Genomic DNA, 144,179 nt, shown 5'->3' with positions numbered 1-144,179 from the left:
GACAAAAAACTTCAACTCGGGCTGGCTTTAATGTCACCAAGCAGACTCAGTGTTAGCTGTGACTCTGCCTTTAAATATCAGCTTGTATCCAGCAGCATCAAAGAAATACCCCCCTCAGAGAGCCCTATTCTGAAGCAGGACCACTCTGCTGGGTAAAATGTTAAAGAACAATGTTCGGGCAGAAATAAAATGCCAAACTGCTGCGGCTGCATTACTTGAAAAACAGAAGCCCACGCTGAAAGAACAAGGGCTGCCTTGGACTGTTTGGACAGGTGTAATCCTGCCGTCAGCTACCCAGTGTCATAGATTACAGTGGTGGTCACATTACTGAAGGCTCATTTATCCTGTATTCTGTTTTTCCATTGGGAAAATACTTTTTTTTTTTTTCCATTTTTGAGAATATAATAACATTTACTGGTTCACTGGGTTAATAAATGTTGCGTACCATGTGTACGCATACTGAATGTTGTGTTTCAGGAACTCATCATAAGCCCTTTGAACCTAGTTATCTCCTCATCCTTTGTACATAATAAATCTAATGTCTAATGACCATCACTCTTCAGGCAGATGTTAAATGTAAACGCCTAGGCCATGGTGACACAGGCACCCTTGTAGCCTGCATTTATACACAAAAGTCCCACCATTTGTGAAGCCTCAGAAATCAGTCAGGTTATTGACATCCCTGAGAAGTACCTCACATACAGCAGCATCCCTGCTTTCCCAGGCTGGGCTAGCATTATGGCAGGCTTGGGATGCCTTACCCAGCAGGGCAGCAGCTCACACACTTGCTCAACCGCTTTTGCAATTATTGTGCAAATTATTTCTCACCATACCGTGGCTTTGTGTATGCTTTAACAAATCTCTCACAGCTTTGGTAGCCTTTGCACATTAAGACAGAACTATCTTCACCTGGATGGATAAAGCCTGGGCCTTAAAGCTTTTGGATTTTATTTTACGTTTTCAGACTCATTTTTCAAAGGAAGGATGAATGATCCCCACACTCACTTTCCCCCTTGTTTTTCTCTCAGCTCAGCTTGTCCTTCGTTCTGTCTAAGCTAAAAACAGGATCAGCAAACATGTCAGGGCAAGTTCCACCACCATTTCCTTAATCCAGTCAAGCAGAGTTGAGTCCTACAGAGAATTACTTCAGCCAAACTGCTTTAGGCCTGTGCCAAAGGCACCAATCACTCTCAGGACAAAGCAGGAAGCTCATCAATGCTAGCACTGCTGAAGCTCAATCTACCTCAAATTTGCATCCTATACCCTTCAGCCTTCCTGTGATTTCCCCTGTGTCCCATCCCTGACCCTTCCCAATCTTTTCCCAGCAAGAGTGTGCTGGAGAGGATAGCCATGCTGGTAGGCTGACTAGGAACTGCCTTTGGCACAGACTAGGGCTGAGCTCTTAGTGCCTACCTGCCAGCGGCAGGCTCACCAGTGGGTGCACGTTGCCTTTTGTCTACCCACTTGTCAGTGCCATGAGTTATCACAGCTCCGAGACCTCTGCCCCCTCTCACATTTGTTAAAATTAGCATATGGATGTAAAAACTACAAGCACTTGCATGCAAGGGCCAGGATGCAGAGACGTAGTTGTGTAAGCATAATTCACTTTGGAACATAGGCTAAAAATAATAAAGCTACATCATCACATTCTTTCACAATGCTTCAGAAGCACTAGAGTGGTGCTTACAGCTGTGACAAATCCCCATTAAAACCAAAGGGAAGTAGGTGACGATGGAAAAGCAACCTCTGTTACCTGTTCATTCTGCTAGGCAATACCGCACCAGAGTGCTGGAGCCCCTCACCCTATCCCACTCCACACATCTCCACTTACATGCAGGCTACAGCAAGGGTACTGAGCAAAGTCCTCACCGCTCCACTCTGGGTTAGCACCCAGAGACCTGATTAAAACCTCTCAGCTGAAAGGCTCCTCTGTCTCCAAAACAGGTTTTTGAAGACAGCTCGTCAGCAGGGATGGAGCCAGGTGTTAATTTGTGTTCCCCCTCAAGCGTCCTGACTAATTAGCTAAGTTCACAGGCTGGTTCTCTGGGAGTTCTTCTTACATTTGTATGAAGGTGAAATACAGCCCTTCAGGAAAGGAAAGACTGTAGGAGCAGTAGGACTGTTCAGACCAAAGCTTTGCTAAAGTTTAGTGGAGCTGAATACAAAATCGTGTGCATATTCATCCTAGTTCTGGCTTTTTTAAATGTTGCTGCCCTAAGATGACTATTCCCATTATCACTAACTTTCAGTATTTTGTGGTTCAGGAGCCTTTGCCAACGGAGGTGGTTTAAACATACAGGGAAGGTTCCTGCTACAAACAGCTGACAACTGAGGATAAGATAGGAGGAAAAGAAAGATACAGGTAAGAAAGAGACCATAATGAACTGCTGAGACTTTTCTGTCAGTACAGCAGGTAGTGGTCTCAGCACCCCAGGAGCTGAATCACTGCAAAAATTGTATAGTAGGGTATAGAGACGGGCTGAGCAGTATCTTCTTCAGCAGAGTCTGCACAAGGTTAAGACAGAGGCTTTGGCTATGGGGACGTGGCACAGCCTTACAGGGGAAAGTGCTTGGCTGAAAATAAACCAGGAGGGCAATGTGCAGTGGCACTGTGGGCAGTTCAGAGGTGGGACTCAAGCTCTCACTGAGTGATGAGCAGGAAAGAAAAGCCACTTGTTTATCTGCTCCCATTTTCTGACCCTTTCCCACACGTGGAACAGTGCTGGCAGTGCCAAAGTGGATGGAAGCGAGGCTGTGGCTGAGTTGCTCCAGCTGTGGCAGCACTTGCGCTTCGGGACTTTGTTTTCCCCTTGAACATTTGCTGTACCTAAAATGAGTAGACAATTTTAGGACATGTTGCAGTTAATTCTTTTTCTGAAGTAACATTTTTCTGTGGTGACACTCAGCTGGTCCCATTCCTTAAGCAGTATGTGACACTGCTGTAGCGGGGGCACTTATGTCCCTCATTCATATCCATCTCCTGGGGGTGTTTTACAGCAGATTGGTTGGTGCAAAGGAATTAAACACCACGCTGGGTGTCTGTGCTACATGGGACCTGAAGGAAAAACAGGACAGATGCTTTCTGGTAAAGAGAGGAAGAAAAGGCTGACAATTCATGTGGTGCAATGCTGTGAGGGCTGCAACAAAAAACTGAATCAACATTTCTTTTTGATGGAGCCACGTTCCAGTGGCTAAACAGGCTTTCTATTCAAGAAAAAGCTACATTTATGCTGCAGCTGAAAATAGTGAGTGTACACTTTTATTATCTCATTAACACCCTCTCCCCCCTTCCCCAGCATCATTTGGCTGCAAGTCTGGCAGCAGGGTACAATAATGTTCCCAGCAGAAACAGCTGGTACGGAGACAGGATGTTGTTTGAAATGGCCTGAGAGATGCTGTCACCAGGTGGCATTTATCAGCTGTATGCAAACACCACACTTGAGCAAGGCCGGCTGAGAAAGGGAACATATCAAAAACCCATGAAAGCTAAGTACAACTTAGCAAAGAGAGGATTTGTAGCTGAAACCTCCTTTTCGGTATAGATGGAAGGGGAGGGAGTGACAAACAGCCCTGTTAAGCTAGTCTGTTGGCTTTAAACCAAGGTAATGAGGCATGTGGGTGCTTTGACAAGAAGCCAGAAACTGCATTTTGCCACCGATTTGACTTCTACCTTTTTTGTCTCTCTTAAGCTGACAGTAAATTCCTCACAGTCCACTGAGCATATCAAAATGGGGCTCAGGCTAGGTCTAATGCCTTTTAAAGTACTACTAGGAAAATAATTTACTTAATTAAATATTTCCAGTTGTGGAAACCACCCTCTAGGCAAATTGCACCACCTCTTCCCCCTTTGCCCCCACAAAATGTAGAACAAAAATAGATTTGCTCATTTTTTTCCCTGCAACACCATTTCCCTCATTCACTCCTTCTCAGCTGTCCTTCCTACGGCTACTTCAACAGGAAGGAAGATTACTCTAGTGATTGGGTCAGAGAAGTCAGAGGATGAGCTCCTGGCTCTGCTGCCTACTTGTTTTGCAGCCCTGGACAAATATCCTAACCCCTCTTTGTGACAGTTTCTGCATCTATATGGCCTGGAGACAAGCAGTGTCCTTCCACCACATCACTCTGCTCATTGCTGAAGCATCCACAGGGCAGCTTAGACCTCCTTTGGTAGGAGATGTTAGACACAAGAGGATTAAGAGTTTGTTCAGGCCAGAGCACTGCCGGTGCGTTCCTTGGATATGATATTGTTCTGCTCTCAAAACCCTGCCTTTTGGGAACTGCAAGCAGCATGACCCCACCACCAGATTGGAGGTGCATGACCATACCAAGGAGCCACTGGCAGCCTGCATTGGCAGCATCCATGTAGGAGGACAAAAGTGCACAGGAAAAGAGATCCAGTCATTTTGTACCAATATGCCTGACACTTGAGAGAACCTCACCATGAAAGAAAATCTGGGTTTTGTACAGACACAAGCCTCCTGAAAGGAGAGCATCAAATCTTAACCCACCCTGCAGAAGTGCTTTTTTACTCCAGATGCAGAACCATCACAGCCAGACTGAAAATGTCACCACTGGGGCTTCTGGATCTCTTTCATGAGATGAATGCAAAGTTTCTACTGAAGAACAAAGTGTTAGTGATCTTTTAGCAACCACCTCTAACTAACTTACAGTACTTGCCCTGCTGTAGATAGGCTCCTTGTATCTAACAGGTGCCCTGCAGTGACAAGATTGAATCGAAACATACCCGTGTCTTTGTGCACAGTGGCTGTTCAGTGTATAACCCATACCAGGTCCCCAGACAGTTCCTAGCAGCTGTATTTTGTCCAAGGGTATGTCTCTGCTACCACTGGTATCTGTTAATGTTTCTTCTTTATGACTGAAAAATCTCCCCGTCTCTGTACATTTTGCCTGCCTCCTACTAGGCACTACCACAACTATTTACAGATGATAGCTTGCAAGTGAGAAAGGCACAGCAAGACATGCATTAGAGTTGCTGTTCCAGGGGCTGCTGCACAGGCCAGGCTTGAAGGTAGCATCAAAAGCACTTTGGGGCACACCGAGCTGTCAAAGGGGATGCTCACCTCAAATTTGCTCACTCCTCACAACAACAGAGCTGGCCAGCTGCAGCACAGAAACTGCGTTTCAAATTGCTTCCTCAAAACCAAGGAAGAAAGCAAAGAAAACAAAGGGGAAGTGGGGAAGCCACATTTATGATCTGGGTAGAAATTTTACTATCCCCTCCAACAGGAAGGGTGTTTTCTGACAGGCTCTTCAGGACACCTGCTTTCTGCTGCAGCGCACCTCCCAGCAGTGCCGGCTCTATCACTTGCTGGAGTGTTTTGACAAGGAGCTGCATTCTTTCTGACACTATAAACTCTGAAGAGGCCAGGGTGATCTGCTTGCCTGACCTCCTGCTTCATGCCAGCCACAGAAGAGCCTGAGTTCATTCAAAGCTGAGTTCATTCTACATGAAATTTAGTCTGGACCTCAGAAATGAAAAGCTTTCAGAATGACAATGTTCTGCTGTCTGAGCGTAGCAGTAACTATCTGATTACATGGGACATTTCAGACCCATTTTTATGCAACTATTTGAAGTTGTCCTAGCTATGCCTGTTTCTGGGTGAGTTTTAAGCACATTAATTGATGCCGCACGCTGCCTCCATAAGGAACGTGTGAGTCATTTGTCAGATCATGTGAAGCCAGTTGGTGGTCTTAGCCCAGGTTGTAGTGGAGAGATGTCAACATCACAGGCTGCTCCCGAATATCCATCCCACAGCCTAAACAGTTGGGGACCCCCACTTTAAAGAAGACCATTGTTATGGAGGTTTATGTAACATCTGGATAGATGCCTCTGGCCTCAGGTCCTGTCAGTGTGATACCTTTCACTGGCAATGATCTGGAGCTATTTTTAGGATTCGGTGGGGAAACAAACCTTCCAGTGGTCTCATTGCTTAATTGCTCTCTGTTGCCTTAAGTACAATGGCTAACAGCTAAAATGGACTTTGGGGTGTTGCCTACAGAGCTCTGTAATGGTTTCCGGCTTTTTCTTTCTATTTTCAAGTTATTTTAAGTTATTCTACCTTTCCTGGGCTGCCCAAGAGGAGCTTTGTTGTGCAGTTTCATCAGCTGATTCTGGGAAATGTCAGTAATGCTGTTCTTCTGTTAGTAATATGTTTCTTGAACGATTTAAAAATAGCACAGTATGAAACATTTCCATCTTCTCTCTTCTGGAGGACAACTGAGGGGGAGTTAACTCTTTTCTGCTTTGCTGGAGCAAGAATTTGTACTGTGTACAAGAGCTCTGGGGGTGGAACCAGCTATGGGTGCTGCCAGAGGCAGTGCAATGAGGGCACCTGGCCAGAGCCAGAGCTAAAGCAGGCCCTTGTCATTGTCGGACCTATGCTGGTTTCTGAGGCAGCCGTGTCAGTGCAGGACATGGCAGGACTGGGCATCCGAATGCTGACCTGGCTCTTTTCAGGTTAGATATAAAGAAGAATTTCTTTTCTGTGGGGGTTGTGAGGCACTGGAAGAAGTGGTAAATGCTCCATACATGGCAGTGTTCAAGGCCAGGTGGGACAGAGCCTTGAGTGACATGGTTTAGTGTGAGGTGTCCCTGCCCATGGCAGGGGGGTTGGAACTAGATGATCTTAAGGTCCTTTCCAGCCCTAACCATTCTATGATTCTCTCTGCTGCTTTTTACAGCTGGCTCAGAGGGTTTACCTGCCAGCGCCCACATGGCTGATTGTGTTAGAGTTCCTCTCTGTGAACTGCTCCAGAACATGGAATTGTAAGATGGAAACTACATCTCCCAGACATCCACATCAGTCGTACAGTACCACCCCCTTTTGAACCCCTGTTGGAGGACCTCATGTCTTGGCTTAGGCTGTGCCTTGTTTTGTTGGTGTCTCCTTCCTCAGCTGCTCAGTTTCCTGTTAACCTCCCCTCCCGTTTTGTTTTGACCTTTCAGAATCTTTTCCCTTTCTCTTTAGGTCTTCCACCCCTGGCTTGTTCCTTTTTGCTTCTCCATCTCTGACATTCCCTCCAGGGGCACCTTCTCCTGTGCTCCCCATCTGAAGGCAGCTTGAAGGACAGTCATGTATGGTGCTGTCCCAGGGAGCCTCTTGTCAGCAGCCTGTTGTGATAAATCTATATCTACTTATGTTAGAGGCAGAGAGAGAAGAAGGATCCTTTTATCACCAGAGCAGCAGAGGCATATATTCATCAGACACAACTTCCCCTATCTGTTTGCACTTGCCATGCACTTTTCCTCTGGTCTGTGGGCCCTTTGGGATTACTCTGCTAACTTCAAGGTTGGGAAATACTGTTCCAACTATAATATGCAGCTTCCTCCTTCAGATGACAATTAACTTTTCCCCGATGCCTGTGAACAGCCTAGAAACACTTAAACAACTACTGGTCTTGGCCTGCTTCTGTGAGCACCTCCAACGCGCCTGCATGGTCACTGATTTTCTCCCTGGACACTTGTGTCCTCCAAACCTCCCCTGCTGAGTGCAGCCCCTTCCAGCTTTGCCTCCCCTGCAGTGTGACCCAGGCTTTCTAGGTGCAAGCAGTCGGTGCAAACACACGAATGCAGATTGCCCACGTCATCTGGAGTTGGAGGAACAGTGGAGGTTGACAAGAGTTTACTGGCTCATGGTGGTGGTGGAGGGGTGAAGAGGAATAACAGTAGTGTGATAAACTACAAATGACTTGTCCCAGTTCTGGCTGAGGTTTAGTGCCTCCTTTGCTCTGTGCTGCCAGAAGGGCAGCACAGGAGAATGTTTGCTTTGGAGCTGGCCCCATTGAAATGAATACAAATATCCCCACCAGCCTCATGAGCCTGGAGCTATGGACACCTCTTTTCACATAGGAATCTAGAGGCACATCAGGGCTTCAAACTGCTTCCAGAATGGTGCCATCTCATTTCCGTTTCTTTCTTTTCTCATGAGCAAGTACTACTTGTAGTAGGTCACCCTTTCTTTCTCTGCCCTCCTATAACTGTTTTAAAGCACTGATTAGATGGTTATAAATCACAAGGGATCTATGATATTCAGAATCCCTCTGAACTCTGGCATTATGGCTGAGGTCTTGAATGTACTCTCCAGCAAATCCACTCAGTATTGGTTTCTGTTTATTCAGCAGTGGTGTTGTATCATACTTATTGGAGCACTTTGATGGAGACTTAAGTTTATTAAAAGAAGTCTGGATAGCAGAGCCAAGTTTAGCTGCAGCCAAGTTATTCAGTAAGACAGCAAGTTGGGAAGCAAAGCAGAAGGATAACTCTCGCCTCTCTGCTGGTGTCTGGATTGAAAGCCTGCAACTGCTCCATCTGCAAACATTGCCATTTGCGAGGGCCCATCCTGAACAGGAGTGATCTGCACCCACAGCGACCCAGGGTTTCAACCTTAGCTCATGTGAAGAAGACACCTGTGTGCTTTATTTATCTCCACTTGAACATAACACTGGCCAAGATGCATTTTCCACCAAATAAGGGCCCTACAGACATGAGGAGAAACTGTAGTAAATCTTGCAAGAAACTGTTTCATCGGTGGGACAATACTAAGTTGCTAACATCTCTCAAAACAACTTGTTTTCCATGAATTTTCAAACAACATGAAGGGAGATTTGCAAAGTTTCTTGGCAAGCAGCATTGCATCAGTACCACTCATGGATTTTACTGCAAGGTGCCTTGCTTCTCAGGAACCCAATCAATATTTAGCACGTTTCCCCAGCCCTTCCCTGAAAGAGATGCAATAGTTGGGAATGCAGGGCTTTTACACTCCCTGATGCAGTGTTTCCTGGGAGATATGGACCTGGGAAGCCCTTGACAACTGCTGACTAAAATTGGCGTGGTCCTTGTCATCTCCACCACTCTTTACAGCTGAATATCTGCACTCAAACCTCTCCATTGTAATGGCAGAGATTGTGTCACTTCGAAGCAGCAGCTCTCCCAGGTCTGTGAAGTGTGTCTCACCAAAGGGAAAAACAAGAGTAGGTATGTCTGCAGTACGAATTTCCTGTGATTTCTGTTTCCTGGGCAATTCTGAAAGAGTATATTCATTTAAGCAGTTGAACAAAACGAAGAATGAAAGCTTCATATGAGCAGTAAACCCTAAGTTTTGAGCAACCCTTTGCCTGTTCCCTGCCACACTTGATGCCCCCTGCACAGCTAGGCTGGGGGGGTCTTCTCAATTAAGCTGAAATACTTCTTAAGAGAGGGGAAGTATACATAAAAGGGTAAAAGTAAAATATTTTTAATGACCTTTTGTAATGCACCTAAACCAAAGTTACCAGAACGCGCTACAGCCACGGCTTTCTATGAGCACAGCTTCGTTTCCCCAGTAGCAGCGAGTTGTGCTGCTCTAACGGGTTGAAGTACGTTTTAAAGTGCTTCATACCTGTTCAAAATCCCCTGCAAATGCCACGAACTGGTGGTCTTGCTGAGCAGCCAGGAGGGGACCAATGACTGCTGCAGGGCCAGGACACAGCTCCTGTCCCAGGGGCCCTTCTTTTGAAGGTTTGCTGCACAGCCTAAGCCAAAGCACTTTGATGCTGCCTGCTAGGCTCTTGCGCAGTGTATTAGCAATAGCACAAGTTGCCTCATGCAGGGAAGTCAGGTAAAATTCAGTGTTTATAAAGAACAAGCAGAATGTCTCAGGGCAGAATAAAATATTACCTTTTTTCCTTTATTGGCATTCACAGGAACAGTTAATGCTCAGTTTGGATAGAGCTGACAACTCAGCTGTTGTTCATCGTTTATCACCTCTAGATTATTGTGGTTGTAAATCATTTGGTTGATTTATCTTTTTTCCTGTTTCGCAGATGGCAGTGTCCATGGAACATGATGCCCTTGCAGGCATCTGACTTACAGCGAGGCATAAAGCTTGAGAACCCTTGGGGATAAAACGACCCTCGATATTAATTGACCTCTATTCATGCATTGATGCACTGTGATTTGCACTGTTCTCCTCAGTACAAACCCTCTCTGCCCAGATGTCTGCTTGAAGACTGTGCTGCTTCCACGAGGTGCCCGTGCTGGTCTTGGTCCAGCACACATTAGTGTGTAATTTTATTGCTATGCTATTTAATGTTCACACTTCAGCTTCAGTTCAACCTCTTCCAGGATGGGGGTCCAATGCACTTAAGCTGTAGGTAGACTAAGGCAGCATGGAATAAGTCCACCACTGTAATTTTACGCAAAAGGAAACATGCAGAAGCTGTGCTTCTCCAGCTGCTGTCCTGTTTTTTCTGGGGTGGATGGTGAACAAAGCTGAGCATCTCCTGCAGCTGCAAATGGAGGGTGTTTCCAGCCCCAAGACACACTGAATCAGTCGATGTGCTGTTCTCCTCTGCTGCCTTATTAGTAGTTAAAGACTAAGAAAACACAATGTCTTCCCCAAACATCTGCCTCATTCGCCTTCCTCTCAGCATAGCAACAGCCCCCACCACAGACTAGCCTTCATTACAGCCACCCGGGGGGAGGCATAGGTCAAATTCTTCTTGCACAACGAGCTGCAGCCCTGTGATCTTTAATAGGATTATACTGGGGGAAAAGGACAGGACTCAGCCTTGTTATCGCAGAGCAAGTTATGATTCATGGACATCAGTGTACTGTCTGGGGACATCCTGCACACTGCCTCCTCCTCCCATCAAGATCCTTTTGTGCAGAGACATGGGGTTTGTTCAGCTGTCCATGACCTCAGCCTCTGACCCTCCACAGCCACCACTGTCCAGCTGCCAGGGGCTGGGCCTCGTCCACAGCAAGGATGGAGCAGCCCAGTGAGCAAGAGAAGTGACCAGCCATGCTTCCTCTGGCTTTGTGCCTTGGGGTTAACTGGATTTTTAACTGAATCCTAGTACAATGCACTCTTATGTTCTTCTATCACTATAAAATGTAGCTTCTTTTTGCCTTACAGCTCTCCCCTGGATGAGCACCTTGGTGACAAAATGCAGACTGGCATGCGCTGCAGCACTGGTGACTCTAGGAGGCAAGCCTGGGAATGATGCCTCTTCGCTCCTGCACACAACTATTTTTGGTGAAACTTACAGGCCTCTTGCTATTTTTGAGGCCCCCTTAGTCAAATTTGGTTGAAATTGGCTCGTACATAAGGGTAACAAAATGAGTAGTCCACAAAATCATTTGAAACTTCCTTCCATATGAAACAGATCTAAAACATAACTAAAACTAAGTAAAGGAGTATAGTGTGTTAGAAAGAGGGGCAGATTTACAGGACAGAGCCAGAGCATGTGCAGAGGCACATCTCCCTCTCCCTGGGGCATCCTTCTGGACCACCCTCACAGCCAAACAGCCCATTCCCACCCTCATTTAAAGCTCTTTCCTCTGTTTATGGTGGGCCTGTACTGAAGGGTAAAGACCCAGGCAACTCTGATTCATGCATTTGCCACCTCCCACTGTCACTAATGCACTGCACACCACTTAGGAATGAAGATTTGGGTTTTCTAGAAATAGAGTGAAATATAATATCATGTCATCTGCCTGAAGATTCAGCAGCCCACATGTTCTCCCACACATGTTGCTGCAAAGGTACCACACCAGTGCTTTGGGCCGTCCTCAGGCTGGTCCTTCAGTAGCAGATCATATTCAAGCTGCAGCTCCTCAGCAGGAGCATGCTTCAGAGACAAGCACTCACATTTACTAGAGGAAGTGGTCTTCTCTGCACTGGGGTGAAACTTATGTGAATTTGGGTCAGAGGAGTGTCACCAGCAACATTATCAGTAGAGCCTTCATTTTTATTTTGCAGGATGGAATGATCTTACTGCAACCGAGCCTGAATACAAGCCCCTGTCTTCTCAATTTAGCCCTCCCCTTCACTGCAAAACACAGAATCTGGTAAATAAAATTCCTGACATATCCTGGTAGGGAAAAGAGTTTCTCCAGAAAGTGCCTATTTATATAAACTCTGCAGCGCTCAGATACCATGGAAATCAGTAAAGAATAATATCTTGGTGAGCCTGTTTCATTGCAGCTTTATGTCTCATTCACTGTTTGTTATCAAGCTTAAACCTATTCCAGGGTTTCAGCCCCCAGGCTCACCCCTGTGGGTAGCCATGTTTTGGGATCACATTGCATTTTCCACAGATTTCACCATATTATTTCTACCCATGTTTCCTTTCTCTGAGCCCACAGCTCCTCCCTGTCCAGTACTCTCCAGGAAGAGCAGCCGGGTAATGCCTATTCCTTCCTCTGGCTCCTGCATGGGGATATTTCTGAATACAGATTGCAGGCTATTTAACATTGCGTATCTCAGCACCACCCTGCAATTGTCTTCTGCTCTCCACTGACACCTTGCTGCTGGCTATCCTTTATTAGCAGGATAATAAAGGCAGCTTTAAAAATTGCCAAGTATTTGTCAGAGGCAACGTGATGGGAATTATTTTTAAGGAACTCTTTTTTTTTTTTTATTATTATTTTTTTCCTTCTTTTAATTGAGACCCAAATACATTTCACCCTATCACATAGCCTCTGAATCTACTAAGATTGCAATTTGAGATGGTAGATTCATTTAAGATTTGTTTTGCTGGGGCATATGTATGTTTGTTAGGCTGCTTATCCCATATTCTGAGAAAACTGCCTTTTAGACAAGCTTCTGTTCCCGGGTGGTCTAAAGACCATCTTCTGAAAGGGTTTAGTTCACATCAGCCCCCCCGCGGTTCACTTATTGAAACAGATTTCATTTCTATCTATCTGCAAACTTCATGCTGCTTGTTAAAGGCTCCTGTCCACTGCTCATTTTATGTGATTAATCAGCTGCAAGCTCCAGACCCTGATCCTCTCCTTGCCAGAGTCCAGCAGGAACATCTGATTTCTCCCTGGCCCTGGTGAGTGCTGTGGAGCTCATGGCAGCTCAAGTCAGGCATATGGGCAGCATCCAGAGGACCTGCCTTGGGGGATAAAGACTAAGCTACAGCTTTACATGGCTTACTAATACATTTATCTGATGCCAGAGAGGTCACCCATCCTTTTCCTTAAGCACTTAGAACATTAGGAAAAACCTTTGGACTGTCTGTAAATACGTACAAAATAAGAATTATTCAGCATTGCTGAAGATAGCTCTGTTATTCAGGGAGCACTCCAATTCCAAAAGCTCTCAGGTGTAAAGAACTATGAAAGAAACACCAGAATAGAGAGGAATAATTTGTGCCGTAGGCTATTAACAGTCACGTTACCAAAACGCATGACAGATCCTAGCCCTGGGCTTGCTGGCCTGCTGACCATGGGTACATGTGTGTTGAAGGGGCAGCTTGCACACCCTGCATGGTGAGAGGGGTTTGTTTGCCTTACACTTCCCACACCTTGCAGATTCCCAAATGACACCACTGCATTTGGGCCAATATCCACAGTTGTGGATTTTCTTGAAGCAGGTATCTTTGTACCCAGCAAGCTTGTCAGGCGTGCAGATATGCAAGTTGGGAAGTGACAAAGACCCAGAGGATTGCAGAAGGGAAGGCAGTTTGTTGGTAGAGAGGAGCAGATCACCAAATACTTGGATCCTGAACACAGTAAGGATGAGAAGTTGGTGACAAAAAGAATCCACCACCATGCAGGCAGTGATTTTGACGTATCACTACCGATCATGGAAGATTACCTTTCAAATACCCCAAGTCCTCTGCCTGTTCTTTCTCTGCAGCATTTCAGGGGCTTCTGTTTGAAGAAACAATTTTGTAGGTAAAGAAAGATTGACTGTCCCAGCTAGCTACTTCAGTGAGTAGTTAATGACAGCTCTGGTCTCCTCACCCCTGGTGCACTTCACCCACCCCAAGAAACAAGCATCTCCTCACAGTATTCACGATGATCTATTGTGGCTTCTCAAACAACAAAAAAGCAAAAGAAAGCTTTCATGCTGTAGGTGACTGCAAACGAATGCTAGATCATTTGGGCTATTAATCTTCTTACTCATGGATGCTGCAAACATTTAAAGATCTTCCTGGCTAAGCACCCTTTCATTAGCTCATGTAGCTGGAAGTTAGTGGAGATACGTGAACAAACTAAACAGAATGCGATGAATGGCTGCAAAGATGCAGGTGGTCTGATAAAAACAAAGTAGTTTTATTTTGCAATTTCTAATCAAACCCAACATTTCGATTAGAAATTTATATACCCATTGACTAAAATATTATTCCTTAAAAGGAAGAAAATTGCTCTATTCATGCAACATGACTTTTCTCTCTTTTTTTTTTTTTTAAACAAGACAGTGAAATAAAGAATAATTTCCACTGCTCTGCCTATGAGGCATGCTTGAAGATTTGCAGTGTTGCCTCCTAAGCTGATGTCAAAACTTGAATCACCTGCAAACAGAAAGAGATCAAGGCTCAAAGAGTTAACACTAGTAGCACAGTCAAGCGATGACAGGAAAGACCTGAGAGGGTTTAAATACTATGAAGAGCAAGGACCCAATTAGCAGAATGGACAAGGACAGAATTAGCATTCAAGGGTAGAGATAGGAAAATGTGGAGTATCAGGAAGAACTTCATGGCAGTGAGATATGCAAAGTTATCTCCTAAGAGTAAAGTGGCAGAGGCTCTACTGCTTGGTACATTTAAAATTAAGTTGGACAAAGCGATAGTGAATGAATGCAAGATAACTGTTCTGCTTCAACAGGAAGATGGGCTCAAGATATTTTCATCTTCAACTCCTTGGAGCTGGCTGTTAACATGACTGTTTCTAAGCAGGAAACTAAAAGTGTTCGCACAATAGCAGGTAACAGAGAGCTATGCCTGTATCTACCACTAGCTTTGGCAATTTTAAGGCATTCTACCAGACAGGCTTCTGAAGAATAGGAAGAACCATGAGGGCTGAGATGGCTTTTCAACTGTATGAAAATCCAACAGAAAACAAAATTATAAAGTAAATAGTGTGAGAGAGAAATTCAGAAATAGGATATAGCAATAGGGTATAGATATACACACATATAATGATATAATTAGTTTACTAGATAATAGGCAGTCATTATAGCATTCTAACTAGAATTTACACCTCTGGACTATTCATGACATTCCTCTAGTTTGCCCTGTAAAAGAGATGTGTCATCATTATTTTTTGGTCCCAGACTAAACAAGGCATTTTTTACAGGAGATGTTGCAAAAAAAGCCTCTCTCTTGTGGTGATAGGGGAGTCAGCGCTGGGCTGTGATGAGTTCTACCACTGATATCCTGCACAACCCGAAACTGCTTCCTCCAGGGCAACACTGATAACATGACAGTGGATGAGACTCCTTGCCAAGCGTGCTTTCTCTCATGTCTCTTGCTCAAATCCTTCTGAAGACAAAACTTTCCCAGCTGTGACTAAATGTTAGTCATGCACAGAAACAGGGACGTGAGTGAAGCGCAGTTAGCAAAATCACAGCCCACTATGGTGAGATTTTAATACAAGTATTTAAACTCCCAAAGGTTTTAACAGCTCCATTGCACAGCAGCCAAGGCAGATGCTGTGTTGCAGGCAGCCTTAATGTGGTGGTGAGCACAGAAGCTGGGTGGGAAACAGGGGTCGAGGGTAGCTCTCTGCAACCACACGGTGCAGCACCTGGTTTGAGGTATGATGTTACACTGCAGATCTGGCCCTGTACCTGTTTGCAGGTTTGGTGGAAGGGCTCTAGGACCTGTGATCCAGCACTGCAAGAGAGACAGAAAGACAACCCTTAGGAAAAAAGGAAATTGTTGTGGAAAAAGGCCACTACAAGTCATGAAGGCAGCAGGCAGCTTTGAACTGGCACGAATTCTACATAAGAACACGACCTACTGGTTTAATGCATTTCCTTCAACAATAGCTGGGAACTATAAGGCCCTGCTGTGCAGCGCAACACGTTGTACAGCCAAGTGGATACCTATAGATCAGACTTTAGCAAATTAGGCAACCCATTTACTGCCTATTTCTGCTACTACTGAGACTTTCACATGGGTAGTATATGATGGGAGATAAAAGACAGTGAGTTAGATTTGTGCTGCTGTCAATGTCCGTTATCACAGCAGAGAGGAACACTATTTAGATACTAGTCTGTGCCTTGAGATCTTGGCCAGAGTCATCTCAAAGATGCAGGATAACTTCAGTCAGCAGCAGCATCCAGGGACCAGCTAGGCTGACAGCATCACTGGCTTCAGAGGGAAAGGACTGGCCAGATGGAAGTCAAGCCTAATATATATTACGTTTGGCAAATGTCACTATTAACAGTGATTGTGATCACTTTTTCCTCAATCCACACTTCCAAGTCTCAGGCTTACACTGCAATCTGGTTAATGCTCAGAGGGGAGAGACAGTCACACACAGAGACATCCCTAGGTATTTTTCTAGAAGAAGTCACAAGGTTTTAACAGGAAAGTGGGACAAAACTGAAACATTTCTCAGCTATGAGCCCTGACCAAGCAAGGAGAATTTAAACTGTGGGACAGGCTTCAGGCAAAACGGACACAGCCCAGTTTCATACTTCATTCAAAACTAGGCTACCAAGATCATTGGAGAGCATGCTGTAGGCAACAGTCTTGCAGGGCATCCAGAGGGCAAGCAAACAGAAACTCATAAATTAGTCATAAACCCCCCTATTTCAGTTTCCTAAAGCTCCACAAAGCCAAGCACAAAGAAAGATGGCTTTTCTGGTAGAGGCAGTTTTGTCTGTATTATATTTGTGCCTGGTGTCCTGGAAGATCATCTGGAACTAGCTGGTACTGTTGTCCATTGGGCTATCACGGCTGAAAGATTAGAAGTACATATTTGTCACATATATTGACATTCTAATTACCTCTGCCATTAATCTCATTACCTTTCCTGGTGAAGCTACTGCTTTCTTAAGCAGCTGACTGTACTCAATTAAGAAGTAAGCTGTGTATATCAAATTGCATAGGTTGGACTTTTCTTCCTTCTCTCAGGAAAGGTGATTTTAAACAAAAGCTTCTATTAAGTGAGGTTGGAAAGAAATTCATCCTGGCTTTTATCTTAATGGTCTTTTGAATGTCACCTTTCCATTTAGATCCTCTTGTGATAATCAGGGGCTTCCCACTGACACACAAAGGCTTTTCATACCTGTCCCTTCAGGCAGCACTCTAATTCAGGGAGCTTGAGTGTCTATAGAAAGAAAAGCAGTGCTTATTAAAAAGAGCACACAAACTTCATCCATTATGAGCCTCGCACATTATTCCCTGGTGAAAAGGATTTCCAGTTTCTCTTTATGGAAGTGGAGCCTCATGAATACAGAAAACCCAGTGGATCAGCCTGTTAGTCATGCTATGTCCCCTAGCCTTCCTCTAGGATAATAGGAAGCCTCAATTAGAAGCAAAAAGAATTAGTAAAATATCAGCACAAATGATCAGACACCAGATATCTATGCGAGAGATGCTAATGAAGCACAAAGAATTTTTGTCTAGAAGGGTGTATCTGTTATGGTTACATGGCATTGCCAGTCCTGGCTGAAATGCCCTCTCCAGACCTTTATAAACTGTACATTTAAATTCTTCAACAAGTAGTTTTCTTCCTGTCCCTCCTACAATGAGACAACAGCAGGTCTTTTCTTATATGTATATGTTGTAATATGCCTGCTACAAGACCCATTAGAAAACACACCCTCACTGATAGTAACAGATCTCTTTCTTCATCCAATCTTAACACTTCTCTTCACCATCATCTCCTGCTGTGACTTCTGAAAAATACAGCAAGCAGGCAATAGGAGACAGACAGCAAACCTCACACTGCCTATCCAACTGCCTGCCATTACAAAAAGAAGTTTCCGGGGATGAGTGCTTACCCTGAAGAGTTCAGTGAGGCAAAAGGAAAGACACACATGCTGTTCCTTCAAGCAGTGTTGTGATCATCATAGCTTCCCTCTATTTCTCTTCACAGCCTCACCTGAGAGGGATTGCTTTGATCATTGCTAGTGCTGTGGGCAATTAATCTATCAGCGGCTGCTTTGTGCAGTGCTTTGAAGAACCCTACAAATGCAGGGCCCTTCACCAGGCATAAACTGATGTAGCTCAGTTGCAATGTGGTGGTCTGGCCTAACACAAATAAAAAAGTAAGCATAGCTGTATGTTGAATGGAAAGATCAAGCTGAATTGCAATGTAATCCTCATCTAATACTGATACAGAGACACAGTTCCTGCCTAGCAGGGTACAGACAACCAAGAGCAGAGTTGCTGATTAAACAAATAGAACAGCTCAGATGAGCAGAGAAACGCCAAACGCTTCCATCAGCAGTTCATTTAGGCAAGCTCTCAGCACACAAGTAAACAGATGCCAGATGCCCCCCAGAGCAGTACAATGATGTCAAGAAAAATTCAGGTAATGGATGGATATCATTATTATAGAAAAAAAAAAATCTATTTCCCTGCACCACTTTAAAGCAATAAAGGAAGGATGTCAGACACAAAAACTGGCCAGCAACACCAGGAATGCTGCATTTGCTACACTTCTGCCTGCTTTCTGCCCATTTCAGTTCATCGGCAAGATTTTCATGAAGGTCAACACATTTTAATTATGTCATCCTGGCCAGAGAACAAAGAGTTTCCAAATTTGAGCGATTACTTTGGAAAAACTCAAGCTAGTATCACCATCCATTCACAAATTTGTCATTCTTTGGGAGTACCTTACATAGGGTAGGGTACTAGATCATAAGCTACTGATAAAAACTCATTAGACCCTACGCTTGGCAAGAAAAGCATTGCTCTTTGCAAGGAGAACAGAGCATTTTCTGCCATTCCTGTGCCAAGCAATGCATGGGGTGAAGCTGGCCCTGCAGCAGGGCCCCGCAGCTCTTGGGGTGCCTCGTCCCGGGCAGTGCTGGTGCAGCTCCAGCTCATCTCTGCAGATCCAGCAGGTTGGCCATGTGGGGCAATGGATATATAGGTCTTGCACTGCTCTCTGAACTTCGTGGCACAAACTCTGCTAGCCTGTAAACACCCCTCTGTATCTAGCTGTGCCATATCCATTCCAGAAAGACCTATTGCCAAAGGCTTTCCTTTTCTGTTGGTATTAACATGCTATAAACATCCATTTCTCAGAAACTGGCAGCAGCACTTGATCCAACCACAAGTGCACCGTTACCATCCTGCCCTTCATGGCGACCCAGGCAAAATATTCAGCCTGACAAGTTATTCTTTTGAGGCTTTGAGAGGATTTTTGTATGATTCTAGATATAAACCCCACAGGTACATGTGGTTTCATCATTAGCTTACCCACCAGTGGCATAACTACTTCAGGCACTGGTGAGAAAAAACACAATCTCAGGTAGCAAACCTAGGAATTTCACAGGTAGAAATAATACATCATTTCTTTCCAACCTCAGCTCTCAGGAGAGAACAGCTGTGAAATGCCACCTTCAGCATTTATCCACATGGAAGACATTAGCCCACCTTTCAAACTGACTGTCACCTTGGAGCAAGGGAAAGAAAAAGCTCTCACACCCAGACTAACGAAGATAGATACAGACTTACTCATTAAAGGAATTGGTACCTGACGCAGCAAAATGGCCTCTGTTCTTCTTACTCATTGATACTCTGGTTTATTACAAAGCATGACAACAAGGATAAAGGACCTTTTTTCCCCCTCATACCTGGACCAAAGCCATTCGAATAGGCTTAAATCTTTCCAGCAGGTGAAACAAATGCATGTTCACATAAGTCCCATTTATAGCCTTTAAACAGGAGTCTATTATTGTACAGCTTGCATTATGCTTATATTGTGTTTGAATTAGCTGTATAAAGCCTAATGACTTAAACTAAAAGGTATTAGATATAATATTTAGTTTAAATTGTTGTCAAAATGCACATAAATTATTTACAAATCCTAATACAACTGCACGCAAATTTACTTTCCGCATTAGCAGAATGATAGGAGCATTCTCAAACACAAGAACATTTTCCCAGTCTTTGCCTTGCAACACAAGGCACCTGATGCAGTATGTATGCACATGTATATGTATATACACACACACCATGTTATGGCATAGCTGATACAGGTTAACTAACAGTGGGTGCACGCACTTGAAAATTGTGCAGGGACTAATTGACAGTTTTCTGTGTTGCCATAGTTCTTTCTCCTCGTGTGTGTCTTGTGGACTCTTAATGAAGCAGAGATCTAATGGGGGGAAAAAAGTCTCTAAATGTGTCATTAAAAAGATGATGTCTCGGGGGGGAGGAGATGGTGGTGGGATGTTGGGGGGGTTAGATTGGGCATTAGGAAGAATTTCTTCACTGAAAGGGTTGTCCAGCATTGGAACAGGCTGCCCTGGGAAGTGGTTGAGTCACCATAGAATCATAGAATCATAGAATCGTAAGGGTTGGAAAGGACCTTAAGATCATCTAGTTCCAACCCCCCTGCCATGGGCAGGGACACCTTGCCCTAAACCATGTGGCTCAAGGCTCTGTCCAACCTGGCCTTGAACACCGCCAGGGATGGAGCATCCACAACCTCCCTGGGCAACCCATTCCAGTGCTTCACCACCCTCACTGTAAAGAACTTCTTCCTTATATCTAATCTAAACTTCCTCTGTTTAAGTTTGAACCCATTACCCCTTGTCCTACCACTACAGTCCCTAAGGAAGAATCCCTCCCCAGCATCCTTGTAGACCCCCTTCAGATACTGGAAGGCTGCTATGAGGTCACCACGCAGCCTTCTCTTCTCCAGGCTGAACAGCCCCAACTTTCTCAGCCTGTCTTCATATGGGAGGTGCTCCAGCCCTCTTATCATCCTTGTGGCCCTCCTCTGGACTCGCTCCAACAGCTCCATGTCCTTTTTATGTTGAGGACACCAGAACTGTACGCAGTACTCCAAGTGGGGTCTCACAAGAGCAGAGTAGAGGGGCAGGATCACCTCCTTCGACCTGCTGGCCACGCTTCTTTTGATGCAGCCCAGGATACGGTTGGCTTTCTGGGCTGCAAGCGCACACTGCCGGCTCATGTTAAGCTTCTCGTCAACCAACACCCCCAAGTCCTTTTCTGCAGGGCTGCTCTGAATCTCTTCTCTGCCCAGCCTGTAGCAGTGCCTGGGGTTGCCCCGACCCAGATGTAGGACCTTGCACTTGCCTTGGTTAAACTTCATAAGGTTGGCATCGGCCCACCTCACAAGCGTGTCAAGGTCCCTCTGGATGGTATCCCTTCCCTCCAGCGTATCAACCGAACCACACAGCTTGGTGTCATCGGCAAACTTGCTGAGGGCGCACTCAATCCCACTGTCCATGTCACCGACAAAGATGTTGAACAGGACCGGTCCCAACACCGATCCCTGAGGGACACCACTCGTTACAGGTTTACAGGTTTCCAACTGCCTAGAGGTATTATATTTCACCATGCCTAGAGGTATTTAAAAGAAGGGCACTTAAGGACATGGTTTAGTGGTAGACTTGGCAGTGTTAGGTTTACAGTTGGACTCAATGATCTTAAAGGTCTTTTCCAACCTAAATGATTTTATGAATCTATGGCCCAGCAGTGTGTGCTCACAGCCCAGAAAGCCAACTGTATCCTGGACCTCATCATAAACAGCATGATCAGGTCAACGGATCAGCAGCTTGAGGGAGGTGATTCTTCCTCTCTACTCTGCTCTGGTGAGACCCCACCTGCAGTACTGCGTCCAGCTCTGGGGACCCCAGCATAAAAGGGACATGGACCTGTTGGAGCGGGTCCAGAGGAGGCTCACAAAAATGCTCAGAGGGCTGGAGCACCTTTCCTATGGAAACAGGCTGAGAGCTGGGCTTGTTCAGCCTCAAGAAGAGAAGGCTCCAGGGTGACCTTACCGCAGCCTTCCAGTACCTAAAGAGGGCTTATTATAAGAAAGATGGGGACAAACTTTTTATAGGGCATGTTGTGATAGGACACACAGGAGTTACAGGTTTAAACTGAAAGAGGATAGATTTAAACTAGGAATTTTTTACAATGAGGGTGGTGAAACACTGGCACAGGTTGCCCAGAGAGGTGATAGATGCCCCATCCCTGGAAACATTCAAGGTCAGGTTGAATGGGGCTCTGAGCAACCTGATCTAGCTGGTGATGTCCCTGCTCATTGCAGGGGGTTGCAACTAGATGATCTTTAAAGGTCCCTTCCAACCCAAACTATTCTATGATTTTATGATTCTATCATTCTATGATTTGATTCTATGACTTTCTGATTTTATGACTCTGCTCTGCTTACCTCCCTTTGCTGACTGTGGAAGGATCCTGCAGGGTTATGGATCACTGTTCACTGCAGCAATTGAGTGGCTCATGCTGAGCTTTGAACCTCGCTGGGTAACCAGATACCCAGCTACTTCTAACCAGAAAAATGGTACTTGCAGTGCGTGCAGGGACATGGGATGATGTGTGCCTCTCGGGACTGGGGGAAAGAGGCAAAGCAAACACTATTCAACACAGTTGCAGGCTTTCCTTCAAAGATTTGGGTTTTGAAAGCCTTCTATAGCTGTCCCTTTCTTGGGCAGGGGGTGTTCACTGAGAAACAGCCCCTTGGTGAGGAGGTTTGTCTGGTGTTCATCAGTGTCTGGTGTGTGTTCATCCTGCTGCACTGGGGCTGCGCATGGAAGCCCTGTGGGCAGTTCTCTTACCCAGGACAGGCTGTGGTAAGCGGGGAAGTTCATTTTGCAGGGACTTTATTTTGTACAGAAGTGAGTTTGTGTGTCATAGCTTGGGCAGTTTATTAACAACTGAGAGCAGTTTTCCTGGGGCAATGTGCTTGTTGGATAAAGACCTTCCTTAGAGAGGGAGGTTGGTATTATTTATGGCTTGAGCCGATCTAACAGCTTGCTGCCAAGGAAAGGAAAAGTCCCACTTCTCCCTGCCTGCATTGACAGCAGCCCTGGCAGCCCTCAGAGCTGGCTCTGTGCCCCAAGCTGGCAGAGGCAACCTCCTTAAGCCCCAGGGGAGCAGAAATGAGGAGTGGGAGGACCCCTTGCCTCGGAGCCAGGGCAGAGGGAAGGGAGCAGAGAGCTGTTAGATCACATCAGCTGCAAGGCGTAGATTCCCCTTGGGTGCTCAACAGAGGTGAGATGGAATCTGCTTGAAACACTGGTCTGGCTTCTCGACTTACACAAAAAACAGGAGAAGCTGATTATAGCATTATTTTCCCACAGGACACCTGCCTCATTCACAAGGCAGGATGGACCATCCAATACTCTGTTTCATTCACTGCACAATATCCAGCATATTAGGCACGAAACATATGTCAAAGAGACTTCTAATAAGTAATGAAGCACTGTTGTAACAAATGGGCACTGAATAAGAAAGTTAAGGAGGAAAGCACAACTTTATTTCTGTAAATGCCTTAATTCTGAGCTTTCATTGGGAAATGTGTCCTTTTAGATGTAGCTCTTAGCATAGCACTTTTTCTTATTTTAGAGAAACTGTATCCAACAGAAGGATTTACCAAGCCAAAGCAATGCCCAGTTGTGCACAGTTATTTGAGAGCACATTGCCGTGGCATCCTCTGTTGTAAGAAACAGTTGAGTCTTTTAGCTAATTGATCTCGTGCTGCTTGGACCATTTTAGGGGGGAGAAGTGCTGCCAGCATGTCCTGCAGCTCTGGTTAATGGGCATGAACTTCTTTACATTTGTCATCTCAGCATCTTGGCATAGCTCTTGAGGATCCAAACTTTGAGCTGCAGCATCTGTAGCGACCAATAGCATTTTCTGCCCAAGTACTTTTGTTGACCACATTTCAGCTCCCGTAAGTGCTGAATTATCCTATTTCCATGGCCTAGAAAAGGCACTTTTCCTGCGTACACAGCATTGCTGAGTCTGAAGGTTTGTAGTGTCTCTGAATATTCGGTATTTTTCTTACATCTCTTGCCTGTGAAGAATGTAAGCACCTTAAATTCCATCAAAAACAACTAAGTTTTGATTACTCTGGTTGCAAAGAGAAATTCATAGCCCAGGTGCAGTCTGTAGATGCAGCAGCAGAAGGCAAACCTCATCAGGCTGCTTCGCTGCAGGCGTCATTCCAGTGCCTGCTCTCCCTTCTCAGCCACTTGCCTCAGTACAAAACAGCAGTACTGTAAGCGTCATGCTACCTAAAAATCCTACAGTCATCACCTATAATCTGATGCAGTTTGCACTTAGAAAAGCCGGATAGCTGAGGAATCGTGGTTTTGCTTGTGATCCCAGTTTCTTTCTGCACTGGTGCTGTGACCTGAGTCTGCAGGCAGCAGCCAGATACCCTCCGAGAGCTCTCTGCCTGCTCCTCAAAGTTTCGGTCTATCTCCTTGCCCGCGCTGGCTTCCAGCCAGCAATGACAATACATGTCACTGTTTTTTAACACAGATGGAGTATTTATAGTTTAGGGCTTTTGTACTCTCTTCCATAGCTTAATTAGCAATATAATTTCCTGTAGATCTCCCTGTACTTGTGGCAATGGAGGAGAACGGCAATTACTGTGGAAAGCCAGGGGCAGCAGGGGAAGAGGAAGACAGACACAGACATACCCATAGAGCCATTTCTCTATGAGTGGTGTAAGGAGGAGACGGCACTGAGCTAATGCCAGCAGAGGGGACTGTCTGCAGTGGTTGCATGAGGCAGTAATGACTCATTTTGTGTTCGACTTTGAGAAGGTTCCTGTACTGCACAGGATAAGATCTCTGCATACTGAAATAAACTGGCTTTAGTGTGCATTACCAGCACAGCCTGCATTACTGATACTTTCAATCTGAAGAAAAAGGATCTAAAGAGTGTTATAACCATGCCCAGGAAATCTGAACAGCTGCCAATGCCCTAAAACACTATGTTACGATAAGCAGCCAAGGGCATATTGTCTAAGGGGCTGTATAGACATAAAAGACCAGATCTGTGCACTGAAACTAGCTTATGGTAAGGTACAATAAGGGAGATGGAGGGTAAATGAGGAGCAGTGATACAGGAAAGGAAGTCCAGAGCAAAATGTGTCTGAGATGCACCACTCCTATGGTGAAACCAGCCTGAGCATATCCCCTTCCCCTGGGCAGGTCTTTCTCACAGAATACCTATTTCAAGCTTCCAGCCCTGTCATAGAATCATAGAATCAACCAGGTTGGAAAAGACCTTTAAGATCATCAAGTCCAACCACAGACAACTGGACTAATGCTGCTGCATGGCCTGTTTGCATCGCTCTGAAGGACTTTCTTTGACCCCTGTGAAGTGCATTGGCTGCAGAGAACCCCCCCTCAGAGCTGTGGCTCCGGCTGTTGCAAGGGAAGGGGCTGTGGCTGCAGAATTCAAGGCTGTGAGCTCCATTTCCAGTGCCCCTGAGCATGGCAGCACTTGCAGAGCTGGGCTGCTTTCTTGGCTGGCTTCTAGCTCTGTGTGGAGTGAGTTGATTCAGAAACCCTGCTTCCCCCCCCCAGATTGAGAACATCTGAAGCTCACACTACACAGTATTATGAAAATCTTTATAGCATGACATACGTATATAGAAATTGCTTCCCACAACACTTCCCTCCCATGAGGTGGATAAAACTGTTTTCACCTATGAAAAGGTATGAAAAGGGAGGTGGAAAGAACTAAAATCATCCAAAAGTCACCATAGCAGCAGAGTTTTGACTGCAATCCAGGCCTCCGTGCCTTGCTGCTCAGCTCTAACCTCTGCACAGACACCTTCTCCCACAGCATCCTTGGCCCCTGCTGCAGCAGCTGCCAGCTGAGTCAGAATTCATATTTTAAGCAGCTCTTGCTCAAGCAATTATGTATTTTACATGACTGTTGTGTAATTATGTACACGGCGGAGGCACAGTTCCCTTCACTGCCACCCTTCGCATCCTCCCAGGTGTCATTTAAAGCCTGCGAGGAAAACATTTAGAGAAGAGCTAGCAAAGGTGAGCATCTGCATGTTTATGAATGAGAGAGAGCCAGTAAAGCCGTGCTGGTCCCCAGGCGTTGTTTATAACCCATTTGCAGGATGGAAATGGAAGCGCAGTTGCGGTCGCAGATGCAAGTGCCTCGCAGCAAATCCCGGAGCTGGGCTCAGGCAGGAATGCTGAGCTGCAGCTACAATTGTCTCCAAGCTTTCAGCTCACACAGCCCACAAGCTTTCTGCCTAATCCTCATGCGATGCCTCCTTTGCTGCAGACATCTCAGGGCATGGCTCTGTAAGGCATTCATTTCAGAAGCTAGTGTATATGAATTCATATACATATATATATACATAATGTGTCCTGGGATGTCTTCAGCAAACGCAGGACTGCCCCTGCACTCCTCCAAAAGGCCCAGAGGCGGGACACAAGGCTGTATGATTGCTCACCTTGGCCCAAGGTCAAGGCTGGGTGGACACAGTCTCTCAGCCTGAACACACTGCCCAGTTAATGCTTTGCATGGTGCCTGCCACAGTCCCCCTCATCTTCCTCTATCCTCCCACCCCTGATCATGAGAACGCCTACAGCAGTGGCATGCCAGAGCTGAAGCAGCTTCCTGGGGTGCAGATGGGGACTGATGCACCTCAGGCATTTGGGTGCACATTGGGCATGTAGATGGCACTTGGGCATCTTTAAGTGACAGCACGTGGGCTGCCAATGGCTTTGGGGGGTAGCCAGGCCATGAGCAGCCCACAGTGCTGGGGGAGGGCAGGGGGCACTGGGGGTGAGGGGTGGGTGGTGTTTTCACCTTCCTTCAAGGCACTCTTTATATAGGTGGTTACATAAAGCTGTGCAATTTGGCTCCTGTTGGGAAGGAAATGCAGGCGTAGGAGTACTGGTACACCAAACCCGCCTATAAAAGTCATCTGTGCAGTTCGGGTTTTTTTCCTATCATTCACCACTAATCTCTAGAACAGTCGCTGCTGAACATTTAATAAAGCAGGGAATAACTTAGCAGTGAGCCATGGCACGCCTCTAAAGCCCGAGCTGGCACCCGGGGGATGGCCCCTGTACAGTTTTCCAGCCGTGTCTCTGCCAAGGCTTCCTGGAGGCACCCCCTTCCCACAGCTGGGGGACCAGGGGCAGCAAGGGGTGACGGGGAGCTCAGGGGGGCCCTGCTCCCTCCCCAGAGGAGCTGCAGTGGCCAGGGGTGACAGAGGTGAGGGAGTGCTGCCCTCTCTCCATCTGCAGTGCTCACAGTTCCCTGGCCATGGGGAGAAGGGTGAGCATGTGCTTTTGGGCTTCTGGAGGAAGCAACACTTCCCCCAGACTTGACATGTATCTGTGTTTACGTGCTGCGTTTCGTGCCTGATTCGGAGCCCAGCTCTGCCGTGCTGCTGCGCAGCACTGCCAGCGCTGCTGCCGGCCCCATCGGGGAAATGTATGTCCATAATGAAAACCAGTTGTGCTGACAATAGTCGGGGAGCCGCGCAGTGGAACATTACATGCAGATGAACCCCTAATCGTGCTCCAAGCCAATTATGGACTACACAGGTCACTGCCATTTGTTATGAGCCGCAAGTGGAGTTTACAGCACAAGGTGAAGGAGGGGAGGGCTGGATGCTCATGGCCATCCCCAGAACACGTGCAGGGCTCCTAATGCCTCCAACGTCTGCTGCGACAGGCAGGGCCCAGGCACAAACGTGTAGGGCCTTCCCCTGATCGTCACTGGGTTGGTCCCACTTCATTGTTCAACATCAGTCTTAGTTGTTCATCAGCTTCTCACACCTAGCAGGTACCTTGTTTTTCAGTATATAAAGGGGGCTTATGAGAAAGTGAGAGATATTTCACCAGGGCCTGTAGTGACAGGAGAAGGGGCAATGGCTTTAAACTGCAAGAGGGTGGGTTTAGACTAGACATAAGGAAGTCATTTTTTATGATGAGAGTGGTGAGGTGCTGGCACAGGGTGCCCAGAGAAGCTGTGGTTGCCCCATCCCTGGCAGTGTTCAAGGCCAGGGTGGACGGGGCTTTGAGCAACACCTAGTGGATGGTGTCCCTGCCCATGGCAGGGGGTTGGAACTAGATGACCTTTAAGGTCCCTTCCAACCCAAACCGTCCTGTGATGCTGCCCCATGCAGGTACCCATCCAGCACACTTGCTATCCAGGTACAATCTCCCAGGCGACAGCTAATCCTTACCTGGCCTGGTTTCCATAGCAGATGAAAGACCTCCCCATGCGCAGGGTGCCCACTTGACTCGGAGATCCCAGCAGTAGCGTCATCCATATGATATTAAGGTGGTCTCTTCTCACAGATGCTGGCTTCCTCAGTCTAATGCACCCTGCATCATGCCAAACTGAAGCAAAAAGAGGTGGAGAAGGCAAATCAGCAATCAGTGGTGGCTCCTTGTGAGCTGGTAGTGGGCAAATGGGCTAGTGGTGGGCTCTGCTGGTGAGCAGCACAGCTGAGGGGTCAGCATGTGAATGCAGCATGTGAGCTGTGGGGTGGGACAGGGGAAGGCTCAGTGCAGTGAATGCTCCAGTGCTGCTGCTCTGGCTGTGGTTTGGGTCACCCTCTCTCTGTACAGATGGCCCTGCAGCAACAACGGGCTGTGCCATTTGCCCTGGAAGAGATGAACATATCTCTTCCAGGATGGAAGAGATGTGGAGCTGCGGGAGAGCACGGCTGCAGCTCCAGGGCACATCCAGGCCCCTAAAGCAGATCATCTGGGCCACAGCCAGGAGTCATTTTCAGGGATCATTCTCACAGATTCAGTGATGAAAGACAAGACTGCTGCAGGAAGCTGCAGCCCAGAAGACTCCAAGCCTTAGGCTAAGGTGGGAGAAGAGCATTAAAAACAGGGTGCAGCAAAGAGGTTACTTTGCTATTCATAGAAAAGATCCTGAGAGGCTGAAAATACAAGCCGCTGGACTCTGCCGTGGCTGGGCAAGTAGCCCCCTTGGGCTAACATCTTCGCAGGCCCAGGGGAGGAAACAGCCCCAGTCTTGCTGTACACACCATACATTGATGGAACAAAACGCTCCATTAATAGCAAATGAAGAGAAGAGAGGAAGCTGTAGTTTGTAATTGCTCCTAATATATCAGAGCACTGCTTCTGCCAGAGAGAGCTGCGTCTGGTAACCTGCAGAGGGACGAGCTGCTACTGATTCTGCTTTCCACACATTGGAATGACAGCACTGGCAGGGAGGGATATTGTGGATGTCATTGGCTTCCTCTCAGCGGGTGTCAGGGAACACTGAGGGCCAATTGCTCAAAGCGCTGGTAAATATGAAGCACACAAAAGAGACAAAGTTAATGTACCACAGCAGTTCCAGTGCGGGGGGGAGATGGTGTGCTCCAAACCTCAGATGTTCCCACAGCGAAAAAGCAGGAGGGCTGGAACGGTTCCTGTTGCTGGGGAACATCGTGGGGAACATTGTGATGGCTTCTCCATCTCCGGCAGCCGCTGCTGGGACGTGTGAAACGCACTCCACTGACAAAGTAGGAAATTGCTTTCTACAAAGACAGCGCTGATTTACTGGAGACCATCCCCTGTCTATGCTTTCTGGAACCCGCATCAGATGGAGCAGGTAGGCTTGCAGAACAGATTCACAAGGGCACAGGTCCCAAGGGTTCTTTTCCACAGCAGGAGCGAGAAAGAGCTACTGAACTCAGGTGCAGGCTCATGGTACACATCTCTAAGCCATCCTGTGAGACCTGCCAGCCATGGGACAGGATGTGGGGTCTGAACAAGCAGCAGGAGCCACTCAGATCTTCATCAGCAACTGCATTACAGACTGGTGTTTGCATTGTAGAGACGTGTGTTTCCAAGAACTGCATGTGGAAACAGCAGCCATCTCATTCCCATCATTGCAGAGGAGCAGGGACACTGTGCTCTTAGACCAAGGTTTCATCTGCAATTTTGCATGAGAATGATAACGTACATTAAGATATACAAAACACAGCAGTGAAGAAAGTGGCCTGTTACAACCTTTTTAGTAGTTTCTAAGACTGGTGTTTACTAAATCAGAATTGTATTCAAAATCCACTTGAACTTTTGAGGAATGGTTCACCTAACACAGGGGAATTACTGCACAGAGATTAAGGAATTGTACTGGAGCTGCCCGCTTCACCTCTTCCAGCCTCCAGAAAGCTGAAGGCAATTTTTCTCTTTCCCCAGTGAATTCGCCTTTTTCTTGCTGTTTGTTCCTTCTTTCTTCTTACTTCCCTGGCCATGGGATCACTGACAGTCAAAGAGAATTAACAGTTATTTGGCTATCTTACTTTCCTTTTGGCATCTGAAAGGACACTATAAAACAATGCCCCAAAACCCCAAATCAATCAAATTCATTCATCTTTGCCCTGGTCCATAGTGGGAAGGACACAGATCCACGCAGAGCTGATGGGGGCGAAGGGGCCCTGGAGAACCACACTGAGCTCACAGCAGGCCTGTGCAGTGGCCGGGCACACGCTGCCTGATCAGTGCAGGTTTGGAGCCAGCCCTGGCCGCCTCAGTACCTCAGCATCTCAGGGTGGTGGACAGCAATTCACCAGGACCCACACAGCGGGCAGCACAGCCTGCACTGCTGCCAGAGGGCACATGGGCTACTCTGCTACTACTTTCCCAGCAGTTTTCATTGAATTTCATCAATATTAATACGTAGTGGCCCAGCAAGGTCCCAGGTACCTTACTTCAGACTGCGGGATCCCCAGATGAAGCAAGGCCCTGTTCTTGCTAGAGGGATTGCTGCCTTGTCTCTTGGCATATCGCACAGTTGTTGGGTTGCATTCCCAGCCAGGGCATCGCCCCCAGTTCTGCAGGGAAGGCCTGCAGGCAGCATCCTCTCCATGCAAGATTTTAGACTGGATGATAGGAACAATTTCTTCACCGAAGGGTGGTCAGGCACTGGAACAGGCTGCCCAGGGCAGCGATGGAATCACCATCCCTGGAAGTGTTCAAACACTGTGTAGATGAGGCCCTTAGTAACATGGTTTAGTGGTGGACTTGGCGGTCCTGGGGTAAAGCTTGGAACTGATGATTTTAAAGGTCTTTTCCAACCTAGCTGATTCTATGATTATCAGGCAGCCCAGTCCAGACTAACTGATTGCTGTGAACACTGCCCTCGGCTTTGCCGCTTGGCTTAGCAGAAACGTCTGGATGCTTTGGTAAGGGATGGAGATTAAACTGGCATCATTGAAAAACAAAGCCCCCAGAGGCTCCCTGGAACACATGAGCAAGCAGAAAGCCAGGTGGGGATGTCAGAACTAGCTCTGCAATCACCGACATTGTGCTCCACCGTGTGCTCTCCGGTCTGCGAGCGCGGAGGCATCGGAACAGCTGCTCCGAACCCCCCGCTGCCGCTTCCCACCGTGAGGGCCACCGGAGGCCGGGCCCAGAGCAGCGCTTTGCCCCGCCACAGCGGAGGAGCCCGATCGCCGCCGGGACCGCGGGGCCGGGAGCACCGGGAGCTCGGCGGGCTCCTGCCGCCACCTGCCGGCCCCGCCACCGGTCTGTCCCTCACCCCATCACCTGAACACGGCTGCGGAGCCTGAAGGGACTAAAGAGCCCGACTCTTCAGGCACAAAGTGTAACGGCACAAAAGGGAGCTGAAAAGGGACGAAAACAAGCAGCCAAAGCACTGATCCAGCCCTTTTTCCCTTGCTTGCAGTCGCAGCGTGACTTGGTGTTCCCTCTGCTTGTGCAGCAAAGTCCCGGAGGCTGTGTGGCTAGAAGGTTAAACCAGACCTCTTACACAAACAGTGTAATGCTGCAAACTCACTGCTTGAGTAACTTGGGTTTCCACCAAAGCACGTGAGTGCCCTGCAATGGGACAAGGTGCTCTGCACCAGGATCTACGGGAAAAGCCAGACCACTAATAGGCCAGAGCAAAACCCATTTAAGCTGATCCAACCAAACTGGAAAACTCTCTGAAAAGATGCTCGAGAGTGCACATGGCAACACTGCTGGAACCCAAGTATCATCTTTCTACCCAAGAACTTTTTTCCAGAGGAAGAACAGGGTATAGGATCATCTTTGCATTAGAAGGAAGCTGTCCGATAGGCATGATGCTCACACGAACTAGGTGCATGGTTCTGAAGCAAAGATCCTGTTCCCCATTCCCAGACACTGGCTTAGAGACATGCACTCTTGGGCACATGAATGAGATTCCGCTCAGGCAAAACCAAACTGATGACTGTAGCTCCAATCCCCTCCTTTTTACCAGCTGCAGGCTGACACCAACAGCAAGAAACAGCAGAGTTGAGCATAAATCTTTTTTCTTTGCTACCCCTTAATCATGCAGTAAAAGTGGTACTCCCATCCTTCTTAGATATTGTCACTGTTAAAAAAAAAAATATAGATGGAACGACAGCTGCTGTTTGTAAGCACAGCAGTCACCGACCTTCTGATCATTTCAATTGAGATGCACTAGCTTTTATTAAAAAGGACTTGTTTTTCCTTAAGAACACTTGTATTTGTACTGTCCTCTTTCATTCATAAATTAAGGCCTGAAGCAGCTGTTGGGTTAAGCCACCTTGTCAAGAGCAGGCAAGAATCAAGTCCCAGAAGACAGATAGTTTTGATTTCAAAAACAGGAAAGATCCACTCTTGCAGCACCCAGAGCTGTAAATCACCATCATCCTGCCATGGAAAAATTCAGTTCTCATGCAGGGGGACAGGATGTTGTAATTCTCTGTACTACTGTGAAGAAGTTTGAGACCACGTACAGCCAGCAGCTGAGTATTCTTAGTGTCACTGTATCAACACGTGCTTTATGGAAGAGCAGCATTGATCAGGACTCGGCACAATGCTGCACTTGGCTATCAGATCCAGGACAGCAGAAAGTTACAAATCACTGATTAAATCACACTAGGTAAATATTTCCCTTGAAAGTATAAAGAATGGAAAATTACTGAGCATGAAGACAAGTGTTCTGGGCTTTGAAAAGGATTTAAGAGAAGGGAAATTATGATAAATACTGAAAATATTTCAACAAAGACACAGGGAAAACAGTTAACCGCAGAAGAGATGCATGAAAACAGATAGGATGCTGGCAGTAAAAGAGGAATAGCTGAGGTTCTCCTTTCTAGTACTACAGAAAGGTAAGAGAAGTAATTTTAAAGTAAGAGAATCCTTCATTGAAGAGTGATTTGACTTTAAAATAGTGAGAATGACTCAAGAGAATAGAGTAGTGCAATAAATGACAACAAGTGAAAAAAGTTTTTTTTTATTTCTCAGTGTTTCTCCACTGTCAATACTGTCCTTTTGCTGCAACATGTTGCAAAAAACTCTCTGCCTTTTCCATTTTAAACAGCTACACTATTTACAGGCCATTTCCAGTAACACATGCAGACACATACACACTCACAGACACGCAGGTATGTATATCCCTATCCCTGGCAAGGTATCCTTTTGCTGGCAGAGGCAATACGCATTTCCATTGTCCATTAAGAACCAAACCCATCCTCCCACACTGTACTCCCCTCTCCCTTTCCAAACCAGCAGCTCACCGTCAGGCTCCTGGGGACGTCTGTGTAACACACTCAGAAGGCCAGCTACTTGATCGCCGTCTCTCAGAGTTGTGGCCTAGGTGTACTGGGATTATCTATTCAAACTGTACATAGCAGAAGTCATAAAAATTGCTCATATTCAGATGTTTGTGACCGAGTGATGTATGTATACTCCCAAAAATCTTTTGGGGCAGCCATCTTAGTCACCTGTTTTGAAATATGCGTATCATGCTGGGGTGAAACAAGCCACATGCTTTACTTTCCACCAAGGTGTTATGTACCCACTTTTTTACTAAGGCACCAGTAATTACCAGCAGAATTTCTGAACAAGTCCAGTGCCACTGAATGTACTGCAAGAGATTATCAAATAGCAAGCCAGACAGGAAAAGAATAGATGCCTATATAATAGGTATAAAATTCCTTAATAAAATTAAGTACATAAAACCTGTGGTGGTATAACCCCAAATCCAATATGAGTTGAATAACATCGTTAATGGTAAGAAATGCAATCTATCCTGCTCCATTCTGTGAATGGGGAGTTCTGCAGTTGAAAATCCTTAAAGCAGTGTCTTTGTATCCACACTCCTAGGTCTGTGTTGGTGTGTGCATTATCAGAGAAACAATTTGATGTTGAATCCAATTGTAAGGCATCTCTTGTCCCTGCTCACCCAAGTCCAGACAAAGCTTTATGGCCACTTGCCAAATAGCCATGGGCAGGGACCTGTGCCACAAGTCTTAGTCTTTCATCTCACCCATCATCTAGGCTTCTCAAAGAGTTCTTCAGTTCCAAAGAGAGTTGTGAATATGGGGGTAAGGAATGCCTGGTGATGAACTACACAGCTGACCGGAAAATTGAGATTACCATGCAAACATGCCAAATGTCCCAGGCAAAGCAGCTGTAGGACCATTCAACCTACCTACTCCTCCCTTACTCTTCCCCCAACTCCAAAATCAGTTTGCAAATGTTGAATCATGAGAACACACCCCAGAATTCATCACAAGTATAATGGTGCAAGTGGAACAGAAATCTAGGTGTCAGTGGTGTCACCTACACATTTTAGGGTTTTGTTTTAATCAGAACACTTAAAAATATTTCACAGGGAGGTGAAACAGGAAAAGGATTTAAAAAATTAAGTAGCAGCCATTTTTACCAAAGAACATAATCTGATTAGTGGGGGGTTTCCAGCATTTTTCTATAATTTAGTATTTGTTTTAGGGAGTGGTAAATCCTTAGGTACGTACACATAGATACCACCTTTAAAGAATTCAGAGATTGGAAACCACCTGGAAGCTAAAACAATGGGACTTAACTGGAATGTTCTTATGGCAAAAGAATATCACACAATGCAAGTGGACAGAGATAAAGCACTCATCCAGAATAGGTTTTCATGAAGGCTTAGAAAGATCTATAAAAACCCCGGAAAAATCTGCTCTATTCTGAGCTTAATCTGGACTGACAGGACTGATCTGAAAATACCTATCTTTTCCATACTCACAACAGGAGAAAAATATCATGCATCAAGACAAAGGCCAAAGAAAAGAAAACAGAAGATGAAATTATCCCTATCTAGAGAAGAGGTTTCCATGGACAGACCTATCCTTTGGGGAGCTAGAAGTAAACAAACATGGTTTGTCATTTGCACAGTAGAACCAATGACACAGACTTTGCACAAACCAACATACGATAACAATTGTTGAACTTTAAGAGTTCAGAATGAAGGAAAACTTTCAAAAAGTTAATTTTCTAAAGCCTTATGGAAAAGTGAAATTTCAACTATGTGGCTTCTGTTGAGCAGATCTGGAATAGGTAAAAGCACAATGCGAATGGCTTCATAGTATCTGAAAGCCAAGTATCTGAAAGAAGGTATTAAGCTGTTAACTGGCCACATTGAAATGCACCTCCTGAAGGCAACACACCAAAAGCCTTAAAATTAGAAAAAAAAAAATAAATAGAAAGATCCATTAATTCTCTTTGCCCCTTAAAAAAAAAAACAAACAACAAAACCAAAACCCACCTTTCTTCCCCCATCAGCTGTTTGCTGATCTAATTCCAGGCAGTTACATATTCTCTAGAAATTTTATGTTAACAAGCCATTAATTCCTACCTATTACCAGCAATGGACATTACCATTATCTTGTCCTGAAAAGACTGAAGGATTGTTCAGGGCCAGGGTTAACATATAAAAAGTTGCTTCAGTCAAGTTTGTTTTGTATAAATAAAAAATCCAAGCAAACAAAAAGCTCCCATAAACCTCCCCAAAACCCAAACAAACAAAAACCACCTATGTATTTTGACTTTCAGTCATTTGCTTACCTCAAGGCTTCAGTACAAGAAAGGAACACAACCTTGTGCAACTAATATCAAATGGGGCCTATTCTCAAACAAATTCCTCTTTCTAAAATGAAGCAGTATTCCTAGCGGTACAGAAAACCCTGTAAATACCTGAAGGGAAAGACACAATAAAATCTCAACTAAAATACCTTCAATTCAAAATTTACACATTTTCTTAGTTCCTGACAGCAACATTACCAGACTGCTGAAGAAGATTTATCTACTGTACTAAGTTTTCAGATATGCAGGAGATTAATTCAGCTACACTATAATGTGCAGATATGATAAACTATGTGGAACAGGAGAATTATTTCAAAGGTGACAGATCTAGAACTGTACATTTATACCAAGATTGAATGGGACCGCATATGCATAAACCAAATAGTAATATGCAACTGTAAGATGCACAGTACTTTGAGTACATGTTTGCATAGTATATGATGTAAGCAAAGTCCCAGTATAATTCATTGGGAACAGTATCCAGAACTGACTAGCTACCAGGCACACAGACTTACCCTTTCATGGCTAGATGGCATACAGTGACTTGAGTCAGAATACAAACATTTCCTAGGTAGCTGTTTCTTCCTTTGTTATTTTTTTTTCCTCAGCCCATGTAATTTCACTCTTACATTAGGTACATAATGGACAAGGTTCCTCTGATGTCAGAGAAATAAATGCAATAACCTCTGTGCTGAATCAGAAGTCTCTTCTGGTTATATTACATATAAAGAAGTGGAGGTGACTGGGAAGAAGATGGCTGCTCCCAAAAGCTAGGACTGTGTGCAGTTTCCCCACAGAGTCCTATGTAATTACAGGTCAGAAACAGGAAACAATCACAACAGGTAGATTTTTTTCTTACGGATTAAGAAAAGTGAGTCATAGGAACTGCAAGTCAAGAACAAACCAGTTTCCCTCTCACACTCCCATGATAGTTCTGAGTTACTTGTTTCCCTGAATACACACTTTTAAAAAAATACAATAAAACCTAGGATATGTAACACATGAGTAATTCAACTTCACAGTTATAAATACTCAAATTACACTTACATAGAATATATAATCACAGAAAATAAAATTCAAGTCATAGAAAAGAATGAAGACTAAAGGGAAAGAAAAGGCAAGGTGGTAAAAGTGATACAAGTTTCGGGCTGTGCCTTCTATGAAAGCTCTTTAAAAGTTGCAGTTTAAAGTTTTTGTTTATGGGTTTGTTGTTGGTTTTTTTTTGTTTGGTTTTTTTGGGTTTTTTTTTCTTCTGGGGGATTTTACTGTTGCTGTTTTTTCTTTTTAAGTTGGATAGAATAAAAAAAACCTTCAATCGTCCATGAAGTAATCACAAACCTGCACCTCCCCCTATAAAACTGAAACAACTGTCTCTGCCAGAGAAGAGCCAACAAAATAACATAGCCAGCTCTGGGTGTAAAGAAGCAAAGTAGCCACGGCCAGTGAAGGGAGAACAAACGAAAGGTAGTATTTTGGGGCTCACTTTAAAGCTAGATGTGTTGTACAGATTTGAGGTACCACTGCCACCACAATAGAGTCTGATGCAGTACAGGGATACTCAGGTGCTTTTCTATACATGTTATTTTACCATTTATTGTGAAGAGGATGCAGCAAATGCACTTGTACGAAATACAGAACATAGAACCAAATCCATGGCACAGCCCTTACCATCAACATGTTTATGGAGAGGGAGGGGATTAATCCCAAAGGCAATTTAAATAATGGTATTTTATATACTTATATTTATATATATAAATAAATGTTCTCAGCAATCTCAGGGTTGTTTTTAGTGCATTGCTGTAAAAAAATTAGTGCAGTTCTCATTAATGTTTAGCTCATAAGGAATAAGAATCTATACATCTGTTCAGTCTCTTCTTGCCACACCTGAAACCCTTACACTGTTTCACCAAACTGAAGGTTTGTAGTCAATTTCTTTAAAATAAGGTGGATGAACTCCACACACTCTTGTGACAAGACATGGCAATTTTTGGCAAAACAATTAGAAAAATATGAGGTGCTCTGATCTTAGAACTGAAAAGTTTGTTGATTTAAAGCATTACGCAATGCATAAACAAAATTTATAAACAAAAAGATATGTCTCAACAAATCTATCCTTCATGCAAATGTTTCTTCAGCAGCTAGCAACTTAAAAAAAAAAAAAAGTCTTACACGTTTATTTGGGGAAAGGAACTTAAACAAATCTGTGTTTCAAGTCCTTTCCTACAACTGGACCGAAGTTTCATGTCCTGGGAGCTGCTTCTTCTGGACCCTTCTCTCTTCTGAACCGTTGGAGAAGGGGAAGTTTCAGTCTCAAAGAGATTTACACTTCAGCCCCAAGTTCAAGGACTCCAGTTTCAACAACAGCAACATATTTATCTTCAATTTGAACCAGCAGGATGGTTTTATCTATATGGGACCGACTACTTGGATCTCTGCTGCAAGGCACCCAGCGGTGAATCACCTGGGGGGGGAATAAAAAAATATAAGTGTAATAAAATGCAAAGTTCCATAGGGAAAACTGCCATATCAAAGTTGTGGCTGATAATTCAAGACCCTCACAGGGCAAAAGGAGCAATAATGTAAGTGCTATACTGACTTAGTCGCTCATTTTTCAGGGACAGCATACCTGTAAGCTTACTCATTGAAGTCTTGCTGGAGATCTGCAGCTTACCTGAGAAAAGCCAGCCTTTGATTGCAATTTCATCAGTTGATCCAAATCAAAACCAAACAGTTTGTGCAAAGTGAGTAAAAACTGTTAAAAGTGTACATGCATTGATTTGGGATATTTCATATCACAAAGCTGTAATAGTTTTAAAATACCTCAGTATTGTGCAGCACATAACAGCACAGAACTGTAGTTCATCAGGAGTTAGGTATAAACTGCTCTCTCTTTTAAGTCAAACCCCTTGCCCTAATTTTGTTCAACCTTGGAATTAGAGGTTGATCTTTTGAATTAAATTATTCAAAGATAATTTAAAATGAAAAAAATACTGCAAAGAAGAAAGGTTTCAGAAACAGTGCTACAGACTACTGTCCCATACTCTCTTGGATATACAGAATTCATGCTCCTTGATCTGCTGCTACCAAGGATTCTGCCTGATACTGACCATCAGAAGGACCCTTTTTCCATACAGGCCCTTGTATGTCTGCTCAGCTGCCTCTAGAAAAATACACCTTAAATTTCTGGATGCCCCCAAGGAACCACAAGGATTCTCCTGTAACATGATTTTAAATACTGCCAGCTCCACAGAAATAGAATTATCTCAAATTTGCTAAATTCAAGACAAGGTAAGGTAAAAAACAAATTAAATGTAATCCAGGACAGGACAGTTCGCAAGAGTTCTAAAGATTCAGGTGGGGAAGAAAGGACAGAAACCCACAATTAACCTGCATCTTCCACGACCAAATTCAAAAGACTCCCTTAATCCTCACTATACCCAGCTGACAGCTGCCTATTTCTCTAACGCTGAGTGACGCAGCTTCAGCTTTGTCCACTGCATGGGACCTACACTGCATCCACAGGAAGAGCATTTCACCTAGGGAAGCAGGGCATCTTAGTTCCCCTTCGTTTGATGCAACAGCATGATATTTAAGCAGTGTGTTCAAAGTCTGACTTCAAAGTCTGCCACAATAAACTTTTTATGCTGCTATATGGAGTGACATCAGGAATATTCTATCCCCAGATACAGAAAGCATTTCCCAATAAAGTTCAAGTATTACATCCTTGTTGTTCAGCTTCAAGATGGTGCCTTTGTGATAGCTAAGGGCTGACTGCAAATGCATCATTATGACGACTCCTTAAAAACTGTGCTTATGCACGAGTTGTACATAGATTTTAACTCACTGCAACCATCCACACACACTTGGTTTTACCATCTCTTCTATCATGATTGGCATTTGTTTGATGCCCCATGAGTGATAACATGCAAAATGATGTCACTAGATAGTGAAGAGGTCATAAGAATCTCTTGGGGGGGGAAAAGGGTTCTTCTGCATGCTAGTCCAGGTACCACAAAGATAACGCAGAGTATACCTTAATCTTAAATCCTGGAAGAAGTAGATACAGTAGCAAGAGGACTGCTAAATTTAATTTCCCTGAAGAAACTCTATAATGTTTTTGTGTATTATATGTACTGTATACTTAGCAAAATAAAAAGCAAAATTAGGAAAAATGCTTTTTCTATGCAGTAGTTAAGTTTTAAAGAGCTGAACCTCATACCAAGACCACTGACATAAGGCTTTGGCTGGTAAACCGCTTGACCTTACACAGCAGGTAAGAATCATTTCCGCCTGTCTGCAGAAAGGACTGCAGCTGCAGGATCAGAAAGGGAAGACTGTCCTGAGAGCTTATGGCTTTACTGATACTAGTGTGTTTAACCACAGGCAGCTGAAGCAGGCAGTGGAAACTATGTCAAGTTAAATCCTGTCCTTCTAATCACACATAGGATAATCTGGTGCTTTCCCCCTTTCACCTTAGGTCAAAAGATGTGCTTCTAAAAAAACCTGCCAGTATCCTGCACCAAAAATAGATGAGAAGCATTAAGAACAGCAGCTTACTCTGCCCTTCAAATCCTCTTGTTTTAATCTCTCTATAACATCAATCACTACATGTGTGCATGCTGCAACTGCAAAACACACAAACCTCATGAAAAAATTGTCCAGTGATACCAGGTAACAGGACATCTTTTGATACAACCCTTCACATTCACCATCTTGACAACATTCTTCATCTGCAATAGCTAATGACGAAATTCCAAAACTAGAACATCTAAACCGAACGCTGTTTACAACAGCATTCTACTCATAGAGCACTGACATAAGGCTTTGGCTTGTAAACTGCTTGATGAACAGCATCACAGCAGGTAAGAATGCAGCTGCAGGATCAGAAAGAGAAGACATTCAAGACAACCCTACTATCTTAAGAGTGGATGGTCAACTATGGTACAGTTATTTGTAGAAGGGATTTATTTCCAGGGCCCTTCCTTCACATAACAAGGTAGATTTGGCATATGCTGTGTTATCTACACATTGCCATTTCTTACCTGAAGTTTGCACATACATCCACAGCAATGTGGACTTTCAGACAACAAAATCCAGCCCCTAAATCAAATTTATAAATAATGCTTCCAATTGAGGTAACCAGTCAATCAAAGCAAATCCTTATAAACCATCAGAACTAACATATTCCAAATAAAACCAGTTTTATTGATGAACCAATGCAGACACAATGTCAGTGACTCTTCCCTTTTACTATTTATCACTGGAAGAATACTCATTAGAGCATCTTTATTGACACAAAGGCCTAAAAAAAAAATGTGTGCTTCAGTAAAAACCAAAAAGCTTCAAAGATACGCTGGCTTTTTTACTCCTGAAGAGAGCTTAAATCAGGAGATAAGTTTTCTAACTAATGCAATGACTTTTTATAAAATGCAGGTATAACCCTAGGAAAAAGAGACAGAGGTTCAAGTCACAGGTGTTTGCAAGTTTTAGCTACAGCAGATTTCTTTTTCAAGGGAAAGTTAACACCTATCATGTACCTATAATTTAATAAAGAGGCATCTAAAGATAATCTTGACTCTATCTTCATCAGAATAATTTGAAAACAAATACTGTTAAGCATTCAGTTAAGGACTCCTTGGTAAACTGACCTTCTGTATTTGCTCAAGGATAGACAGTTTAAGGAAAGGAATATGAAGGTTGGATGAATGAGTGCAATGCCTGAGAGTTCATGACAAGAGCTGGAAGAAGGCAAGGAAGGAGAGGTGGTTGACAATGTTTGAATTGTCACCCTGCATCTTTTTGGATACAGTTGCAGAAATGTCCCTCTGCTTCAAACTAGGATGCTGGACCTGCTCTTCCAGCAACAGTGACTTGGAGGACAGCTGCTGATCCAACTTACTACTACATGTATCTTAACATTTAAGCAGACTGTCATAGCATCAAGACACTGCCTTTCTTAAAATTAGCTTGTCAGCTTCTAAGTAAAACTTACATGGCCTTCCATGCCTTCCTGAGGACTCCAGTCTTTCCAGCTGTTTCTTCCAGCTTTTAGTCGTATCACCTCATCTGGCCACTGCAGCTCTTTCCTTTTTGACACGTTGATCCCTTCCAGTACTTGACTGGGATCCATTAACTATAAGTAGGAATTGAGTTTTGACTGTTAGTTCAGCCAAAATTTAAAAGAAACAGATAAACTGTAACTTTTGCATACTTCCAGAGAACTGACCTTAACCCATAGAAATTGATTTCTGACCAATTTCAATGTTGGAAACTCAAGCTCCAGGCTAGGAAAAAGCCTGAGCAGCACTGACTTTGGAAATCAGGCTGTGGTTTCACACACAGCTGACAATATACCAGGTCACTGTTGTCTGAGGCAGCAGCTTTGGTTCCCCTTCCCACCCCTTCTTTCAGTTATATTGGCTCATGGCAGGGTCTGAGAAGATAGCACAACATAAGCATTGGTGGCACACGGTCCAGCAGCAGGGAAGAATTAAGTGATGATGAGCTGTTAAAACTGCCTCATCACTTCTTACAGAACACATTAAGAAACATGATCTTGAAGAATTTGCTGTTAGGCTGAAGATCTATTTATCTACCAGTGTGGTTAGCTGAGACCCACCCTGTGTTTTGAAGTAAACTGGCCTTTCCACAGGGGCAGCAGGAGAAAACTCCTGAAAACTTCTTCCTATTTAAGGACAGAGAGAACCACAGTGTCCACTATCCAAGGGCACATGACAACTTTGCCTGTATCCTCCTCCCACAGAGGAATTAAGCAGTTCGATAAAAGGGCTCTTGCCTGCAAACAAAAGCTACTAAGCACAGACCTGCAAAAATTAATTTAACTTTGCCCACTATGATGCAGTTTAATAAGGATTACTCTACAATAAAATGATACTAGCAATGAAATCATGTTTGATATGATCTATCCTGTTAAATACACTTGATGTTTCTCACTAATATACTGCTAAAGACATGCATGTGGGGCTAATAAAAAGCTAGAAGAGCAAGAATACAAATTTCTGGATTTTCACAAAATGAGTTAAGGCTGCCATGATTAACTTTGCCAATGGTGTATTGCTTGCTGCTCAGTAAACCCAGACTTGTGGCAATAACCAAAGAATACACACACATGAAAATGGATAAATATGTATGAAAGTGAAACTTTTTACACTTTTGTGGAAAATCTATTTGGTTTAAATGAAAAAAGCTACTTGCTTTCTACTTTGCAAATGAAGCTGTTCAGTTTTACATGCTGTAATGAATAAAGGCAAACTAAGTATGAAGTGGAACTCAGCTCAGCTGACATTCTCAAAGCTGTACTACAGCAAAACATACAAGTAAACAGGGATGTCTAAGCATGCAAGAAGTTTGGTTGTCCAGATATCCTTTTCCTCACATTAGTTCTCCAAATGTAACTGCACAATAGTTGTATACTGAGACATTCCAGACTCTGTGTGTATTTAGAAAGTAGTGATTTCAACAACATCCAAGGTAACACTAACATAAGCATGTGGAAGCATAGGTTAACTTGTTCTTCTGGACTATTCACCTGGATTCTGTAAATAACGTCATCCTTTTTGGCTTGCATTTGATTTGCAGGGCTTGCATTGCCACCTGACTGAGTTTCAGTTGCATTACTCCCTCCTTCTGTCCCTAGAAAGCCCACAAGGGCATGCTGTTTACAGGCTGGGATGCTTTGGCTGGAGCTGCTAGAAGAGGGCAGTCCATGCTGCGCGCTGACCCCAGTCTGGCCAGTAGGTTCCATTTGGTTCACCATAGACAGGCGGGACTGGATGGATGATGGAAGGTTACGAAGGGATATCTGACTGGTGGAAGAGCGCCGACAAGGCACAAAGCCCGTTGTGGATGTGCGAAGAGATGAATGACGACTGCCGTAGCAATAAGATGAATGGCTAGCTACTGAGGCACGGGCAGGGGAATGTCTGACAAGGCTCGACTGCACAGAGTGAGAGCTGTGACTGGTGCCTAAAAGTAAAAGATACAGAATCAGGAGAGTTTGATAAAGCCTCCTACACACATTAGATTTGCTGGCAAATGTTTTAGTGCTTAGATACAAAACTTCTGGGTCTAATCAACAACATCTGAAACAGCTGTACTGCAGAATATCTCCGTTGCATTTCATATAGCAGAGCACTTGAATACATTCCACTCATCTTATTTTGGAATTTCATATTCTGTTCAATTCCCAATCCCTGTAGGACAAGTAGCCTGAAAAATGCTTCAGCCTTGCTCTTCCTGTATCAACTGTTTGTTTCTTAATATTACACTTAAGTTTCCTGTACTTAAGGCATTAAGGCACATAGATGTCTATGTTTCAAAACACTATTATTTCTTAGTACACTTGACTAGATGTTCAAAGATTGAGTCAGAAAATTTGTTAGAGCAAAAGCTGTTTTTAAACACATTCAGAAACATTTAATACACTTGAAAAACAGGAGTTGCTGTTTATGAGCATTGGTGCTATTGTTTTTCCAATACCAAGTACTTATGGATACCTTTCCACAGCTGACAGACTAATTATTTATGTGAAAAAAAAGTTCATTCAACTAGATACACTTTCATACACTTTCTGAGCAAAGGCAATGTTTGGAAAGCCTTTTCTCAGCTTTACTGTTTATCACCTCCCTAGCTACAGATCACTACAGACTCTTGGACAGGATTCAGCTAAAATACTACGGAAACAGAAAATCCATTCTACTGTATAAATAAGAACTATAACAACACTCATAAAAATACAAAATTTAGCATTCGCAGACAATATGACAGAAGAAAAAGAAAATCCAATCTGTAGAGAGATGTTATAAAAGTTATTTAATGTATTTTGCCAGCACAACTATACCCCTACTACTCCAATCTGTTTGGGAACCTTGCACTGCAGAAAACAGCACTGTAGTTTGAGATGAATCCAGCAGGTATTAACACTACATCATCAAGTCACTTTTGCTTGCTTTTTCTTGTAACTTAGGCCAGATCCAAAGAGCTGAAAGGCCAGTTCTAGCTATAATATTGTACTTGTATAAAATTGTTATAATAAAACAAAGCAACTTTACCCAGAGTGGAGGGATGAGTTGGTGGATGAGCTGCAGGAAGAGTTGTTGGATGAGCTGCAACAGGAGGGTGCTGTACTGCTCCAGGTCCCTGCCCTGTAGTTGCATTCCCTCCTCCTTGTGACATGCTGCTCTGAGACTCATTGATAGTTGCGTTGTTACTTGTGCAAGAAGCTCCACCTCCAGCATCTGAATCTTCAATATTTCCACCACTATTGCAGCCAGCTCCACAGCCTTTCCTTAGTCTGAAAACAGAATGCAATTGACACATTAAGTCAGGCCTCCTAACCCATCAGGATTCTAAGAAATGCCTTATGATGACAAGCAAAAGGCTTTACTCAGCACAATCCACAGCACTTCCTAAAATCACATAAAACTTGATTTTATTCTCTCAGAACATGCTGCTTTTTAACAGCTTACAATTTTCTTCATGCCAACTATTCAAGTAACAGTTATTTATGATAAGCCAAATGCCCATATAAAGTAGCTTTTGAAAAATCAAGCCACTTCTGAAGTACAATAAAGAGATAAAATTCTAAATATAAAATGCCGGTAAAACACCTTGATTATTTTGTAATAGTTTAGTAAAATTTATGCTCCTTAACACATCAGTCGTGTATTATTAGACTGCAGCAGCTTTGTCTATTCAGATGACCAGAAGTGTCTGGGGGTTTTTTGTTTGTGTTTTTTGTTTGGTTTCTTCTTTTTTTTCTTTTCTTTTGAATGCATTTGGTTTCTTGTTACCTTCAGTAATGTACTCACAGTTGTTTGAAGCACATATTGCAATTACTTGAATCTCAAATTTTCGTGTGAATTCTGAACATTCCATTCAGACAGCAGGTCAGCCAATGTTTTCTAGTGTATATAACCATACAGACTTTTCACTTCATCGTTTGCATTAATAAACTTCAGATGGACACAAAACACAGCACATTCGTCCTTCCTTCAATTCACACTTTTTATTATTCTTTTCTTACTGTTGCACTCAAATAACTGAGCACTCCTTTCCAATTGTGTTTGCCCCTGGGATCCAGAATGAATCCCAAAGCATACACGGCTTGGCTCCAAACATTGTTCTGTGTAATACTTTCACCTGTTATTCTATCCATGTGTCAGACAAGCAGATGGTAACAGAAGACAAACATCACAGACAGTAGTAAGTGTGGCATATTCTGGGGTGAAGCAGCACCTTCTGTTTGATGTGCTATACATCTCCGAGTGTAAATATGACCATCAGAACAGCTACAGGACTATTCCAGCTATGGCACCAGCTCCTGGAACTAGTAAGAACTGAGACACACATTTCTGAATGCCACACAGAGCTGCCTCTGTTGCTTTTGGAGCCACAGTCGTAAGTGGCCAGAAGTGCAGTAAAAATTCTCATGGCCTATAAGGCACAGCACAGCAAGATTTGTACTGGGTTACCAGGGGGTCATGTGGAGGGAGGATTATATTATCACTCCAGTTACTTGTTCTGGCTCTGACATGCTGGGTATTTATAAGCACTCATGAAATTCTAAGCAGCTAAAGCTTGTGTTACTATGGATGAGTATAGCCTAACAGCATTAATATCGCATTTGCATGCCAAATATTTGCCAGACAGGAACCTTACCAAATAGCCCTGATACTGTAAAAATGGTATTACAGACTGCAAAAGTGATGGTACTGAAAAAAATACAGAGGTTGCATTGTCTCTCGTTATCAAACCTGACATTAGAACTGGAGCTATAGCTCTTGCATCTGTACTTTCTGTACTGGTTTTTTTCCAAGCTCTCATTTACATAATTTGTGGTGTATTACTTCCATGCCTTGAAGATTAATCCTGAATCAAGGCAGTTGCCATACGCTACAGATGTGCTCAAAATAAAAGGCAAGGCTTATTTATTTTTATGAGACTGAATATTATAAATTATGCTGTGCTAGGCATAGTTAATGGCAGTAGCTACTGAGACTAGTTAATGGGATACGAGAGCATGAACACATAGCAAATGAGAACTCATTTCCTCAGCTCACCTGTGCCATGTAGACACTACGAAGTTTCTGATGTTTCCTAAGCTGATAGCTCCCCCGAGAATCTCCTTCAGCTGTTCATGACTATCTGAATAGGAAGTAGTCAAAGGTGAGACATAGATTGGGTATCCAATTGGCTGGTCACAGGAGGAGTTGATCATGTTCCTCAGAGCTTGTTTTGCATTTTGGATACTTCCTCTTTCTGGATTACGATTACGCAGGAAGACAAGTTCCTGCTGTTGTCCTGCCCACAGGCCACGCACACACTCCTTATTCACCTGCAAAAGCCAAGTAGAAAGGCTGCGTCAGAAACGGAAACGAGTGTATGTGATGACTGCTTTGCTATACCTAGGTCTGGTATAGCAATTTACGGAGCACTGCAGTGCAGAACTGCAAGCATTCATATTCACTTCTTTATAAAGCTGAACTTATGGACACGCTCTGCAACAGCAAGAATAAAGCAAATCTAAAAATGGGATGAGAAATAGATATTTTAAGTCAGAAACTGATTTTCTGATTAAATACCTGCACTATGTGAGAAGAAGCTGCCCTAGCAATGACAGATCGGTAGTAAAAAAAGCAGTGATTTGAGCTGAAGTAGCAGTTTGGTATAGTTATTAAAATATACAACATACCACCATGTTGTGAAGCATGCACAAGACTTACCTTGATGACCCTGAAACTGAGATACCGCTTATTCAGCATAATGATTTTATATTCATTGGTGCCATCGTCCATTACGTGACGCAGAGCAAGGAGGGAGGGAGAATTGGAAAGAACTGCACTCCGCCAAGCAGGGTCCCCTTCATGTGCTATAACTAGATTTTCTTCATGGGTTGTTATGGCTTCATAGAGCACAGAAGGATCATCATATTCATCTGGAGAAGTGAAGTGATCCTGTTTCCAAGAATGCATGTACAGTAAGATTTGATTAACATTTCACATGTAACTACATAAAACCACATGTAACTACATAAAAATCAAACATTCACACCAAACTCTTAGAAAGCTCAGTGCATTACGTGAAGTTAGACATAAAAAAATCTGATGCCTACTAAAGGACATGGTTAAAGATGACCTTTTTTCCCCAACAGATTCTTTTTGCTTGTGTTTGCTTCCTTTTTTAACTCAAACCAAAAAAATTGGTAGGATCTGCCTATTATTGATTCAAGTAAATTCCTAGTTGAATTTTACACTAGATTTCTATCTACTGGCTGCAGAAGCATTTCAGCTTCTTTAATTTTTCACAAGTCTCCAACTGTAACACACTTCAGGAAAGCACTGATTACTAAGCCTGTATTATATGAAAAGAGCAACCAGAAGAAAATACATTTTATCTGCTTTTTCTATTAAAAGTTCACATTAATACTTGATGACAGATTATTTCAGCATAAGGTACTATCACACAACTTCCATTTGACAGGCGGTAACGTAAACAGAAAATCTGCAAGTTCCATTCAGTATTAGGTCACATTACTACTTGGTTAAAGAAAGATAGTGGTTAATAGCTAAGTTTCCAACACTGGCTGAATCCCTGATACGCAATTGCATTGCAAGTGGATAAAATCACCCTTTATAGATTAATACAATAATGTTCAGATAATTGTAGTTTTCTCACTTTCCATTTTTACTTAATTCAAGCCCATTCTGCACAGTAACCTGAATATACTGAGAACACTTCAGAATTGTTGAAGTGGTACTCTAGTTTGCTGTTTTCAACAATGATTTTGTAGTTATTCTACTTTGCTACATGTACTCCTAACATAAGCATTCTGCTAAATTTGGGGAGCTTGTTACATGAAGGAGTTGATTCAACCAACACTAGCTTTGAGGGGAGACTTCTAGACTCTGTAATAAAGGCAAAAAAAGAAATTTTAGTTATTATTAAGTGCAACTAAGATTTGCCTACTTAGATTTTTCAAGCAATCTGTTCTTCTAGAGTGTCAACATTTTTGTCCCCTCACAGAGTGCTTATCACTCAGTACATCCTTTCTCATACTTGCCGAGGTTAGTTTACAGATGGCCTAGACAGAATTTGGGATTGTTCATCTTTACCCTCACTTCACTATAAAGACCAATCCCAATTTCAGCTAATTGAAAAATTAACCTTCTCATTCTCACCTTAAACCTTACTGATGACATCAATAAATAATGCCAATGTGTCTGTTACTACAATATTTTAAAGAAAAGAGAACAAGAAAAACAACTCCCACTGGAGGAGAGGGCTGCGCAGCTCCAAATGGCATGATAATCTTTTAAACCAATTACATATATGTAGGGAGGGGAAGAGTGTGGCAAAATATCAGAGATGCTGTTCATAAGGGAATTATCTCTAGATGGATATGAAACAGGGCTTGACATGTTCTCTGAACATTTGACGTAATTTTCAAGCTTTGAGCATAAACTGCATTCCTTTTTCCTCAATATCACCTTCCACATGAACTATAATAAAACAAAGGACACAACATGATATTCCCTCATTTTCCGTTGTCCCTCTTTATCGTATGCCCTTTTATTCTCTTCCTCTTCTTGCTCTTTCCCAGCTGCTTATTTTTAAAATAACAGCTGCACAGAACTATAAAGAACTGGACACATCCTCCTGTGTTATCTCTCACCTGATGTAGCTTAAGTGACATCCGTATTCCAGGAACCACTACTTTCCTCAGCAATTCCATGTCAGCAAAGATCCATTCATCTCTAATTGAAGATATACGGAAGTCGCCCTTAAATAGGGCATGCAGGCCATACAAGAAGGATTCCAGATTACTGGTGAGGGCGGGGGGAAGGAAAAGAAAACAGCCCAAATATTAATAGAAATACAAACATATCCACGATTATCATCACTGACAAGAGCAGAAAATACTGAGCTGTACAAAAATGCACATATTCTTCTCCATAAATATAATTTACGGGATAAGACGGGGAGTACAGAACATAGGAGTAAGGATGTGTGTGTAAGCAAAGCTTGGACACTAGATGTTTATGTGCACTGAAAGCTAATAAATAAACCGTACACACAATAGTCTATTTACACAGACTAAAGTAAAAGGAACGCTATGAGGAAAGCCTGACTTTATTATGAAGATTTTAGAGAACACTTTTCAGGGAAAACAACACCAAATGGATCAGTTAAGGAGACAATGTAGCTTCAGTTGTGCATGCTTTAGTACAAAATAAAAATTTTGACAACTTTGTCATACTCAAAGGCATCGTTTCCTTTTACTAAGCTAACTTAGAAATGAAAGATCAAATACGCTATGATCACTCTTTCCACTGCCTATCTGCAAGACTTTCAGGGGACAATTGGATCATACTTATAAGAATTAGTCAACAGTTTCCCTGAAAGCAAAATAGAACAGGTTTTACAGTCAGCACCCAGCTGACCAAGAGCTTCCGCACCCAATTATGCTTCTCTATTTTCTTTTTAAACCATCACCTTGTGATTTCTCGAAATGTACAACTACATTTTACATGGGCTTTCTAAAGTAAGTTGAGGCTGTCGGTCTGCAAGAAAAAGATTGCCATATGATGACAGAGTTGAGCTGGAAGAGATTTGTAGAAAACAGCTGCTTGCCACAGAGCCAGCTAAACTGTGAAACTTACACACAATGATCTGATCTAACTTGTACCACGACATGTGTGTTCTTCATTTTAAGAAACTGTCCTCCTCTTCCCCGTTTCCATACAGGGCACGTACTTGGGAGAAGCATATGGAGCTTACTTTTAGAACCCAGCCAGTTTCGATCAGTTACAACTGGTCCTTAACTCATACCAGAATTCTCATCTTGCATTAGTTCACTAAAACAAAACGCTCAAATTCAAGTTCTCCCTCATTTGCTGTTCTTTGGTTACATTTCACTGGCTGATAACAAAGGCAAGTTACATACCTGTCCAGTTTAAGGAAAGATAATACTTAATATCTTTTGTGAAGAGGTACTCATTTAATACCTAACCTAGGAACCCAGAGGGATTTTGAGGAAGGGAAGCTTACAACATTTTATTACCTTGACATATGATGTGAAGCTGTTCCCAACGCTCTCCGCCCCAGAACACACAGTCCATAACACAATGTCACCAAGGGCGAGTCTTTACTTGCATCCAGTGGCTTGTAATAAGAGAAAAAAGAAAAAAAAAAAAAAGAAAAAAGAAAAAAGAAATAGTCAGGTGAACAAAGTAAAAGAATAGCCACAGAAAAGCTGTTCTGCCAGGAGTAAAAAGACCCAAACACATGGAAAGGTACACAAACTCAAGTGTTATGTATGGACCTACCACACCTGTTACTCTTGCTCAGACTTTCAATAGGAATTTTTTTTTTTTTAAAGGTTTTGCAAGTACATAGAACACTTGCAGAGGCAGACACACACATACTGTGTTTGAAATAAGACAACTAGCTTAGTTGTCTTAACAGTTGCATGCAATATTCCTTATGGATACTATGTATCCTGTATGCAAACTGTCGAATAGCAAAATTATGGGGTTAAGACAGGAATAGTCCCCCTCAGGAAGTTTGCCAATGACACCAAGCTGTGTGGTTCGGTTGATACGCTGGAGGGAAGGGATGCCATCCAGAGGGACCTTGACACGCTTGAGAGTTGAGCCAATGCCAACCACATGAAGTTCAACCAAGCCAAGTGTAAGGTCCTACACCTGGGTCGGGGCAATCCCAGGCACAGCTACAGGTTGGGCGGAGAAGAGATTCAGAGCAGCCCTGCAGAGAAGGACTTGGGGGTGTTGGTTGACGAGAAGCTTAACATGAGCCGGCAGTGTGCGCTTGCAGCCCAGAAAGCCAACCATATCCTGGGCTGCATCAAAAGAAGCGTGACCAGCAGGTCGAAGGAGGTGATCCTGCCCCTCTACTCTGCTCTCGTGAGACCTCACTTGGAGTATTGTGTACAGTTCTGGTGTCCTCGACATAAGAACAGGGAGCTGTCAGAGCGAGTCCAGAGGAGGGCCACGAGGATGATAAGAGGGCTGGAGCACCTCTTGTATGAAGACAGGCTGAGAAAGTTGTGGCTGTTCAGCCTGGAGAAGAGAAGGCTTCATGGAGACCTCATAGCAGCCTTCCAGTATCTGAAGGGGGCCTATAAGGATGCTGGGGACGGAGACTCTTCATCAGGGAATGTAGTGGTAGGACAAGGGGTAACGGGTTCAAACTTAAACAGGGGAAGTTCAGGTAAGGAAGAAGTTCTTTACTGTGAGGGTGGTGAGGCACTGGAATGGGTTGCCCGAAGAAGTTGTAAATGCTCCATCCCTGGCAGTGTTCAAGGCCAGGATGGACAGAGCCTTGGGTGACATGGTCTAGTGTGTGGCATTCCTGCCCATGGCAGGAGGGGTTGGAACTAGATAATTTTAAGGTCCTTTCCAACCCTAACCATTCTGTGATTCTATGATAATTTTAGTCAATAAAGTGGATTTTCACATTCTGGTTAAGAGTATATAATTCTGAGTTTTCAGGAAACTTCCCTGGCCTACAAGCTTTATTCGGGGAGAACTCAGCTAAAAGCCAGAAGTAACTGTATAGGGTATATAATGCCCTAGATAATAGTAGCATTCATTAAGTGATTAAACATGATTTTCAATATGACACAAAATATTTCACAAGATTGTGACTTAGAAGGAAGCAATTTTCTTCAGCTATTGTTTGTCATGTGACTGCAGAACACTAAGTCTCACACCTGTTAGAACAGGCTTCTAATTAATCTTTTACCTCCTAAGTAAAACTGAACTCTTAAGTCTCAGATCCTTCTCAGATCCTGAATTCCAATTATCTTCCTGTCCCTTTAATCTCATTATTCTCAAAGGCAACACTACTTTGACTAGACCACATACAGGTTTTTGCACACAGTAAGAAGTCACAGCACTCCTCTACAAATGTACTAATGTTTCTACTTAAAAGGTGGAAAGATTTGGAGAGAGGAAAAGGGTAAATATGGGATGATCATTTTCACAAGCCAAAAATTCCAGTGGTCCAAAGGAACAGTATAGTATGACCACTAAGAAAAAAGTGGTCACTCTTCTAAGCTGGCAACAGGTAACTGATTGGAGTGGGTGTTGTTCTGGTTTGGGGCTTAAGTTAGGGTTGATTTGTAAACACTTGATATCCAAGCACAAAACATCAATTCTATAAAGATACCCTTTTGTGGGTAGATAAATGCCTGACTAAGATTCAAGCTGGTAAATAAAAATTCATTAATGAACAGGTTAAATCATAGACTACTTACAGAATTTATTTAAATTCACATCTCAAGAGCAGAAGAGCAGAAGAGCAGAACCAGTAAACTATAAATTAATATTCAATTATAAATCTTATTTTAAAAAAGCAGTATTTAACAGTCTGTAGGTCAAACCAACAGACGTGTGCTTTCCTCACATGTCCATACTTACCTTTTCTCTTCGAGAGCAACAATATTCTATCCAGTTCAAATATATCATACAGAAACTCTCTCTTGAGATCCCTGCTAGACGGTGGTCATAATCCTCATCAATATTGGGGTTAAATGTTGGGTCTACATCAACGTAATTGCGGTCTGTGCACAACCGCAGTCCTTCCTGCATTGTCTCATTAGCTAACCATTCCTCTAGCTTGGGGGATGTTGTGACATAATAGATGATTCCCTGAAACAGCAGTAGTTAAAAATATGAGTCAGTATTGCAATAAAGTGCCAGCAATCTCTATTGTTTCAACTAATTTGCATTATTTTCTTGGTAATGAACAAACCTGATACACAGTAGCATTTATTTAGCTCATAGATGCAGCAAATTTACACACAAAACACAATACAGGTTCGTATACAGACACGTTATTCAAAGACTGTTGAGATTTCTGAAGCATGCACTGAAGGAATAAGGAAAGGAAAAAAGGATGGGACAGGACTCTCACTGTAATTTTGCAGAAAAACAAATACATAGGAATTTTTATCTTAGTTAACATGGAGGCTTAGATATTGAATTTCTAAATAATTCAAAGGCTAAGTAAATGACAAGACAGTTTCAACATCCTCATGCTTGGAGAGAGGGGAGGAAGAATGCGAACACAACTTGTGTGTGAATAAGTATCTTGGAAATATTTCAACCTGAAAATTTTCAGCTCTCAAAGACAGTAGCTTATGAAAGATCTCAATTAGTAAAACTGATTATCTGAAGGCATCTGAAGCCTGGAGTCTCTTACAATTCTAGGACAGGGATTTTTTGTGTTTAAAAAAAGAAAGAGAAAAAATTGTTTTGGACAGCTTTTAAAGACCAAAGAAGCTTGGCCTTCTCCAAGAAAAAACACACTATTTAACTTCTCTTAACTATTTACAACACAGCTATTATGTTTGGGTAACAGCTTTCAAGTTGCTACTGCAGCTTCAGCTAGAAAGACTATTGGGTCATCGTCCTGCTCATGCACCAGACTATCAAGTAATCACCAGTACAGCAAACTCTGCTCTCCTTTGATGAAGATATTCATACATCCATAATATGTATCACATTCTGTGATCCTTACATGAAAGGCATTGGAAGTTCAAGACATTAAGCAGTTTCCAGGTGTAACCCAGCCTACCTTCCCCAAGGGTTGTACTGATCTGAATCATACCTTCACATAGTAAGTGGTGAGAATTTTACGGAGATCAAAGACTTGAAGCATGGAAGCTGCACTGTTGTCTGTGATGCTGTAACCCTCCAGAACATACTTTGTCACAAGCACTTCCCAAGCCAGCCAACGCTGCCCAAAGGCAGCATTAAAGGAAAGCATGTGAGGAAGGTGGCCTGGTTCACAGCAACAAAAACCTTCATCTTCCTCTACACCTTCAGTGATGGCCTCTACTTCTCGTTGCTGGCAATAAGTTCCTTAGGAGAAAGCAGAAAGAAGAAAGAGTTGAACACCTTATGATTGATTTAATGTTGACATGTGTTTAAAAGTGTTTAAAATCCAACCCATCTCCAGTTATGTTTCTGTAGCATCAAGTGATCTATCTGCCATTAAACACAAGATTCGGATAGCTTGCTTAATCACTCTAGGATCAGATTTTTGTTAGGGGTATCTAAGAATCAATTACGGTAGCCATGTTGCACTAAAACTGAAAGAGAGACTTAGCATCAACTCTGCAAGAGCAAGCCAGTTTTCCCCTCACAAAAGACCGGGGCATGAAGAAGCCCTACAGCCCCTTTTCAAAGCAATTTCTTTACAGGGTAGAACTGCAAATAAGCTAAGTTTCCAAAGCAGAACTCCACTTTTTAATACAGACAGCTAAGGAAAGTAACACACTCACCTCTGAATTCAAGCCCCCTCAGCTGGAAGGTGACCAAGCCATTTCCTATCTCTATAAGGTGTACTAGTGCATTGAGGTAGTCAGAGGCTAGGATGAAGCAGTCCCCAGTACTATAGTTTCCCCACCGACCCAACAACAAGTCTCCACACAGGCTGTGCTGAAGGGAACGGGTTAAATGTTCATAGAAGATTGAATTCAGGTTGTTATCATCTGAACCTGCAGGAAGATTGGATTTGGGTTATTATATGAACCTGCAGAAGAACATCAAGCTTGAATGTCAGGTATCACTTCACATTCCATCCTACACTTTTCTTAACAACAACATTGTTTCAAGGTCATTCTCCACACACACAAGCCCCCTAAGGGACAACTCCTCCAAGTGAATGGTAAATGACATTTAGTATTTTTGACCAGTTTTCTTCCCCTTAGTCACTCCTCCATTTTCCAAATTACTCCTCCAGTTCCACTCATGCATCTCCCATCAATCTATTCCACACAAAGGGGAAAAGCAAATGAGCACAGAAGTATCTCAGTAATGACTGTGTACTGGTCTCACCACCATGACATTGAGACTCCCTCGGGTAACATTCAGCTTTTTAAAATTACTTAAGAATAAAAAGCAAAACACCTTAATGCAGATGATTATATGTAAAGCAGTAAAGCAGAGACACAAAGGTAAGGGGAAGACAAGTTACAGGAGTGTCTAATGAATAAAGCAAGAATGAGATGATGGAGGAGAAAACAATAGAAAGAAAGGTTGGGCAGAGTTAGAGAAGATCAAAGGGCAAACTGATCATGAATCCTATAAAAGATCCTATAACACTCTTTCCCCTGCTCCCCTCCCCCCCCCCCAAAAACCAAACCCCAAAACCCCACCGCAACTGCTTCCCCAAAAAAAACCCCAACCCAAACCACAAAAAACCCAGACTATAGGAAAGGTACCTGGATTTCGATCTAGCTGTGAAGCCAGTCTTGTATTTGAGTGATCCACACGCTTTGTACTGAAAAATCATAAAATAAAGCATACTTAACACAAAATGTATTACTGTAAGAAAATCTAAGGGAAGAAATGACTAACAGAATAAAAACTGATAAAATATATTTCCATGAAAGTTCCAAACAGTTGTTTCAAAATAATTTTATATGCAAATTTGCTGCTCTTCTCATATGTAAAAGTATTTTCTGCCTTATGATCCAATACCTAATAAAGTTTGCCCACAGTAGGTAGCCATAGAATAATATTTAGCTTTAGATATATGTAGGATGTACATATATATATTTAGATAAATGAAGGTATTTTCTTAGATAAATATCATAAAGCTTTAGATGTGACAAACTTACAAATTAAAGCAGGACAGCTAACATTCCAGTAGACTTTACTGTAACGGCAATTTTCCGAAAATTATTTCATTGGCTGAACTTACAACTTAAAACTCTTTAACATAAGATTGGGAACACTGCATTTTAACTGTTCGAGTGTTAGAATGTTAAAAAAACAAAGCAGTGAAATGAAGAATTCTCCATAAATACCAGAACTATCCACTCATCTTGCTCTATGTTGTTTAACATTTCACTTATCTCCAACAATATTGGACTTCAGACAAAAACTACAGGGAGGTATAATCTGACACGAAAAATCTTTTACTACTGATCCCACCTTGATCGAAGATGATTTATTTTAAAGATTTTTATATTGAGGTTAACCTGTGAGATGAGCAATAATGAACACAGGTCAAATACATTTATGAACTGCCCCTCAAAACCTTCTTGTATATAAATTCACTTTTTTTACTTAAGAAGCTAACATTGCTAGTACAAAAACCAGCTCCTACAGCATTTCAGAAGCAAGTTTATTGAAAACTGTCAGTTCTATAAACGGGGGGGAGGGGAAGCAGCACTTGGAGAGGAAAAAGTAAAAAAGGCAAACACACTGCAACCCACCCCCCAAACCAAAACACCAACAAACACCCCAAACCAATACATTTAGCCAGAAAAACAAAAAGACAAAAAACTTTTAGGTTTTATTTCACCTACTTGTAGTCTCTTTCCCAGAATTTGACAGGCCTGGCATATGAAGTGATGAATATTGCACTTCCCAGAAAAGGATTCAGTGGAGTAGAGAAGAAAGCTGACACAGCTGCTTGGACAAACAACATTGCAGAATCTGTAGGATAACCAAATTAAGGAAAGCAAAGCAACAACTACTATTGTTCAAGCTCCTGTGATAGTACCCGAAATAGACAGCAACACCAATTAAGACCAAAACAATGTATCTAAGAACTTTTGTGCAACAAAGCACCTTTACACTATCTCCAGCAATAAGAGGATTTTGTTTTTAAAAAAAGAAATAGGTGAGAATTTGGCACTAGACACAGTGGTCATTCTCCTTCTCAAAATTTACAGACAATCCTAACTCAACACTCCATTCAAACCAGTCTACAGAAGCTTAAAATGCAAAACTAAGTAAACCCACAGTTAGTGACTCTTGAAAAAGGCAATGACTGTCTGAAGAAAAGCTGTGTCATTTTCAGAATGAAATAACTCTTGCTCCATGTTTCTTTTACATAAGAATTCTATTGCTACTCTGTAATTCATAGCATTGTAGCAAGGCAGAAAGCATGCACAGTTTTTCATACTCACTAAACAAACCTGTTCATTGAGTAGCTTTAGCCCGTAACACACAATTCATTATAATACAACATTCAGAAGTTAATAGTACACGACTTCAGGAAGAAGTCTGCATTTTCAAAGGATACGTGGCACAGCAAAGGGCTGGGCAAAAGCATGGAAGGCAGATCCCCATGTGATCTGCCAGGGAGCAATGTAGGTATATACAAATCTCAATTTATAAAAGAGTTCCCAAAGCTACAGGAGAAAAAAAGAAAAGAGAAGAATAATTTAGTGATTTGGCTAAGAATCAACATTCTTTGCAGTACACAAATATCCTGAGGATTTTACTGGTCACCTGAAAGTTCTTACTGGTCTAGCAGAAACCTTGAGACTTACAAAAACAATGTAATAAGAAAACAAGTATCATAACATGCACTTCATTGCTCTACTACCAGAAACTGATGAGATGTTTAGTAGGTCACATATGCTTTCTCAAGCAAAAGCAAGTGCTTTGGGAAGAGAAGTCTTAGCTGTCTCATAGCATATTGGTTACAGTACCAACAGGACTGATGATCTGGAAGATTACCTATCAGTTAGGGCTATCTGATTTCCCTTTTGGGTGACCTGAAACACCTAGAAAGAGAGAGTTAAAGTTACCTTGCTGAAGAGTATGGACATGAAGAAGAGATCTAGCAGCATGGTCTCAGTAAAACTTTTGTAATCAAAAGTAAAGAAGAGCACTGTGAAAATAACAGTGACATACTGGCACGTTGGGCTACTGAATGATGAACGCAGTAACTTCAAGCCAGCTATTGTGATCATTAAAGCACCCAACCTGTGTAAGAAATTCACACAAAACAGTTACTTATCTCCTGTTCAAAAGGGCTTTAAAGACCACCTAAATTGTTACTGTCATGCATTGCCAATCTCTTCAAACTCAAGGTTTAGATTTAGGTTTGCTTTTGGAGTTTTGCAGAGGGGTGGCTGGGTGGGGTTTAATTTGTTGGGTTTTTTTTAAGAAAACCTCAAATTATTTTTATTTAATGGCTACTATCCTAGTCTTTCCATCAGTATTCTCAAGCCAATCAATGTTCAAGGATTAGCATTATTTGTAAGTCTCACTAAATCAGGAGTTGAAATATCCTTGTACTCTGAAAAGTAAATCTGGTCTTTAATTTAGGTTATGAATATTAAGATGCAAAAATGCCAGTACTGCTCTAGATTAATCAGCAAGAGGATGTTAATGAACACTGGATTATCATTGTTTCCTCATGACTATACTGCTCTATCTTATATTAGGGGAACCACAACTTAATGATAAACTTAGTGATATTCTTTTTCAGAGATAGCAACTGACAGATCAAAGGGTTATAAAAATAATGTTAATGTAATGACAACATTCCTTCCAAAGGTCTTGTAGTGACAAAAGTAATGAACCCAAAGCACAAGTTTACTAGATCCAGGGATTATTAAACTTAAGAACAAACAACAGCACAAAACATCCCAAAACAAACCCACACTCAAAGAATCTCTCCCCTCCCCCCTGATATTCCATTTTGCTTCAAGATTTATTTTCTCTACAACACTTCTCTTCTTAATCAACAGAACTTCTAATCCAAAAAGAGCTATTTGGTCTCAGTTCTTGGAGGCAAAAAATGCAGGACCTATTATTGAACTCATTTGCTGAGACAGTCACATACTTGGGGGATTATAACTAAGGCTCAATTTAAGAGGCAGTATGCAATTCCATCTGGACATAGATGATACTCAGGGGCTGCAAGGCCTGGGGAGTTTCTTGATGAGAGCAGAAAGCTGTAGAGGGGCTGCAAACTGACATACCAACACAGGAAACATTACACAAGTCTTAAATTTACATCTGACAAGATACCAGAAGATATTGTTGCTATCTTGAACTTGCAGTCTTGATATTACAGACTCTGAAGATCAATAAGGAAATTCTGATATCACACTACTAGATAATTCTGCAACCTGCAATCTTTATAGTGTATGATATGAATTGGGTTTCTAGTTTAAGACTGTAATATTCCATTCAGTTTAAATCAGCAAGGTGACCTGGTTCTATAAGAGCTTTCAAATAAAGAAAAACATAATTCATTACCTTAAAGGCAATAGTATTAACTGTCTTCACACTGAGGCCAGAACTCACTATTTAATTTCCCACCACAGAAGACATACTCGGATTACTTGATAGCCTTTTCTACTTACTCAGTATCCAGTTTCTTTGGACTAGCAATATTCTTAGCGCTGCTACTAAGCTCATTAAGGACTATCAGTGGATAGATAATATTCTTCTCTATGAAAAGAAGCCAAATGTGAAGTTTCTCGAACCACATAACATGTGCAGCACCTATCAAGATATAGTAAAAAGAAGTCAGATAGCACTGTCAAATCCAGCTTAGATCAAGAATCTTTAATCTGTTAGCTGAGTAATTTGTGGAGCCAAACACTAACTGTATTTTCATACTGGACTTGCCTAAATTTATCTAACCAAAATAAAGAGACGCTCTTGCTAAGCCACTGTTGGTAGCCCCAGTAGAGTTTTTGCACTGTTACACAGCTATACAAAACGTATTACAGTTTGCAAGCTACCTGCTTTTTGCACATGGCAGGTCGCAAACTGGGTTGTCACCTCTTCAATAATTTCAACATTGATACTTAAGAACCTACTTGACATTATGCATTTTCTCATGCGAAAGGATGTTTTCCAACCATACTCAAACAAAAAGATTTCTGGTTTAATACTACAATATAGAAGAGTATATGTGACCTGCCAACACAAATGTCTGAGACTTCAGAACTTCTTTTAAACTTCTACAGTAATTGCAAAATACATAACAGGATTGCCATGTTTCAAAGCAATGCAAATGTAGATGATGAGAAAATTTATTTTACAAAGCGGAACAGACACAGACAACTGCACATGCCTAGATGAGCCCCAGCAAAAACTGAAGTTCCTTTTCTATGCCAGATGCCATAAGGACTACTAGTCATTGACATGGCATACATTCTCTTGAAGTTGCAGGGACCAAACTGGGAAGTGCTACAAAACTTATATTTAACATTACTGGATGCAACTTTCACCTTTCCTGAAAAGACCGATACATATGGCAATACTGAGGTCAAGTATCAGCAGAAGGGCACCAACTGCAGCTTCTATAGTTTCATAGATTAAAAAAAATAAAATCTAAGGCATACAATTATACAATTGCACTTTTCACTTCTTCCTCCAAGTAGTTTAGCATATTACAATTACTTGTGATAATTCTCTGCTTCTGAAAACAGCAGAACGTTCACTTTCTTTTCACTACTGAGTAACCTTGAAAACTGAAGAGAAAAATCAAAAATGGCTTCAGTTGTTTCTAAGTCATTTCTGATAGATATTTTTCCACCTCCTGTTAACAATAAAAACATCCCAACAGTGGAGACCCCACAATCTACTGTTACATTTACCCATACTGGAAAACTGATCAGCAGTATAACTACATATTTTCTGCAGCCTCCAGGGAAAGATTTCATGGAAATGTACACTTTAACACAAGGTGCAAGCATGTGTCTATGCAGATCAACCAGATCTGCAAGACCAAACCCTTCAAGTGTTTTTCAATTAGTAAGCCACTTGCACTACTTTCTGTTGTTATACATAACAATACCATTAAGAATCAAATGCGTGCAAAGATGAAGTCTCCAACAGCATTCACCATACCTAAACCTCAAAAACTTATGATCTTGAAATACTTAGTGAAAAACACCCTACCTTTATAAAAATTAAAGCAATCATTAGCACAGGCTTTGCAACTTGAGATTTTGAAGACTGTGCTTTAATGGACCTCCTCTGAGACAATGTTAGCACCTCTAATATATTATCAACATCAGTTAAGAGATACATAAAATATCACAGAATCAAAGCACAAGAAACTAAGACATTTCTAGATTAGATGTCATTAAACACTCCAGAGGTAAGAAGAATAAAGAACAGATTAAGTGCACGAACAGGTAACTTGAGTTGGTCAGTAACTACAGCAAGTACAAAAGAAGTGTCATGAATTATACTTACTTCGGACTTCAAACTGATAGTATTCCTTGGTTTTCAGCAGTGGGTGAGAAAAGCAATGCCAAGGAAGTTGCTTTCGGAGTTGAGGCAGAACATAATGGGTCACAAAGCCTACCGTACCCACCAATGCATAGAGAACATAACTTAAAATAGGCTAAAAAGAAGAATTGAAGAAATTAAGGTTTGTGGTTTATGAACAAAATCATACACTAATAATGTAATACCTTTTCCAGCACCTAGGCAGGTGCTCCTGGTAATAGTAAGTTGGTAACCTATTTGTTCATGAGTAGCTGTACTACCCACTTTCAAATATTTAGTGAAAATTTGTTCTCCAAGCATTTCCTATTTGATCTTAAAGTAAAAATAGTACACCAATCTTCCTTCATAGACCATTGCTTACGCCCCATCTGCATTTCATTTTATAAATGATAAACCTATTATCCTCTAAAGGCTGAACCCAAGTTACATTTTCATCTGCTGGATAAAAGGAAGTATAAGCCTGAGGAAAAACAAATCATTAATCTTCTAGTCTCTTGAGAAGGTGGTGAATAAGAAGCATCCCACCAAAGCCAAACTCTTCCACAGAAACCACAAAGTACTGCTATATTATAGTGGTATGAAGACTAGATTTCACAGTAACACTTCCTAGGCATCAACATTTCCTCTAAATTTCTTGATATATCATAACAAAATTAGGATTGTATTACTTTGCTATAAGCTCTTGATTCAGAAATTCTTTGAAGCCTAAGCCTATAGCACTGGTGAAGAGCACATAGCCAAGTTTTCCAAACATGGTAGAAAGCAACATTTGCGAGGAATGCTGAAGTCCAGCCATACAATAGAAGATATTTCCCTTTGAAAAAAGCTAGTACACCTGGTTAAATAGGACACTTCACCTGAAAACCTGAAGCTACCTAAACACATAGGCTTTTTAAAATTAGTTTCTTTAACTGCAGGTACCAGCAGGAGAGTAAAATCCTTCTAAAATACAAGCAGGAAACTTTCATTTGCCTGACAGAAGGCTGTTCATAAACTAACTGATAGTTCCATTACAGGAATACCAAAACAAGAAATTCAGTACCTGCAATGTTTCAGGCAAATGCCTTTACTTACGAACACAGGATCTGGTCCCATATTATCATTATCAAATAGGAGTCATACATACACATAAAAGTATCTGAAGCAGTAGTATTAGCTAGACTGATAAAAAACTCAAAGGCTCATTGAAGACCTGTAAATAACTACTCTAGTAAAGCAAGACTGCCCTATTCCATGGTCTACAAACATCCACATGAACATGCAATTGCCAAGTCAAGGTTCAGGCCCTCGACCTTGAAGAATCAAGCCTTTAGACTTTTAAGTTTCATTTTTCCTTACTCCCAAATGAACCTGACATGATTTAACTGAGATAGATGAAGCCAACGAGGACACTTTGTGTCAATGACTGAAATAAAAATCCGCAATGTAAGAAGAAACTAAGAAAAGAGCAGAAGAGTTTTTGAGCACATAAAACTGGAATGTGAAGATCTTCATGTACTTGTCACACTACATACTTAAAGACTATCTAAAACTAATCAGGAACCTAGTACACTACCAGAAAAAGCATTATATCACATTGGAGTATTTACATGTAGAAGACAAATGCCACACATGATGTAACACCTTACCTGTAAAACTGTAAATACTGTACTGACGTGAATTGCAAAATAGAGTACACCAATGACTATACACACAATCAGGTCAGACTGTAATCGTTCACTCTGCAGAGTCAAAACAAAAACAATTTTAGAAAATACCAGCTTTGTTTGAGTTCTTAAGATTCTTAATGCCCATCACAGTAACACTGAAAATGATTGAAGATTTTCTAATGATGCCAGTGTTAATTACTTCAATGGAATTTACCAGAAATTTCAGAAGATAAATCTTATGGCTAAGAGCATTAGTTCAAATGAGTTAAGTTGAAAGATGCACACTCAAAGTGGGGCAGGAAAAGTTAATACACTGAATATATTCTCTCTCTGATTCTGGACTGTGAGGTGGTATAAGGACCCCATCCCTTACAGCACTGACAAACAAGCTGGAAGGGCTAACTTAATTCCCCATTTATGATCCAAGAATTGCTGAGACTATGGGGCAACTGGGAGCTCTGGACACAGCTGCCTGGACAGAGCTAGCAACTAGGCGGAACAAATAGGATCTTTAACAAGTCCTCCTCCTCCTTTGCAGAAGGGTAAAGGATAGCTTTCGAATGAACCTGAGAAACGAGTCTGAATTTTCCATTACCCCTAAAAACCCAATACAAGCTCATGGCAATGGGCAAAAAATAACAAAATGTGTAAATGCCACGCTCAGTCACAAGGGGGCAATGTGTACTTAGGGTCACTCCAACTCAGAGTCTCCAAGTTTAGACATACTAAGCTTCTTAAGTCTTTTACTTGCTACTCCACTGTGTTAAGAATAGTGTTTCGGTATTACTTCCATAAATAGAGTGAATTTGTACTAAAAATTCCAAGTACATGCTAAAGTAAATGGAACAGGTTACATATGCTGCTTAAAAAAACCCTCCAAAACCAAAAAAACAACCAAACCAACACAAAACAAAAATCAAAACAAAAAAAAACAAACAAAAACCACCCAACAATCAACCCCCAAACAAATTACAAAAAAACCCCACACCACTTTAAACCATTTTTATTTTCTGCTTCTGGATCAGCAGGCACAAAGCTCTTGCTCGGAATTACTAGACATGCTGAGTTAATACAGTTTTGCCACCACTGACTCTCTCCCAGTAACTTCTGCACAAAAGCAAGTATCATTTATTATCAGTGAGCTACAAGAAAATCCTCTATGATACTTTACTGAATTCACACCAGGGAATTCCAATTCGTTCCTCCTTTTAAATAACTTAAATTGCAATATGATATTGTACTCTTAGTGTAGTACATTGGTTCATCTGCAGATTTAAAGGAAATGCTCTGATAGCCATTCTCAATCAACACCATGGTAACCAAGTATTGTTAGCTAAGATCCAGACTGATGCTATACAAGCCAACATATAGTAAATGCTTAGATTAAATTAAAAAAAAAAAAAAAAAAAAAAAAAAAAAAAGCCCACTTACCACAGAATTTCTAAGCTTTTCAGGTAAAGGATCTTTTACTTCAGACAGAGGATCCTCAGGGTTTTTGTCTTCAGAATTAGGAAAAAATTTTGATTGCACTAAAGAGCTTAAAGACATAAAAAACAACCCACTGAAAATCACGTATTGTTCTATGTGAAGAATATTTTAAACGAAGAACAGAGTCAAAACTTCTATTACAAGTTGATTACAAGAAGAAATAATCCTGGCCTATGAGTGCTTTCACATGGTTGAGAAAATTTACAAAGATGAGCTTTTAATTTTATAAAAGAATTAGTTCGCTGGTTGCATGCAATGACCACCCTTAAAGTTGAGCAGCCAGATGTTGTTCAAACAGCACTTTCTCCAGTACCAATGGAATAACTGAACACATACTGAATTTTAAGTACTTATGCAGCAAAACTTTAGTTCATAAATAACTGAAATGTAACTTGGTGCAAAGTTCAGAAGTGGTCTATTTGTCAACATCAACTAGAAAACCAAGAATTCCTTGGTTTAAATTCAAACTTCAACAGCAACAACAATAACAACAAAATCTATACTACCCTGATTAATTCCTGAATTATCTGTGCTGACCAAAGTACTAAATTCTTAGCAGACATTGCTGGTACAAAGGCCCCAAAACCTTATATTTAAGCTTTCAGAAGACCATATGCAGCAGTGCTAGCTGTACTTAAGCATCTTACAACCCCTCAATGGGATTTTTTCCTACAACACCCTGTGTGGTACAGAAATATGCATTACTTCGTTTTATGGACAGGAAGTTCACTACAGAATAAGACAGAGATCTTCAAAGGCAATACTGTAATACACTGCAATGCTTAACCATGCCACATCTGAACAGGTGAACCTGCAAGTGAAATAAGCATCCAGCCTATAGTACTTGGGAAAAAAAGAACAGGTATCTAGGGACAAGAACCTCATACCAACTGAGTAAAGTCACCTGAACTAAGAGTAACAGGACAAGGTTTAGTCGTCAATCCAAAGATAAGAATTCTCCTTCTTTGTGAACACTCACAAATCATTAATCTCACTATCTAATCCCTCACTATCTACCCCAGACTAGTGCTTATCAAATTCATCCAACATTACAGCTGAATTTAAATCCAAGTTCAAGCTCTGCCTAGTTCAAGTATGTGACTGAGCCTCTATTGGCTATTCTGTGGGAGGTGTTTCTCCTAGTGGAATTGTTTTGTTTTACACACATAATTATTAACTGAATCTCATGAGATCAATACTCCAACTCAGAGTAGCAACATGAATACATGTTTCCCCATGCTAGATCAGAATGCTCATCACCAAAACAGATCCTTATTGTTCTGCATCCAAGATGCAATTATTTGAACAAGTGCTCTGAGCACATTCAGAAAAGAACACAATAACGAATTGAGTGAGAGAAACATCCACAGGGACTTCATCTTAAACTAGTGCTTTGAGCACCTCTTTATATACAGAACTGGTACAGGTTGCTCATCACAAACATACCAGCAGAAAGATGGCACCTAAATGGCATTTTGGAGAACATCAGCAGGCAGTCAAATCAGATTTTGGAAAGTAGGTGATTTGCCAGAAGGCAAAGAAAGGTTGTCATTAGAGGAGGAAATAGGTGCAAAATTTGAGAACTTCTAACTACTGAATCAATCTCATACTATTTTTGATAACACTGTTGACTACTAGTTCAAACAGTACAGATATCTAACATTATAAACAACGTTCCCTTGCAACTTGTTTCTTCCCCTTCCCCTGTGAGGAAGGGACACAAACTGAGTCACTTACAAAAGTACAGAAGGGTCACTACTTTGTCTGCTGAGATGATATGATATTGCCACTAACAAACCACAAAATATGGAGAAGAGAACTGGAATATGCTGCCCATCCCAAGAATCCTGGAGACAGAAATGAAGTGTTAATAAAAAGGAGACGAAGTATACAACACTTATCTGATATGCAAGAATCACAAATATCATAGTAAAAGAATGAAAAAGTTAATTCAATTCCACAAAAATGAAATAGGCATTTCAGTACAGAAACACTGTTAAATATTTACCTAATTAGACATATTTACCTATGTCTAACTCCCTTAAGCCTACTGCATCTCAATCATTGAACAGTCATTCGTTTTCCTACCCCTTAGGAATAATTTCCTGCATTCCTTGAGACCACAGGTTTAGAGTTGCATTTAATCACTTAATTTTGGAGGTTACATGTTTTCACTCGGATTTTTTTTACCTAATGTGCTGGATTTCGATTAAACCAGTGATTTGTTTTCATGATCTATACTGGATCTGCAAAGAGGAGACAGTGATTCTTGGCTAAAGTTTATCTTGAACAGATGTGTTCACAAAAAGCTAATGAGACAAACGTACACACTAATGATATTCTGCAGGTGACAGCATCACGGGAGCACTACCTGTAGCAACTTTTCACTCTCTGACAGAATGGAAGAAAGCCAGTCAATTCTAAGTTGGAAGGCACACATGCTATAATTAATTGTGAACCGAGAGCATTTGACTATCAACACATCTGAAACCAAATAGAATCAACACCACACCATTTCAAAACAGAATGGCATTTCAAGCAAGGAAACACAGTTGGGTTTGGTTTCCCCCACCACCACATTTGCCGGCTAATTCTATCTTTTAAGATATACACACATCTCCACTTTGACACTACAAACTATTTCCTGGTTTCTTTTCAAGTAAAGATTAATTTTGAATAGACTGGTTTTTTCCAGTGCTGCAAACCAGAAATAGTCACATGAGCCATTGAGATGTTAACAAACCAATACAAGATGACTGTGGTAGAAACAAGCCACTTAAGTGATTTTTGTTTTTTTAACATTTCCCCCCCACCCCACACCCGCCAAGAACTAATGTAGAACCGCAGACACGATGGTGAGTGTCATGGTTTTGGCCTGTTAGTGCAGGCATATATCATACATGTTTTAAAAACAAAAAACCTGTTTTGTTTCTGCATTGCATCTCCTTTACTGGCATCACAGCTGAGCAAGTATCAAATCCTACCAAATCAGACTAATATTTCTAATTTACTTTCTGTATAATTATCTAATAGGAAGCAAAGAACCAACCCTAAAACATTAACGAATACTGTGTCTAAAATTTTGCTCACCTTCAGGGCACCATAGCACAGTCCATACAACAATGCTACTGCCACAATACTACAGATAAAACTGTAAAGTGCTGCAAGCAGGCTTGTGGTAGCTGAAAATATCATAGAAGAGAAAGAAAAATTAAACAGCGTTATGTAATTAGCTTAGAATACAATCAGATTAGAATACAAAATACTTCAGATTAAGATATCAGCCCTGTAGTTGCAACACCCCTCTGATACAGAAAATAAAAATCCAACCCACAGCAACTACTTGTATTTTTCCCTTACTTTTTTCTTTCTTAAAGAAAAACTTATGTGGTTTTATATGCCTCCTCATTTATTCAACAGCATTACCATGGAAATTGTTAACTGCAACCATTGAGAGGGAAAGTACACTTTTTGACAGATTTACTAGGACACTAATTCTAGTTCTCAGTAATCAATCAGAAGACCTTTAGCCTCTTAAAAAACCCCAACAACTAGTATTCTATGCTTAGAGGATAGGAATAAAAGTATTTAGTCATTACACTATTGGTAACTACCCTACTGATCTGATGGCTGCCCCTAATCTAATGTTGTTGCCACTGACACAAAAACACACCACTCACCATTGCCACCGAAGACATGAATATCCAGCTGTTCACAGAGATACATCACAAATGTATTCACCTGAGGCAGGAGACCAATGAAGAATACTATGGGGAAACATAGCGTAAACACTATGGAAGAAAAAAAATAGTTGAAAAAGTGAATATGAAGAATACAGCAAGGTAATATCATCTTTAATTTAAGTTCTATGGTATCACACACACCATCTAACATCATTGAAGGACTTCTATAATTATTTCTAAGGAAAACATCCATTACGTGTATCTGCACACCAGTGACTCAGAACTAACTGAATGTAGAGGTTGCACAAATCAATAGCCAAAAGACTTCTTGTACTTCCATTTTAATCACTTCAGAAATGGACACAGGCCAATTCAGGCTTTCCATTTTTTATTTCACAAACATCAGCCAAGAATGTTTACAGATTAGAAGATTTGTAAGTTTTCACTCACTGTAAAAGAGGCTATCCGAGCCTAACTGCCTGTCTGGAGTTAACAGGGCTAAGGAGTAACACCAGCCACATTGACGTAAGAGAGGCCAAGCATTTCACCCCAGGTTTTCTGCCACTAATAACATCTGAATTTCGCTCCTTTTCCCACACCACTTCTGAAAAGTTCTGATCCTAAATGACTTCTCTTTTAAATGAAAAGAGGTAACTGTATGAACCATTAAAACCTCTGCAAATTACAGGACTTAAGAATGCAAAGAGAAGTTAATGCCACTTAATATTAATACAGACAATGTTATGTGCCAACCTGTACATAGCATTTATTTTCTATTTCAGGAATAAAATATGAAGAAATAACAATCTTTTACACAACTGTTAAGTACTTCAGATATAACTCTCAAGCAGCAGCACATTTTATGATCTAGGTTCTAAAGGATAAAAGGATCTAACCATGAAAATAACCCTAAGAGGCAAAATCTAGCAGTTTAGGTAGGAATTCTATGAACTTATTGACTTGTAGCTTCAGTGACCAGAAGCAGCGACCAATTTTAAAGCATCCTGTAAAGAATCACAAGCCTCAATTTTAAGTTTCTAACTTTGTATCCATAGAATGGTTGGATATTAAAGGATATCACATTAGAAATACCTATAGTGGGATAAGTAACTCTCTTTTTCTTTTGCTACTCCTCAGTAAAGTTAAATAACTGTCATTTAAAAACATGTAGGTTCAAGGCTTGGGAAAAACATTAAGTTCTGCATCTTTCTACTGATACAAAATAAGAAATAGAACACCAAGGACCAGCTACTCAGGACCTGAAGAAAATATTTTTCAGAATTCTGTAGTCAAACCTTTATCTCAAATCTTTACTCAAAGAAGCCTACACAGGAGGCAAACAGTGTTCTTTCACTGATACATGAAAAAGTTGTTTTGCAAAGGCCTGAAGTTGAGCTATCTTCGGTTGACTGAAAACAAAATTACAAAATAGATCTGGGAATACACAATTTATGAAGCTTAGTCCAGTAAAACCCCAATATTTCTGATTGTTTTTAAAGTCTGTAACAGAATTGCTCCCTAATGGGGACCACCTAGGTGAAACTAGAAAATCACCATCATAAATGGGGAGCAGATTTAGAACAATTGATCACGTCCAGTATGTGGGACAAAATAAAGTCATATGAAATTTATACCAGTCCTCACTTGTCTGTTGGCAAGGACACAGCAATTATCTTATCTAAACACGAAGTTTGCCTTGCCCTGCACTTGTGTTGTTTGAGTAACTATGTCTGGGAATGGGAAAAAAGGCAGCTGAGATTTCTACTTTGTGCTAACAAAGTATGTTTGCTAGTAGCCAGCTTGCTTTGTGATATACGCACAAAGCTTTTTAAACAGAGTTTCACCAACATTAAGAATTGCTCCAAAGGCAAGGGCATGCGTGTGTGTGCGTGGGGGGGTGGGGTGTAGGTTTTGGTTTTGATTTAAAAAGTGAGAGCTGTTCTGGCAATCTTGATTTTTTAATTTTTTTTGTTTGTTTGTTTGTTTTTTGGTTTTTTTTTTTTGTTTTGTTTTTTGTTTTTTACTGGTAGAACTGCCAAGAAATATAAAGAACATAAGCTGGTGCAAGATACCAGAGAAGAGCAATAAAACATAAGGATCAAAAATCATTCAGAACTCTTGAACTAAGTAGTTCTAAAAACTAATCCCAAAATGGACACAGCCCAGTGAAGATGCCAGCACATCTTTTTAAAGATGGATAAGACTTTTAAATAAAAGTAGGTCACTTTCACAGTACAACACATTAGCTACATATACACTTATGTATTACCCTATGGGGATATGGATATACATTACAGCAATGACTCAAGGTGATTAAGGAAAAGGGAAAAGCCTTCTGCAATTGACGAAGCATAAACAAGGGGAAATGAAGCTAGTTTTATAACTTGAGTCAAAAGTATCTAGAATTAAGCATGCCAGTGCATGAATAGATCCATAGTATCTGTAGAAAAGCACCTTTGGAAGCGCCTGGACAATACTCTGTTCATAAGTGGTTTAGACCTTTTCTGTCTGGACATTTAAATTTAAGTAGAGATTTAACAGCAGAAAGTCAAAGGGGGAAAACAATGTGATACGAAATCCAGGATATTCCTAAAATCAAGTAATAAAAACTAATTTGCAAAATAGTCACCAGTTCTTATTAAAGAGAAACAAGACCAAGTGTTAACTTCCTTGGACAGAAGACTGTCCAAGAATTGGAGGCAAGCAGTCATAACATTTAACTGCCGTAGTGTTTCATACACAGGTATTTTGGCACAACTGAAGAGCAAGCGTGTTCAATTTAGCTTAATTCTTACATATTTTCTTCCCCTCCACAGAGGTGATGCAGAGAGAATTACCCATGTAACTTTGCTCCATTAAAGAATATGCACAGAAGTGCCTATAACATGTTCTTCAAATCTTTGTGTTCTCTCTCTCTTCTCAGGCTCTGCCTGAGATTACTTACAAAGTTTATTGAAAGTAGTAACAGCTACAACAGGGGAAAAATTTGTTGGGTTTTGAGGGGTTTTTTCAGTTGGGTTTTTTGGGGGTGTGGGATGGAGGGGTGTTAAATACCCGCAGTATTGTGAATGCACTGTGCTGTTCAGAATATAATACCTCATACAGCCCAGAACTGTATTTTTGGTATTGCTGATAGGCCTGTTCTGAGAAGAGACGTATTAAGATTTGTCTATAGTGTTTCTTAAAATTAGGTCCATACTGTTCTACCTGATTGCTAAATAACCTAATTTAAGAGAACTCCTACTCACTTGCCACAAGCCCATCTGAAGAGTATGAAAGAGTCCAAATCAAAACATTTCTTTAACTACTGAGCAGCTATATCCAAGCACAAGGTAGTATATCTAGATACAAGTTAAGAAGAAACAATAGAAGGTTCAGGGAAGAAGATACTAAATGAAGAGCTAAAGACTTTTCTCCCTATGACACTTAAACTAGTTGACACCTCTGCAGTTGTTACAGTAAAGCTATAGAAGGGGGGAATTTTCCCATAAACTTCAGCAAAGCTAAAACTACACTTTCCAAGGAAACAAAATAACTGCATTTAGAAAACAGTGTCATAACAAGATGCTGAGGGGTGAGGTGGGGATTGCTGCTGCAGTGAAGCAAATAATTCAAAACCATTAAACAGCCCCCCCCCACCCCCCCCAAAACAAAAAAACTCCCACAAACCAAAACCCAAAGTCACTCACCTATAACTAAGTCCCTGGCTGACAGCAGCAGCAATGGGTTGGTGAAAGCCATTCCATACAACCTGAATCTTGTTGTAGATATGTTTCTGCTGCCATAATCCAACAGCCAAATAAGACCACAGCATAAACAGAAATATACAGGCCTACTATAGGCTATGATACGATTATGACCCTGTTTAAAAACAGAAAAGAGAACATTTGCTTCATTATTAGCAGAAAGAGACCTCACTTGGAATATTGTGTGCAGTTCTGGTGCCCTCAACATAAAAAGGACATGGAGCTGTTGGAGCAAGTCCAGGAGGGCCACGAGGATGATAAGGGGGCTGGAGCACCTCCCGTATGAAGACAGGCTGAGAAAGTTGGGGCTGTTCAGCCTGGAGAAGAGAAGGCTGCGTGGAGATCTCAGAGCAGCCTTCCAGTATCTGAAGGGGGCCTATAAGGATGCTGGGGAGGGACTCTTCCTTAGGGGTAGGACAAGGAGTAACAGATTCACACTTAAACAGCAGAAGTTTAGATTGGATATAAGGAAGAAGTTCTTTACAGTGAGGGTGGTGAGGCACTGGAATGGGTTGCCCAAGGAAGTTGTGAATGCTCCATCCCTGGCGGTGTTCAAGGCCAGGCTGGACGGAGTCTTGGGTGACATGGTTTAGTGCGAGGTGTCCGTGCCCATGGCAGGGGGGTTGGAACTAGATGATCTTAAGGTCCTTTCCAACCCTTACTATTCTATGATTCTATGATCCTAAGTAACCGATGCTTTTCCGTTACACATAATTTTGGAATCAAAATTAGTTATTGCTCAACAATTAACATCCTGTCACATGCTTAAGTTTTGTTCATAAAAATCCTTAATGCACTGCATTGCAGTGTTGCAAGTCTTTTTTTGTTTGGCTTTGATATAGCAAGGACACAACAGTTAGATTGAGTTAGACTAAGTTGTATTTACCCTTATTCTCCATTAAGTTTTAAAGCATGTTTCTTGCAATACTAAATGCCAGAGAAACTCTGACTAGGCTTCATAAGCAAGAGAGAATATATAAAAATCTGAAAAAAAGAGCAATTAAAGTTTATTACTCAGATATTGCTCCTGCGGGAGTAGAGAGGGATATATGTATCTGTATTTGTGTGTTCATTAAAACACACAAGTTATCACCAAAAATAATATTACTTGCTGCAGAGGAATAACGTACTAATAAGAGATGAAAAAGCATAACAAAAATATTTTGTCTTGGCAATCTAGCAGATGCATAATAGAATATAAACATGTTGTGCAACACTAGCACATTAACATTTCTATGCTCAAATGTTAATGCTCACTAGAGCATTGCCTACTCAGCCTAAATAGAGTGAAAAAAATAAGGCTACATGCACACTAGGACAACTGAATGATCTACAAGACCGGAATAGAACATCAAAGCTGTGTCAGTTCATACCAGCACAGCAAATTTCAACATTTAGAACAGTTCTCAGTATAATTGCCTGAATATTAAAGATTCATCAAAAAACCTATGACAAATGGCTCTATAGAAAAAGCTGGTCTTTAAACAGGGAGGACATGATTTGCTAAATACAAACAAACCATATGGGGGAAAAAAGAAAAAATAGCATCAGTTCCCTTCTCACACACCAAGACAACATAAGCCTCTTGTGCCTTATGAGAAGGCACATAAGAGAAATGCCAAAAAGATGAAACCAAAAAGATCAATTCTCTGTGGAGTTTCTCAGTTCCCTCTGCAGGGTTAAGTACAGCAGCATACACCCATGACTTACATGTCGAGGGGAAGAAGAATCTGGCTGAACGCTCTGAAACCAAAATGGAAAGAGGAAAGTTATCCAATCTACAGGTAAGTGCGTTTACCTCTTCCCCCTCCCTCCAGTTTTCTTGATTAAAGTTCTTTTAATAATATCTACAATTAATTTTGCAATTATCAAACCACTGTACAGCCTTTAAATAGCACAATGCATCAAATCACAAAATCTGCTCAAAGAGTATATGTCTATACCCAAAGGTGTTTAGTTTTTGTTAAAAAACACCCCAAAACTAATTTTTAAATCTTATACCTTTTTTTAAACACAAAAAGGTTATGCATTTTAATTTTAAATCTAATGTCCACCTTAATAGTCTAATCATAAATAGACAATCATTAAATTACAATTCTCTAAAAAAACCCTAAGATTCTGACTAAAAATATGCCTAGATGTAATTGCTTAATATGAATGCATTGACGTGTATTCACTAAAAAAAATAATTAAAAAAACCAAAACCAAACAAACCCAAACAAACAAAAAAACCCCTTCAATTTTAGTTTGTAGGCTGTTTTCAACCAGTAAGAATATGTTCCTCTTAGGAAAACAATAAAGTGCATGAGAACAGCAAATACAGGGTTGTTTAACAAACATACACAGAACCATTCTAGTGAAGTGACCTTCTATGACCATCTATCAAACTTCCTATGAAGTTGAAGTTTACTCATTTCTTTTTAAATCATAAACATGGAGTTTTTTGCGCAAAGCTCTAACTAACCTGCAACACCCAACAGAAGTTATTCCTATTGTTTATAGAAAGCAAAGATAGAAATTAAAATACCTTCAGCAGTGAGTACTGACAACTGGCTATTACCAGGCAGAACTGGAAGACCCAAATATCCTTGAAAAAGCCCTCTATAAGAAGTACAGAGCCCAGAAATGCAACTAGAATAGCTAGGATGACAGCTAACACGTTTTCAAGGATCTCACGATTCCTGTATTAGAGGGAGAGAAAAAAAAAAAAAAAAGGAACAAAAAAAGATAGAATTAAAAGCTAACTACGCCTAGAAAAAAGCTGCAAGGGAACAGTTAGGGTCAGAAGTTAACAAGAGTTATGCTGCTGGTAGCAAAGTATAGGCTATGCTAGCACACTGTCCTTTGGCAAAGCTAGGAGCTATCAGGATTTCAATGACAGCTGAAAGCAATTAGTATCTTATGGAACTGAATTTTAAGCAACAGAAGATAATTTCAGCAGATAACTTCAGGAATAATTCAAATGCTCAACCAGAAGCATGGTCTGTAACATAAATCTATATTCAAGGCCCACACAGGATGATTACAAACCTGTGAAAATATACATGGTAGCTTTTCTGTATATAGACTGCCATTCATGATTTTATAACAAAGAAGCTAAAAATACACTCCATTGACTAATATATGCCAAGTGGAATAAAGATAATTTCATATGATATCGGCAGTGCTTAGGAACAGATTAGTATTTCTGCCTAGACAGAATCACTACTATGTTTATCTCAAAGTTTATTACCAAAATTTAAATACACCATATATTCCAAAAGATCGTAACTGCGGGGGGTCACCTTCATTTTATTCCATTAGGTAAATGCAGAAGGGACAACAGGTTGCAGTGTTAAATGGCCCTTGGGAATAATGCTTTGAAACAGCAGGTAAATTCTCTCTACTTGCTGAAATAATGTGAGTGTATGCCAGGTTCTAGACCCTTTCAATTAGTTTTTTTGAGGTTATTTTCTAGCTTTAAAGATTAGCAACAAATCTCTCTCTTTAACCATTCATTAATTCATTTAACCACACATTATTGCTCCACCCATGCAAAAATGAGGCATTTTCTTTTTTTCCTTTTTAGAATTGCCAGAGGAAAAAAAAAAAAAAAAAAAAAAAAAGAGTAGCATTTGTTATTTTAGAAAAACTGCATTTTGTATTATTCTTTCATCCTTCAGAACACAGTAAATAAGTAAAATTCTCTAAAGATGCCTTTATCTGTATTACAGTTTGGTTACAATTTTTTAATCATTACTTTCTGAGGTCTAGTAACATATGAAGATCTCACCTATCAAATAAAGCCAGAAGAGTTAATCTATCAAAATTGATGCTAATCCAAAGCTTAGGCAGGATCCAAAAGCGATAGTACTGCTTGACTTTTTGAGCTGCTTCCTCTTGAGGTTGCATGTGGTCCTGAAGGTCAGGGCTCAGGTCAATATCTTGCTGCTCCAGTAGATCTGTATCCATGGTTAGCAGCCTGTTCAACCTGATCTGAGGAAGAGAAAGCTAAAAGAAAGTCAGTATTAACAAAACTGCTTTGGAGAAAATTGCTAGAATTATTTAGTTTCACTTTTGCTAAGTTACTTGTTAAACAGTATCAGTTCTCAGGCCACTTACTTTTCCTGTCCTTATGGCAAATGAATAGCACCAACAGCAATAATTATTTCCATACAACATAATAGTTTGGCATTTTAGCATATGCCTTATTTCAAATGAAGTATGAACATGTGTCTTCCAAGCACATTCTTCCATTTACTACGAAAACTTCAAATTTGAAGACAAGTAAACTGATATGTGAACAGGAATAAAATATACCACAAGAATAATCTAACTCTGAATTTAAATAAATTGCAACACATTTCTTCAAGTCAGCTAACCTGCATGCACACCCATGCTGAATGGTTGTTTCTGCAGGACAAAGCAACATATGCATGCATCAGTGGTCAAACTCATGACATTCAGAATATACTCAGAGACAAACTAAAAGAAGGCCTGCCCAACTAGTCAAGTACTATTTATGACTGACTGTAATTCTCACTTATTTTGTAGTTTGTCACTGTAGAGTTCTTTTGAAATCACAGTAATAGCAACCACCAGGACATTTAAGAGAGTGCTCCGAAGGTTAAAAAGTTACTACAAGTATGTACGTGCCATCTAACTCATTTCCTTAGTTTCATTAACAGGCCAAGAAACATCTTAATGCACTGCCCTTTATAAAATAACATCATTAAACCATCATTTAACAAAAAAACCTCACAATCTTCTCAAGCAAAGACTAAAATTTAAATACTGTCACCTTTAAGTGTCAAAATTATAGGGTTTTGGGTGTTCAAGGTTTTTTTTTTACAATTATCTTAAAGTTTAACATTCAATTTTTCATCTTTGAATTTTTTTAATGACTCCTTAAAGCATTAGTGTACTTTAACTTTGCTCAGCCACCTCTGCATTCCTAGAAAAATACAAATAAAAACCACAAGCAGGAACACTGCCTTTCTAAAGGCATTTCTAAAATACAAAACATACTAAGATAAGCTGTGTCAGAAAACTGATGCTTTTTTGACAACTTTTAAAAAACTTGGTGTCTTAAAAGGTAGAAACACCATAACATTCACCACACTAATAACAAATTTCAGTGGAAAATTTCCATTAAGACACATGGGCTAAGCTTTTACAAAAACGAATTTGCCTTAAACAGAACCATTCCCTCCAATGGGACCACACTGGCAAACCAACAGCACAAGACAGAAAACGCAGCCTCTTTTTGGAAGGCTACATTTTCAAGGGGGATGGTGAAAAGCAAAGAGAATTCCTCTAGCAGACACCAGGCACGAAGAGCACATTCTTGATCAAAAGCACAGTCAGGCAAATGGAGGTCTTCTGTTCCTCTGCCAAATGCGGAATTCATATTTCATTTTCCCTCTTGATTAGGTCATTAGGTACTTCAATGTACTTTAGTTTCCTAGTTTAAGGATCATGATCACAAGAATCGTGACCTTTTGCACTGTCTTCATGACCCAGCAATGTAAAACTTCAGAATTAATTAAGATTGCAGATATGCCTGAACTTTACAATAATATAAAAAGCTTGAGATCACAAAACTAAAGAATTCTAGAGCTATTCACAGTATGCAACAGTGTAAGCCTCTGCCTTTCTTCCAGTCACTCCTGCATACGAATTAAAACTCTGTATAGCAGATTCCAATGACAGATTTTTAAATTCCTTTCAGAGAAATTTCTGGAGTTTCTCCTGGTCAGAACAAGAAATTTATTCTTTCTGCTGCCTGCTGATCTAGCAATGCACAGAAGGAAAACTCCGGCCAAGTTGTTCAGTTATCTCTGGAAACCTTTACAAGGTATTTCAGAACAATTTCCATGTGATTTAGAAAATAACTATGCTTTAGATCAGAGAAAGCCACTTACATTTAAATTTTAAAGTCCTATGCAGAAAGATGAATTTGTATGTACATATGAAGACACTGCAACAATACATACTCAATCTTCATTTAAACCCAGGCAAAAATTCTTCTTAAGAACAAAGAACTACCACACAGGATGGTTAGTCAGTGCTATAAAATTTGAAAGCCTTCTGATTTTTTGCATGCTTTAAAAATAAAGAAGAAAAACTTACTAGATCATGTGGATAAAAGCGAACTGAGGTAGAACTCGATACGTGAGAGTCCGTGTCACTATAAGAACAGGGGAAATACTTCAGATTATAAAACTACATTTTATTTCAGAGGCCACTCTTAATTTTCTAGCGTCTCAAATTAATTTTGACTCCTTGCAAGTTGTATCTAAAAATCTTTAAGTTTTTCCTTCGATCATGTTTTAAATACAAGTATCCACTTCGTCTTCTGTATTGTGATAAATTCTGTAGCTACAGGAAATCAGGAAATTCTTTATCCTCAGCATAATTTTCTCAACAACTAGTCCCAAAGTTGTCTAAGAAGGATTAGCATGACAGCAATTATTCCCCTTAAAAAAACAAATATGTTTTATAATTTGTTAGCTACTGATGTGTAAACACACATAACATCTCTAGATCAGCACAAAGTCTTCTATGTGTTCACATACAGAGTTTATGTTAATTCTGTACTGTTTTTACCAAGGTCCCAAACTGCCAAAAATAGTACATGCTTAACATGAGTATACCGAGTTACTTAAATTGCTTTTGAAAAACTTAACTTTAAATAAACTTATGCTTCTGGTAAAGAAGAGCAAAATTACTTTGCAATTTCCATTCATTAGAGATGAGGAGAAATTTCTCTTACTGTATGGGAGTCCATATCCAACCATTGCTTTTTTCCCCAATTTTGGATAGCTTTTGGATGTTTGTTTTCCATGTAAATCACATGGCTGTAAGACTTGTATCAAATTTATGCAACTTTCCTTCAGTTCCTTGCCTTAAGATAAAAACATTCTTTGTTATCAATTTTACTTCACTAAACTCAAGCATTCTCTAAAAGTGAGATCTGATTATTTGGATGTGGCCAGTTTGTTTCTTCCATTAGCAAATGTAACTTCGTAACAGCAGCCATCAGCAAAGCTGTTGCATCTGGAACATGCAAGCAGTAGAAGGCAGGCATTGGCAGCTTTGTGCAAGGAAGACAGAACTTTGACAAAGCTCACCTCTACAAAAGGCACTTGCACACTTTCACAAGATTTGAATATGGGAGCTTTTATATCCATTGCTCCATAATTCCAATAGCTATTCCCCCTACACGTGGTAGGAATTTGTGGCATTCAGCATGACACAATAGCTTCACAGCGGTTCTATTTAGTGAAGCGGATTGCAGTGGGACAGGAGGTTTTGCATTGTTTTTCTGTCTTCTGCCTCCTGTCCCTTCAGAGAAAGGGCATCTTTCTAACAGCAGATGAACTTTCCAGTCTATAGCTGGCTATTTCAGCTCTAAATCAAATTTCAACCACAGGCATGTCAACACTTCCATGTATTGTTTCATGCCATCTATGAACCTGAGAACAAAATTTATCAGTTTACATCTGCTTCACAATTGGAAGTTCATTTGTAAATAAGTTAAAAGCCATTATGGTTAACAGCCACCTACTTTCCCAAAACCTGGCCTAAATCCCTAAAGACAGACTTTCTAAAGCAAACCAAAAATGCATGTCAAGTTGTCCATTTGGACATTTACTGCTTAAGCAATAGTAGTCTTCATTTTCTGAGCTCTATTTAAGCACAAAAAAAATCTACGCAGTGTCATCTTCTCATAAAAATCACTTAGGTTTCAAAAGTGAAAGTATATGGATAATATTCTGTATTTTATTTCTGGTAGTCCATACTAAATAACCTTTTAAACTTAAAATCAAACATTTGGTTGCAGTAAGACAAGAATCATCACTCTTGACTGGCCTTCACACACACCAGATGTTGGATGCTCTTCTTGCAGCTGGCTCAAAGTTCACAAGTGACATGTCGCAGCCCCCTGTCTCGTAGAGCGTAGAACTGAACTTACCTATTAAAGAAAAGGTCAAAAGCAGGTCAAAATTTCGTAATGTTTCATCCCACTGGCAGTAGTTTCTATTTAACTTACTGCTGAGATCAATTTAGACATCTAAATTTACATCAGTGTCAAAATATAAAACATGATTACACATTAATGTGTCACCAATGCAGACAAGACATTAGCTACTCAACTCTCTTTTATACTATTTTACATGACATATGTATAGCGAACTGCAGAACTGAACTAAATTTTAAGAGTTTGTATTTACAAGATATCACCATCAACACAACAAAAGCACATCGTGAGCCTTTTCCCCCCATCCCCTTAGAGGATAACTAGGCAAACAACTTGCCATGACCATCTTCTTCAGTTCTTCCTCATCCCTCCCACCAACAGTAGAGCAATCAGTAAATCCTTCACTATCAGCATTAAAGAAACATGGCATTTAGCTAAAGCAGAGATTCCTCAAGTGCCCTGAATAAAATTCTTCTGAGGTGCACGTCTATTTGAAAATAAACACAAAGAGTGAAAGAAGTGGCTAGAGATGCTTCATAAGTTATACCTGTAGAAAAACTAAAAAAGGAAGTGCAGGCATAGATTTAGCCTGTAAGACAGAAGCAAGCACTTCAGTGTAAGAACAGAAGACTGCAAACTAACATGTCAGATAATCCATTTGGAGTTACTAGAATTCCATTAACCATGATTTCCTGAAGTTGTTATTAAAAGCTTGTTAAATGAACAATATCGAGCTATTCCTAAATATATAATTAGCAAACAAGAAGTCAGATATTATAACTCAAATTATAAATTACTTACAATATGATGTTTTACAGTGCCCATCTCCCACAATAGCCTGATCAGAGAGATAAGCATTGCAATTTCCCCTTAAGGCCAGGTTCAATAGATATCAGCTCTGAATGCAAGAAGCAGATTTTGAAATTGTCATCTCATATGAAGTGTTCTGCCAACTTCTCCATCTCTTCTAGCTCAAACCCCTTCTTAAGCCATGATGCAAAGCATGCAATATTTTAAGACCTGCTTACACAAAACAAAAAAGAAATCCCACTTTGGAGCATCTGAAGCAAAAACTATACACCTCTCAGCTGCATGTCTTGCAGCAATTTCTTCTTCTGTTGATACAGGACAACAAGCAGACCCAGGAGAAATGCCTAACAAGATCAGAGCTTTGAGTCTTTCCCCCTTCTGTAAGGGCATAACCTGCTTCTGATACTGTGGGTTTTTTTTCTTTTTTTATTCTTTTTGGTTTTTTTTTTTTTTTTTTTTTTTTTTTTTTTTAAACACACTATGATCCTGCTCAACTTCTCTTCAGACCCACAGACATTCAAGTCCAAGGTAGATGTGTTTGAAGGCGAGAAGGTTAAACACCTCAAACTGGATGATTAAAGCCAGTGAAACTAAGGAAAAATACTGGTATGTTGAATATACCTTCAAAAAGCTTTTTACCCTCAGAAGGGGCACTTCAGACCAACTAGACCCATACTGCAGATGTGCTAAGACCAACCATTCTGACAAGAGTCAGTTGCATAGTTCAGGAGTCATGTACAATGTGTGTCAGAGCTCATTAACACAACAGCTCTCAATATTTCATTACCTCTGCTATAGGCCTTTGTAGGGAAATACAAGTTGAAAGCTCATTTGTTAAGAGGTTTTTTCCTCAATATTTAAGGTTTTAATGAAATGCTTAAATAACTTCTGGGTTCTCATGCATAGTGTAGTAAACAGTGGTTACTGTTTAGAATTTAGAAGTTTAGAATTTAAACTAGAGCAAGACATTGGGAATCTTCTTTCCCACAACTAACAACCAACCTTAGTTACACAGGTCTCTCAAGTGCATCAGTAAAAAAAGAATTTCAACAACAAACATGAAGGTATTAGATAACACATTTCAGGTTCTAGTCAGGACAAAATCACATATAAATTATGAAGAAAAAAAAATCTGGGCAAATAGTCCTTAGGAATCCTTAGAATTTAACTTTCAGATTTTTAAATTCATGAAATTCTAGTCATAGAAGTTAGACTATGCTACTTTCAAGATGTATCTTTGTATCTGTCAAAATCTATAGCAGCAATACAAATGCAGTAAGTACTCCATAGCTGTGATGGGATAAAACAAACCTGGTTAAGGTTAATAGAGAGGTAGCAAGCAGACAGAACGCTTGCTTCCAATTGTTTACACACAAGCTGCAAAACAGGACACGTTTTACCATACTTGCAATTCACTCCCCTACTTTATATGGGCTTCCTATTACAAGTTAGCTGTCAAGAAAGGCATAGCTTCAAGAAAACAAAGTTGCCTGCCCCTTTTTTGCTTTTCCTTTGTTTTTTATTACGTAGTATGTTGGGGGGGGGGGGTTTGTTTGTTTGTGGGTTTGTTTTTTTTTTTTGTTTTTTTTTTTTTTTTTTTTTGTTTTTTTTTTTTTTTTAAATCAAAAGGCTCACCAGGAAAACCTCAACTCATCCAGATTAGAAAAGATAACAGGACTATTCAGTGCTGCTGAGGATGCAAATCCTAGGGTGTGACCGGATATTCTATGGCTGAGCTCCAAAGTCCCATCAATTAAGTAATTTTTAAACTGTGTGAAATAACAGCAGCTTCCTCACAGCACAGTCAGACTCTAATGAAGCTTCTCAATGCTCACAAGATTCAGTATCTATGGATACACCTAGCTGTTTTAGTTACTTTAGTCATTTTCTGTCCCTCCCATTCCTAGCTCTCCCACAGCGTTCTGAAGAAGCTTAAGAAAGCTTGTTCTTTCTCTAAGGACTGTTGTTATTGTCAACAAATGGCAGACTCAAAAGTTTATTTTACAAATGAAGAAATACAGCCAATAGCATGTTTATCCACTAAACAGAAATGCTCGTAACTCCCGTCGGCCCCCAAAGTGAGGGCTGTGAATTCTTAGCAAATTTAAGTCCCCAAACAATATTCTATTTGGATCAGGCTACAGAAGTAACAAAACGAACTCATGCATACTCAGGCACACAAATCCAAAATGCACCTTCATTCTGACATGGAGAGGAAAAGACAAATGCACTTCCTTTGAAACAAGTTTCCTTGTTTCAAAAGACAAATATCAGCAAGTACAGAGACAACCACGTAACAGTTCACATTGTATGAACTGGTGTTCCCACAGTTACAGGAACCAATGAAAGCAACAGGCTGATGAGCTTACACAGACAAAACCTGGAAGACAGCAGCTCAGGATCCAATTAAAATGGTGCTCTGATGGTTTCTTCAGCTAAGATATTTTCAGCATATTTCCTACTTTTCCAGATAATAAATACTACTTTGTTTCAAACCTCTCAAACTAGTTCTGAATGGTGCCAGCTGTTCTTGACATTTTGAAGTCTACATCATCATTAGATCAAGAAACAGTCATCTATTACTTGTAACAATAGTTTTTAAATCCTAGTCAGCCAAACCAAAGCTATCAGAACTGGAAAACCCTGCAGTGTGCAAAGCACTATCATGTCCAAAGGTCAAAATTCTACCTTCAGCTGCAGTATGAACACATCAGAACACTGCTTTTTTTTTTTTTTATTTCTATATGAAGTCTGTCAAATACAGTAACTTACAAACTACACAGAATTCTACAAACTACAATAGGGACATTTTCAATAGGAACAATGGGAAGTATTTTCTATCTGTAGCTTTGAAAACACTCCCCCATCCATCCCAAATAAATTACATCTGCTTAATTATAAAAAGGTATTGAGGAACTGATTCTAAATTGTTTTTAATCAAATAAGTAATCAGTGTATGCATTTATCTTTAGAGAAAAGGTTTTGTCTCTAAGACCATCCAACTGCTTTCACCAGCTAAAATACTTCAATAAATCTGAAAGATTATTGGTTGCATAAAACTGACACAATGAGAAGTCCAACATAGTAGGGTAATGGTATTTTAGAACCCCAGATGACCAGTTCTCTTTAATCACAAACCCAGTATTCCTTCATTTAAAAAAACGAAATAAAATAAATAATCAGCCAGCTGAGTACAAGAGGCTGTTATTTCACCCCAGTTTCAGAAACTGGGCATCTGTTCTAGTAACTCAGTACATGGATTCCTAACTACCTGGCAAATTCTAACAGCCAGAGCCCTTGCTGCAAGGACTGAAAAATCCCACCCATCACCTACGTGTCTCAAGAATCAGTTATCACTGAGAATAAAAGACACTAGCACTGCCACACTGTGCTCCAAAGACTGTCATTCACTTGAAGTCACAGTATACATCTTGTTGCTTTCTGGATTCCTGTTATATTAATCTTGCCTATAAGCATGGCACTTGGTGTGCCACCTTTCTGTTCTGTCCTGCATTCCTCCTATGATTTACTTGATGTTTACTGCTCCACAATAAGCTTCTTTTCTGTCCTTTCAAGTTCCTTCCCCCTCACCCCTCATGAAATAACCATGTAATTAATAAAAATCTTTGTACTTCAAACCTGGAAGACTAAAGATAATGCCTCAAAGCATCTCTTGCCTTATTCTCAGGACAATGCCCAGCTGAAGACAACCATACAGTTACCAGACTGGATGTAGGATGGGTATAATAGAGTAAGGGTCACCCTTTGTAAAATAAGCCACAAGAATCAAGTTAACAGACACAAATCTTTAACACAAAAAAATTAACATTGTGCACCTTAAAAACTGCAGCTTGACATCAACACGTAAGTGGAGAAAGTACAGAAGCAGGTACTGCATTGGTGCACAAAAACCAGGAGTCCTAAATGTGGGGGCTTTTAATGTAAATTAACACATGCCCCATTTGTCTTCTAGAAAAGCTGAAATATGCTAATAGAATTTCATTAAGAATATAAGTTCTCACATGTGCTGTACAGAGATACATAGCCCTATCTGCTGCATGTCACTTTTATTTCCTGTTCCTGGAAATCAGGTTTTGTTTCCATATCTTTTCCCCAGCATCTATTTTTTCTATCCTGGGCAGTTACAGTGATTTCCACAGTGACAAGAAATTGGCCGTATTGCCTGCGTTGCTTTGATCACATCAGAGCAACAGTAAACAGAGTAAAGAAAACCCAAACCTGCTACCCTCCCCCACCTCCAAGCCATACACAATCTACAGTAAAGTAATGGAGGTCATCTTTCACTGTGAGGTATTTTGGGACAACACAGCAAAACCAACAGCCTTAGACTTAAGGGAAACAGAGCAGCAGTGTTACCTCATCCCAGACTGACAATAATAAAAAACCCAACCCAAACAAACCATATATCAGCTACAAGGAAAGATACTCTCCCTTGTCAGGCCTGATAAAGAAATCATGCATGTGAAAGTTTGCACCATTTTGCCAACTACTTTAACAAAAGTACCTTTCACACAAAGCCTGCTACACAAAGTAGAAAATTTGATTCTCCTAAAGTCGTAAAAACAGATGTTGCCTGTAATGGCTGCTTTCACTCACGGAAGGTTTCTAAACAGATGCTCAGAGCTTTGAATTAGAAATAAATGCCTATTATCATCATATTTTTAACTGATCAGATCCTGGCAGTTTTGTGCCTCCCAAAGGCCATGTGCTGCCCCATGTAACTACGAACACAGTACAGACAAAATTTAAGAAGAATTCAGCTATACAGGCTTCTGAGTATATTCTAATGTATGCCAAGTGCAATGAATATGCCTTTTTAGAGAGCCCAAAGGTAATGCTGAATGTCTTAAATGTCCACTTTGACTTCTACTACAACACAATATAAACTCTTGAATAATTCAGACTTACCTAGATTGTGTATTAAATCTTGAATTCTACAAGACTTGATTGTATTATTTAGGGTAAGAACCACCAAATCCTTAAATACAATAATGGTGGCTTTAAGAATAAATCTCAACATTAACCTTGGACAGATATAGCCAGTATCCCTGAATTTCAGAGTTATATTCCTATATTTCAAAAAGAAATAAGAGTCCAAATAATAAAGAAACTTGTAGTTTCATGTGATAAGCTTTCACAGTTCATAGACACGTACAAGCATTGAGATAGAAGTCTCAGTTTTTCCATCTAGAAACTAGTAGAGCCATAATCAGATTGTGTGTATTTAGCACATCTGTTAAGTTTCATAAAACATCTCAGAGATTGTCAGGGTTATTTTCAGTTTTGCTTATATTCAATGTTTCCTTATACTGCAGCTAGATGGTACAGATGAATGGCAACTTGTTAGCCAAACTCATACTTAAAGGGGCACCACAGCCCGGCAACTCTAAGTCTTCCCCACTAGTGGAGCTACATGGCAATTCACTTATCTTCTAGTACTGGGTTACAGTATGGTCTGAAACAAGTGTTTTGTCAGTGTTCTGAGCTAACCTGTACTTTTCGGTTACTACAGCTGACAGCTGCTCAAAACACTGTCTCTAATAACTGTCAGTTCTAAAGATACCCATTTTAATAATTTGAGGAAGAATTCCATATTAATGCTGAAGTCATAAGTAATTCAGGCCATGTATAGATAGCTGCCAAGATCCCTGCAGGAGCTTTTCCACATCTGCCCCCACATTACTGTGTCACAGGAGATCAGTCACTTATTATGACCATCTTAGCTTCCTTCTCCCTAGTATTTTTATTAGCTGCATAGAAGATAATAAATAGTTAAAAATACTACATAAAATAGACCATGCAGAAGTAAGGGGCACAGTAAGGCTCCATGAAATCATGATATTTGATGTAAGAAAGAGTCCGGATTTTCTTCCAATATCCAAGTCCTAAATTAAGATGTACACAAAAAATAAAGCACTCATTTACACAAGGATTTCTTTTCTGAACAGCAGCTAAGCAAGACTCATCTAAAAACAAACAAAAAAAGTAAGATCAAGAATTCCTAGGTACTGTAACAAATACTTTTTTCAGGAACCAGAAGATCCCCAAAGTTGGTCACAATCTCTGCACAACTACCGGCGACAATGCAAAAAAATTTATGCATTACACATTACATCATTCAAGTCATGAAAGCTCTCACACCATCACTACTTGTATCTACGTGTCCTCAGAGCGTTCCCCATTGTGCACTTGTTAAAGGAAGTGCCTGCAAAGGCGACTGTGAAAGGCAAGGAATTTATGAGCAATATGGCCTTCTAAGAAACACAGCTACAAGATTCAGCATCAGAGCTAAGCTCAGCTGCCTTTCCCCGCGTTATTACCGACACGTGTGCCGCATTACAACTTCCATGTCACCAAGGTTACATAAGGCCTGCATACCAAGTTCATCGTGCAAACTGCTACCACCTACAGCAGATGCAGCGGCATGTGATGCTTCTAAGTGGACACTCCCATTTCTCACCAGCAAGGAGGCGCTAGCGCCGAGCACAGCTGCCTGGGAAGGGGAGCGGGACTGCACTCTGACCTGGGAGGAGGGCTGCTGGCCTTGCTGACCATCTTGAAGGCTACAAGAAAACACGGATTGGGGACACATTACTGGGAAGAAAAGAAAGATAGCTAGAAGTGAAGCAAAACAAGACTTTTTAGTTTAAAGATGAAAACTTGCAGGAGTATAGTATTAAGAAACCACTTGTTAGGGTTAAGATAACCCATGAATTCCATATAACAGTATTTGAACGCTAGTTATGTCAGTAATCTAGATACAGTTCTTATCCTACTTCTTAGAAGGAGTACTGCTTTCTAACATCTCCCCAAGTCACCTTGAAGTAGTATATTCTTTTAAGCCTTAATTTGTGGGAGGTAAAGCAAATTACTGGTGGTTAGTCTAATTGTAGACTAACCTGAGGTATCACCTACATACAGCAGTAACTATTCCAGTCTTCTCACAATAGTTAGGGACCCTTTTTTGCTCATTGAGCTGACTTGATCAACTGTTTAATTGGCTTTGGGTTTTTTTGGTCACAAAAACATCACCTTTCTTGCTATTAATCTGCACTCTAACTAGAAAAAGTCTTTAAGCTTTGTTAGTAGCCATAGACTACCACAGACCTTGTAGATAACTGTAGTTAAACATTTGAATTCAGAAACCTTTAGAATGTTTAATAAATCATTAATTGGCAAAAGTTTTGTAAGTCTATTTGAAGTTATTTTGACAGTACAGCAAAAACTTCATTAATCAGTATTACTACTGCAACGAAATTCTTCTATATTCAGACACATACTTGCACCTAAAAACAGGTTTTAAAAGCCAACTTGGGCTTCAGAAAATGTGTAAGTTTACAGCCATGAGTAGACATTGCTTGAAAATGTTAGTTCTCCTCTTCACAGCCTTCTCATTGCAAAATTACTTTATTAAGCTTTTTAAGATCTTTTTTAATAGCTTGTTTAATATTAAACATGGCAAAGTATCAGAAAACATGACATTTACACTTGTCTATATCACATCCTATTTTGCAAGACTAGTGTTTTTCTTATCCTCCATTTTGTGCATTTAAAGAAGTTACATGTCACAGTCAGCAGCTGTGGGACATGATGAAATTAAGAAATAATTTTTTAGACAGAAGAATTTATACTTTAAAAGGACTGTGGAAAATATCTGAACACTCTTTCCAGAAGAGTATCACCTGTTGCTTTTAAGATGTCACTATTTACAGTGTGATGCCACAGCTGGCAAGTGAGGCAACTGAAGAAAGCAAGATCTTACTAAGCGCTGAGGGGTTACATCCAATGTACTTGCTTTCAACAATATTTTCTAGAACATCTACTTTTCATCTACTGGAAAACAAAACATGGATATAAGAATAGGTCTTGAGCAAAGCTCATGCAAAATAAAGCAGGCATGCACACAGCTCAACGTAAAAAAAAATGCAATTCGTTATTTATTGTATTATAACATATCTTAATCCGAACTTTAAATTCAGTGTTTTGCTGCTGTACACCAGGCTCTCAGTAAGCTACGTGGCAACAAAAGCCCTAAGGAAGCTCATAGATGTGCTAGCCTTCATTGTGTCCCTCCAGTATTATCAGCAACACCAAAACAATGTTAAACAATACTGCTTTCCCTTTAGTAGCTATGTATCAAAAGGTATATTCAAAGTTGCCCTTCCAGTGGTTATCCATCTGTCACAACAACAAACCCAAAACAGACATTAACAGATTGCATGATATGTAAAAGATATATCCTCTGCCTGATTAGATAATTATAAAACCAAAATTCTGCTTCAGACAGTCATTTATCAGATAGTCCTCGTATCAGACATGCATGCATACACCACTGACTACATAGGATGCATATTTAAAGCGCCCAAAACACTGTTGACATGTAGGCAGGACAAAAGCAGGGGTAGTTGTTTGTTCTGTGGTGGGTTTGGATTTTTTCGTTTTGTTTTTAAGTTGCCAGGCAAAGTATTCTTGTGTCTAATTCAGCATCAAACCAGAATTTACGAGATGAGGTTTTACTTAAGTGCCTACCATTGTCAATCACACATGTATATAATGCCATTGTTTCTTTTACTAAAGATTTCACAGGGGAAATGAAAATTAATTGCAATAATAGGTAGGAAATAGTTAAAAAACCAAAAACGAGTTTGAACTCAACAGGTTCTAAAGTAACATCCTCATGACATCCAATATTATGCCAGAGTTAGAGATTAGGAGATCAATGTTTTGCTGGCAAGAATACAAAAGTAGTAAAAGCAAGGCAACAACAGATTAGTAAATCTAACGCTGTTAGAAGTTTAACATCTGAAAGCACATGGATTAGCAGTATCAGGAACTAGACTGAGGCAGCTCACCATTAGCATATACAAGTAATGCCAGTACAGTTGCAGTGACATTATTCTAATGTTTAAGGGTTTCTTCTTTCCAGCAACACATAGAACTTACACTAAAATTAAGCTACCCATATAAAGGAAAGTTTTCAGACTATTCATCTAGAAAACACACAGTAATACATACAATTTTTCATATACATTCCACAGGTGGTAGTTTAAGTGGAATTCACGTCAAACAAACCTGAAAGCACTTTGGTGCTTGGCCAGACTACGGCAATTTAACTCCACTTCAAAGGACATTCATTTAGCATCACAAACAATGCTTTGAGCAAAGTAACCCCACTAAGTATTCAATTCTGAACATATGTTTATAATACATTTTTATTAATGTGCCACTATGTCAGAGAAAATTTTGTTTAGATTTTTATATTTAGAAAGTAACAAATTTAGATAACTGGAAGATACATAGAGGAAATACAAGTATTTGATCCACTTTTACTTCCATCAACTTCAGTTTTCTCATGATCTCACAATGAAGTCCAGTTTAAGCCATAGGAACCCTAATGACTGCAGTAGTGTTTAAAAAAAAAAAAAAAAAGGCAGCTGTAAGCCTTGGTTTAAACCAGTCCTTAATTTGAAAACAGTCCTTTCTTTACCTTACTTTCTACCTATGCACAAGAAAACTCACTGTTTTCTGGCTAATGCACAGTTAAGGAGTTCCGATTTGCCTGCACAACCTCTTATGAAACAATACACAAAACTATACTACCCTGCTTTAGAAAAAACAAAAAAAACCAAAAAACCCCACAAAAAAATACCAGAAGCAAGTGAATGCAACAGGGAATCAGCAAGTGATCTAAGAGAATGCAAAGTTTTAGTATCCTGCACTATGAAGTAAATCACCAACTTAAAGTTGAACAAGCTATGTTCAGCAACACGACCAAATTATGTGAAATGATGCGACTGCTGCTACGTACTGCACTAGCTACTGAAAACACAGCTAAGGAGTTTCAGTACTTGATGTGGCAGAAGTCAAACTTTCATTTGTTTAATTTTAGGTACCATTCTTGCAACCCTCCTGCCTGAGGAAATCTTACAAACTTAGTCCTTCGTTATTTCAGTGCTGTCACAAAGATGGCACAATTCCTTCTGCACTAAGTATTTTATTTTTATTTGCTCAGTTTCTATAGCTTTTTCCAGTTAAAAAAACTACACAAGTATTCCTGATACACAAAGGCAGACTGCTCCTATTTATTAAAGATAGCTTAGCATATGAATAAAGATCATTAAAAATACACAGCATATACAATTATTCCTTATTTATCATAGAACTGGAAGAAGAATTACTTTGATATATAGGGGGGGGGATGTTCCTTCCTCTACAGGCAAGGATCTGCTAGTCAGACTCTCCAACACTGTGGGCAACCACAGGATTGAAAGACTTTAAAAAGCAAATTTAAAGACTTATTGTGGTTGCTGCTTCTACTGCTGTCAAGCTGACAGACCAGAGTTGCTGTATGTAACAGATCACTAGGCTCAGTATTGTTAACAAATGTGCCAGTGAAGGCTGGGACTCCTGGGATACATGTACACAGTATATTTTAAACATCTCCAAGGTATGCAAAGTGCCACATGACCAGATTTAATACTGTGCGTTCTATAGCAAAGGCATCACTATTAGTTCATTATGTCCCTTTCGCTGTAAAAAGCTGCAAGATGTCCACAAAATGGTTTACCTGTATTTTAGATTTGGAACCTTTGCAGGTACACTTTAGCTCTTTATAATGTTCTGCCATTTTGTTATCGTGCTTATCTCTCACTATCTAGAGGCATGAAAAGTGATCACAGTCCTAGTCCCTAATGTATACTTTCTTTAAGGAAAGAAAATCGAAAGGAGGAGTGGTGAATAATATTTTCTTGGGTTTTTCTTCCCCGCTTGAAAGTAAAAGTCTCTGAAGTTTTTGATAAAAAACATTGAGTCTAGGTTTGTTAGCATTAGTTCATTTTGTTATCAATCTGAAATTAGCTGTAACATATTAGAGGCTGGCTATCCTGCTCATTTTGAAAATAGTGCCACATATACATGCACAATTCAACAAGCCCACAGTGACATGCAGTGACAGCTCAAGGAGGTTATGGTGGGGAAGGAAGTAAAAAGTGCTTTTCTGGCAACACTGGTGGGTGTGGGGAGAAGTGGTCTGCTGCATGCATGCTAAATATGGTGGAACATTTAGATACCCTACCTGAGGGGTGATCCGATGAGCAATGTAGGAGGGGTAGGGTTACTCCCTGCATTGTGCCGGCGTCGTACTGCCTGACGCCTAAATGTGCTGCGTTCACGACGAAATGTGACAGTCTCCTCGCTGGCTTGTGCTGCTGCATCAAGACAGACTTTAGGTCAAATAAGAACCCATCCTAATTACGTACACAGTAACTTAAGACTCCTTTCTTCCCCCTGACCCTCCCCAAGTTAATGAACTTGACTTGTAACAACAAAAGTAGCTTACGCACCGACTATGTGAATAACCTGACTCAAGACAGGATCACAACACACAATTATTAAGAATCTGGATGGTTGGGGGGTGAGGTGTTTTCTTGAGTATACAGCTTATTTCCCCCCTACCCCCACATCCCAATAGACAGGTTGCAAAAAAGTTGGATATCCCAAATCTCTTCCATTTACACAAGGCAGGAAGAGACAAGACTGATGTCACCATCTATCTCATTTAATAGATAATTAAAGGAGAAGCCTAAAGGACAACAAGAAAGGTTGTCTGCCACTCCTCACCATAACATTATCTTCTCAATTTTACAATTTCTGCCAAACAGGCAGGGTTGAGGTTAACCTCACAACACCTCCCCAGGTGACAAAATTGAGTTGCTTTTTCCTTTTTCCTCATAAGCACCAAGGGATACATAGTGCTCCTTTTAGATTAAGTTACACTATGATTTGGAGGAGCAGGGGGTTGAGATTAAGTGAGAGACTAACTTTTGTAAGGATGTGTGGTTTTGTTATTTCAATCCCCCAAACACAAAGAAAAGCTTTTGTCCACTTATAAAGCAACACTGTAAAAAACATTTGCATGTACCCCAGGGAGTCCAAGATTTTTCCACAGATTGACCTCTAAAAATCTACATGTGCCCCCTAAACTTCACAGTCTGGACAACTTCAGCTCTGTACTGGTTCATGGTGTGTCTACAATCTCAGAGTCTTCCTCCTGAACCAAGCAAGCTACTATCCAATTTGAATGCAAAGCACTGGAGAGCTCAAATGAATGGGTCAGAGAAAATAGGTTTTGGCAGGCAAGTGAAGGAGGAGGAGGAAAAAAAAAAAAAAAAAAAAAAAACCACACACAACACAACAATCAAACCAAACTTGACATAAAGTCAGTGCAAAAGTAGAATCACAATCTTGAAGTGGAAGTCACAACTTGGTAGCCAAGAAGCCTGTTACTAGAGTGAGAAAACCAAGGACTGTGTCCAGCCAAAATAAAAAAACCCCACTAAAGCAGCAATGATTTTTTTATGGCAGAAAGATTCACAGGCAGAGCGATCCATGTTTGCTTAAGTGCATTTCAAGTTACAACATTACTGTCATTAAGCTTTCAAAACTTACCAGCAAAGACTAACACTGGTCTACAGGGAATAGTAACCTATAGCAACCTACTACTGCTGCTGTGTATTACTGCCATTGCTCAGAAAACAAGGGCTGCATGGAACAAGAGTAATCCCACCCACGAACCACAGGTTATCAAGTGAATACTGTATATGAAACTTCAATCCATAGTTTGCTTTAAAAGCTAAGAAGCTACATGAAGAGATACACTTTAAGATCAGCTTAAAGTCACAAGCATTACATTACCAAAACATTAAAAGTTAAGGACATCCTGAATTCAGTCCACTCCTATATTTTCCGGAAGACTGTGGGATAGCACACTTTCTCCTTAACTCCTCCACAACTGTTTTTGTTATTGTAAGCAAGAGTAGATGATACTTCTTTTTCAGTGTATTTCAGGAAGAATTCAAGACATTTCTCTTGTGGTTCAATATACAGTTTTATGCTTTGTTTTAATACACATTCTAACCTGATTTCTTCAAGGATTTCTTTATAGCTCTCATACTTGAAGTACTGGGAAAGACAGTATTAATCCTGACTTTAAGCTAACACACAAGAGGTCAGAACTGCCCACTAATTTTGGCTGCCAACTTGCAGAGCTCAATTTTTCCAGTGTATACATCAGCATATAAAAACTCACATATTCAGAACACAGCTTCCACTGACTTCAGATGCAAAAGCAATTCCACACATTTCTGCTAATCAGGCCACAGTTAAACATCACAAAATAAAGAACAGTGACTAGTCTTAACTGAAATGTAAACTACTTAATTACCATTAAGATGGTAAACATCAGCATTACATCTTAATTACCATTTGCAACTACTTAGCAGCACCAGCATTCAAGAGCAGTTCTTCAAGGCAGCATACTTAACACTGACAACATCTGTTTTTCTTTTCATGTCCTTTATTCAGTAAACATCACCTTCTGCAATAACTGAAGCCCATATTATGGAAACACTAGAGGTCCTTCCTACACAGCTCCAACTCATCGCTAAAGCAAGCCTACATCAAGCACTGACAGAGGCAGTGTCCTGTGAGGAAGACAGGGATATAATCATGTTTGAAGATTTAAAAAATTAAAAATCAATTCACATATACTTGAGGATTATATTCAAAGCTGCACAGGCCAATAGCTCTGGCATTTGCTAGCTTTTTATTATTTCACTTTAACCTTTAAAAAAAAAATAAAATCACAGTAGATATTAAGTAGTAGGTATTGATGTAGTTTTCTACCTAATCTACCAAGGGACTTTTGATTCATCTTGAAACTTTCGTTCACTGCACACTGCTCTTCCTGAATATAGGTGGTAAAATTCAGGATCTAAGTGAGTCTAAGTTCTTCTGAAAAGACTGCAGTGCTTTTCAGCCCAACAAACTCGAGTCTGTTAATGTTATCCAATGTCTCAAAAAGCTATATATTGAAACCATGATGTAGTAAATAAAAGCTCCTAAATTATCCTCTATCACGCTTTGAAAGCAGTTTAATCATGAGGGAAATAGCTTTGTCTTAACATAAAAAAGCTTCCTTTAATGTTTACAAATTAACATAGTGTTTCCATGTTTAAAAACAAAACAAATGAAAGTATCCCTGCACAGGGACAGCTACAATGTATCTTTAGACTATCACTCACACTTCTCTGATGCTATTTAAACCACTTACTTACTCTAGACTCCAGAAAGGTAAGATCCGGTATCTAAACCCATGTACAAAATACACATCTAATAGGGAAAGATAACATAGGTTACACTTATACAGTTCCAGCTTACTTTAAGTAAGTCAGGAAAAGACAACAAGCCTTTCAGCTTACAGTGTTTGTTGAAGTCTGTTTTGGTTTCCTGTTTAATCCTAAACTTCTATGTTGAGACATTACATTAATATCAATAAATTTAAGCATAAATTTCTTCCACACATTGTCAAATGAATTTGAGCCCTCAACATGATCTGTCCTCAAGAACAGAAAAATCATGTCTGAAGTTCAAAGTGCACAAGTCAGAAATGCAGACCTGCATCCCACGATCAGTAAGAGATGGAGACCTAATGACACCTTTGTAGCAAACTTAACCCTCCCACACCTATTCCCAGATACAATAAATCTAATCTCTAAGAGGAAACGACTTTTGTATTTGTTAATGGGACTGTGCATATGAACAGACAATTCTTAAAATTAATTTTTTTTTCTCCCCTTTCATTACACTTCTGAGGGGAAAAAAGCCAAATTAGCAATTACAAACCTAGAAAGTCATGAGGATATCATTTCAGCATCACACATTTGGAATGTTACTTTGCCAATAAAAGGACTAAAATTTATCGTAGAGAAAATTCTACATCATCAAATAATTTGCATCCTTTGCCAAACGGCTGGAAGCATCTGAACACAGGCTGAACTATCCTGTCCACAGATTATGCCTTTCCAAAGTTTCTCACTACACTACACAAGTGCTTTTGATGTAAACGTCTACAGTTCCTCAAAGTTTTAAACAGAAATGAAGACCCAAAGTTTTAAACTACAACTATACAATTTTTCTACAATAACTAGCTTTAAGAAACATAAAATAGAAATATTTGCTTTCAAACAGAAACATGTATACATACAAGTCAAAACATTTACATCATCACCATGTATGTATGTACCACTGCTTCTAACCCAAACTTATAAGATGGAAATCGAGGAAACATGAGATGAAAAAGCAGAATTTCCAAGTTTTACTGCATCAACAAGTCCCATTTAATTTTTTCTAGATAAAAAAGATAAGCCTGGCACCTCGGATAAATTATTGCCAAGTAAGAAGATTCCTTGAAAGATGCAGTATGGAGGTAATACAGAGGTAAAGTATCCACATGGAAAACCAAAGTTCGCAGGATAAAAACTGCAAACTTCAGTCTGACTGGAAATAAAGCCAAAAAACCAAAAACACACACAAGGGAAACAGTGTCTTTCACTCTTCTCAGGAAAGGGGAGTAAGGGGAAGAAAAAAAACCAAACATCACTTGAAGCCTAGATGGTTTTGAACATTAGCCAGGTTAAGCATGGTTAAGCATGTGCATGGAACCTGGGTGATGGCTTGGACATGCCATTTCTCTCCCTATCAAATGGGAAATTGTAATCCAACTATTTTCAACCACTAGTAATGACCAACCTTACAAATTCTCAATGAAATTTGAAGTTAATAGTTTATGGCACATGCATTACACATAAGCAATGAAATCTGTCTTCCAACATTGAAGATACTTTGCCAAAACAAATTGCTGAAATTTTGTTCTTCTGTATTGACTATCTATATCTCATTTGTGTTCAAAACCCAAGAAAAGCCATAGTTCACATGCTTTATGGATTAATACCACCACTGTCCTCATGGTTTATGCATTTGTAGTTTATTCTCATGTGCCCTAACACTTAAGGTACCCAAGTAGAAAGGAGTCAGTTTAGTCCATATCTTCAATTTACAGGTATTAATTACCATGGATTACGCAACATCATAAAACCTACAACTGCAGGGTTTCCTTATACTTCTCTGATGGAAAAACGAAGTATTGGCTTATAGTAATAGAACTTCACGTGGACATTTAATGAAAAAAATCACTAATGCCAATTTCTGAAGAATGGAGATGTGGGCATCAAAGGAGAAACAATGAAGAACAGAGCTAAAAAAGATATAAAGATAAGAAACTTTTGATAGAAAATAGGGCAGCGGAAAACAACACACAATTTAGGCAGGAAAGCTTGACACACACAAGAAGAGAAAAACAAGGGAAGTAAAAGCCCAAGAATTCAGTGTTGTGGTTGAATGTATGAAGAAAACAAGTTAGCGACTAGGCTGGAGGAATATTTACAATTACGTCAAACCAGTCACTACAACAACTCAAAAAGCAAAACACTGTCAAGCAGGGAATAAGCAGGACAATGAAACCATCTGGTTTGAATTCTGAACCAAACATTTTTACCGACCAGCTTGATAGATGGATTTCTGTACTAATGCCAAAGACAGAACTAGGAAGCCCTGGTTATTCTACTTCACTATAATTCCCACTTGAATTATTCTAAGTTTAAAAACACTAGGTGTTACACACTTCTTGAATGTGATGCTGATGGACTTGCTGTCAAAGAGCTAAAGCTATGACCTAACCTGATCCCCTGCGCAATACAGTCCCTAAATCCAGGGATTTGGGCTATTGCTACTAGTACGTTCATACAGCAGACAAAAGTTCATAACCTACATAAATCTTTATGAAACTTAATTCTGACTTTGTATTTGGGTTTGTTCACCTTTAAGGACAAGATGCTTTAAATCTTAGAACACACAGCCTTTCCAGCATAAGCGGTATTCTATATATCACACACAGAAAGTCATGTTTGCTTTGAATGGGTTTCTATTAACTAAAACTCCAAGTGTTAATTAGTAGCCGACGTTGATATATCCTGGAGTTACATCTCAGCTACATTTGGCAGCAATGTGAGCACTTCCATTACAGTTCAGAGAACGCCCAGAACTATTTCCACTCTAGATGAGTAACAGTAAATCCAGGTACAACTACAAAGGACCACCAAAAAAAAACTGGCTTATAAACTTAAGCTAGCAGATGCAGCTTCTTTTATACCAAGCGTCAAGATTTTTTATTCAACTCCTTTTTGAGATGAATACTTGGCAAATTTACGAACACCACATACTACTAGTCAACAACATTGAACCATTCTTTCCAAACCAAGTAAAAATTATGGTGAGAAGTAGTTGCACAAACATTACCAATCCAAGCCATTTAAATAACTCACAGCAATATGAAGTATTTTAAAAGAGCTACTACTGGTTTCTTTGGGAAGCTTGAGAGAATTTAACCAGGGTCAAGTTTTACAAAAATTTTATAAAGTTTTAGCCAAAAACCCAAACAATTATATAAAGTGTGTTTTGCTTTATTATTAACTTCTGGTATATGCTGTCATGCTTTGGCATGCACTTCTATTAAGTACCCTGAATTTCAATTATGCAGCCCTGCAGAACTTTAGGTAGAGTATCTACTACTAAGTAGGAGACACACTAAAGGAATGTGTTTCTACCAAGTGACAGGAAGCCTCTTACCACTAGTACTTAGAACTTTTGCCAAGCAATTACACATCCCTGGCTCTCAACAGCCACTGCTGAGAGTTGGACAAAACCCGAGGTTTGTTTGTTCCCCATCACCACCTTTATGGTAATTACATTGGTCATAAGTCACCTAATGAAAGTTCCTGTACTATCCATAAATACTAGAAAGGGGATAAAACAGCCAGGATGGAGTCCCCACACAACATACTAAAACTGCATTTCGCTTTAGTAAGCAGTGATTAACAATTAAGAGATGCAAGATTCATTCCAAGTGTTATGTCATTCTTAGTTCCAAAACTGCAGAATTCCATTTTGGCCTCAAACATCACTCCTAATTCTGTTTACATCTTTGTGTTCAATGGCAACACCTCACCTCTACTGAGGTGACAAGATACCCATAGTCAGAGGTAATTCTGTAAAACCCAACCTTTACACACAAAAGCTGTGACAGAACAGCATTATGCTTCCAAAGACAGATACTGGGAAGGACTAACACGAAAATGCTTGAACCAAATGCCATGTACATTACAACACTGATAATTAACATCTAAAAATCAAGTAATGGAATACAGTCTTTTGGTTCCAATAAAGAGCCTCATACAGCAGAGCCCCCTTTCTTCTGGCTAATCTGATTTCTCTGATGCAGTTACAGGAGGGGTCCTGCTGGACACATGAATAGAGATAACAAGCATACACACAACCAGATTATAGTAACTTCATATGTTTTTCAGTTTCTACCACTGCTGAACTCTTTCAGAATGTGATTTCTCACACAAAACTGTTTGGTTTAGCAGTTTGAATGTGAACTGATAAGACTCCTAGAAAACAGACCAGAAGTCCCATCTTCCATAACTGTATTAAATTTTCACCTGCAGAAAACATATTAAACTAAAGCCAACAGAAGTACAGAACAGCTCTACAACACAGGCAAAACAAACAATGTCTGTAAACCACACGCAACATGAGCATAGTAGGAAAGAAGTGATATGTTTCTAACAGCTGACATGACCATTGGCTGCATGGCAGAGAACAAAATTGTACTTTTAACTTTGGAGGCAATACTGTCTAATGATTACAGGCAGATACGTTAAGCATAGATGTACAAATACATGCAGACTGAAAAGATTAACAGGTTTCCATGTGCCATATGAAACAAGATTCTAATCCAAGCTCACAAACCCTATTTTGCCTGCCTGTAAAGATGCTGCAGACCACAAACCACAAAGGAACAGTATGAGCTGTTACTTCAACATCACTATGCAATGCACAGAAGAAAAAAATGCATTACATTACAAGCAGTTTTATTTACAAAAGGCTATGTAATTCAAGATCTTGAAGTAAATAAAGAAAACTTAAATTACAGCAAGCTGTAAAAGACTAGCAATTTGAAGAGTGCATCTTTTACAGTTAAATAGAACTGGGAGAGAATATTTGATTTTTCAGGTCAGCTCGAGTTTTACAAAACATCACTGTGTCATAGATGGCATTACATTGGTTTTTTAAATCTTTACAAACAGCACTCCGGGAATAGCACACATCCGACAGAAACCAAGCACAGGAGAGTACCAAGGTAGTATTTCTGAAATACCACTGGACATCTAGGCAAACTTTTAGACATTTAAACAACTTCATCTAACCCATATATCATCAATTCACTAGCTACTTTTAGAGGCTGAGTTACAAACAAGGATAACAATTACAAGACATCTTCCATTTTTCTGTATACATCCACCACATGTATTTAGTAACAGAATTTGAGTCCTGTTTGTCTGCATTTTAACAAACTGCAATTTCTATTCAAATACACAAGTTAGCTTGTAAAAAGTGAGTCATCCACCACTTCCTGGCATAATTAGACAGAAGTGAAACTGCTAAGCTGTATCTGCTAAAGGAAAATACGTACAACCTTGTAGGGCATCCTGCTTAGTAAAAGATTACTAAAGGCCATATCCATTACGAAACATTTCAGCAGTTACACAAACAAGTAAGAATGTACTTTGTAGTTTACTCCCTGAAGATTTAAAGATAAAATTAAGTTACAATTACTGATCCAAGTCCTATTTGAAAAATAGAAACTGAAAGCTGCTACGTGAAAAAAGGAGCATGTGTTAATAGCAGTCTTTTGGGGCATCTGTTAATTGCTTCAGAAAGTTATCATAGGCAATCACAGAAATTAAAAAATATTAATGTAAAATAATCCTTTCAGCATGAGGTTGGACAAGACAATTTCTAAAAATCCCATCCAACCAATATCCTCTGATCTTATGAAAATCTGAACCAAGTTTATTCCATAAATGCATCTGCTATATGTAAATAACTTCTCAATTTGACCGAATAATTTCTATACACGTACACATTTATATGTATTACACTAAAAACACTCCCAAAAGGTGACGACAATGCGATAATGAGAAATACTGAATAAAGAGCAACTTAAGACTATAAAAAGCTAAAACATTTCCTCTGATTACTATCAGTTACAGGTTAGCCCAAAGAAGAAAGCTACAATAAAGATACAGCTGTTACAAAACTTGTAATAAAAGCTATAAATTTTGGGGTAAAATCCTCCCTTCCCTCTCCCCCCCAAAACAAAACAAAACCACACAAACAATCAAACCCACACAAAAGAAAAACCAGGAGAAATGAAGGACAATATGAAGGAATTATTCAGATTGATCATGAACAGATAAATTCAAAATAATTACTGGCTTGATGCTAGACATGACTGCATAAATGTTTAAGCAATGCTAAAGAACAGTGGTGGTTTTGGCCTGCTTTCAAAAAAGCAGAATGACATTAGTTTCTTACAATCATAAATGAAACACATCCTATTCTATTGGTAATAAAAAACTATAAGATACAGCAAGTGTATGATACAGCAAATTAATCATGTCATCAAATCTGGCGAACTTATATTCAGATTGCTTCTTAAATCAGCCTGAAACCCATAGACAAGTAATACTTGGGTCCTTGCCATTTATTAAAAATACTAAAAACTTCAAACTGACCATTATGCAAACAAAGTTTGAAGGGGAAACTAAATAATCCAGCAAGACTGACAGCAAGACTTTACTGCTTAAGCTGCTATAGATTTCTATCTTTAAGATTGCATTTAAACGTGTTAGGGTTGGACTTCCCCACCATTTCACTCTTTAAAAGAGGAACCAAAGTATTTGGTAACATACAGCATCAGTCATGCACCAATTCTTTCAGACTAGTGACAACTGGTGAGTGTATATGAAGTCTGACATATTCTACAAGGTAAAGTATATTAATCCTCTTTGCATATAAGGAGAAAACCTTAACAGTTTTAAACTGTAATAACACAAACCAAAATGAAATTAAATCATTTTCAATTTGCTAAGGAGAGCAGAGTCAAAACAGTAAATACATAAATCAGACCTTTTATTAGTCAAATTACTCTCACTAAAGGGGAGCTGTCACTTTAACAAAGCTTAATAATAGTGTGTATTAAGTGTTTAGCTTGCAGAGTTAGAACAAAAAGAGCAATCTGAACTCTTTCATTAAAGCTACTGCAACTCTGTTACTAGGAATAACAGCAAGAGAGTACCAATGTACGCTTTTTCTTTTTTAAGTGAAGGCACCTAAATAGGTCTGAACTAATTATCAAACAGTCAAATTTGATCAGTAATCAATACAGTGAACTTCAGTGTAGCATGCTATTTCCCCCCCCCAGCAATTAGTTGTACTGATTTTTAGAGTTTGTTCTTATGTCAGTGGAGAAAGAGCTGTTGGTCATATCTCATCTCACTGAGTGATGGAAGTCTCTCCTTTCAAGATGGAAGAGTCACGACACTTCGCTTAGGCAGTCTAAATAGCAAAGACAGTAAACTTGCTACAAGTTGTTAAAAACATCTGTCTTGATCTAAAATACAGTTTCATGAAGCATTTGTGCGCTTAGCTAATAAGATCCAGATTATCTGGTAAGTATTTCCTTCTTAAACAATCCCAAAAGTCAGAATAAGGTAATTAGCAATCTCATATGCTCTGAAAAATATTTTAAATCCACTAATCTTCCATAACATAAAAAGCCGCCTAGTTAAGGCACTCAATATGGCTAACCAAGAAACAGACTGGAACATCATAACAAGCAATAAACAAAAAACTAAGAGCTCCAAAAAATCTGTATTAATACCAGCTACTGCAGGTAGGCTCAGTACTAACATTACACCAAGCAAAGCAATAGTTACAGAAAGCAAGAGCAAACTACATTCCTCTCTCCAGCACAGGAAGGTTACTGTGTTCTCATAATGAGAACAAAAAAAAAAAAAAAAAAAACCCCAAAGTAAACACCACTGTCTAGCCAACAATGGCAAAGCAAAGCAAAACCAAATCCCTAGGAGAATTCAGCTCAGGAACTAGACCATCATAAGAATGCACAATTCAAGGCAGCATGGTAATGGTTTAGGGTTGTTTGGGTCTTTCTGACACCACCTCAAGCCATGTCAGAGTTCATCTAAGAGGCAGCAGCAGTGTCAAACAATCACTTCCACGTTCACAATTTCCTAAACTGCACAATCTTCCAAACAAAAACAGTCTCTCTTTTATTGTTAACTTTTAAAATAGTACACAGAATTTGAAGTTTGAGTAATACAATAGAGCAGGCCTGATCTGATCACAAGTAGTAAGTTTAAGATACAGCTCGTGTTAACAAAGACCGCCTGTTACAAACCCATAACAGCTCTACCTATAGATTTCATAACATTTGTTTGAATTGAACCCCCATCTCTGTAGATCTTCCCATAGATTATGAAGGAAATGCTTTGTCATTTTACTAGGCAAGAAGGAAGAAACAGAAAGACGCTTAAGCATAGATGCAACTTAAGTCACAGATACCGGACTCATTAACAAAACATGGCAAGGTACTTCTGGTAGGTTATTTACTTACCTCCACTTGCTGATTCTTGCTCTTCCCCTTCAGGAAACGTAGCCTGGCTTGGTAAGCTATTCCTAGAACGAGTGACTGACTCTAAGTGTGAAGCCCTTCCCAACAGAGATAGCTCATCTAGCACCTCTCCTTCTTTGGCTTCCAAATCAGATTTTGAAGTGGTTAACTGTTTTATGTTACCTGGTGCCATCAAACTATTTGGGTCATTTAAACAAGCTACAGTACCACTGTCCAGGCTTAATACTCTGGCACGGTTCTTGGCACTGTTTGTGCTAGAAGTCCGACGTGTAGACCGTTTTTTGCTAATTCCTTCAGAGCTTACAAGGGTTTTGTGAGCATTTTCAGGCTCTGTGCCCCCACGTTCTTTAGAAATGTATTTGGTCTTTAGAGCACTGTACTTTCCCTCAGGAGACTGGCATGAATGGGAGGTGGTGCTGGAAGAGCTATCACTGCTGAACTGGTGAGCTGACTGCATACTTGAAGTCCTGCTTAAGTCACTTTGATCACTGGAGTCCTCATCATGACAGAACACAGCACTGTGAGGTTTAGTACCAGATACACCTCGGAAAGAGACATATTCCCTGTGCCGACTTGAATCAAAACTACTAGCCCGCTTTTTTCCTGTCCTTCTCCGGCTGGACTTGTGGGTAGAGGCTGTTCGATGTATTAAACTGGACGATTTTGGTCGAACATCGCCCTCTTTTTGTTTTCCACTCATTTCCTTAGAAGCTCTTGAATCCACTAACACAGCTAGTTTCTCACTCTGCTCATCTCTTTGTTCAGCAGCCTTCCCAGGTGGCCTGTCAGCTTGTGTAGTCAGTTCATTGGCATGTGGGTTCTTATTAGCCTCTTCTGAAGCAGAGGCACCAAGACCTTTCTGACTGTGCATCTCATCAGATGCGTTAGAACCCTTTCTCTCTTGAACACCACTGATAGTGCTCACTTCCACAGCAGTCCTTTCGCTACTAGTCCTTTTGTCAGTAGTAGAACTACTGTCATCCGAGTCAACACCACAGTCCTTTTTCTTACCGTCCTTTTTTTCTTCTCTAGGAGACTCCTCCTCATGCTCTGACAACACACTTTCTATATGTGTTGAGCTAGTATGTTCACTTTTATAGCTACTGATGGTACTGTTAGTGTCACGATCGGTCCCACTGCAGTAGCTTTCTGTTGAACCACTGCTTCTAGTACTCAGGCTTCTCAGACTGTCCACACTTTTGTCTGCTTTCAAGGATTTGCTCTTCCCACTCTTAGCCAATGGTTGAGGGCTGCTACTTTTCAGAATGTCATCTAATTGAAAGACTCCCGAAATGCAAGAGTTCTCAGCCAAGGACTCTCTTGATCCAGAAGGGGGCTTGGAAGCTTCTAACTCACTGACAGGATCTAGTCCTCGTTTTTGCTGATAGAGAGGGAAGTCATTTAATGAAGCATCTGGAAAAGCGACAGCAGAGCTAGAAGTCCTTGGTACACCTCGTGGTCTATGATCCTTCCTATAGGAGTGAGAATGCAGAGTTACAAGCGAAGCTACTTCTGTGTCACATGCACTGGCTTTAGACTGGTCCACAAGCTGGTTGTTCGAGAGGCACACTTTGTCACTGCTGTCTCTTGGCAAATCCTGTCCAGAGGATAATGAAGGTTGCATGGAAACAAACGAGTCATTCGACACCAGACGAAAAAGCTTCCGATCCGTTGCCAAATCTGTTTAAGTACATTTAAAAATATTCATGTAAGTTATAAACAACCAGTTGTAAAGCAGATTGTATATCAGATAAAGTAAATAAACTGACAAATCCATTTGCAAGTACTATGCATTACATTATCATTTAAGATTTCCTAGCACCTGAGCAAATCTGATACTTTTTTTATATACATAAAAAAGAAACCATCAACACCAGCCTAATTTTAGCAGCTAATAAAAGACAACACCATTCTGACAAGTCCCCAACTCCTCTATTGCTCATGTGTGTCAGACAATGTTTTTACATATCCCAAAGTTTCTTAAAAGTGTACCCTGCCTTTTGTTTTACTTCCTACATATGATAAACTGTTTGTTCCACATAAACTTTAAAATTATTAAAGAACACAGATTAACTTTGAAATCACAAAAATGCCAACGGAAATCACCTTTTCTACCAGTTACCAAGTAAGCTCACAGTTAGCAAAGATGCAGGCACTGGCACAGGTCTAGTGGTATTAGAATGAAACTCCCTAGGAGGTTACTGAGTTTTACTACCAGTTAACTACTGGTGCTGTTAAAACAGATCATGAGGATTTGCTGTCAGCTCTTGTCAGAGATACTGTTTCTGTAATCTGCAAGTAAAAATGTCCACCTGCAGGTAGTACTGAAAGTCAGCCTACTTTCCTTTTTGGCACTGTCACTAAAAATAGAAGATCTGGAGGCCAAGTTAAGTTACCACAATTGCTAAATTTTTGTAGAATGAATTTGTACATGTGTAACTTAAGAGACTTCACAAACGGTTGTGTTACAGAGCTGAAAGTAGTAGAACACTGCTGCCTACTACAGCACCATGGCCACCTGTAATCCTCTATTTTAAACATACTTTCTGCACTGCATAACATAGTAACTGAAAGGAACCCATCAGTCTGATTAGATTGGCCAAAATGAACTATAATATTCCTAGAGTTAACTTCCTGCTAATCAGCAGGTACTCTAAATTTAGTCGGCAAACAAAAGAGTTCCCTACAGTTTTATGCTCCATTTTAGTCTGAACAGACTTTTTCCTGGCAATGAAGCTACATGAAAAATGAGATCTGAAACAAAATTGGATAACTGAAGAATACAAACTAGCAGTTTCCTAACATACTAGGAAAAAACAATTACAAAACTCTCATAGCTCACACATTAGAAGCCTGTAGCTCTGAACACAGAACTCTGTGCAGGATTATTTATTTTACAGAAAAGTATGCCTGACACATTTGGTTATACTGGAAAGCAAATCAAATTAGTCTACAATGAAGCCCATGAACCCCAGGACACTTTCAGTACAAGCGAGATCACCTAGGGACATACAAGCTAGCTATCTTTCAGCAGTAAAGAGACATTAAATACTTATTACCTGCTGGAAGATGCCAGAACTATAAACAGACAGTGAAATAATGAAGTTTAAAAGTGTTCAAGCTATGCATCCCAGGAACTCAGAGTAATTAAGAAATAGAGAACTTCAAGATCCCCTTTCTTACTGTCTATCAAGAAATTGCATGAATTTACTTAGCATGTTAAGCAAAGGGTCTTTGGTAACAAAATACCATGTTTTATATGCAGAAGAAGAAATTTTACCTTGTTCTTCACTTCCTTCTTTACATAGGCTAGAACTCTGGCCAAGACTTAAACTGATATCATCAGAGGTCTTGGCAGTGTCAGTATCTCCTGTGAATTTTAAGAAAGAAGAGTACAAGTGCTCAAAATATTAACACATACATCTACATACACCATAGATCTCTCACCTGCCATGAAAGACCTGCTTTTATTTCTTCATTTGAAGGTAAACAACACTTACAAGTAACACAAGTTTTCTCTTATCTGTCAGAGATAAGCACTGCCTACTCTGTTTCTTTTATTTTGTATACAAGAAAGTTTTCATTCAACTACACAGAGCTTGCATGAAGAACTGGAAGAGTACCTTACACAGAAGCCAGTGGGGCTTGCCAATAAAAATTAGGGATACATCGTAATAAAATACTTGTATAGATAAAAAATGGTAAGGAAAATTCAGGAAGATAAAAACCCCTCACATCTCATTTTCTTCTCTTATTATTAGTTTAATAAATGTGCAAGATAGCAACTTTGCTTATTACAAATAATTTATCTTTTCATCTCAGAGAAGTTCATAAGGGTTGTCCTGGACAATACTTGTGCTAGATAACAAGCAACTAGAAATTATCAAGTCGTGGAAATACAATACAAGAAGGGCGACTGCTTGCCTAGAACTCAAAACAGGAGGGAAAAGTCCACTCAAACCAACCCCTTGGCTCTGCACTTACAAGCAAAGAAAAAAAAAAAAAAAAAAAAAGAAAAACACCCAAAAAAAAAAAAAAGAGAAAAAACCAAAACAAACCACAACACACCCAAACCCTGTTGTTACATGGCAAGCGAAGCATGGGTTCCAGGATATTCTCTCCTAGTGTTTTAGACACATAATTTGCAACCGCAAGGAAGATTTCTTCCAATTAGTAAATGCCATACATAGCTCACAGAAAAGTTTTGAAAATGAACAAGGTATTTAGAAACAATGTTGTAAGGAACAGTGATTTGAAGTGCTACTTGCAAGGTAATCTTAAGAAGTAGGCAAAAATTTCACCTTTGATGGTTGCTGCTGTTCCCAGACGAGATAACCCAGATCCAACCTAGAAAGAGGGAATCATGAAAAACGCTGTGAACTACCACGAATTACCCAATTGTTGTTTTCTATTACTGCAATGCATGCATTCGTCTATACACCTAGCAGAGATTTCCAAAGGCAGAAAAGTATCCAACAGGACAGTACTGCAAAATCCTCTCTGACTCAGAATGTTTCCACTGCAAACAGAGATGACAAGGCATTTAATTATGCACCCAACTATATTACTGCATTGTTCTGTTTTATAGTCAGTGTACAGGAGATTTTACTATGCTAATTTTAAGAACAGTTTCTAAGCTAGGAATTTTCCTTGAAAATACTTCATGTGGAAGCAAACTACTAGTGTGGTAACTGCTGTTGTAAAGCTAAATGTTTAATGCCGTGATCACAGTTACCCAAAATGCTTAAAGAAAACACCACATCTACCTGTTCACACAGTAAACACCAAGCTAAATCCAGAAACTGCTCCCATTGGAAAAGATACATTTTTTTTTACCAGGGTTAGTTTTCAGGTCTGTCAGACTTGATGCAATAACTAGGTAACCAGAGAACCTAAGTGTGGTACATGGAAAGTGGCAGCAGCATGTGCAGAGGATATGGCAGGATGATCCTTGCTGTCAGCGGAATAAACTTAAATCAATTTAACCTAATCATTTTACTGTATCTTATTCCTCCCCCTCATTCCTGCAGATGCAATTTTTCTTTTGAAGACAGTTTCCAAGGACACAGATTACAGTTACCTCAAAGCAAGTAAACCGGTTAGTGGAAAACTGCAGTATTCCTTGATCTATTCTTGGATTTTAGCTACAATCACATTTCAAATTTACAGAATCTGCTTTTCAGCCATGTTCAATGGCCAACCAGCAGGCATGTACCTCCCTCATGTGAAAACTAGCTACCTGCTTAGGTTTGCAGTCCACTTTTTTATATACATCCTGTAATCTGTGTCAGACTAATTCGCAGACGTGCTAAACAGAACTTGGTCTTTCCTTCAATAATATTTGCAGTACCACCTCTCTCAAAGAGCTCGGAACAGTACACAAAAATGCATGTGTCAAATAATTAAACCACTCAGAAATAAGACAGAATAGCACTCAAAGGCAAAATCTGAACCCAAAACACATAAAAATGATGACAATCTGACCTTACTGTATTGAGATGCTGCTTTTCAAAGATCCCTAGTTTAAATGACATTGGGGAAAAGAGCATAATTCTAGTGCTTCTTCTCTGTAAGCACAACAAATATAAGGTAATCTGAAGATGCGTGCAGATTTTATTCAGCCACACTACAGAAGGACATGCTTTGCTGCATGTAATGCAAAAAAGCAACCAGAGCTTATTTAATGCATTTTCTTTACTACATCATCACACACACTTTTAGTTAGTAATTTTTCCATGTTTTAATTTCCCCCCCCCCCTCCTTCAGTAACATGCCGTGCTGAATACTGCAGCTGCATACAAGTGCATCAGCATGGGAAAGCTATTGTACACAAAAAACTGGACCAAACTCAGATGCTTATTGTTCACATACCCTTTTGATGCTGCAAATTCAAATCACAGGGTCCAGTGAGCACTTATTTTATCAACATAAACACATTTTAAACAATCTACTTCCTTTCATGGTCGCTTTAACTGTGTTACAGTGTCAGCATTAAAGCACACAGGAAATAACACAGAGCTTCTTCATATGCTTTAACATTAAAACTGTTATGAGTATGTCTGGAACAGGTTTTTTTCCCCAAAAGACCAGTCAAAGAAACATGATCCCCAGCCTAGCTCTGTCTTCATACATGGACCATTACTTCCTATTCTTTTGAACACTACCAAATATCTGCTCTGTTCCAAGAAGAAAATCTCTTTGAGTAACTATGCTGTGTAACAGAGCATGATTCAGATAAAACACCAACATTAGCATAACACTACACTACATTATATGCTGCTTGCTCAGGGAGCTAATTAGAGAGATGATATTGTAATACCACATCAAGGATTTCCATGTCATTCAAAAATAGCTTACGTATCTCTGATATGATGCTGCACTGCTTATTGTCAACATAACTGTACTGTCTGGCCTGGATAATCAACCTGCCCTCATGAAGAATTGGTAAAAGAAAGATGCCACAACTGGGTAAACACCACAAGCCAAATAGAAGGAACAGCACATCAGCACTATGGAAGTTCAATGCATAAATTTATCAGACATAATAAGGAAACAAAACAACTTCCCCAGTTAAATTACAAGGCAACTAGAGCATAATGAGTTGCATTAAAACATAAGATCCAAGTTCTTCAGCGCTTCCATCTGGTGTGTAGCAGCCCTTATTTATTGCTTTATTCTCACCCCTGTTGATGTGTCAAAATTGTGACAATTTTGTAGAGGTCATCCTAAAATACACAGCTTTGGTCTTCCCATTTCTACCAGGTTATCTTGCTTTGTACTTTCATAAATTAACAATTTTGACTGCAGAGTCTGATCTGTCAGAAACAATAACTTTCAGAAAGCCATTTAGCATTGCAGGAGATAATCAGCAATGGATACATTAACAGAAGCCTCCTGAAATTCAGCATAATTGAAGTTTGCCAATTAAACATTTAAATGACAGAGCAAACAAAAGTAAGCAAGGAAAACAAAGTTAGAACATAAGGATGGAATTGAAGCTTGAGTTGTCTAATTGCTCACTGATCCTAAAAGGAAGAGGGAAGCCCACCACAAAGGGTCTTGGTACTTATCAGATCATGCTCTGAGCCATTTTGATTTACTAAATCAGAAGAAAGCTAACAGCAAAAAGGAATACTTTCTGCTGGAACACTAAGTTGCCTTATAAAACCCAGCCATTCATAAAACGCAAGATGGGAGAAGCAAGAGCTACGCAGCTGGGAGAGTGCAATGCAACACTAATAAAGCATTTAATAAATACAGAAAGGTAAGTTGTTTATCCTAATACAATTTAAAAGACATAAGAAAAGAAAACAAACCAACAAACCAGCAAAGATTATGGATTGCAAAGCCAGCAGTACTAAAACAACAACTGTAGTAGCTTTAATTCTTACCTGGTTGTTTGGATCTATCCCAGCATAAGAATTTCGTGAACTACAGCCAACAGGGGGAGTTGCTTCTCGTATGAACTCTGACATCTCAATCCCTCCACCAGGATCACTGACAGAAACATTAAAAAAAAGATAAAAAGAACATTAACCTACCAGTTAAACAGAAGTTTGTCTGTCTACACTGAGTGAGGATTCAGAACAATTTTTAAATACCAGGGACTCAAACATATCCCAGTATCTCAAATGAATACTGCCCATTTCACACAGGAAGCACAGTCAGAGCTGGAGCACCCTATATACAGTCACAGCAGCTGCTGCCTTGTAAAGTCCAGGTTATCAGCCAATACAAACCGTGAAGACTTAGGAGCTGCAAGACATTTGAAATGCTGACATATGAAATTCTCTCTCTAGGTACTCAGTGTAACTTTCAGATCATCTGTTAAGTTGTAATATACAGAAAAATCAATCGATAGAAAGAGTACTAAATAGAACTAAATATAGAGAAATTACTCCAGATCATTAGGCTGGATCTTGAAGCAGGAGTAAGGATGGGTTAAAGAAGACTACACACTATCAGTACAGATTACTGGAAAGGCAGAGACATACAGGGTCCTGGTATACTCCCATGTATGTATCCCTTCAGATAATTTACAGGCCCTACCAAGAAATATTTTAAGGTATAATATATGTATTTTTACATCCTCCTAATTTCACCCTTTCAAGAACAGTAACTATTGGTTTGAAAGTATTTTCCAGATCAATATTACCAAATTGTAATTCAACACGATTTAGCTTGTCAAAAGCAGATATTTATGAAACAGAAGTAAGTCGGACCTGTCCATTAGGACAATGGGGTGTGAAATGAGTTGGGGACTACAACTCAGGGATCCAGCCTGGCACTGTTTGTTAATTGTAAACACGGAGAAGTTGAGGCATCCTTTTTCCTCTCTCAGTAGTTCTCTTCAACCATCTTGAACCAGGAGACTTCTGAACCAAGTTAACTGCAATGTAATTTGAAACTGACCCTCTTGGCTCCTTTCCTAAAATAAACAATTACCTCCCAATAATCAATGATACAGAGCTGTGGCAAGTCCGCTCCAACATTTTGCTGGACAAAGAACATATGCACAACCCTTCTCCAGCTAGACTAAAGAAACTGAAGACGAAAACCATCTGGAAAAGTGGGAAGAAATGGACAGAAGCACTGCAGGACTTAATAGCTAGTCTCACTGAAGATTCTCATGCAATAAGACTAACACTTGATAATTTCTGTAATATAGGGACATCAACCTAGGATATTGTAAACAAACTGTCTGTAGACTACAACACCTGAAGCATCATTCATTCTACAGCATGATATTTCAAGCTATTGTCATATCAGAGACAAAGGTACAATCTTGGTATTAGAGGTCCCTAAACCTTCTTTCATCGAAAGAGGTGATGAAAAATAAGACAGTTTGACATTAGGAATATATTATGTCAGTAAAAGTTTTAACTTAAAGAGACAACTAGTCATGCGTTAGCAAAACAATTATGGTACAGCTCCAGCAAGTTGAAAAAAGAAGTGAAAAGTCACCATTTTGGTACAGCTCAGCACTGAGACAGAAGCATGCTCTTACTGATAGCTGTTTAGAGAGCCCTTTGTGATCTGATACGACCAATTACACTAAGACAAAACCAGGTAAGAGGGAGAATGATAAACAATTCAAATTCAGTAATTTCCACCAGCTTTAGCCAAACAAAGTATTCCTTATACAAGCATTTTAAAAAACACATAAGGACATAACATGAAGACTAAACTGAAAAATTCTCACTTAACCATTAAGGTTGGTGTACATTAGTATAACAACTGGAGATATAACAAAGAAAGCCTTTCACAGAAAGATTGAATTCCTTTCCTGTTTGAATAACTATGTCCTATGAAGCAGAAAAATAACTCAGTGCAAATAAACTCTCATGCATAGAAGTGGGTAGTTAGCCAAGGTGGGAGAAGGAGGGGATTTTGTCTAAAAGTGAAACAACAGATATAAGCATAAGCAACCATACAACCCAACGCCACCACTTCACTCAGAGCTGCTATATTCCATGACAGCCCTCACAAACGTATGGATGAACAAAAGCTAGTAGCAAACAACAATGAATGAAGTCTGCAGGAACAGCAGAAAGTACAGATTTCTAGGATTAATCATATGCATAAGGATCTGGACTACAACAGCACATAGACTCCTTTAGGAGCTATTTTCTGCTACTCTTCTGGCCATTCCCTTCTACTGTTAAGTATTACAATCAGTTTCTTACAGTTTGCTGGTTTCATACCTTAGAGCAAATGCTATAATTTTCAGTCTGCAAGCAAAAAACCTGAAGTTACTACACAAATTGAGATAACAGAATAAATTCTGTCCAGCTACCTGCAACAGAGATTGCCATAGAACAGGCATTCAGAGACTGCACAAACCGAATTAAAAATAGTATTCCTAAAGCCAGTAACTGTCCTATCTAAAATTACTACCTGCAGTTGTGCTACATTAGTGTGGCAGAGGCTAACTGAAAGTCTGAAGAGGCCATAAGTCTACATAAATTCAAAAGTTTAAAACCTGACAGGCTGATTGACTGAAGAACTCCCATATTTGGACTAGAACTTCCACAGAGAATTTGGAATAAGTAATTTTGATTTCACGACAAAGCAGTGGAAGAGTTTCGTTCTCTTTTAAACACCTTCTTCTGTCTTTAATTTCCAACAAAATTGCAGGATAACTAGTCAGGAGGCTGCTCTCAAAACACAGAAGGACCACAGCTTGTACCGCAAATGCTAGACCGACAGTTACAAGTATTAAGTTCTCTTTAAAGCTTGAATCACTAACTATACAGTCAAAAGGGCAAAACAACTCCAAGCTCAAGAACAGGTCTGCCAGATACAGAAAACTGCAAGAAGAAATAGCAAAAAGGTAGGGCAAGAATTGTAGAGATTGCTTTTTAACAGTAGACTGTACGTAACTCAAAGATGCAACATTCTTCAGCGGGTAGTTTTATTTTGCAGAAGTACACGTGAAATTCATGTAGCATCACGATTACAGCTCCCCCATGCTGATGGAGATTGGGAACAGCAGTGTCATCAGGTTAATGCTTTATGGTTCTTGTGTCAGTGACTACTATGGTTGAAAGTAAGAAGCCATATTCATATCGCCAAAAGCAAAACTGAGTTAAGGTACCTAAGTATGTCCACTGCTACCCAACAAAGATTACACCTGCACTATTCCTTCTGCTTCTTACATGTGATTAGGAGCCTGTATCCCCATTACTTGCTTTCATGAAACCTCACAGAGGCATTACTAACATCATTCCCTTAAGCACGAAAGCAGCAACTGCACTAGAAGCTACAGAAGACAATTCACATTCCCATCTCTAAATTAACACTAGCTTCTTCCAAAAACGTGAAGTAGAAAATTTTAGCTTTATAACAAAGGATAAGAAAAAAACCAAGACATTTCTTAAGGACCAGCAGGCTTTTCTTCACTTAAGCATGCCCAGCTTCTATGAAACAAATAAAAACCCTGAGTTTGATCCTATTCACAGACCAATGTGAACCAAAGATACACATGAGTAGTTCATGTAAACCTATACAAATGACAACACGTAATTTTTTGTTCAGATACATGAAAGCACTACTTTGCAGATAAACATCTTCAGGAAGAAAAAAAAAAAAAAAAAATCAGTTCTGAAGCTAAACAGAATCCTGAACATAACTTCTGAACAGAAACCAGACTACTGATTATTCCTTTAGAAATACTAATACTCATATCCAAAGTGGTCTCAGAGAGGGTGCACATCGTGGAGTGAAAACTCTAGGACAGCTTTTCACTCTATACTATATATATGTATTTAGTATCATATGCTGTAGCTGAAGCTATCAAAACTGATGTTCTGATTATGTAAATATTTAAGGTAGTATGTCTGCTTGGATAGCCCCTACATCCACCTTATGCTAGGGGAGCAGAGTTTAAGCAGAAAAAATCCTACACACACGCTTTCTTCCGAGACAGTGGTTTTTGTTACTAGCATTTCAATTGAACTTACTAAGAAGGTAACAGCTCAATATTAAACACTCACTCTACATCCCCTCTACTGGTTTGAATGTTATCCCAGAGTCCTTGTAAGCTTCCAGGCAAAGATTAGTATATACTGTACATCCCACTTACCAAAAAGTAACTCCGTAATTTCTGCATTGACCTTGTTCCCAGTTCTAGTTAAGAGACCTGAAAGTGGGAACAAGGATCATATAAAAGTTAATGAAACTTAGTTGGCAAGCAGGACACACAGCATCAAACTAACCTCTACTTCTGAGCTCACAAACGCTTATAATGTAGTAACTTGTCCCATGTCAACTGCTCCATAAAGCAAAACAGAACTTCTGAAACATCAAGAAGTCATTCACAGTACTAGTAGGAAGTCCCTTGCCAAGTCTTGGCTACTGTTTTGGAAGCAAAAGCTACATGGCTTAAAAAGGAAAAAAAAAAAACCAAACCCAACCACAACACATCTAAGGATCACAGCTGAAACATGCATTAGCAAGGTTGCATTGAAACAGAACAGACCACTAGTTTACTTTCATGAATTTTATTAAGAAGAATAACCATTAATACACATTTAAGCAAGCATTCTGCCAAAATAGCTCAATACAGTTTTAGTAAGGTATACGGTGATCTAAATGGAGTCATAATTAAAATCAGCAGGTTCGGTTACCAAGCACAACATGGAAAAAGGAGCAGGTTATAAAACATTGATACAAGAAGTTACTGTGTAGCAACTTTAAAGGAATCTAAGACACGATGGAATTTTTGCCAACAATACCCCAGCTGAGAGAACACAGAGAACTTAACACCCATCTCATGAGAAGCTACCCCATATGCACAGTGAAGTCCTTTTACTTCTAGGCCGAGCATTTGAAAGAGCATCACTTTAACACTTCCTTTTTTTAAGCATCCTGATAAACAGACTTAAGAGGCTTCTTCCAGCTACATTTCCTTATAGTACATGCCTCTTGCCCCTCCCCCCTCCCCCCCCTTCCTTTTTTAAATACACACACAACCTTTTAAACTGAGGACAGCATACTAACTGCCTCACTCTGGCTACTACTACCAGAAACTCACAGACAAGAGAAAGGTTGTCTTTAAAAGCTAAAGATTCAAGGTTGACTTATTTCATGCAGTCTAAGTCTTACGATGGTCTCAATTATCTGGAGTCAGACAGAGGCTTTGATAACGGAGCTCATAACACATCCACAGTCTGATCAGACCGGTTAAGCTAGCCTTGCTGATGAGTCATCTTTTGCACTTCTTTCTCCAAATAGTCTGGTCAGAGGAGAAAAAGCTCTGGGTTGTTTTATGCTGGTGACAGCAAATATCTGTGGAAAGGAATCGCCTCCTATGGACAATACTTCAGAATTGTCATTTTCATTACTGAGCTGAGCAGTTCCAGAATTTCCAAATTCATAGGACAGTATTCCCCCAAAGTAAGGCTATGAGTTGTGTCAAGCATTGTATCCGACTCCTGCTTTTGCAAAGCTAACCAAACTGAGACCCAATCAGACATTCCTTTCAGTGATACAATATTTAGCATGTAGTATGTGGTCTCCAACAGCTAGATTTTTTTAAAACTAAGTCTACTGCTGAAATAAGATTACTTGTACTGGTTGTGTTCATTAAGTATTTAGTGACCTAATCAACATACATTTTCCATGCTATTGTTTCAGTGCTTCCAGCATTTTCAATATTGTTCTGGAACTCCTCTGGGGGAGGAACCAGGAAATTTGCATGAATCCATCATTTCAAACCTAATACATAAGTCTGCTTTTAAAGACCAGACTTAAACAGTCTTTCAGAACTACAGAGGTCTGCATCTGTATTCTCAGTTTTTATTTCAATCACCATTCCAGTGACATATCTGATAAAGACAGGACTGTTTATTATTTGAAGCAGTATACCAACATCAGCAGACATCTTACCTGGGCCCATTGCTGTCTTTCCTCTTGGCTGAAACATTGCTTTGTTCTGTTTTTGCTCCTCTGTCCATATGCTCACTGGCATTCCTCTCCACAATTTCTCCCTCATCCAGTGCCCTGTGCAAACGGTAATTCACCATCTTCAGAACGATAAAGAGAGCTGCTATCACCGGGCAGTAGACAGCTACTATCATCATGGAAGAAGGAAGAGCCTTTCAAAAGAGAGTAAGAAACAGTTAATGAACACAAGGTCAAATATCCACAAAAATACATAAAGCCACACAGAAAATGTTGATCATACTAAAAATGAAGGTTTAAACACACACTCCCTACAGTCAAACTTTGTGTGGGGATTGACAGAAGTCTAGCAACATAGGAAAAAAAAGGAACAGTTGGACTAAAAGTGCACCACAGCAGCATGCTAAGTAGACTTATCATTGGAGCTTGAGAACCAAATTCAACTCTTGTTCTATTTTTCTAGGCTATCGGAATATAATAGACTAGGAAACCTAGACATAGCATGATTTTGTGTCAAACCTGGTATTTTTGATTAATTGTTATGAATAAGAAAAGACGGAAAGATTTTAAGCAACTTGAAAACTAAACCAAGCACAGGGCATGACCTTATTTCAGGGCTAGTCCACAGCACCAAGTCAATTTTAGAAAAAATATCAATGTAAGTTTGACAGCATAGTACATAGGAGAAAACCTGCTCAACTACCCAACAGAGATGTCTTGACTTAGCTCTTCAGCTTACAACGGCTTTCTTGCATGACAAAATACTGATCAGCCACAAAAGCCAAGCTTTACCTGCATACAAAAAACAGGCTGCTTACATTTGTGGCTCATGCATTTGAGCAGCAGTCCACAATAACCTGAAAGACCACACACCTCAAAGATTACTTGTGCTAGACCATTACGGGCCCATGGAAAGGCAGCCAATGCAGATGTTCTGAAGACAATTTTTCAGCTGTGTTAAAGGCGGCCAGAAGCCACATGAAAAACCTCAGTCCTGAATTCAACTTTTGAAATTTCATTCAGAGTCAAGACTTCTCACGCAACTTTTGCCAAGGCCCATAAGGCTTTTATAGATCAATTGGTTGAGCAGCAGATATTAAGTGTGGACTAATAGCTACTTAAAAGAAGTGTTCATAGTACTAGTTAAGCTTTGGACTTCACTTCAAGGCTTTCACGCCTCTAATTCACCTTTATACATACTTATAATTCTGCCGTTTCCCTACGCAGTCACTAAACAGAATGAGATAGATATTAACTCTTAGTCTTCATCCACAAACAGACCATTTTCGTCACAAAAGCAACAAAAGTCTGTTCATATTTTGCTGCATTGCTATCCTTTACTGATGGTGTAGCTAGATACAAAATTCTAACAGCCATAAGTGTACACACATATACAGTCATACAGCAATCAGAATTGAACAGCATTTGTTAATTAGTAGATGAGAATTTAGTAGATGAGAAGAACAAATGAGCTGTCTTTTTAGACCTCCTAGCCTAAGGAGAATTCCAGCTTGTTTCGTACACCTTGTCTCCCTCCCTAGACGGACCATTGCAAGAGCAGTCTTTATGGCGATCAAAGCCCCATGCACAACTTGCAGAATCACAAAAGGAACATGACTGGAGAATAAGACAGAAAGCTCTGTCTATTCTGCACATAAAGCTAGTTTTAGCCATTAAAAAAAAAAAAAAAAGATCTGATTACAACATTAATACTTCTGTATTTAGGAGTTTTATTAGTCCCAGAAGAACTGGCAGTGGTCTTCATACAATTTAACCTGCAAGTTTAGCAAAAACACTGTTTGAAGAGATCTCCAAATAACAAAACATCATACTAATAAAGAGGATACAAGAATAAACATTTCTAAATATTGAGTGTTGGCTGTAGAACAAACCAAATCCTTAATCTGGCTGCTCACTTTCTGACAGTAAGCAAAAACAAATAATCAATATGACATTTCCAAAGCCAAACAAGTATAAATAATTGAGTCTGGAATCAATCAGAAGGCAGGTTACTTATTAGAATCCTTTTGTTAAGTAGTTCAAGTTTAACCTACCTTTTCCTCCAAAACAAGCAAAGTCAACACCTAACATAACATTTGCGGCAGGAAAGGCAAACTAAGCTGAGGTGTGCCAACTTAGATTTTCCATGCTGAGCTGGACAACACCTTAGCAGATCAGGAGATTCACTTACCAAGCACTACCTCAAGAGGAGAAAGAGGAAACAAAATTTTTCAAAAACAGGATCAGTAAACAATCAGGAGCCACAATGATGCTTATGGCATCCATACTACCCCTGAAGAAACACTACAAGAGTTTCCTCAAGAAATGGAGTTTTTCCACTTCCAAGAAGTTCAGAGGCAGCTAGCTCTCTGCAGGAAAGGGCAAGCTCGTTACCTCTGGCAAAAAAACATAAGCTTCCTGTATGTACTAAGCAGTCTGCTACCCGATCACAAATACAACTTCAACTATCCTCTCCTTTTACAAGTACCTGCGTTCAGAAGCCATTACCAGAAGAGTCAGCTTGACACCAGATGACAAAAAGCTAAAGTTAGCCTACAGAAGATGTGCCTATACTTTTCTGTTTTGACAGCTCTTCAATTTCTCCCCTCTACTCCATTAGCAGTGAGGTCACACAATATACCCAGTTCATTTTGTGGAATCCAAAATCTACACATCCTGTTCTGCAAAGGAAAGCTTTAAGAAAAACTGGGGAAGAAGGTAAAACACTTGCAACAAACCCAATAAAGAATTAAAAGGTGCTTTTTTCTCACATCCTGTTTCCATAAGATTGCAGAAGGCTAAAAATAACTTGCCACTTGCCACTTTTCATTCTGACTCCTCTCTGGAGAGGGCATATACTCTGGGAACAGAAGAAATCTTAGTGTGTTCAGCATACTCTGCCATCTGATCACGTGCTACTCATAGTAGCAACAACTCATCTGCATTCCAGCCTCAGAAGGAAAAGTTACTGCAATCTACCCTAAAGCATTTGTGCCTTCTCTATTTTTCTTTGTCAAACTTAAAAGCATTCAACTTCCACTTAGGGTCTTCTCTCCACAAGCCAAGCCAAGACAAGTTAATGCGAGATTAGCATTTTAAACTGTGCTTGACATTTCACCACATTTGAGGTCTCTCACCAGCATAACCGAGCATCCTATACAATACCATCTTCAAGACTGTAATACAAACCTAAATCCTACAAATTTGCAACTAGATCTCCTTTCAGTTCTTTCCACAAGTAGCAAAGCATGTTTACTGGGCACAACAGACTAAAAATCTCAGGTTAGAGCTTGTTAGCAGACACCAGCTGGCTACAAGTCTGTAGCTGCAACAGCATTGCAGAGAACATCCCATTTTACTGCACGTATCTAGTCACTGCCATTAGCACCAAAAGAAAACATACCCTGAACAGCAGTAGTCACAACTGAAGCTCTTGTAGGAGAGAAGAGCGAGCTAGACATGAACATACAAAAACTGCCTGCTTTAATTACAGTCTGTTGAAAACTTCAGTCATCTAACAGCTGAACAAACCAAATCATTAGATAAACTCATAGCTGAAAGTATTTCTCTAAGGGAAGTTAAGCAGTACTCTCAAAGATGGAGGGGAAGGATACTGATTTTCTACCACCTTTCCCTCAGGAGTTACTTTCCTAATTTAAAATTTTCAAGACAATTTATGAAATCCACACCATACATGTGAACAAAGGTAAGATGCAGGAATGCACAGCTGGGAAGTGGGACTGTTCTTCTGAAAGCTGCTGTCTGTTAGGTCAGCTCAATTGTATCACAGCACACCTTTTGTGAAAGAGTGGGCAGAAAAAAGGTTTAAGCACTCCTAGATTCCAGTGGTCAACCTGGAACAGAAAAGAAACCTCAGACCACTAGTTACAGGGCTAAGATATTCCCATTTGAACTTCAAAGGTCACTGTATCTTGATTCAAGATTTCAAATACATAAGTGCCAGAAACCACAGGGAATTTCATTGATCACATTCTTACAAAGAAACAAAGACTATATGGATCTTGCCTAATCACAGCTAGCTTTAGCTAGACACTACAGATACAATGAAGTTTCCAGATTCTTTTCAAAAAGAGATGTGTAGGTGTTACCTGTTCAAAACATTCACAGGAGTCTCCCAACCCAAATCCGATTGCAAGTCCTTACGTAAAAGTGATATTAATCAAACGTTCATTAAGCAGCAACAGCTGTCTTGTAAAATACTTTCAAGTTCAAGCATTTGGAGGCCAGTATTTTATAGGAACATTCATATTGGTGAACAGGAAAGATCAAGAAACAGCAGATGGCATTTGTCACCATTTTTTGTTTACGAACAGCCAGAGCCCTGAAGAACTGCTGTTATCAGAAGCACATTGAGTTACAAGTTATCTAGTTCTTGACTGAAACCTCAAAGCATACAAGTGGAACTTGTATAGCCAAGAAACTAGATGTGGCTTAGAGTAATGTGGGATACCAAGGATTCTCACTACACATCCAACTTACATTAAGTGTTTAAGAAACAGCACCTATTTCAGAAACTTCACTGGAAAAAGACTTTCACATGAAGCTACATTTATATGACCTATTTGTGTAACTATGTACACAAGTCAAGAAATCAAGTGCCTATTAAGTGAACTGTTGTCTAAATGAGCTTGGCTTTGACAGACAAGTTCTGTAGGTATATACGAGCCCATAACCCCAAGCAAGGTACAGTCCCTGGCTCCTCTTTAGTCACTGGCAAAGTTCCCCAAGCACCAGAGCCAAGACTTCACCCCCTCCTGCGCACGTGGTGGGGCTGAAACAGCATTCCGACTAGGGGAAGTGCTTTGGCAGCGTCCTCTCCTCCCCTCCCCCTTGCAATGCTGATGCTTAACACTGGCCTCTGCATCTAGGGTATTTTTTTCCAACTCTACTACTATGTTTTACAACCTAGTTGTAGAGTTTCCCCATATTGTAGCATATTTTCCTCTCCCAACATGAGTTTCAGACTAGTGTAAAAACAGGGATCAGCTCTTACAACAGATATGCAGATCAACACGCACAGTTGAGTCTGTTACTGAATACAGATATCCAAACAGGATAGATTTAACTAGTCTAGAAAACAGTATTTTTGTATGTATGCTGCCAAGCCACAGAACCAAAGTACGGACTCAAGCAGCTTCACTCAAGCAGACATTTCTCTTGCTCTACACCTCAATTACTTCATTATCTTTTCTTTTTTTGCCACACTTCCAACAAGGACAGGTTAAGTGGGGGGGGGGAAACACAAAACAAACAAAACCCAAAAACCCACAACAAAAAAAAAACCCCAACCAAAACCACACATAAGAAAAGTATCTGGATCTGCAATATAGATACATTTATGCATATGTCTGTCCTCCTTCAGGCAGGATACAGACCTCACTTTCACGTGCTCAGAAAGCAGATGAGGGACCAAGGAAGAAACACTAGCTGAACTCTACTGCTAATTTATTCGGTTGGTTTGCACCATGCATTAAACCCATCAACCCTAAACAGCACTGGCATACACATGCAAAGAAACACAGAGATTTATGGTATTACTTGCTGACCACAACCATTACCAGATTCCATTCTGAAAATACAGGATCAATAAAAGGAATGCACAAATTAAAGATTAGCAAGGTTGGGTGCAATAAACCAAGTCTTTAAGCAGTAAATGCATCTAAATTACCATACCCAAAAGAGATTAAGAGTTCCATTCCTGTTGGGGGTTAAATAACATTTGAAATAAAGTTATTAGCTACTGTAAAATGCATCCAGCCTTTAGTTCTTAGGGGATCCTTTTGCCTTTGTTGCTACAAAACATTTAGGAAAAACTACACTTATTGTTGCCCCAATGCACCAAAGCAACACTGTGATCTTGGAATTCCTTATGTGAGGAAGTTGTATAAGTAATATAAAACCTGCCAGCATTCTAAGTTTTTCTATATACCTTGTTTTCTGAACACACAGGGTTGTCTGCCAGCTAGCTGGCATCTGAAGCTAGCTTAGAAACTCCCTCCTACACACCAGTGAGCCATGCTCTGAATTCAGATTACGATTACCTAAGACTTTTTAAGCAAGTTCTGCTTGTTTATGTGTGTCCTACAGCAATGCAACATTTACTGCTTTTTATTGTGAAAAAGAGCTTTAGAGATGCTAAAGAGGTAAGATGACCATCACCATTCTGCCTGTTTAGTTTATGTCTAGACAACACTTAAACTGCAGAGGGTGGAAAGAGGGAAAACAGCCAAATATGATTCAATCTGCTTCAACTTGTGACTAATCTCCCTACTTATTCTCAGGGAAGTTGGCACTTGTTGTTGCATCTTTAACTTGTCCAGAGCTATGAAGCAAGAGAATTTCTCTGACCTCAACAAAACTCAAATCAGCCTGCTTTTGCCTGTCTTTTTCCCTTTGCACAGGAAACAAAGAAAAGTTTAAGCAACACTGAAGTTTACCACCCCACAGTATGGGCAACTGAAGCTTTACTGTTGCTTTAAGAGCAGCAGGAGACTCAAATGCTGGTCCAGATTTACCAGTTGTGAAAAGACCTATGTACAGTACAGATCAGGCCCCTTCAAAAGTCTCCTGCGCATGCAGGATATAGCTCACCACACCTTTATGAACAGCTCTCTCAGCAAGGCACTGCTAATTAAATAGACTGCCAAAGCAGAAGAGCAGTACCTCTGAAAAGAAGGAAAAAAACCCTACATTTGAGACCAAAAGGAACTCCAAATAGATACAGATTCACAGTTTATATAGAGAGGATCTGCTTAGCTGAAAGTTTTATCTAGCTGTTGTCACATTAACTTTGGTTTTAAAAGCCATTTGTCTCAGCCTGCTGTTTCCTTGCCAGCAGTCTAAAGTTTTCAAACAAAAAGCCTTGGAGCTACCTTTTCCAAGACACAGTAATATGAATTAAAAACTAGCCATAACAAGGCTGTAACCTCCTCTTCCACATTAGCTATTTCTTAGTATGAAGTGCCTTATACTGCAATCTTACAAATTGCTTTTTAACGAAGCAAATGCCTGACCCCAGAGGTCTCCACCTCTGCAACTGCACTCACATAGAGTTTTTCCTCCAAGGTTTCATTCACCAGCTCACATTTTTTCCACAAGGCAGTTTCTACTTTGTCACAGCATCTGGACCTGGCAGACTTGCAAGTTACATTCTACCTCATGTGCTCAAAACCGGGCACACCTAACAGGATCACACCTTTCTATTGAGAAATCTGAAGTGAAATATTAGTATTTCATAAATTACACACAACTTACAGAGAAAAAGCACTGGCCAGCAGGAAGCTGCCCCTTCCTCCCGTAACAGATCATACCTCTCTTATATTTGTTTCCAAGTCCAAATGTCAAAAAAGTTCCTAGGTTTAAAGGTTAGTATTACAACAGCTTTGACTTATGTGTCCAATAAAAAGATAAATTCAACAGGAATTCTCCCAAACCAAGTATACCGAAGTCTGGACCCAGCAAAAAAGCTAACGTAACTTCTTATCACTAACATCGAGTCCAGAAATGCTGCCAGCCAGCACACTACATTATGGCCAAATAAACTTCTCGGTTATGGACCTGAAGCACATTCCTCCACCAGTCTCAAAAGTCAGAAGAGAAAGTGACAGAGCTGCCAGCCAGTATTTCTGGCTGGATCCACCAGCTGCTACACAGGCTGTGCTTTTTCCCGGACTACCAGCAGACCTGCAGTGGAAGCCAGCAGAGTTATGCCCGATTTTGAAGGAAGTAAACAGAAGAAAGAAGGCCAAGTGCCAGCGCCCGAAGCCCCGCCGCGCCCCGCTAGCACCCACCCACATCTTCCCGGTAACACGTCCGCGCTTCCGAAACGCCGCAGCCTCGGGCGTAATCCGGGGGCCCGCCCCGGGACACCGCGCACAGCGGCGGGCGCGGGCCGGGGCAAGCGGCGGGCAGGCGAGCACCGGGGCGGCCCTCCCCGGGGCGGCCGGGCGGCGGCGCCGCGGGCAGGGGGCGCACGAGCGACCGCCTCGCGGCCCTTCCCGCTCTCCCCCCCCACCCGCCATCCCCCGGGCCTCCCCGCTGCCGCCGAAGCGCGCTGCCCCCCCCGTAAGGCCCGCCCGCCCCGCGGGCCAGGCCGACACCCCTGCCCCGGGCACGGCGGCCCAGCGCTCACCATGTAGAGGGTGAAGGGGAAGCCGAGCAAGAAGAGCCACAGGTAGAGGTGCAGCGCGTTGACCCCAGCGCCCTGGTGCGGGTCCTGGTACCAGCCGCCGCTCAGCGCCGCCCACACGCCCTGGCGCAGGATCTGCAGCACCTGGGAGCCCATGGCGGCCCCGCTCCGCCGAGCCGGCCCCCCCCTCCGCTCTATCCGCCCTGCGAGCCCGGGCAGAGCCGCGCACCAGCCGCGCTCCGCAACAGCCCGCACGGCCGCAACCGCCGCCGCCGCCTCCCCAGCAACGCCGCCGCCATCTTATGTCCGGGCCCCGGGCCGGCCGCCCGCCCCCGCGCCGCCGATAGACCGGCAGCCCTTGCGGCAGGGGACGCCCGCCCCGCGCGCAGCCGCTGGGGAGGGACCACGCGGCGGGGGCGGGCGCGGCACCGACTGCACCTGCGCGAGGCCTCCCCGCGCAGAGCGGGGCACGGCCGCCGCAGCGCCCCCTGGCGGAGCGCCCGGTTGGGGCCGCCGGCCGGGGTCACCGTGCGGGGCCCGGGCCGCCTGAGGGGCGGGTGGCGGGCTGGGGCCGCCCGCAGCACCGGGAGGCGGGGAGGCGGGCTCACGGCTGCGGCCCGGCCAGGATGCCTTGTCAGGTGGTCGGGAAAATGGAGGGAGAAACATGCGTCACACGGGGGTTTCCTTACCCTCTCTGAGCGGCTCGCTTCTGGGGAGGCATGGTGTGCTCTTTACGTGGCAGGGGCCATAGTCCCATCGTATACTTTCATTATTTAAAGTTAAAGCTAGGTGTCAACCTCACTGTTTCCAGAGTCATAGAATCATAGAATCAACCAGGTTGGAAAAGACCTTTAATATGATCAGGTCCAACCGCTCCCCAGCACTGCCAAGTCCACCACTAACCCATGTCACTGAGGGCCTCGTGTACACGTGTATTCAACACTTCCAGGAACGGTGACTCCAGCACCGTTCCAATGCCTGACCACCCTTCAGTGAAGAAATTGTTCCTAATACCCAATCTACACCTCCCCTGGTGCAGCTTGAGGCTGTTACCTCTTGTCCTGTCACTTGTTACTTGGGAAGAGAGTCCTCCCATTTACTGTCACGTATTTTACCAAAACCCTTACGGACCTGTCCGCGCTGTAGGGTTTGGTTTGTTGTTTCTACACATGCAAAGCCAGAATCCCATGGGTTTATTAAGAAGGAGAACACCCCACAGCAGGCCATGGGTACACCACGAGCCTCTCACAAAGCCAAGTCTCGGCGTCCCCATCCACCTGCTTTTACAGAAGGTCACTAGTTCACCAGGTCCAGACTTTTCAAGCTTTCCCACTAAATGAGCACATCCCAAAAGTCACACGTTGAGGTAGAAAGGGACAGATTAGGAAAGGTGTGCCGTCAAGCAGGAGAAAGGAGAAGGTCTCTTCCTTCAAACCCTATGAATGAGTAACACTGAGGATGTCTCATGAAATTAGCTTGTTCAGTCATATTTGGGAAGAAGGAGCTTTGAGGGTACGCAATGATACTGTTGCTGTGGTGGCAGAAGGATCCCACACAGGTTCTCTCCTGAAAACAACCTACTGTGCCATTCCAGCAGATATGAGATAGGGGAACAGCACCTTCTGGGTCTCTGCTGCGGAGATACTGCAGGAATGAAACAACCCAAGCACTCAGTCATGACTCATGATGAGCGTGCATTTGGGCTGGTGTTTTCAAGAGGCTGCATTCATGCTACAGTCTCCACAGTGTTTTTCTCCCTGACAGCAAACCAATGGCAGCATTTGGCTATTTTTGGAAAACCAGAAGTCAGAAGTGACTGACTCAAAGCAGATGTAGATGATCTATTTTTTTTTCCCCAGTGGGAAAGTAGGGAGAAGGGATGGACACAAAACCCCAGCCATGGTGGCTCTCTCTCTCCAGTATAAACAAATGAACCATTTTTAACTTTAGTGTTTCAGATACTGCATTTGGAAATACAAGACTGTGAGCAGTATTTTGCAGAGGAGCCTTTTTTCACTCTGTCAAACAAGATTGAATATGAAAGGAAAAAAAAGAGGAGGGAGGGGAAGGAGAGTGGTGAAAAACCAACACAAAACCTGCAGAGGATTATCATCGAGGGAGAGGGGGCATTCCCTTTATCCTTTAGGGATAAAGCCAAGCATGACAAGCCTCACCAGTTACAGTAGGCTCACAAAAAAAAAAAAAAAAAAAGCCTGTTTCAACTACATAATTTGCCAAAATACCATTAAAAACTGAAATTACAAATACAGCTGTCAAAAGATTAAGTGTTTTGGATGTGTTATCCATAGATATACTGTGATACTGTAATGATGAGGATTATGAAGCATGCGTTCTTCCATCAGCTGTTTTATGAATGTTACATAAAAGCTGTTCACTTCTCCATAAAAAGGAGGAAAGAGGGATAACTTTCATTAATAATGTGTCTGAAGGCTGCAGTAAATTCTTTAAAAACCTTTATGCTTCTGTTTAGGGCTATTGATTAAATCTGGACAGATTAGCCTCAGCCTCATAGTAATGATTCACATTAAACAGTGCCCCTGTGTGAGAGGCTGGATGCTATGGAGGCTTATATGGTTGCTTCCCCAGCCTCCCTCCTAGAAGTCGTCAGACCAGGTACGAAGTGACAGAGGTTTGGAGGGGGGTGGGTGTGTGTTAAAGCAAAAATGAAACTGAGGAAACAAAGCATGAATATTACAATAACCTACTTTAGTAGAGTTAGCCCTCTTCAAGAGCACTTCATCATGGGATTATCTAGTCTGCATCCAGTAGAATAAGCGAGAGAATATCATGTGCTTGGGAGGATAATTAAATTTCATTGCTTAGCTATTTAAATGTAGACAGGCTGAAAACATCAGGACATACAATGAGGAAATAATATTATTGGAATCCATCTACACCTGAAGGTAAAATTGATAACAAGCCCAATCATAGGCATCATTAACAAAGAAAAAAAACCCTATTATTAGCTTTTAAGGGACACAAGCAATCCACATCTGGATAGAAAGCAAGAACAATCAAAGCAATCTATGCATTGAACCTCTGCAGTCTAGCAAGTAACTAGCTTATCTTCTGCACTCCACTTTAGCCTTACAGTACTTCTTTAGGATGGGTATTACTCTCTGTACAGGAAAAGAGTGTGCTCTAGGAGAAATAGAGCATAACATCGGTGAAGAGTGAACAATTTTCGATAAAATATTTAAGAGAGTGGGCATTGAATCAAAAGATTGGAGATCAGCCTATTTTTCACAAGCATCTCTCTTGTAATTTTGTAGTGCCAGACTGAGGCAAAGAAGTCAGTGCTACACAGGAGACCAACTTGAAACTGTAACTGTTATTTCAGCCAGACAATACTTAAATTGAGTTTTTCCACACATTCTTTACATATATACACAGTCAAGTGCCCTCCTTACCACTGCAGGCTATTGGGGAAACTCTTGTGGCAAATTAATATTGTTGGCTGTCTTAGGTATGGATAATATTAAAGATATGACTGTTTTACTTGGACATGGCTAAGAATGATCTTGTAATCATATACTGCCACATTTTTCTTTATTTTATGCCACACTCCAGTGGATTGAAAAGGCATTTGCAAAACCAGGGCAGTGCTATATGTGGCACAAGTAGAACATAGGTTTTACCAAATACTCTGATGGATAAACTAATCACAGTTTCTTGACAAGCCTTATGAGCATACTTCTTCTAACGTGTGATATTAGAGGAACATGAAGTTCATCAAAAAAGTAACAAAACACTGAAGCCTGCCACAAAAATACTTCAATATGTTGCCATTTCTAAGAATATTATTGCAGCATACTTTGCACCATTAGTCGTACTTTAGTGTCTCTTAGCTTCTCATTCAAGGGAATGAAGTTTTTCACTTTCCCTCCAGACACCTTTTGTGGGATACCCAAAATCATAATTTTTAAATCGGTTATCAAGAGAATTCCTATGCTTTAGGAGAACATAACTTAGGACAAAGGGTTAAACAGAAAGTTTCAAAGAATATTTTTCCTAAATTGGGTGAAAGTTATTATGTTCAGAAACAAGCTTATGATTGGCACTTCCTTGTAATTCCTCATTACAGTAATCATCACAGTATGACAACAGTATGATGTAAGTAGCTAATAAAACAATCAGTAGAAAAGAAGAAAAGCACTGATTTACTTGCTTTACAATTACAAGGGTTAGCAGTTCTCTTTCCATGCTGGATACAACATTTGTTTTCAGAGTAAGATTGACAAACCAGGCCTTGGTGGCTCACTACCAATGTTTATTTACTTCTTGCTATTGATTTCTTCTCTCAGGATCTATACTTAGACAACAGCATTTCAACCCCAATTTCTGGATCCTGCTGACACACACTACTTACTGTGGATTGGGTACAGTATCCAAAGCAGAAGGTTTGACTCCAAGAAAAAAAGAAAAAGACAAATGTCAATTTTCTGTGTAACTGATCAGCCTAGAAGAGAAGTGCTCCTACCTTTTGATTTCCTGAGGAAGCAGTAGTTATAATATATACTTGCTACTTGGGCATTAAGAATCTTTGCATAATTTTAAGTCTTATTTTTCCCCTGCAACATTCTCCTGTAATTACAACCTGGTTAAAAAGAAGTCTATCTGAGTTCAGAATGTTTTCATAAATGGTAATAAATGTGTTTTATTTTCTCATTATCTCATATGAGAATTAAGAAGTAGGCTTATTTACAAGGGTAATAGAAAGTAGAAAGTCATTCTACAATAATATTTGTTAGCCTTGGTTTCACTGTCAGATAGATAATCTTCTTATAAAGCCTGTCAGGAGGTTGTGCTAGATTTGCTTTTAATTACAGTAGAGTGGCTTTCAACAACTGCAGGACTCCACAGAACACATTGCCACCATGTTAGCACCTGATGACAGCTTACCTACTATTTGCACAGCTTTTAAACAAACTTCTAAACAAGAGCCAGATCCTTCCACAGACCACACTCCCTTTCTAGTAGGGAAGTCACACCAGATTCAGCCTTGCACGCTAAGGGATTGCTATGAAATTACTCTGTGAGGTTCAGTCCTGTGTATTATCCCTACTCGCAACTCGAATACAACCTTTAGAAAAAACAAGAAAAGTAACCTGCTCTCTAGAGGTTAAAAGTAACCTCTCTAGAGGTACAGCCCAGACGCAGATTTACCATCAAGGTTACATGGCAGGAGACGACCTCTCCCTGCCGTGCTGGCGGGATCACTGCACACAGCACATGATGCAGCTCCAGATGCGTGCCAGGCTGCTGCCCACACTACTTTTATCACAGCCCTGGCACCAAACACGCTCCCGGATCCACCTTCCCTTTCAGGATACACCCTGCCCGGCAGCCTGTGGGACAGGCCAAATCATTCCCTCCCTCAGCGTGGGAGAGTATTTCTTGCCCTCACAAGCTGAGAAAGAGGAATAAGGGTTTGGGGGTTGTTTTGTTTTGGTTTGTTTTTTCTTGTTGTTTTTTTGTTCCAATTATCCCTATGTACTACATAGGGAGTACTACAGCTCTCCGTAGTACTTCACAGTGCTGCTTAGGAAGAGATCAATTCACTGGGTGAAGGATGCTAATTGCTGATCAGCAAACCACTGAACCATGAAGCTCACAGTCCTATTAATCCTGCCCATGCAGTTTGTCTCAGATGCCTGCTATACCTTTTGAGTATGTAAGCTCTTTTCATATGCTCTCTGAGCCCTGTGGTTTTCTCAAGACAAAATAAGCAGACCAAAGCGAGATTCTCCCCCAAGAAGAGCACTTACATAAGTTTCTTATTATTGAGGAGTGCTGAAAGGGGAAAGCCATTTAAAATAGATACGTGCAGGCAAAGAAATCCCATGACAGCTAAGAAAAAAGAATTCTTACCAACTTGTTGATAGCAACCTTCTGTAAGTTGCCAGTAGAACAACAGCATCTTCAATTCTACTCCTTTTCTTTGTTGTCTGGAAATTGTCTCTACACAGCTTTCTGCTGTACATTTTTAGCAGCTACGTGGGCCACAGTCTCACTATCCTAACCTCTTGCAGCTGCTTCATCGTGGCTGAAAGATCAATTGGAATGGGTTAATGGTCCCATTGCTGGAAACAGACTGCAGTTTTACAATTAATTTTCCTCCCAAAGATAGTTTGATTAGTGTTTCTGAAAGCATCATCTGCTTTCATGGTACAGGACCTAACTGTGTGAATGTGTCCATACAGAAATCACACAGAGAAGAATCATCAATGTCCCAGTGACCACAAGGTCTGTCTGAAATAGAGGAATTTGCTAGCATTGCTGGTACAAGAATTGTCTAAAACCACCATGGAGATGAAACATAATAAACAAGGCTAAAATTAGAATATCCAAACACCCAGCTGACAGTATTTTAGCAGCATTTATACCACATTCTTTAAAGTACAGCACAGTGGTGCCTCGCTGTAAGAAATTTCTACCAAACAATGATTCATGGTGCCGCTGGGATAGATTCCTATTTAAGATCTTTGTTCACAGTTAAAATTCTCTGTCTGAAGAAGAAAGCTCCCATAGCAGGCAAATGAGTTCCCAAGACCATCTTCTCAATTTAAAGGATATCCTCTCTCTTATGGTTCTTTTTAGCCATTTTTCTAAGAAAATTAGGCCTTTTGAATTGGTCAGTCCCTGTTTAGGAAAGTGTTTCAGTCTAAAGTACATAGAGGCAGAATTATAAAAAATATAAAATATAAAATGCATACCTATTTCAGTGTAATGAAAAGAGGCCAAAATTAGGAACCCCAAGGAGGAAACGTGGGCAGAATTTAGAGAGTAGTCTGAAGACAGCTGGCTTATCGACAGGGAACTGTGGGAATCTGTGGAATAACTACTGGCATTGCAAGGTGACAGTGTTGTAGGGGATATAAATCAGAATTTCATGCGACTGGATTTCATACAAGTACAAGAGTCCACTTGGACAGATCAGTTGAGAGGCCATGCAGGCCTTGGCAGTTTCCCTAGATCTTGCTTGGATTTCAGCTTCATTCTGAATAAATAGAAAACAAACTTTATATTTCAGTCTGATTTCAACTCCTTTGCTAACTGTGTATGTAAGACTCCTCACTGAATACAGCCTTGTCTGAAGTGGAATATGGCAGTGACTGTGTGCTTTAGTAGGAGGTGTGAAGAATAATTTTGACATTCAAGACTATTGGAAACAGTATGTAATTCATTGCCTTGAGATGGAATGTGGCCATAGTTAACAACCTGAATTTGAGAAAAGAACTTCAGAATCTCAGTTTTAAATCGCTTTTGGAAGGTAGCTTCTCTAGTCACATGCTGCTTCAGCACCAATATAGGTCGGTCATGGCAGAAGCAGTGCTATTTTTTAAACAACAAAGGTTTAAATTCCAAGAGATGTTGTGTGATTTGTACTGGCAAGAAATTTCAGCTGCCTCTCAAGATCTGCCCCTTCCTGTATTCTTTCTGTTCTCTGCAGGTCTCCCAGATAAATAATGAGCAGGTCAGACCTGCTTAAGGTAGAAGATCTGATGACATCATGCCCTCAGGTGTTGTGACTACTATTTTTGTATTTGCTTGAATTGGCAGTGCCTGAAGTTACAGTTGACAGATTTCAGAATGTGAAAATGATCAATCTGGGGGGAGTGCCCTGAAACACTGCCACTTTATGGCAGATCTAAAGTAGCTTGGATTCCAGCAACCGTTTAAAGAGCTTTTTAAAAGAAAACCCATATGAGCTACCCAGTGAGTAACATTCCAGGAATCACAGAGGCACAGACTCAGGCTGTCCCAGACAATCTTTCCTTTTTCTCTAGGCCATGTTTTCTCTAAGCACTAGCTTAAGGAAGCCATCATCCTACAGCCGTACCACTGCATGAACCAAATGAAATCAGGGAGAAGTACAGCAGAACAAGGGCAGCCTGAAGGAGGTGTGATGAGAGCTTTATTAGAGAGGACATACGGCTTTTAGAGAAAGGGTCTTTCGCAGACAGCTGGAGGTGGCATAATTATTCATCAGGAAAACAACAGCAGCTACAAAGATCTTCTCCCTCCTCTGCTGGCTGAATACATTTGTTGCAGCCATTCAGTGGGCAACTCGTTTTAACCTACCCTCCATAAATGGCATTTCATGTTAAGCTGATCTAGGAGGAAGGTCTTACTGTAAAAGAAACCCATAGCTATACAGAAACACACACATTCAACTCAGCCTCTCCTTGCAGCCCCTACTTTCAGGTAGCTCTTTGCTCTAACCCAGTAAGACAGTCCCTGTGAACACAGAGAACACATACGCAGGGATATGGACCCCTGTGTTCATGCACATGCATAGGTACACCACGGATTCTGAAACAGCATAATTTTTTATGCAAATATTCTTTTAGCTGCATTAGCTGATAGTCTTCAGCCTGTTTTGTACATCAGACTGTGTTTCACTTTTTACATTTATCCTTGTGTCCATAAGGTCTGTTGTCAGAATTTGCCCTCACCTGTACAGGTAAGGCCTGATGATCCTTATCCACAGCAACGGCAGAGTGGCACCATACTGAGTAGGGAACTATGTGCAGCCAAGAGAAGTGGGCTTAAAAATAGATTCACTTTGTGCAACTTGGTGTTATCAGTTAAGTGGCACTGATACTAGTGCGTGTGTCGGATATGGTTTTTTTAATCTGTGAATGAAAGCAACTTGCAAAAGAGGTATCCTTAATTCCTTTGAACAGGTGCTAAAACTCTTGCAAGTTGAGTGATTTTCTCTGGTTCACCACATAAACCATTGATTGACGAAGCCAGCACCCAGATCTTCCACGTCCTGATCCATTAAACAGAGTGATGTTTAACATCAAGATTATCTGTAGGGACTGTCACAGCTTCTGCAGAGTCCGTACTAGACCAGTGAGCTTTCTCTTCACTCAGAGACAAGGCAGTGGGTTGAAACTGAGTCTATTCATTCCTTTATATGTATTTATCAAATGAGCTTGTTCCCCACTTCATATCAGGAGCCGATACTTAACAGCAAAGTAGCGGTTTCACAGATCAGAGAACTGCAGGCATTTTAATTCCAACTTGCAGCCAGCCTAAAGGTTTTTCTGTAAGCACTGCTTGTTGGTCCTTCCCTTCTGTGGAAAAACCCACAGGAGACACTCTGAAAGGCTGCATCTATGAGCAACCCTTTGCAGAGTTTCTTCCTGACCTTTTGCTCAGGAGTGAGGGATTTTGCCTATCATGGAGCAGGCTGTAAATCTCTCATGGCAGATTCTTGGGGATCTTCAGGCATCCAGGGGCATCTGCATTGCCCAAGTCCACTTACATGGATGCCTTGCACAGTTGCTAGGTTCTTGGCTCCAGAGCACTGTCCATATTAATAGCATTATCTATTTCATTGGTGCATTCTTTATCAGTCCACAGCATGGAAAGATATATTCAGCCTCTTGGGAAATCTTTGGTGGATTAAGCAAGGAACAGGGAGAAAACTATTAGAGAGCAAAGGAAAGATATAAGTGTATGATGCTGATGACAGCCTTATATTTCTGACCACATCTGCCAGAGAAACATATAACTTTCACCTTTTCATAGGCCTTCCCAGAACAGTGATGACGGCAAAATGGCCTGGAAACATTTTTCTGGAGATAAACAATAGAAATGATCTAACATTAAAAATAACCCTAAAAGAAAAAAAAAAAAAAAAACAGAAACAACTTTGAAACAAAGGAAGGGTGGAGTAAGCAACCCTTTTGGAGAGATTTATACTCTGCTTTGTGCTGCTTATAGAACCCTGAAATGCCAGTGAAAGTTGCATCAGAAATCTGTAAACCATATGCCTCTAGCTATTATGTACAGTGTTCTAAGCATTATAGAAATTAGTGAGCTTATTACAAATTTTTTGGCTGTTGTAATTGGATTTGGAGTGATTTATCTTTTTGCCATTGTTTCAGCATATGACAGGACATGAAAAGAGGAGGTTTTGTTGCAAACAGCATTTTAACCACAAAAAGTTATTTTGCAGAAGAAAATGTACTTCCAAGATTTAATTCAATACTGAGTGTTACACAAATCATGTGAAAAACAGTCTTGCTGTGGTAACAGCAGAATTAAGCACAGGTGGCCAAAGTATTTTGACTCTTGGACTGAATTTGAATTTCTGGTGTGTACTGCTGTTTTGCAGTTATGTTGGTAGCAATGCAACTAAATGCTTTCTTGTAAATCTTTAAATGGCATATGATGGAAAACCAGAAAATCATTTTAAATGAAAAAAAAAAGATATATGAGTCAAAGCTTCAGGTATAATTTTGCAAGCTATATATTGAAAAGCATCTTTATTCACAACTGTTACTTCTACTGACATCAGGAAAACTGCATACAACCTGATTCTTTTTTTTAATGAAGAAAGTCTGTAGGATCTGGGTCTTACAAGTAAACAGTTCAGAGCTTATAATAATCCAACTTTTCACTAGCCTCCCTCCCTTCTGTCTTACTCCTTACGACAGATCTGAACAACACATACTTTCTCAAAAAGACTTCTGTGTGATTGGCAGGCCTGGTAGGAGCTTCTGTCAGATGCTATTGTCACTAGCTAATTGCATCTCCTGGTTCTAAGAACCTCGTCATCTCCTAAGCTTTAAGACAAGTGCTTAAATTGTCAGATTTGTTCATAAATACAACAGAGAAATTACAAGGGACTGAATTTATTGGAGTGATGGAAAAAGATGACCCGGCAGTGTGCGCTTGCAGCCCAGAAAGCTAGCTGCATCCTGAGCTGCATCAAAAGGAGTGTGACCAGCAGGGCGAGGAAGGTGATTCTACCCTTCTACTTTGCTCTTGTGAGACCTCACTTGGAGTACTGTGTCCAGCTCTGGAGTCCCCAGCACAAGAGGGATGTATTCCTGGTAGAACAAGTCCAAAGGAGGTTCACGAAGATGCTCTGAGGGCTGGAGCACCTCTCCTATGGAGACAGGCTGAGATGGGGTTGTTCAGCCTCAAGAAGAGAAGGCTCCAGGGCGACCTTAAAACATCCTTCCAGTACGTAAAGGGGGCCTACAGGAAATCTGGAGAGGGATTTTTTACAAGGGCCTTTAGGGATAGGACAAGGGTGAATGGCTTTAAACTGACAGAGGGGAGATTGAGATTAGATATTAGGAAGAAATTCTTCCCTGTGAGGGTGGTGAGGCGCTGGCACAGGGTGCCCAGAGAAGCTGTGGCTGCCCCATCCCTGGCAGTGTTCAAGGCCAGGCTGGACGGGGCTTGGAGCAACCTGGTCTAGGGGAAGGTGTCCCTGCCCATGGCAGGGGGGTTGGACTAGGTGATCTTTGAAGGTGCCTTCCAACCCAAACCATTCTATTATTCTAAAACATCAGCTCCAGACTAAAAGTGTTTAGTAGGAGTGGAACTGATGGCTCCAGAAAATCCATCAAATTCAGTTAGCTAGAGTGACCTTCGAGGAAACTCAGTGGGAGGTGGCTGCACAGGCAGTGTGTGTGGCCTTGTGTAGTCTATAGGAAAAAGAGAAATTTCATTACTGAAAGCTTATCCTTTATAATAACAGCTCGTCTTCTTCCCACTGATAGGATAGCAACAGCCATTGTCTTTGTGATCCGTCATTGTTTCTAACACTCTCTATCCAAAATAGGGGTAGAAGTGTGCTGGGAGTTAGTCAATCTCTGTGGGTACAAACCTGGCAACCGCCATGTTCTCTGAATCGGTCAGTAGCAGAGCTGAGGAAAAAGCCAGGAGCCCTAGATGTGCATGTACAGTTACATTTGCATTAGGAATTATTCAAACTTTAAGAGAAAATTAATTAACCTGCATTACTCTACTGCAGAGTTTTTAAGAAAAAGAAACAACATTACATCCAAAAAGTGCGTGCTTTTTTTCTCACTCTTACAGCACCCTCAGGATTTGTAATGGCACATGTAAGTCCCATAGAAGATTAAAAGGAGTAAACTGGAGGGAGAACAGGAAAGAACTGAAATCAGCCCCAGTTTCAGACGATAAAAGGAGTTGTTCTGAGGGGGAAGCTGGAAGAAAAGAATCTGAGAGTAGTATGAAGCATGCACCATGAGAAGGGGTCTTCCAAGGAGGAACTTGGTGTTCCAAGGGGAGCCTATGGATTACAACTTCCAAACCTCCTTGCAGACCTAGATGAGGCTGGGTTCAGTGGTGTCATTTGTAATAAAATGCAGGTAAAGAGAGTTTATGCTTCTACTGAGTGCAACAATGAGACCATTTCTCATACATGCTAGGAGTTGGCTAGATACAGCTCTATTTTCAGTGCTATACCCCAGGCTGGGCTTACTGGCTGTGGGATGTAAGCGGGGTCTGGCAAACTCCCTCCTGGATGGGTGAGAACTCACCAGATGAAGTGCTCATGAGGGAGATGACTCACGCTGCCTCATTCGTTCGCTATTACGCAACTTGCTTTTTTTTTTCCAGAGTAAGGTTTTCTTCCACATTCTTTCTGTTACTCTTTTTTTTAACTTTCAGTCAAAGCGCCTGCCTTTGTCATGGTTTCACCCAGAAACGGGCAGGGAATTCAGTCATGCAACCTGGCAGCGTGTCAGAGGTCCATTTTCTCGAGGGGAACAGGAAAAGGTAATAATGGTTTGAGGAACTGGAAAACAAATATGTCCTATGTAGACTACAATTGTTTCATCTAAGTGAATAAAAACAATGAGCTGTGAGCCCCGAGGAAGCAGTGTGTGGCTCCAGCAGGACCCGAAATAGCCCAGGAGAGAATTTCCACATTGTGAGCCACAGAGCAGAGGAGGAGGAGGAAAAGGAGGAGGAGAAGGAGGAAAAAAAGGAGGAGGAGAAAAAGGAGGAAAAGGAGGAGAAGAAGGAGGCAGGCTGACAGCCCCCAGTGGCACCACTGCCCGAGGGGGTGACTGAGAGCCACCTCAGGGAGGCAGGATTGTTACCATTCTCAAGCCAAGGAGTTCATCCTGTGTTAATTGAGACCGATGAGAATATCAGGGCGAATTAGTTACGGCTCCTGCTGGTGAGGTGATCTCAAATCTCCTTCACCTGTAAGAATGACTGAAAGTATGTGCAGGAAAGTTACTGTAAATGTCATGTCATGGCTCGTGTCTCTGCAGCTGGTCTGAGAATCGTACAATCATAGACTCACAGAATGGTTTGGGTTGGAAAGGACCTTAAAGATCACCCAGTTCCAACCCCTGCCACAGGCAGGGACACCTTCCACTTCCAGGTTGCTCCAAGCCCCGTCCAATCTGGCCTTGAACACTGCCATGGATGGGGCAGCCACAGCTTCTCTGGGCAACCTGTGCCAGCGCCTCACCACCCTCACAGGGAAGAACTTCTTCCTTATATCTAATCTAAATCTCCCTCTGTCAGTTTAAAGCCATTCCCCCTTGTCCTGTCACTACAAAAAAGAGAGAGGCTGCCCAGGGCTGACACTGCAGCTCTTCAGCATGGGTGACATCCCCCTGGCCTAACCACAGTGAGATCTGCTGTTAGGGATCCTCCTCCCCAGACAGCTCTGGAGTTTGCTAACCTTTCCTTTCATTATTCATGAAAGAAGTTCTGGCACAGTATTGACAAGTTAAGGATGGATACCTTCTACTAGGTATCCATCTAGCGTATGGATACCTAGTAGAAATACTAGGTAGTAGGTATTCTACTAGAATATCTAGTAGAAATACTAGCGTATTTCTTTGCTGGCAGTGAAGCAGCTAAGCTATAGTAGAAAGGATGAGACAACTGTGTGAAAATGGGGAAAGGAACTTTTTGCAGCCATCAAAATAGTCTCACTGTAACATATTTTACCTATGCATTAAAATGCATATAGGCAAATGCATCCTAGGTTTTCCTGAAGCTTATTAGAAAATGGTGGGTTCCCCTCAGTGTTTCAGTCCCACTGGGCACCTGCCTGCAGTCCCAGGGAGGAGCTTGCTTGTGTTATTGCCTTCAGATCTCCTAGGCTCCCGTAGGAGCACGACGAAGTCTAACAAGAGTAAATATTGTTGTGGAGTAATGGAAAGGCTCTGCTGCATGAATTTGAGGTGGATGCTTAACAAGCATTAAAGCTGTGAGTGAATTATGTAGCTCATTCTATGAGTGCTTGTTCACCGTTACCCTGTTCCCTGTTAGCTCCGCATGAGTTACAGCAAACAGATTTAAAAAAAGAATCTTGAGAATTGCAAAACCTTTTATTGTGACTCTTTTTCACACCTGCTCTTCCTGTAAAGCCAAGTGTCTTACTTGTTTTGAATACAAGGGTCAAACGTGACTTCAAGAAAGATCCGATTATTACTTGTTTGTCCATAAACACTGTAGGTAGAGTCTTACCTGAGACCTTTTGGGATCAAAGCTGAGATTCTCAGCTTCCCACTCAGTGATATGAAATTTCAGATTCTACCAGCAGCAGAGCCGGACGATTTATATATGTGCAGAAAGCTTGTCATTCATACACTAACAAATCTTACAGGCCCTTTCAGCAGCACAATTTGGAGGGGAAATATCACACCATAAGAAAGGAGGAGGGATGTATCCTTCAGAAGTTAATTATGTTTAATGTTATCTTCTGAAAACTGCTCAGGTACCAATTAGAGTCAAAGAGACTCACTGGTCTGTAGTCTGGGACTGATCTGTGTAGGCTCACTATGAATCATGCTTCATTCTACAAAAGCTTCAGCTGTACCCTGAAATGTACAGTGCTTTGACGGCATGCAGGACCACAGCCCACCAATTAGGACTGCCAATTCAGGAAAGGGAAGAAGAAAAGTAACTAGATAATGCAAATTAATTCCAGAGCGTAAAGGCAGGCTCCTTGAGATGGTTGCAATAGTGTAACATGAAATCCCTGCTCAGTGGGTTGATGTCTCTGGCTGTCTATGGATCTGGTGCTGCCAATACAAAGAGACGGCATCGCAATAAAAACATGATGTGCCTCTCTGCCCACACTTAACTGAAAGACCAAAACAGAGTTAGGTCCACTTCCATTTAAGTACAAGAAAATCCCCTTCCAGTTGCCTTATGAAATACCGAATGAATACGGTATCATATTTGAGCTTAGTCACCAGGCATAGAGTAGACTCTACGTGGCAAAATCAAGACAGAAAATTTTTCAGTACAGCCATAGATTTTCTGAAAGAGGCTCCTCTAGCTAATTCTGCTAAGGATTTAAACTGTGATTGCAAATAGAAGGAGACAGCAGGCAAATGTTGCCTATTCCCTTAAGACTGCACAGAAAAGAACAATTACTACTGCACTGACCTAGTTGGTCTTCTTTTAGATTGAGGTTTATTATTCTGAATAGTAAGTTAACTTACTAAATACAAATTAGAGAAAAGAGACATCAGCCTCAATCAACCTCAATCAACTCAATCTCAAAAAGCATTACTTTACTCCAAATGAAAAGGCTATCTCTTTTACATCCACAACTTTGTAATGACAGATTTAGCAGAGTTATGATTTGCGTATAAAACTATGATTTGGGTATGAATGCTAGTGTCTAATGGAGGTTGTATTTGCATGTTGTAGGAATAAAGTTTGCATTTTTGGTTTGAGTTCAGTTGCAGGATTCTTCATTTTGTGTTTCTGAATCTATTCAAGGGTGGCTTCAGCAACCTGATAACTGGCCCAAAGGCTTTGTTTGACTGTCTTAAAACCTAAACAAAACCCTGGACTAGCTAATACCTTGTTTTCCATCTTGTTTTTGTTATTTCCAGACAAAATCCCATTGCCCTCACAAACAAGGGAAACTTGGTCATTCCTCAGGCAGAAGGCCTCAAATGGGAGCTGAGGTACCTCAGGCAGCGCAGAATACTTGGAGTGAGTGCTGCTCCGTCTGCTGGCTGTGGCACTGAAGGGCACTGTGCTGCTACTTCACTTCTGACAGGAAGCATGAAAAGGAAGATCAAGGCCACTGGCACCTATAAAGATTTCAGAAACGCGAAAAGTTTGCTGTAGCATCTTTGCTGAACTCCAGTGGGAGCATTTGCATTGCACTAATCTCAGTTCCTCTATTTGAATAAGTTAAATTTTTGTTCCACACACTTGCAAAACTGTGGATTGAGATAATACACCCTATGCAAATGTTAGCTATTACTAAGCTAAACATAAACATTATTTCTGTTAGCTGTATATTTTTAAGTGTGGGCAGAAATCTCATTTGAAAGTCTTCCTTTGTTTTATTTTTCTTACAGGGATGCTTATAAATGTATGAATGCTTCATGTTACATGTGAAGTTATACTGTGATTTGTAATAATGGTCATGTAATCATTGCTATTTATTATCATAACAAATTAAAACTAAATTTAAAAGCCAAGTCTGTCTGTAAAATCTACTGGAAGCTCCCAGATTTTGGCCCAAATTTCCACTCTCCAGTGTTTTCAGTCTTCTTTTATTTTCCAGGTCATCTGTTGTATGGAGAAAGAAGACATAGCCATCTGGGAGATTAGCATATATTTTTTATGAAGCAGAGTAGAGCTCTGTCTTTTTCTGACTCAGATGCTAAAGACCCAGATTTGCAGCCTGCCTCCTAGCTAGCAAAGCACAGTTCATAAAGCTTCTGTTGCCAGTGGCTTACCTATCTCCCCTGCATGAAGAACAAACCTTCCATGAAGTGATGTTGGTAAAACAGTACTCAGCTGGGACAAAACAAACAGCCCAGCTCTACAGCCATGCAGAGAGGCAATTTATAATGACAGAAGAATCCATTTGTCATAAAGTTTACATTGTTTGAGGAGAGATTATCAGCAATTGATCAAACGAATCTGTCTACTGGCATGAGATACATCTCCAGAGTGGTGTATATGGTTATATCAGTGAGTATAACCATGGAACACAGCTGAGATATATCCTCTGAAATGTATGAAAGCCAAATGAGAACATTAGTGCTGGGTTAATTTAAAATGGAATATAAATTACCATGGGATGTAAAAGGAGTGAGCTGCATTAAGCAGGTGTGCCAAGAAGCATCTCCTTAATCTTTTATCCTTTCTTACTGTGCTGGTAGAGATGTACTTTCACTGCAGCTATAATTGGAAGTACAGTGGTTTTCCAGTACTGCAGTGTAGTTGGACTGTGCTGGTACTTCTGGTACCTTTTCTTCTTTCTGAACATTCCTCTTCCCCCTCTAAGAGCACAGAGACCGGGAGCCTGGAGTGCCAACATTTAGATATCCAGTGTAGATTTATAACTATGGACTGGCACAGTGCTAATATGTTGTTACAGAGCTGCTAAGTCCAGTGAAGAGAGAGGAAAGGTGTCCATTGAAAAAGAGAGTGCTGGTTTAGTAGGATGCGTAAACATCTAGAAGAGACAGGGCAAAACTGAGATGATTGATTGCTCTAAATTTATATGAAAAATGGAATTGAATAAGGAGCATACTTTCCATTACTTCTTAAAACAAGGCCTGGGGATAGATGGGCCTTTTTGTTTATCCTCCAATAATTTATTGTTGGTTTTGGGGTTTTGGTGTGTGTTTTTTTAATGTAGATGCACAGATGAGCCTGAATTAAAAGCCTTGTTCCAAGGAGCCCAATTTGTAGGAAGTCTGAACTACATTCAGAGTATCATCTGCATTTTGCAGAATGGACTCTCGTTTTTAAGCATATTATAACAAAATCTATAGCCAAACTTTAGGAAGCAATGAGTGTGTATTCAGATACAAACTTTGAGAACTGGATCTGTTATATTTAGAATCTAATATCCATTATTCACGTCTGCTGAATAATGATGGGAAGATATGCAGTCTTATAAGAAAATACATAAGGAAAAAACCTCCAGTGTAGCATTTAGGTTGTATGTTCATGAGAAAGGTGTGCATCACTTCAAATATCTTTCTGTATCTTGCAAATGCTGAAATGTCGTCTTTCAGAGACCGTGTGCAGACAGTCTTTAGTGTTCTTTTCTTCTGCCCTTTGCCAGTCACTGAAATACGAACTTAACATTTACTGACTCCTCTATTTACCTTGATCCTAAAAACAGCCTTCCCAATCTGGTCAAATCTTTTCATTCAGAAGCCAGTCTCTGAGATGGCTGGTAAAAGATGCCAAGAGAAGTTTGTGAGAATGAGAAAATCTTATCATGACTCTACAGAGCATTTCCCAGCTCCAGGCACTGGCTGCTCTGGGCATTCTGAGCCAGTCACATCGTCTCTGTAGAAACTAATGCATCATCGGTTAAAAAAAAAAGGGGGAAGGAAAAAAAACCCAAGCAAGATGTCTTCGAGAAGCAAAGCTGGCTGAGTACTTCAATATCAACGCGTTCCACAAGATGGCAGGATTCTGTCTTGACAGGTCACTACAGCAGCCAGCCCGAGCCTCTGCAGGAGTCATTTTCTCCTATCACAGTTTTCGCCATCGGCAATGTAACCCTTTCCCTTTAACCTGCCAGTGCTCTACAGCATGATCAAAATAAGTGTCAAACGGCTGAAAGGCAGGAGGCCTCTATTTCCTTATATCTCACTCATATTTTTATACTACAACATTTAAGGCACAATATTCGCATAAAGAATAATAATTTCCTACCGTGTGAGATAAACATTTTTTTCCCCCTAAATAAAATTGGACAGAAAAGTAAGTGGCTGTTGCCGGAAGAGCCAGGTCTGCTGTCCTTTTCCCTGTCCTGTCCTGCTTCCTTATGTGGTGCTGGCTTCAACAACTGTGCCTACAGTCCTAATGCAAATCAGCTCAAGCTAAAAGCTGATAGAGAACTTGCTGCTTTTACTTGGCAGCTTAGCTTCCAGTTAGATAAATGAGCTGGAGTGACTCTACAGCCACGCAGTCATGTCTGCTGCAATCAGGAAAGCAGGTCAAGCATGTGACAAGGGGCAGGAAAGTCCCTTTCAGCAACAGAGTAATATTGGATAAGCTAATTGTGAAAACACATCCTTAAGTAACAAAAGAGTAGTGAAGAGGATGCATCCTCAGCTCTGCCCTCACTGGAGAGGGGATATGGAGATACAGGAGAAAATCTAAAGCTCATTTCTCAGGTTCAATTGAAAACTAGTGCTGCAGCATGCCTACATCTTGCACGTCTGACATTGAAATGACACTTCCAACCTCAACTAGATACATTTTGCTCTTTAATTTATTTGGAAAATAAGAATATTAACATACCAGCTCTTTCCAGGAAAGGTATTCTTGGGTTTCTGTCAGAAATAAAGGCTGTGAAGTCTGCACAAAAAAGAAACCAACTATAACAATTTCAGTTCCCTGCAGAATT

General features: G+C 40.6%; 1 protein-coding gene across 9 annotated transcripts; it reads right to left on the bottom strand.

The window, feature by feature from the left end:
- Positions 1 to 32,951: 32,951 nt before the first annotated feature.
- PCNX1 (pecanex 1) lies at positions 32,952 to 125,386 on the bottom strand. Of its 9 annotated transcripts, XM_030481189.1 has the most exons (36): positions 125,006 to 125,386; positions 116,839 to 117,047; positions 110,841 to 110,946; positions 107,751 to 107,796; positions 106,730 to 106,819; positions 103,432 to 105,129; positions 92,068 to 92,200; positions 87,372 to 87,556; positions 80,066 to 80,156; positions 78,311 to 78,368; positions 75,972 to 76,189; positions 74,727 to 74,880; positions 73,910 to 73,942; positions 72,143 to 72,314; positions 68,451 to 68,561; positions 67,861 to 67,952; positions 66,508 to 66,617; positions 64,714 to 64,819; positions 63,262 to 63,354; positions 61,598 to 61,748; positions 59,749 to 59,890; positions 58,180 to 58,357; positions 57,669 to 57,777; positions 56,947 to 57,076; positions 55,855 to 55,913; positions 54,913 to 55,128; positions 54,237 to 54,490; positions 53,045 to 53,275; positions 50,665 to 50,765; positions 49,276 to 49,426; positions 47,327 to 47,557; positions 46,664 to 46,938; positions 44,654 to 44,895; positions 43,132 to 43,568; positions 41,575 to 41,715; positions 32,952 to 38,043 (listed from the first exon to the last, which is right to left on the bottom strand). In XM_030481189.1, exons 1-36 carry the CDS (start codon positions 125,156 to 125,158, stop codon positions 37,903 to 37,905), a joined length of 7,047 nt encoding a protein of 2,348 aa, XP_030337049.1. In that variant the 5' UTR covers positions 125,159 to 125,386; the 3' UTR covers positions 32,952 to 37,902. The 9 variants fall into 9 exon arrangements, with proteins under 9 accessions (XP_030337049.1, XP_030337050.1, XP_030337052.1 ...); XM_030481190.1 differs by lacking the exons at positions 78,311 to 78,368; positions 80,066 to 80,156 and having other exon boundaries at positions 75,972 to 76,174; positions 87,454 to 87,556; XM_030481192.1 differs by lacking the exons at positions 80,066 to 80,156; positions 87,372 to 87,556.
- Positions 125,387 to 144,179: the final 18,793 nt, after the last annotated feature.

The sequence above is a fragment of the Strigops habroptila genome, chromosome 4 (genome assembly GCF_004027225.2).
Source record: "Strigops habroptila isolate Jane chromosome 4, bStrHab1.2.pri, whole genome shotgun sequence".
In the NCBI taxonomy this organism is placed as follows: domain Eukaryota; kingdom Metazoa; phylum Chordata; class Aves; order Psittaciformes; family Psittacidae; genus Strigops; species Strigops habroptila.
The sequence above is the reverse complement of the archived record's forward strand: the minus strand, read 5'-3'. Positions and strand labels throughout refer to the sequence as shown.

Coding starts and splice junctions, on each gene's coding strand:
- PCNX1 (XM_030481189.1), bottom strand. CDS start 125,158: ATGGGCTCCCAGGTGCTGCAGATCCTGCGCCAGGGCGTGTGGGCGGCG. Junction 107,797..110,840: donor GGATAGATCCAAACAACCAG/GTAAGAATTAAA, acceptor CCCTCTTTCTAG/GTTGGATCTGGGTTATCTCG. Junction 44,896..46,663: donor GTAGTGTCTACATGGCACAG/GTGAGCTGAGGA, acceptor TTCTGTTTTCAG/ACTAAGGAAAGGCTGTGGAG.